A 144,179-nucleotide genomic window follows, 5' to 3' on the forward strand; every position below is an offset into this window, starting at 1 on the left:
ACAATCTTTGTGGGTATTTTTGCATGAAGCCGAGGATAATCTATCTAAAATCACCTGGTGACTCTTTGTAAACACCCAGACGAAACATGGCAATATTATGTTGATACATAAAACCAGGGACTGCCAACTGCTGGGAAAGGATAACCAAGGACTGCCAACCATGTTTGACAAGCATTTGTATCCCACAGTGGGTTTGAGATTTAGACTCACTCTTTTTTTGTTGTTGTTGTTAATTTAAATCCACTTTTTATTCTTTCATAGATTTTAACAATTATACACAACTTTGAACATAAAGATAGTGAAATCTCAAGGATAAGGAGGCAATATATATGGCTTCTTCTATTCGTTCTTCAAGATGGAAGGAAATTTCCAAAGGGTACAATGTGTAAGGTTTAACACTGGAAAAATACATATGAAACTTGTTTAACTGGCTCCACTCAGGACCAGGCATAGCACAATAAATATAGAACTGCATCATCTTTTTAAAAGATTGTTGTAATTTTAACACATTCTCACCAAAGAAATATGTATGATCAGTGACCAATTTGAAATTCTACAACACAAAGGTGGAGGGACACTTACAAAGAATATCAGAGCATCTTCTCTAGCATCTTCACTCCCATACAACAACATTCTTAGAAGTGAGTAGGATAAACAATCACTAGACTCACTCTTAAAGAGAATACATGGGCTGTCCCACTAATACCCGGCAGCCTGACTATAGACCACAGTGAATCCAGATCCTTTTTTATAATTCCTAACATTTCTGGGCTCTTTTCTTAGATGTGGGAAATTCCCCAAATATGAGCTATTCCTTAATAGCACGTATTTTCCTATGGATTAGTAAAATCATCCTATGACAATTTTCAAATGATTTTTTTTTTTTTTAAATCACCATGCTAAAAATGGCAGTGTTGGAAAAATAATGAAGGTTTGAGCTGACGTGTTTTCCCGTCTGTGAGATGTAGGTGAGGAGGCAGGCAGAGCCAGGTCAAAGCGACCCAACAGGTTTAGTTATTCTTGAATGTTATCCTGCACAGAAAAAATGCTCTTTACACTGTGAATTATGGAAGCCCCTTGGCACACATAGCCCCTTAACTCAGGAAAGCTAAGCTAAGGACATTATAAAATGTTACCACGTGCCACCCCCCCCTTTTTCTGTCTTCAGAAGCTTGCATGTATTTTGTACTTCCAGGGCCAAAGCTACTCTGGATGGAGGCAGCTAACAAATACATCAAAAATATTAAACATGTAATTAGAAATCCCAGCCTGCACTAAATGCCCCTCATCTGTGTCTCTGTGTCACCTTCTTGTGATGATTGGTTTTATGTATCAACATAATATTGCCATGTTTTGTCTGGGTGTTTACAAAGAGTCACCGGGTGATTTTAGATAGATTATCCTCAGTAACGCAGGTGGGCTTCACTCAATGGGCTGAAAGCATTCAGAATTAAAACTGAGGTTTCCCCGAGAAAGAATACTGCAATATAGAAATCCTGCTATAGATTCAGGCTTATCAGCCTCCATAACTATGAGAAAATTCCATAAATCTCTTTATACATATATGTGTGTATGTGCATGTGTGTTTGTATGCATACAGGAGGCTACGCGCATATGGAGAAAAGCAAGAACAAAATTAACAATCAAACTTCATTTCTTTGCACATGACATTGATGTCAAGATTTCTAAGAAATTATTCCTTTTTTAGTTTCAATAAGGACTTCCAGCACAGAACACTGTTAGAAATTAACCGTTAGGAATTATGTAAAAGAGATGTAAGGCAAGTACTATATCAAGACCAAATAGATAAACACAGGTTTTATTTTTTCTACAGAATTTACTGCAGGTCACCATGTAATGAAGACAAAAGCAGATCATTCTTCATGTGTCAAACTTGTTTACTAATTTAAATAAAAACATATGACTCCCATTACACAGATAATTCTAAATCTAGTTTGAAAATCAGATCAATCAAGAAGTATCTGTCAGGAGACTATGTACGTACCTATCTTACTACACCAAAAGTAAGGCTGTCCTCTTCCCAGAATATATGGACAATGAGCAATCAACCATCAACACAGTGGATGTACTAATATTTGGGGAAATACTGGAAAACTATTTGTTAAAAAACAAATTTTTCTAGACATTATCTTGCCCTTGCAAGAGACTTGCAGATCCAGATGAGAGAAGTTTAGAAAAGGGGTCTTATTTAGTCCAGAAAATCTTCAGAGTATGATACAGTTCTGAGCTAACCAGATACTAAAGAACCTTCATAGGAACAAGCAGTCTTGGAAACCACACAGCCTCATTTTGAATTAACTTGCTTTTGTCAAAGGTGTAGAATTAATGATCAAGTACCAGGCACTTCTGTAATGTACCCAATGCCAAATGACTACTGACATTCTACTTCCTACTATAATGACTTCTTGATTCAAGGCAGGTGGGAGGCGTAAAGAATATTGTGAGCTGTAAAATAAATTGTACTCCAATGACCACATCTCTAAAGATAAATCTTGTTTTTTAACATGAGAAACTCACTGAATCCAACAAATGCTGATTAGAGGAAAGGTAGTGTGAGTAAAACTGGGGCAGGAACCCTCTAACTACATTAGGAAGACATGAAACAATTAGTCATTCTAAGAGAAGAATCATTTTCCCACTAGTTCCACTGTTATGGATGATATTTTTGTGGGCCTGGGCCACCTTCTCCAGCGAATACTGAGAACCTATTACAGGTTTCAACCAACCAATTTCCATTCCAGCTTGAAGGGCCGCTGCAAATTGCCTAAACTCCTCCTACATGAAAGAAAAAGGTCTTTTTGTAGAAGAACACATGAATTAATTTTCAGAAGGATTAAAAATTTTCAGATTCTAAGAGTCAGAACATAAACAGTTCCTTACGAATATGTGGCTTTTGTCATTTGTCCAGAACTACAGAAAAAGTTTTCTACAGACTAAATGTAAGTACAATTTGCCTGAGGCAGGGTCAGTTTACAAAAACCCTATTGTCCTGAAGTAATTACTAATAGTATCTCCTTTCTCTCTCAAAAGTGTCTTGCCTTGGAAAATAAATTTCATCTCCCCCCACCCCCACCCCAGTTATCTTGTAGTGACTAATCCTTAACATACCCACCCAGTCAGATAATTAAGTTCAACATTTACTGGAACTTACAGTCTGCTTGAGTAGGCAAACTGTATCGATGTTTAAGTTATCAAAATCAGAGTCACTTCTTTTCCTACCTTAGTTGATGAATACAGAGCAACTCCAATTATACTAGATTCCTTTGCCATGGTGTCCCGTGGGTTTATTTCAATAGGACCTCTGCTGCCAACGACCTAGTAAGAAAAACAACTCGTCTATAGTTAAAGATCACTGAAAAATAGTACTGAATTATGGTAAAGCCTCGAAATGGTAAAAAAAAAAAAAAAAAATACTTACTATTACTCGTCCTCCATATGACAGAAGATTCAAATCATTACTAAGATTTACATTAGCTAACATTTCAATGATCACATCAATTCCTTTTTCACCAACAGATTTCTATGTAATAAATAAGAATGCAGAGTAAGATAAGAGAACAAGTAAAAAAAACTGTAGAACAGTTATCACAGTCCCATATATTATAGAAATATGTTTCAAAAGACATAAAATGCGACATTTTTAAGACTAATAACACTAATTTTTAAATGACCTAATTATATAGTGTTGATGTAATTCCAAGGGACCAGTCACAACATCTAAAGTGATAAAGATTTATACTAAATAAATTTCAAGTGCTTTGACTCAACTTGACTATAAAATACTTTTCCTCAGTTGAAAATCTTCTGTTTTCAAAACGTATTTTTTTTTAAAGATTTTATTTATTTATTTGACAGAGAGATCACAAGTAGACAGAGAAAGAGACAGAGAGGGAAGCAGGCCCCCTGCTGAGCAGAGAGACCAGATGCAGAACTTGATCCCAGGACCCTAGATCACGACCTGAGCTGAAGGCAGAGGCTTAACCCACTGAGCCACCCAGGTGCCTCTCAAAACGAATTTTCAGAGACAAGCAAACAACAAGTATCAAATCCCAAAAAGGCTTCCACTTTTGTTAAAAAACAAAAGACAAAAGAAGGAAATCATTGGCTATCTGGTGTTGCAGTATTTTCTTTGTGTGCATTCAGTTTTGTCCCAAGTGATTTATAATCAGCCTGCCATACTACTCCTTTTCTTTTGGGTTTTCAGAGATGTTGGTTTGCCACATCCAAAACTGGCTCTTCTCTTAAATAAGTTATACATATATACCTTATACTCATTTTATTTAACCAAAAAAAAAAAAAAAAAAAAAAAAAAAGAATACCAGTGCCAGGCATTGTTAAGTACTGGGGATTCAAAGATGGACACAGAGAACTCAAAACAAAGCTAGGCAGAAAGATGGAAACATACTGCAGTCAAGGCTGTGATGGAAAGAGCTAAGTGCTGCGACAATGGAAATAAACTATAGGTTATAGAGAAAAACAAAGCTGTAAGTCTGATCACCTGTAATGATCAGAGGAAGTTCCACAGAGATGAGGTCCTAGGCCCTGAGGAATGAACAGGAGTTCCTTAAGCAAAAAGGAAGGAAGAGGAGCCAGCACTGAGGCAGAATAAAGAGAAAACAGAAGAGCTATGGCCTAAGAGTCCAAGTCAGGATTAGAAAGTATCCTAGGGGAGCTGGGGCATGTGTTCGGAAGGCGGGTAGGGGGAGAGGAAGAGGTAGAGAGGTGACTGTCAACTGCTATGGGCTGGGAACATGCATCAAATGCCATGTTAAAGGGTGTAGACTTGGGGGGGGCAGGTGTTCATTAATTAATTTTTCTGCCAGACACTGTTTTAGACACTGAAGGTGCAGCAGGGAACAAGAAAGACAAAAATTCCTACCCTCATGGAGCTTCCATTTGAGGTATTTCTGGAGATTTTTTCTTTTCTATTTTTTTTTTTTAAAGGAGAACCAAATAATTCAGGAAACTGTGGAGACAGAAGGGACTACTAGGTCACTTACAAATAACAGACAAAGCTGGAGAAGAAGATGAGGACTAAACTAAGTCATAGCAGAGACGAGAATGAAGAGGGAGACATATTTGAAAGGCATGTCAGAGTGGAAACTAACAGACGGAGGTGATCGACCTGACAGGTAGGAAGTAGAATAGCGATTAAAAGATAGGAATAGGGGCGCCTGGGTGGCTCACTGGGTTAAGCCTCTGCCTTCATGGTCTCAGGGTTCTGGGATTGAGTCCTGCATCAGGCTCTCTGCTCGGCACGGAGCCTGCTTCCTTCTCTCTCTCTCTCTGCCTGCCTCTCTGCCTACTTGTGATCTCTCTCTCTGTCAAATAAATAAAATCTTAAAAAAAAAAAAAAAGATAGGAATAAAAAATGAAATGTGGGTCTGTCTCAGATGAAGAGACTAGTGGCCACATCTAGCAGGCTGATGGCATGAAGGAAGGGAATGCAGGCCAGAAACAGTGCTGGAAATCAGCAGGATGTGGGCACAAACAGAAGCCATGGGTACAGGAGAGACTGATCAGAGGAAGGTCTCGCACCACGGAAGACACGAGACCAACGGGAAAAGCACAGCAACATTTAAGTATTATGAGGAGGAAGGGGACTGCAAATGAAGTCAGGGAAGTAAGAAGAGAACCAGCTTCCAGGAGATGTGGTCAGGGTCAGCTGCTGCCAAAAAAATCACACAGGATGAGGCCAGGTCAGAAGCAGCAGATGGATAATTAAGAGTTCACCAGTGACCTCTGACAAGCAAAATGCAGTGGAAGGTGATGGGAGGTAAGGAAGTAAAAAGAGTAAGTACTCACTGCTTTTTCAAGAAGTGTTGGTGGTAGAGGGGGTGAAGGGTGTGGATAAAGGGTAAGGGAGTGATCCGGAGAACGAGAGAGACTTAAGCAGAAGGACCTAACAGACGAGAAAGAAGCCATAAGACTTCAGGGTCTTAAAGTTATATGTCTGCAAAACAAAAATATATTCTTAAAATAATGGGCCATTTTTCATCTTTGTAAATACTCTTGGATGATGGTATCAGGAGTGAATATTCAATTAATTCTAGGTTTCCTAGACATACACAAAGGAGTAGCTTTACTCAGTTTTTTGGCAAGATGATTTAGTGCTAATAAATATACTCTCCCTTGTATTTTCCTCCATTTGTAATAGCTGAGGTTACACAGTAATCAGTACCTGGAAAATTTTAAGTCTCAACAAGTAATTTGAGGTTTAGCAAAGTAATCAGTGTTCAGTAAATTGCTACTACAGTGCAAACAGAGAACTTCAGAATCTGCTTGAGTTCTGCTCTAACAATGGACTATATGCAACAACTAACTAAAGCCTAACTCCCTGCTCTGGATGAGGGAAATGGTTCTTCATTCCTTCTTGGCATCCAATTAAAAAATCAACTTTTTTCCCTAGGCTACACAGAGCCAGTTTGTAATCTCTAGGTACCTCACCTTCCATTGAAAAATTATACCAAAAGAAATTAGGTTGGGAAAATCTCGTGGTTGCCAGAGGCAGGGGATTGGAAGTGGGCGAAATGGTGAATATGGTCAAAAAGGTAGAAACTTCCAGTTTAAAAAAAGAAAAAAAAAGTCATGGGGATGTAAAGTATAGCCTGGTGACCATAGTTAATAAGACTGTATCACAGATCTAAAAGTTGCAAAGAGTAGATCTTGAAAGTTCTTAGAAGAAAAAAACTTTTTTAACAATGTATGGTGTTGGATGTTAATGAACTTATTGTACTGATCATTTCACAGTACCTACAAATATAAAAAAAAGGGTGCAGTCTGACTCTTGGGTTTCAGCTCAGGTCATGATCTCAGAGTTATGAGATAGAGCTGCATTCCCAGCTCCACGCTCAGCATGGAGTCTGCTTGAGTATCTCTGTCTCTCTCCCTCTGCTCCTTCCCTCTGCCTCCCTCTGCCACACTCACTCTCTCTATCTCTAAAATAAATAAATCAATTTACAGATGAGTGGATAAAGAAGAGGTGGTATATATCTACAATGGAATATTACTCAGCCATCAAAAATGCAATCTTGCTATTTGCAACAATGTAGATGGAGCTAGAGAACATTATGCTCAGTGAAATAAGTCAGTCAGAGAAAGGCAATGATCATATGATCTCACTCATATGTAGAATTTAAGAAACAAAACACAGGATCATAGCGGAAGAAAGGAAAAAAAAAATGAAACAAGACGAAACCAGAGGGGGAGACAAAACAGAAGAGACTCCTTCCTAATCATAGGAAACAAACTGAGGGTTGTTGGAGGGTAAGGGGTGGAGAATGGGGTAACTGGGTGACAGACATTAAGGAGGGCACGTGTGTACTGAGCACTGGGTGTTATAAAATACTGATGAATCACAGACTTGTACCTCTGAAACCAATAATATGCTATATGGTAATTGAATTTAAATGATTAAAACAAAACAAAATAAAAAAATCTAAAAAAAGAAAAGAACACCTCAGGGCTCTAAATACAAAGCTGTGACTTTACTTAAAATGTGACTGCACTAAAGAGTACCAATTTTGATAGCTGTAAGACTCTGGAAAGGGTAGGTTTTATTTGATTAAACATAAACAAGACAGATGAGAGTAAAGGTCTGAAAATTAGACACCTCTGCTTTTTAATTTACTAAAGCTATGAAACATACATAGGCATTAAAAAAATAGCAAACAGGGACGCCTGGGTGGCTCAGTTGGTTGGACGACTGCCTTCGGCTCAGGGCGTGATCCTGGAGTCCCGGGATCGAGTCCCGCATCGGGCTCCCAGCTCCATGGGGAGTCTGCTTCGCTCTCTGACCTTCTCCTCGCTAGTGCTCTCTCTCACTGTCTCTCTCTCAACTAAATAAATAAAATCTTTGGGGCGCCTGGGTGGCTCAGTGGGTTAAGCCGCTGCCTTCGGCTCAGGTCATGATCTCAGGGTCCTGGGATCAAGTCCCGCATCGGGCTCTCTGCTCAGCAGGGAGCCTGCTTCCCTCTCTCTCTGCCTGCCTCTCCATCTACTTGTGATTTCTCTCTGTCAAATAAATAAATAAAATCTTTAAAAAAAAAAAAAAATAGCAAACAACTTTAAGAGAGTGGCTGTTTAGAAAAGAGCTCACAAAAAAAGTAAGTCTCCCAAGAAATAAAATCTACTTTTATAAAACTATAGAGTTATTTTACCTTAATTTTTTCAATATAATTAGGTTCTCTGTGATTGAACACTTCATGGGCTCCATTTTGCAAAACAATGTTTTGTCCTTCCTCAGTACCAGCTGTGCCCAAAACCTTTAAGCCGTAAGCTCTGGCAATTTGGCATGCTGCTAGTCCAACCTGAAAAACAAAATATAAACACCTAGTTTTGGATTCTTGGCATCCCTACAAATATTTATTAAATATACGTAATAAACTTAAGGTTCTTCTAAGTCCTACCCTATCCTTAAAGAATTCCAAGTCTATGACAAGGTATGAAGAAAGAAGAACAACAATAACTAACTTTTATTGAGTATTTGTAATGTGTCAGGTACCACAGAATGCTTTATTTTATCCTTATCCATTGCTTTATTTTATCCTCACAATAAGCCTGGGAGGTAGATATTATTATTGTCCATATTCCACAGATGAGAAAACTGAAGCTCATAAAATATAAGTAACTTGACCAGGTCACAGAGATGGGAACAGGGCCAAATCACAGAGCTGGACCAATTCAGTCTGCAGAGCTTGAGTTTTTAACCACTGTATCAAAATGCTTACTCAGCACCTACTTTGTGCAAAAGGTAAGGGGTTTAAAGTCATTCAAAACTTGCTCCCTGACTTCATACTTAAACAATACATATAAAATGCTAAATGACAAATGTGACATCATTTAAGCAGAAGAGATAGGTGTATGAGCAAATTCATTCATTCATCCATATGATGACCATTTATTGTTTACTATATGCTAGACATGATACTTCATGCAAGAAACTTATATTCTGAGAAAGGAGGAAAATAATAAACACACAAATTAATGAATAAAATAAATTTAGCTATGAAAAAGTGCTATAAAAAAAACCTAGCCCATTGGAGATAGGCAGAAGGACTAGTGAGGTCACCAAGAAAGGCAACTCTGAAGAGATGAGACCTAAGTCAAGTGAGGGACAAGCCGTGTGAAGATGTGGAAAGCCTGGTGGAGAATGTTGTAGGCAGAATGGTCCTGGCTCACCTGGTGACACGAGAATAGCCTGGACAGAAAGAGGGTCAATGTGGCTTGAGGGTAGGGCACATGGGAGGCAGTGCAAGATGTGGCCAGAGGAGCATGCATTCCCTTTGCAAATGCTGAGCAGGATTTGCTCACTTAACTGAGGATATGCAATAATTAGCTGAATATGCATGTGGACTTGGGAGCATCCAGAGTTGGAAATTTAAATTTGAGATTCATCACTTATAGATGGTATTTAAAGCCATGGACTGCATGAAATCACTAGATCACTATATAGATGTGCTTAGGATAAAGGAGAAATAAAACCATATAAGGAATATAAACAAAAGCAGTTTTTTTTAAAATTTGCAGGACTAGGAAACCTATGTTTGGTTACAGGCCACGTGAATGGTACAGATAAGTGTCACATACATTTACAGCAGGGCTTCTCAAACTTAGCACTACTGACATTTGGGGCGGGACAATTCTGTGTTGCAGGGGCTAGCCTATGCTTTGAAGGATGTTTAGCAGCATGTCTGGTTTCTATCCACTAGACACCACAGCCCTTCTACCCAGTGAAAACCAAAAATGTCCCCAGACGCTGCCCCAAATGTTCAAGGGGGAGATGGGATGATGCCAAACCACCCCTCAGTGATAACCAGTGATTCAGAGGAAGGTGAAACCATTACGGATTGGGAATGATAGAAAAGAATTAAGATGAAATATGATGACAGAAACTGATTAAAACTGCAACAGAATCACAGACTCCCAGGCCTGAAATAGACTGTAAAGATTGTACGGCATATGGGAGTGTCGAGTCTGAACTCAGTTGGGTTTTGGCAGGGATCTGTTTGATTTAACCAAAACAAACAAACAAATGCCTGGGACTCACGGTCTCATGAGTCACAAAGACACTCAATTCCATGAAATACAATATTGTACGGAGTTAGCACTATTGATTTTTGCTACTTTAAATTAAAAAAAAAACCACAGGCCTCTAATAAAACTGTATCTGAACTAAAGATTTAATGTAAATATATCTCCTTCTGCTCTACTCTAAAGAGGCATTTAAGAGCTGTTCTGAAGGTACTGTTTATGCTCTTCTTGTCAACAATTATACCAGCAACAGTACTTCAACAGATTATGTACCGTTATGTGTCAACTATTTTTCTTCTATTTACTTTGCTGACACTAAAATAGGGCACTCCCTACCAACGTATCTGGATAACAGCTGTGTTCATCAATTCCACACCATTTTAAATACACAACATAATCCCAGAGGAATTTGAATTAAATGAGGACAGAAAGTACAAACGGAAGCAAGACAAAACCCAGTACTATTTCCCTCTGGTAGGGCAGGGAGGATCAGAAGCGCTTCTCACACCAGGCCGCCAGCCTATCCCTGCTAGCCAAGGATTTAACAAACTCAGGCAGCTCAGAGAACACTGTGGATTTTGCCTTTAAAAAAAAAAAAAAATTTTTTTTTTTTAAACCATGGTGAAGTGACTGGGCTTTTTACACGAGGGTAAAGGGAATAAAAAGATTTTCTTTAAATTCTTCTCTCCTCTTCCTATGAAACCTCTCCCTTTTATAGAGAGCACCAGGTTACTTCTCTGAAAGTCAAAGCAATTTAAATAAATTCAAGTATGACAGATCCTTTAGTTATTTTGGGTTAAATTTAATTTAACCCCAAAATAGCCTCTTTGGTGAAGCTAAGCAATGGGAATTTTTGACAAGGTATATCTGTCATATTTTCTCAAGTCCCCAAAAGACAATCTTAGTCTTTTTAGTAAATACTCTGATCTGTGAAATCCTTCAGAACAGATACGAGGTAGACAGGAGGCTAAGTGTGGAACCTTGTGCTTCATCTATTTAAATAACAGAAACACAATAGGCTGAATGCTCGGTACTACCTGGCCACCTTTAGAGGTAATTTCACATCTTCAGGATGCCATTCATTACTCCGGGAACAATGTGTCATTTAACAGGCTACTCCTTTTGACTACTCTGAGGAATATACAATGCTCTGAAAGGGTTAACCAGCTTCCTCAAGGTGAGCCATCCAGCCCCAGGCCCTGTATTTTAAAAAAAATGTGAAATCTCATCTCCAAAATTTCTAAAGCCTCTACATGCAGGATAGAGGTCATGTGGATTTCTTGTTAAATTCCAACCTCAGAGCTCTAACTTTTCCTCTAAGCTCCTCAGAGGCAGATTGACAGCTGGTTTCTTGAAGAAGCTTCTGACAGCCCTGTGTTGGGTTATTTCACTGAAGAGCTTATTTTAAAGTTCTCAGTCCCCTCCCCCACCCACATTAGCATTTTAAGCCATGGGTTGTAGTGTTAAGGACACAGCTGTACACCGTGCATTCCATGAATGTCATCAAAGCACAGCAGGTGAACAGTGGAAGGGAGATAGAAGGGTCTGAGAATTCACCGTGTGGCTTTGCCATGCTGTCTGGGGCAACATAGGTAAAGCTTTAATAAGCCTTAGTTTCCTTATCTAAGGGAATATGGAATTAATATTAACTTTAAACAACTATTTAAAATTCTAAATAAATACTCTTATAACATATGCTACTTGAAGGCAAAAACAAAGCTAGTTTATTTTGGTCTGCACCTGACACCGGTGGAAAACCTAACACAGACATTTTTAATGGGGTGATCTGTTGAATGTTTTAACAGAGAAATGCTAAACTAATGACAAGGAATCACCTTCAGAACACAGCATTTTAAGAAGCTTTACTACAGAGAGGAATCTCTTTACTGACTACAAATACTGATTGTATTTATTAACTCGGCTTTTAAAAATGACTGAAAAGAAATATAAGTAAAACCTACACACATAAGCTCCTTTAAACATAAACTTAAAAATAAACAAATACTTACTCCTCCACTAGCCCCATGAACCAGAACACTTTCTCCAGCTTTCACACGGGCACTGCGAAACAAGACAAGGGTTCATCACCTCACTTTGAAGATAATGAAGCGCAGGTGTTTGTCATCTTAAGGAAATTCCACCCTCAGTTCAGCTAACACTTCCCTAAACAAGAAACTCATTTTGTGGGGCGCCTGGGTGGTTCAGTGGGTTAAGCCGCTCCCTTCAGCTCAGGTCATGATCTCAGGGTCCTGGGATCGAGTCCCACATCGGGCTCTCTGCTCAGCGGGGAGCCTGCTTCCCTCTCTCTCTCTGCCTGCCTCTCCATCTACTTGTGATTTCTCTCTGTCAAATAAATAAATAAAATCTTAAAAAAAAAAAAAGAAACTCATTTTGTTCTACAGCCCAAAATATTCTCCAATCTTCACAGTATCAAATGAGGGTTCTTCAGTCACAGACAAAGGAAAACATGAAATTCATTTGTTCATTCAACAAACATTTAATAAGAACCTATTATGTTCCAGGCACAGTGCTGGATGCTGGTAGCACATGGGGTGCTACCTTACCTCTGGGAGGCTACAGTCTTTGGAGGTATGTGAAGTTAAAGAGCTAAACCTAGAGGACCTGGAATCTCTCATTCATTCCCACAGAAAGTGTCTCAAAAGAGGATTATGGGGAAAAAAAAAAAAAGAGGATTACGATAAGCACAGTCTTGATACTGTGACCCAGGGAAATGCCCAAGGAAACACAGAAGTTAGGTGATTTAAGAAACCATTTTTTCTTCTCCATGCCTTTGAACATCAGGTCGCACAGCTTCTAAGCCCAGGTTTCAGAGAGCAATGCTGAATCCGCAGTGGTACGACAGTAAGAAATATGATCAATCCTGTCACACCAAAAAATGTCTAGATCTTTCAGTGAAATGACATACTCTTTCCACTTCCGGTTCATTATACCGAAAAATAAGGCACACGCAGCAAGACAGTTAGGGGATGCTTTATTACTCTGGATGGACAAGTGCTAATGTCCCAATCCAGCAGCTGTTCTGTGATCCAGATCTGATTCTTAGGGAGAATCTCCTACTTCCTAGAAAAATAGGGGGTGGCCACACTGAACAGACATTCTGTTCAGTCTGGGACTAAGAACACAATGACCCCGAGTCGTGCTCAAGGCTGTGTACCAACAGCTGACGAACGGCAATTATGAGCAGTAAATGAAACTTCTTACAGTTCTCTTGTTTAGCAATAAGGGGACCGAGGGCAGTGAGTCTGAAATGATAAACTAAGAGAACTATTATCTTTGACATTTTAAAAAGTATAAATGTAAGGGAGTAGGATTACCAATACCATACTGTGGTATTGGTACATCTAATTGTACACTAAGGGTACATCTCCTAAACCACAGGACCTGGGGAGGGTGGTGAAAAAGCAAGCTAACCCTCTCCCAGATCTCACAGCTAGGATCCTTCTACCCTTGCACAGAGTCACTGTGATGGTTAATTTTGTGTGTCAACTTGGCTGGGCCTGGGGCCAGAATTTGGTTAAACATGATTCTGAATGTCTCTGTAGGGCCTCATCCAATCAGTTGAAGGCCTTAAGGTAACAAAAACTGACTTCTGGAGCAGGAAGGGCTTCTGCTAGTCGATTGCCTTTGAACTTGAACTGCAGCTCTCTCCTGAGTCTCCAGCCTGCCAGTTTACCCTATCAGACTTTAAATTCACCAAGCCTCCACAAATCAATCTCTCTCTCTCTCTCTGTATATATGTATGTCATCCGTACAGACACGTTCTGTTGTTCTGCTCCTCTGGAGAATCCTGACAAATATAGTCATCTCCCCCAGGGGCTCAAGCAGGGGCACAAGCTTTGGCCTGGCCTTCCATGCTGCTGCTCCATGCTTCCTCCCAGTCACTGAATATTAGCACCTGGCATGGGGGCTCTCTCTTCCACCCCAAAAAGTCAGCCCTAATCTAACAGATTTCAACATTCTCTGGGAAGAAAACCTTAAATCACAATTCCTGAATTCTCCCCTGAATTCTCTCCCAAGGAAGAACCAGGTAACCGCCCTCAACCACTCTACTGAAGAAATATATCAGACTCTAACAACCAGTAATCTCCTAATTCTGTAAGCCCATAGTCTTTCAACATCTTTCCTTCAACTTCCCAGAGATTGCTGTCTCCTGATTGCTCAATTTCTGCCCACTAGCTCCTCCTGGTCCTGTTTCCTGTACTAGCCAGCTAGGACCTCATGGTAGTTCAACCCAACTCCTCTCTCTTCATCTCCCGTGCTCTCACCTCCTTCACACTATTGCATTATGCCACTGATACTCCAGCCCTGGATTAATGTTAAAATCTAACTTCCTTGATAATCTATCCAAATGGTGATGTACTATATTAAAAAAAATAATAAAATCACGTGATCATGCATTTTGGTGCCACTTCCATCCTGATTGTCAAAAGAACACTTTGCCTCCTATTTCATGATGAAAAGTGAGGCAATCTCTTATGAGTTCCTTCAACACTCCACCTCTTCCTACCCACAAACTTTTCCATAGTTATATCATCTTTACCGCTTCTAAGTTTAGCAGAAGAGCTGTCCTTTTGATCTCTAAAGCCAATCTCTCCACGTATTCTACATCTTTCCATCCTACTACCTGCCACTCCACCCTCTCTTCCAAACCTTCCATTGCTCCCTCTGCTAGATCTTTCCTCAGCTATAGACATATTCAACTCCCGTCTAACCTTTTGTCCCCACAAATTCCCAAGTACTCTTCTACTTCCTCCTCCCTAACTACCTCCATTTGAGGAACCCAATTCCACCTCCTTCCTCAGCCCACTCAAACTTCTGTCTCACCACTCTACTGAAAGTGACCTGACTCAAGTCACCATCACCTCTGAATTGCTAAGCCCAGCTGCTCTTTTTTCCAAACACACCTCACTCCTGCATTTGACAGCTAGCTTTCCTTCTTGGTAGTGACATCAACTATTGCCCCTAACACTATCAACACTGAAGGAATATTTACTCTGCACTGGGATCTGTACTGAGCTTAACAGGTATGACCTCACTGAATTCTCACCACACCCCTAGGAAGGAGGTGTTATTAATATTCACGTTTTTCAAACCAGTAAACTACGGCTGAGACAGGAAAGTAACCGGACCACAGTCATATGGCTGCTAGTAGAAGACAGTACTGTAACCCAAGTCTTCCTGTCTTCAAAAAACATGAACTTAACAGGTGTTTATTATAGACACCATGACCTCTAGACAACCTTGGCCTTGGCAAACACTCCCTTTGGTCTCTTAGGTCTCTTTCCCTTACCTCTGACTATACTCCTACATGCTGATATTCTCTAACTCTCTACTCTCACTCCACTGTTCTTCACTCCCTGAAGGATTTCAGTCACTTTCATCTTGTCAACTCCCACCCACCGGCTGACAGCCCCATGTTGACATCTTTAGTCTCTAGGCATCAGATAATTTCACCCAACAGGTTTCTGATCTTCTCCATCACAGTACCTATCTTGGTTTCAACTCCAAAACTGGACCAAGCTTCCCTCTGAAACTTTTTCCTTTTTTTCTTTGTCATAGTTCAACATTATCCAACCTAAAGAGCTAGAAGTATCTGTAAGTTCATCTTCTCTCTCATTCTCCACAGCAAACAGTCACCAAACACAACTGGTTTTACCCTCTAATAGCTGTCCTTTCCCTTACACCTTTTCTACCATGGCCCTTCCTCTGGCCCTTAAGTATTTTGCCTAAAGGACACCCGTGTAAGACCCTCCCATCTCTTTCTCCATTCCTGTCATCGAATCCATCCTTCACATAGCTCATAGGTAATCTTAATAAAAAAATCCTATAACAGTATCAATCTCCTGAATAAAACACTTCATGACCCCAATCCCTTACAGAACAGTGTGTGAGCTCTATCATCTTGCTTTTTACAATCTGAAACCTACCTATTTCATGTGACAGCTAATATTTATTAAAAGATTACTATATTCCAACCTAATGCAACACGACTCTTTGCCTTGAAATATTCTATCCAACAAAATCAAACTGCTATAGCTCTCCTTAAATATCATATTCCCCCCCCAACAGCAGGCTTTTCCCATTGTCCAGAATTTTCTCTGCCTACCCCCTACCCCCTCCGCTTGGTATTCTTTCCCAAGAAAACTCCTTGATTAAAGTACAGATTTTCAGAAGGGTGCCTGGCTAGCTCAGTTGGTGGAGCATGTGACTCTTGATCTTTGGGTTGTGAGTTCATGCCCCATGTTGGGTATAGAGATTACTTAAAGATCAAATCTTTAAAAATATATATATATAAATTCTCAGATCCCAGCCGTGGGAACTGACCAGTGGGTCTACGGAAGGGCCCTACATGGTATTTTTAAATTGCAGCAATTAGTTTCTAGGGCTGGATAACAAGATTTTTGAACCATGACTTTAAAATAATCGAAGCCTCACATCTTGGCAGGAAGCCCTATCTCATCACCACTGTTACATCCCTTATGATCCCATAAATCCCTATGCACATCTATACCACCGTACTTTCCACATTATACATCAATATTATTACTCTCATGTCTGTCTCTCTAACTAGACTGTCAGTATCTTAAAGACAATGATAGCGTTTTGCTCTTCTTTGTATCCCCAGTGATTAGAATAATCTCCCAAATTAGCACAGTTTCCAGTCCATAAATGCTTAATGGTAACTAAATAGTGACCAAATATGAGAGACATGGACGCATGGTAGGAAGGCAGGCAATACTGGCTGTATGACCGACCGTGTGTGTCATTACCTGTGGAGCAGGGCTCGATAAGCAGTAAAATAGGGAATACCAATGGCAGCTCCTTGCTTCAAGTCCAGTTTTCCTGGTAGTGTGTAAACGGTGTGATCGGCTGCGAGAGCATACTCGGCATAGCCCCCCGAGATGGTGCTCGTAGTGAAAACCCTGTCACCTTTCTGGGGAAAGCAAGAAATTGATAAATGCAGTAGGGACTAAAAATGATGTCCAATGGGTATAATCCCTTCTAATGCAACTTTTATAACAATGAATAAGTATTTATGTATTGTTGTCTCCATCTTAGGGTCTCGTAAAAATATCTGTAGCATACTGAACATTCTTAAATGTTTTATTAGTAGAAACCAGGAAGAAAACTTAAGGAAAATAGGAGAAAATAAAAAAGGAAAGGAAAGAAAACCTCCAGCATGGTATAATGAGAAGACAACTAACCTTTACCAAGAGACCTTACTGTGCAAGACACTGTATTAGGAGTCTAATGAGTATTGTCTAATTTGATCATCTCAAGAGCCTATAAGGTAAGTACTTTCCTTATCACCACTTTAGATTAATTCCACTACACAAATGAAGAAATCTAGGGACAAAGAAGTTCAATAATTTGCTCAGATTAAGCAGTTAGTAAACGGCAGTTAGTATAACTATTTTTTTCCCCGAAATATTAGGAAGAAGAAATAAATAAGATACAAGGTTTCTTCCACACACTAAATACCTGTTCTAAATCCTTCCCCCAGGTTTCTTGCATTCCTTCCTCCTTTTTTATGCATACACCAAGAGCAGGAAACTATGCCTGGATCCTGACAGCAAGATGAGCCGGGACAGGCTTCTTCACTTGTTACAGCATCAGAAACACAGGAAGATGTGGTCCATATACACTATGGAGTATTATGCCTCCATCAGAAAGGATGAATACCCAACTTTTGTAGCAACATGGACGGGACTGGAAGAGATTATGCTGAGTGAAATCAGTCAAGCAGAGAGAGTCAATTATCATATGGTTTCACTCATTTGTGGAGCATAACCAATAGCATGGAGGACAAGGGGCGTTAGAGAGGAGTAGGGAATTTGGGTAAATTGGAAGGGGAGGTGAACCATGAGAGACTATGGACTCTGAAAAACAGTCTGAGGGGTTTGAAGTGGCGGGGGGTGGGAGGTTGGGGTACCAGGTGGTGGGTATTATAGAGGGCACGGCTTGCATGGAGCACTGGGTGTGGTGAAAAAATAATGAATACTGTTTTTCTGAAAATAAATAAATTGGGAAAAAAAATAAACATTCTGCATAAAAAAAAAAAAAAGAAACACAGTAAACTCTCAGTAAACTCTGCTGGGTCCTTGCTATTGGAAAGCAGATGCATAACTGAGGGTGAGGTAAGGCACAAGGGAGGCCTTGGAGCCTGACCAAAATGACCTGCATGCTAGGGAAATCAGACTGGCTACTATAAACACCTGTCCGGACTCCCCTTCCTTGAAAAAAATGTAAATATTCCTTGGAATAAGCAAAACATTTAGACAATAACTTTCACGGTACTTAAATTTGTCCTGTAAAAAAAAAGAAAAAAAAAAAAAAAGATCTCTAAAAAAGTAATAGCCCTATGAAGTGGGATTGAAACAGAAAAGATTCAAAAGGCATCCAGCAGTCAAAGCCAAGTGTCACTGCTTACAGTGCCACCTGCAAATGGTCAAATATGACTGTGTTAAGATTATTCCTGTTTTTACAGCTTAAAAAGATGTTGCACAGATTGCAATATAATTCAAACACATTCTAAGAATTCACTATGGAAAGCAGGACTTTGAGTTCTGTGATAGATACTAATAACAAAATAACTTCCCCCATCAAAAGCATCTTAAACTCTAGGAAGAGAGAAAAGGAAAGGATAGGAATAACTACAATGCAAGAAAACATGATAAACTATCAAAGATTAAGTCCCAGGAAAAGAAAGGAATTACTTCTAAGTTAAAGAATCAAAAATAGGTTCATTGAGAAGCTAAGATTTAAGATAGGTCTTGAGGAACTGGACAAGATTTTGAAAAATGAAATGGAAAAGTTATTACAAGTGAAGGAAACAAAGTAAACAGAGAAACAGTGGCAGGAATAAATGCTGAGAAACCGCTAGCACTTGTAACCAGTGAGTAAGTAGTCTAATGCATGGAAGGTAATAGTTTCAGAGATACAATGAAAAGTAACTAAAGCTGGAGGGTAAAAAGCCCTGCACCTATGTTAGTAAGTTTCAGTTAAATTCTGCCAGGCAGAAAAACCAAAAAGAGCAAAGACAGAGAAGGAAGAGCATGGGGTATGCAGGAAAGAACAGCTTTACTAAAAAATATAGGGTGAGAAGGAATGGAGATGGGAATAGAAGGACAGTAGGAAAGAGCAGAAAAGAGTCTTCTATCACAACATAAGCACTCTCAGCAATACTCTGAATCTGTAAGGAAATGACCTAAGAATTAAACCAATCAATTACATTTCAGAATACATCCCTTATGGAGCAGCGATAGATTCGTGGAGGAAGGAGGGCAGGTGGTCAGTTAGGTATCTGTTACAGATATCCAGGTAAGAGACGACTAGGCAGCATAACCTGAACTCCAGGCAGTGGGCACAGAAGGACACGAGAGAAAACCATCCTCGCCAGGGAAAGCTGAGTGACGGGGAGTAAAACCACCGATGTCACCAACATAGCCGCACAAGAGCAGAGCTGATCTGATACGACAAAAGGTAAGCTCTGTTTCAGACACACTGTGTATGAGGTTACCAAGGGCTGGTGGCTTGGGTCCCGTCTCCCACAGCTCCCACACAACTTTCTGTGAAGATGTAAACGTTCTGTATCAGCACTGTCCAGTAGGGCAGCCATTACAAACAGGGGCTATACACATCTGAAATGTCACTGGTGTGACTGAGGAACTGACTCCTTTATTTTACTTCAAGTTAATATGAATTTTAATTCACATGTGGCTAGTGGCTACCTTATTAGACAGGACAGGTTCACAGCTTAGTGGAAAATTCTAACCTAAAGACATCACATGTGATCATGAAAACCATGGGATCATCCTGAAGAAGGCACAGAATACCAAAAGCAGAGGTGTAAAACGAGATTGAGAATACTAGGCAGTTCTGAAATTTGAGGAGCATCCCGAGAAAAAGCAGCTTGAAAAACAATGCCTAGGTGGAAGTGGGGAAAAGGACAGGAGAAAATGATGTCATAGAAGCTGAAAGGAAAAAAAAATTTTTAAGAAAAAGTTAAGTGGCTGACAGTGTCAAATGTCACCAAGAAGTCAAGAGAGATAATGACATAAAAGGGCCCATTAACTCTAGCAATAGAGAGGCCATTAGTGACATTAGCAAGAAGCGTTTCAGTGGAGCAATGAGGGCAGAAGCCAGAACGCCAAGGGCTGAGGGGAGCACAGCCACAGGAATCGGAATGCCTTCCTGTGCAGAGGCCATGTTAATCTTCTCTGTCTCGGTCCAATTTTGGTAAATGTGCTGCCAAAGTGGAGCAGGTCAAGGAATTATGAGGAAAGATGCTGGAACATGAATATGCTATCTATGATTTAGATTTCTTTTGGCATATAAATAACAAAAGCCCCATCATAATATTTTCATTGACTCAGTCACCTTGATCTGAGTCAGAGCTCCAAAAATGTATAGTTGACCTGGCATTCTTTTCATCTTTTACTTATTATTCAAAAGAATTGGCCTTTCCTTTATCTTATGAAACTAAATTTATAGAAAGAATTAAACATTATGTTGGCTTGTGTATTATTGAGAGGAAATAGTATAATTTCCTTGCCTATTTTCTGTCCTTACATGTTTCTCCTACATCAAAAGGATCACAGCTGAATTCTGTGAGAATGTGAAGATACAGAATTTACCCAGCGCTTATCCCCAACAATGGAAACTAGGAAGACCTCTAGATAAAAGCCAATCTCTTTTTTGAATAGAGGAGTCCCCCAAGTGGCAGAAATTGTGTAATGGGCCTTTCATTTTTTTGGAAGTTTTTATTTAAATTCCAGTTAGTTAACAGGTAGTGTAATACGAGTTTCAGGTGTACAATACAGTGATTCAACACTTCCATATAACACCCGGTGCTCATCTCCGCAAATGCTCTCCTTAATCTATAACGGGGCCTTTTAAAGACTAACGACACATTTTAAATGCTATGTTAAAATATTTTAAGAAAAATATTAAGCCAAAATGGAAATAATTTAAAATGTAATACCTTGAAAGTGGATACATTATCTCCAACAGCTTCTACTATGCCAGCCACATCGGAACCAGGAGTATAGGGTAAGAGCGGTTTTCTACTGTAAGTACCAGAACGAATGTATGTTTCCACTGGGTTTATACCACATGCGTGGACTTTGATTAGAACCTGCAATGACAATGTATTTTCGTTCACGCAGAACATTTAGGTATTCATTCAGCGTTAATGATACGACTCTACTGATTATGGGAATTATAAAAATGGATGGGAAAACCTCACCTTCAATGGGCTCCTGTTACAGTTTTGCAAACCAACATATACATAAAAAAGATAAAACAGAAAGGCTTATTAATGTGTTATATTAAAAACATTTTGGGGGGCACCTGGGTAGCTCAGTGGGTTAAAGCCTCTGCCTTCGGCTCAGGTCATGATCCCAGGGTCCTGGGATTGAGCCCCGCATTGGGCTCTCTGCTCAGTGGGGAGCCTGCTTCCTCCTCTCTCTGTCTGTCTGCCTCGCTGCCTACTTGTGATCTCTGTCAAATAAATAAAAATTAAAAAAAAAAATTGGGAAAGTAGTAGTGGAAATATTTGAGAGGATGTGCGGCACAAACCTTGATGTGCTCATCAAACCCAATTCTTCCTCCTCCTGGGTCCATAGGAAGAATATTACTTCTTGGTGCCTTTATAATTGAGTTTTAGCCAACAGAATGTGAACAAAAGTGACCAGATCCACTTTCTGGCTCGTAAAGATGTTCTAGGCAATCCACACTGTGCCTTCACCCTTTCATAGAAGTGACCCCAGAAGACAGAGGTGTTGAAGGTGGCAGAGCCCCGTGATGGAAGAAGGCTGGGTCCACAAATCACTCTTTGAGAGTTACCCACTAACATTTTAGAATTTTGGAATTTAGTGAATGAGAAATAATTTTCTAATGTTGAGCCATTGAGATTTTGGGGTTACATCTACCACAGAAGCTAATTTTACCTTATTTAATATGTAATGATATCTTTTGCTGTAAGAGTAAGAAAAGGCCTTACAAAGAAAATGGTATCCGAGCTAGGCCCTAAAAGAAGAGTAGATATTCTTTCAGAATGGGAGAAAAGGATGTTTCAGGTAGAAGGAATAGTATGTGCAAAGACAGAAGGAATAAAAGTGGCTCTTGGGGAAACCAGACAATGCTGCTTGTTACAGCACAGTCTATTGAAAAGGAGCAATGAGATATGAATCTCTAAAGTTAGGTTATGGCCAAACTGTAAAAACTCTCAGACGCTTCAAGGTTCATTAAGGAAATGAGACTTGGGAGTCATGGAAGGTGCAGTAATAAAAATACATAATTTTTAATGAGAAAGTATATTGTTAAAGTCACCGGAAATGATTAAACTCTTCATTTGAATTCTCTTAAATCATATATAGGAGGCATGTATGCAGAAGAAAATGATTTTCCTACTGTGTACAAAATAGAAATCATGAAAGTTTGTAATAGAATAACTTGTTCAAAACTACTTATGACTCCATGCAGAAAAATTCAATTATTGCACTTCATAGATGATCCTCAACCTCAAAAATGTTCTTAGAGCAAGTTATTTTCCCTTTTCATGGATGTAACTCACTAACAGTTATAATTATGCTCTCTTTATAGCATCAGTATAAACCGTCATAATCCACTGTGTTTATGAATTATTGTGAATCTGCTTTTTTTGAACAAGCCTGATGTTTTGGAGACTCGCACTCAGTGTAATTATTGCCTATTTTTATGGAATTATTTCCACCTGATGGTCTTTTGGAATTGGTACTGCAATATCCGACTGGAGTTTCAGCACTTCTGGTCCACCAAATTCAAAAACTCGAATCGCTCTCATCAACTTCTGTCCAGTCGCCATGGTGATCTAGATACCAAGAAAAAAAAAATAATCTACTGTCATATGGTATCTAGGCTGTATCACTATGTTTTTCCCCCTGGAGGGGGCAGATCAAACAATTTTTCAAACAACAATTTAAATCATGAGCTTACACAGATCTCATTTCATGTTTAAGGACCTTTCATCTTATAAATCCTTCAGCTACAAAGCAAAATACTTGATATTACTTCCTGTAGGGATTCAGTGCCTTCCACAAGGGAATCAAACATGCAAACAAAAACATCTGGCTAGACATAGCATGAAACAGTATCTTAGGTTTCTTTTTGGGCAAGCTTGTGCTGTTACATCTTAGAAATTTGTTAACTTTTACTAACATTGGATAAATAGACCTTCTGTTAGATTATGAAATATTTCAAATATAGAGAGAATCATAAAGCATATGATGAACACACTTACCTGCCCCCTGCTTTAATAAATCTCAACATTCTAAAAACCTAGAACGTTATAGACATAGCTAAAGCCTTCTGTACCCATCCCCAAACCCTTCCTGGCCCAGCCTTTTAAGTGGTGATTATTACCATAAATTCAGTGCTCATCAGTCCCAGGCATGACGTCCTATCACTACTTCATGCAATAACATGTGTTAACTTTATTTAGATTGGGTCATACTGTACTTAATTCTGCAACTTGCTTTTTCTTCTCAACATTAAGTTTTTGAGATTTATCAATGGTGAAACACTTAGCTTTATAAAGTTCATTCAATTTAACAAAGGAGGAAAACATGAAAAACTAAAAAGACTGCTTTATGTAATCTTTTATAAATCACAAGGGTCATTTACAGTTAACCTTTCTGTCCTATCACTGTTACTTTTTTTCTACCACTGTTATCATTAAAATGAAAACTCAGAGTTAAAAGGTAAACAACATTTAGCTAATTATGGAAATAGCTAATTATGGAAATCTTCCATACCTATGGCAATGAAACAAAAAGGTTTTTGACTGTATGCCCATAATTTTGCTTGTGGTTTATCACAATTTCTTGATATTAACCACATCAAATAGTTAGTTAGACTCTGCCACTACCCAGAACATCGTTGCTAACTTCTGGAATAATTATATTCGTCAACCACGAGTAGGCGAAAGATCAAAAAGAGTTGCAGAAACTAGGATTTGAGATGAAAGAACTCAGACTTTGACTATATTGAAGCTCAATACAGGACTACTCAGAACAGAGTTATGTGCTAACTATAAAATGTCACTCCGGGACGCCTGGGTGGCGCAGTTGGTTGGACGACTGCCTTCGGCTCAGGGCGTGATCCTGGAGTCCCGGGATCGAGTCCCACATCAGGCTCCCAGCTCCATGGGGAGTCTGCTTCGCTCTCTGACCTTCTCCTCGCTCGTGCTCTCTCTCACTGTCTCTCTCTCAAATAAATAAAATAAAATTTAAAAAAAAAAAAAATAAAATGTCACTCCAAGTACAGGGGGGCGATCAAAAGCAGTTTGATCGTGTTATTGGTGGAAAGTTCCTGATATAATTAACCAAAAAGCGTATCATTTTAAGACTCTTTAAGTGATGCCACACAGTACCAGCACAGAGGAGAAAGTAAATTGTCTGTTACTAGAGGGTGGTTTAGCAGTGACATGTCCTAAAGGGCAAACCTCAAACACAAGGGGGCAGAAGGGGGCAGAAACAGGCAGAAGACATAAACCTAAGGTCATTGTAGAGCAGCTGAGCTGTCCCTAAGGGTGACACCTGTGCGGGGTGAGGACCTGGAAAAGGCGGCTCACTCCACACCCACAAGCAGTCTCACTACTGAATTTCTATCTAGCTCTTCACTCAGGCCAGGTATTTCTTAGACAAGAAAGTGAAAATATAAAGACAATAAAACAAACCAACCAACAAAAAAACCCAGCAGCAACAAAAATAAGAAACAAGGCTGCCCAGCTCATAGTTTTCCATTCTGGAGATAACACAGCTTTCTTTTCCCTTTTGCCGTCAACACAGTGTTTGGAAAGAGTACAGGTTTTGGAATCTGACAGCTTTCACTATGAATTCCAGCTCTATCATTTCCTAGCCAGATGGCCTTGGGCAAGGCAGTCAACTTTGTTGAGCTTCTTCCTCTCAAAACTGGGCTCCCACTCAGGGTTACTGTGGTAGAGACACGGCAAGCATCAAGCACTGAACCCTGCAAATGTTCACTCCTATATATAGTAGACATCATGATTCCTTTCCCATCTCTTTTCTCCTTTCTTACTCATTAAAATATTCTTGATTCTGTAATTCCATAATCACCTCTGATTTTACATAACAATATTTACGGGACTCAGATTATAAACAAGAATTTCACCTCAAACAATTCAGTCTGGAGAATCATTTAAACAAAATATTAATAGCAAACACTGGCTATTACTCATTCAGCATGTATTTTTTGAACATTAACTGTAAGCGAGGCAGTGTGCTAACCCCAGAGAACACAAAGGGCAAAGAGAAAATGCCCCAACCCTCCTCCTAGCTCCTGTTAACGGTGCTCAGTCTCTCACACAGCTACATACACCATGTAAGATCTGCAGCGACTTTTCCACTTTTACCTACTTCCTACGTATTTATTTCTTTCAAGCACCTGCCTCTAGCTTTTCACCAACAGACATCATTATTATCCTCAAAGAACTGTAACAGTAATAAAAGCAAAATTACTCTGAAATAGAATCTATCAAAATTATCTAACATATACATTTCCCCCCCTACATTTTGGTATCTACTAAGTTGGGAAAAAAGAACAAAGGAAAAAGGATACTCATCCTTAATACTGGACTTAGAAGACTCTGCTGCCTCACGTAGTACTACCATCTTATCCTATCAAGCATGTAAGGAGACCAGGTATAACCTTGACAGCGTTGTCTTCTCCTTTGCTTCTGTCCATCTTATTTCCTACTGAACCTTTGCCACTATGATGGATCAGGCTTCAAACTGCACAAATTGCCTTTGAAAAATCCCTTCAACTATTCACAGAATCACCACCTGCTTCATAATATATAATACATAAGGTGATATGTCAAAGGGAATAATAAAAAGAATAAAATAATACAATACGCTTATAGTAATTATAATCCTTAAACCCCTAATAACTGATCTTCTAAAAACCAAGTATTTTATGCCCACTGGTATAATTATTTTCACAATAGGGAGGAAAGCAACCACTTAATTGTACGCAGAAACCGAATTAAAATCATTCCTTTTATGGATGAGAAAACATTCTAAGAGGTTAAGAGACTCACCAGGGTCACACAGAGGCAGAGCTAGAACTCTAGTCCTCTATGATAAATGTTGATTGATTTTTTTTTCCTTACTATACAATCCTTTTCATCTTACTCTTTGAAATGTTGGCATAGAAGATACTTAACTTCTTAAAAATATACTTTATAATGATGATAGTGCGACAGGCTGAGCTAGCAATATGAAATTCAACTAACCTGCAGGTAGGATTACATATTTTATGATTAAGGCATCTGCTCAGAGTGTGAAATTTTCCAAAAGGCTGTAAGTTAGGGTATCCAGTAGTGATACACAGGACCTCATTCTATTAGGAAAACTGTGGAGGCCACGACACGGTTGGGGTCGAGGACCAAACCAGGCTCTGACTGGTGTCTCCTTCAAAGTCCGGACACCTTGAGAAGGTTAAGGACGGGAAAGTTGAGTAACACTGAGAAAGGGTCTGTGCTGTGTCCTGCGCTCCCCTACGTGACTTCCCACACACTCTCCCTACAGAAGGGAACAATGTGGTCAGGATCATGAATTCTTTGCTGGTCCTTATTGTTCCTGACCTTCCCATAACCCACTCCCTGGTTGATTGTCTTGCTAATGGCATTAGCTGAGACTACCTGGCATTACAAGATTTGCTTGTAGTTAATGTAAACTTGTTATAGAAACTTGTGGTCATCTGACTAGATACTGATGTATTATTACTCCTGTTGTGATCTGCCTTATGAATGATTGTAAGATGTGGAATAAAATTGGCACTGTTGGACATCATCCTCAGTGTCCCTCCTGACCCCCTTTTTTGGTCTCTTAATTTCTTTTCACCATCCTCTTACCCTTACGTTTCCCTGGTCAATTTGTCGCGCCGGCCGTGACAGAAAACTAATAATTTCCTTATCTGTAAAATGGGGCCAGTACTCCCTTGCTTGCCATCCTGGCCGAGATTAACTGCAACAGTTGCGTGAGCCCTCCACAGCATGCCAACATGCACCAGGCTCTGTTAGACTAAATCATTTCCATGTCAGCAGGTCTGCTACCTTGCTAGTGTTTTCAAATAGATTTTTCTATTCATCAAGTGTAAATTTTAAATTAGAGGACCTGGCTTAAATTTTTGGTTGTACTTTTGACCCATAAAAAGTTGCCAAGCTGGGCGCCTGGGTGGCTCAGTGGGTTAAGCCACTGCCTTCGGCTCAGGTCATGATCTCAGGGTCCTGGGATCGAGTCCCGCATCGGGCTCTCTGCTCAGCAGGGAGCCTGCTTCCCTCTCTCTCTCTGCCTGCCTCTCCGTCTACTTGTGATTTCTCTCTGTCAAATAAATAAATAAAATCTTTAAAAAAAAAAAAAAAGTTGCCAAGCAGGGCACCTGGGAGGCTCAGTGGGTTAAGCCTCTGCCTTGGGCTCGGGTGGTGATCTCAGGGTTCTGGGATGGAGCCCCCACAGCAGGCTCTCTGCTCAGCAGGGAGCCTGCTTCCCCCACCCCCCTCTGCCTAGCTCTCTGCCTTCTTGTGATCTCTATCAAATAAATAAATAAAACCTTAAAAAAGTTGCCACGCATACTTCGGAAATCTAGGAAATACAGAATTTAAAATTCCTCCTCAGTGATCTTTTTCTATGCTCTGTTTGGTTTAATAAAAACTAAAGGGATGGGGAGAATGTTCGAACTGTATTTTAATACAGAATGAAGAAATCAAATCACAAAGCCAGAGCAAGGGCACTTAATGAGAGAAGGGCGTAAAATGAAGTAAGAATTTCTGACAAAACATAAAAAAAAAAAAACTTGGAAGGAGAATCATCGTTAGGAAATGTGCTGCTGTTGATCAAGAATGCTTCATGTAAGCCGCCTCTTTTTTTAATAGTCTTAAGCTAGAAATGTAAAAAAAAATTAAAAAAAATTAAAAGTAACCTAAGAAATGTGGCTGGCTGCCTGGCTGTGTGACCTTGTCAGGTTGCTTTCTTGGTCTGGATCTCAGTGCCCAGTTCTGGTAAGAGGGGGTGGTGGAGAAGGAGTTGAATAGGTAATTCAGGACCTCTCCAGGTTCTTGGATGTAAGGATTGGATGGAACTAGGCCGGCCGCTCTCCAGGGCTGGGGAAGAGCTCGGTGGGAGTTGCCGCTGCGGACCAGACACAGACGCAGCGTGCCAGCGGCTTCAGTGGGAATCACAACTTTTCCGCTAACAGTCCAAACTTCGGCCTTTAAAGAATTCAATCATTAACGCTTTCCCTGGTTACTGAGAAAAGCCTCGTCTCGGAACTAAGTGAACATTTAACGATGTGTTTACGTGGTATTTTGCAATTTTTTTTTTCCTTTGAAAATCATTCTGGGTCAGGGTCACCGGGGTTGGGTGGGGAGTGGGGCGGGGGGGAGGTCCAGGAAACTAGGCATTTCTCTCCAAAAGTAACACAGCAGCTCTGATGGCAGAGGCGACTTCCGACCGGGCGGGCGGAGCTCGGGAGAGGCGCGGAGCACCAGCCCGTTCCCGCCGCGGGGCTGGGTGCACTGCGCGCGGCCGCCGCCGGCTGCAGCCGGAATGCCCAAGCCCAGGCCTGGCGGCGGGAGCGGGGCCCACGGCGCCCTGCGGGGTGCAGCCGAAACGCAGACCTCCCTGAAGACCAGGATGGGGGCTCGCGGCCGGCAAGCGAAAGTCCCTGCGTGATTTACGCATGAGGAATTCGCATCCCCTACAGGGAAAGGTGTTCAGCCACGAGCTCCTTTTTCCGATTCTCCAGGACAGACCGCGGGACGAGAGCGCAACCACACTCAAACTCCGCTCCTCCGTGGACGAGCGGCGGGGAGACCCGCTGCCTCAACAACTAAAGCGGACTTTTTAAAAAACCACTTACCCGATTCTAGAGTGGGGACACAAAACCTGCGAAGGCTAGCTCAGATTCCACGGAAAAGGGGACGGACCTGGGCGTCTTCTACCCTTGCGGGCTCCGCCTCGCCCGCGCCCGTCTCCCCGCCCTCAGGGGAGGGCACGACGCGCTCCCGAACTCGGAACGAGGAGGAAGTTTGGGCCTTTCCGGCCACCACTCGCCTCAAAATGGCTTCCCCCAGGGAAAGGCGAGGGCTGATGTCAAAGTGAAGACTCTAAAGCCTTCCTCGCATGGATCGTTCCGCAGAGTTCAGGAGATGGAAGGCCCAGTGTTTGAGCAGAGCGGACCTCAGCCGGAAGGGCAGTGTGGACGAGGATGTGGTAGAACTTGTGCAGCTCCTGAATGGGCGGGAACAGTACTTCACCACCAGTTCCTGCGCGGGGCGCATCATCCTCCTAGACGGGGTGAGGCCCTTTTGTTTCCCCGCCAGCCCTGCGGAGTGCAACCCCAGGAGCCCTGTGCCGCCCCCCTTCCGCCCCCGTGCACCCCAGTCCAGCCTGTGTTTGTCCTTCTGATAGGTGGTTTCGGCTTCTTTATGAAACTTCGAGGTTGAATTAGGCCGGTGCTTCTAAAACTTTAACGGGTCTCTTAATCAACGGGTGCTCTTTTATAACACAGATTCTGATTCAGTAATTCTGGGACGGAGCTGATGACACTATGTATTTCTGACAGGCCCCCAGTGATGGCGAAACTGCTGGCCTGAGAATGCTCTGGAGTTGCAAGGATTAGAGAATTTGATTCTGAGTAGTGGGAAAACTTAAGAACTTCCCAGCAGGCCGAGGCCGGGAGGCTTATCCCTTCGATCGCGCTACCGAATTAACTACTAGATAGAACGTCTCCGGAGTTAAGGCGTTTACTGCCTCCTAGTGGCCCGCTCCGTTATTACAGCTCTGGTAATTTTTACATTATGCTAAATAGCTCAGTGTGGGTTAGTCTGAGATAGTGGTCAAGCCCTCAGGCTTTGGAGTGATACTGCTTAGATTCTAAGCTAATTATGGGACTTACTGGCTTTGCGATTTTAGGAAGGTTATCTAAACTCAACCCCTCCCTGTTCTATGAACTGAGGATAATAGAGTATCGGCTTCTTAGGGATTTTATGTAGTAGAAATGGGATAATTTGAAACGTTTAGCATCATGCCTGGCCCATATTAAATGAGCTATAAAAGTTAGCTGCATGTCGATATTAATATTCGGATTGAATTCAAAGCATGAAAGACAGCACACTCGCAAGCTATTTTTTAGATCCCTCGTTGACTGATAATTTGCTGGTCCCCCAGGTTAGCGGGGTAGAGTATTTTTATATTGCCACCATTGCCTCCTGTGCCGTGGCACTCTAGTTGGGCTTACTCTCTCATCTACTGCCCTGTTTTACCTGGATTTCTGCAGCGTTTTCCTGATAAGTCACTGATCTACCATTCTCTCTACCCTAAACCATGTTACACACTGTTAACAGATCCACCTTCCTAAAGACAATTCTGTACATGTCACTCATCCATGCTGAAATCTTTTATTACACGTTTTTCCAACACAAAATCCAAACCCCTATTCTAGTATACCTTCCAACCCTTCTGCTGCTCTGATATTTTCTGCTACTTCTCTTCAGGTTTATCTCTTTACTAGAACTGAGCTGGTCTTTTCTTCTTATATTTACCACCCTTGCCTTTGTTCATATTTATTTTTCCTGAAATGCTTCCCACCATGTCTGTATATTTGAGATGTGGCTTCCAAAACTCCCCTCTCCCATCTGAACACAAGCATACATACCCATTTGTAAGTAATGACCGCTTCTTCTGAACTGCCTTAGGACTTCTTCTGAACCTCTTTTTTCATTTTATGTATATTATTTATTTTCATTTAGCCTTATTTTTGGGAAGGATTTGCATCGACTTACAGAAAAGCAATATAAGAAGAAAAATTAAAAGTGGGAAAATCTGGATGAAGGGACTATAGGTAAGATGAAACTAGAGATAATTTTAGTTCCTAAATATGCCCCCTAGATTCACCTCTAGATTTTGCTAGAGGTGAGTCACACATTTGTTTCTAACATTTAGAGCAGCCAGCATAAGATCAGATAAATGTTACTGAGGTTATTCAATGAAAGCAAACCAGTTACTTAGGACAGGCACAGCTCTTCCTCTTTACAAAGCTAGACAGCCAAGTCTTCTGTGAACTCACTGTAAAAACAATTACTTTGTAGAAGTACAGTGATTTAAACTAAGTGTGGTTCCCTGCATCTTCTTTCCAGCCTCTTTGAGGGTAGAATATGTTTATAACCAAAGAATCTAATAGAATTTTACAAATAAACATTTTTTCAGTTAATAAAAAACAAAACAAAAAACCCTAATGTTAAGGCATTGCTTCTCGAAGCTTTGATCTTGCAGTCCTAGCTCTGCCCTTTGATTCTATATATATAGTCTAATCCGGATGTTACAGATGTATGCCTTTAGAAACTAGAGACTTTTTACAAGGGTGTGAACAGTCCACCTGTCACTAAAAAGTAACAGGTCCTGTGTGGGATTGGTACAGTGCTTTTTTACAAAGGGAATTCCAAGTTGTTTTTTTGTTTCCTTTTTTAACTTTTGTGCAAGCCAAGGGGCACCTGGGTGGCTCAGTAGGTTGAGTATCTGACTCTTTATTTCAACTTAGGCCATGATCTCAGAGTTGGGAAGCCTACTTAAGATTCTCTCTCCCTCTCTCCCTCTGCCCCTTCTACCCCACCCCCTACTCGTGCTCTCTGTCCTCTTTCTCTCAAAAAAAAAAAAGAAAAAAAAAAATTTTTTTTTTTTTTTTGTAAGCCAAATAAACTAGAGTACAACTCAGGCTGCTAGCATATAACCCCTTAAAATCATCCCTTTTCTTCTGACAAAATCATGACCACATATCAGAAAATATTAAGTTTTATATCTTAATAAACAATTTATTTTCTTTCTATACCAAATAATTTGGTCTCATTTTTGTTTCGGGTTAACTTTACCCAAAACCTAGTGAATTATTCTCAGTAATACTTAAAATTACTGCTTGGGATTATTAATCTAAGAAAGCTTACAATTATGCTATGCATTGTACTTACTATTTGTGTAAATATTATATGACTAAATTAAATTACTTTTTTTTTTTATTTTAGGGTATAAATGGTTTTGAGGTTCAAAAGCAAAACTGTTGCTGGCTACTGGTTACACACAAACCTTGTGTAAAAGATGATGTGGTAAGTTTATCTATATAAACTTAGAAGTAAATTTTTAATTCAGACTCACATTAAATACATATGAAAAGAATAGCACATTCAAGGTAGATTTATGTGCTTAATTATAATGACTGAAGATTAGAAAGCCTAGGATAATTCATTACGGTGACTTTTTTGATTTGGGAGATAAAAGTATAAATATGTATATGAGCAATAAGCATTACTTATTGCTCAACAAAACACATCCCCTTGGACATAGAGAGTTCATGGATATTGACACAGAGTAAATCAAAAATTTGAATTTCACTTCTACCATTTGATAACTCTGTAACCTGGAATAAATTATACAAGGAGAAGGTAGCTCAGAGAAAAGCATAGTACTATCTATATATTACCAGCAAACAGACATAAATCAGTTATACATTATTTATCTGGGTTGCTTCTTGTAAAGCTTCCTATCTATCCTGGGTTATTTAGCTTCGGAAATTAAAATGAGTTCATGTGAGTTTGTATTAGTTGGGCACTTTACATTAGCTATTCAGGTACTCAAGTGTTGTCTTAAGGTACTCATTCATTCTTCATCTCCTTATTTGGGTACTGGCTTTCTGCATATTGATCCGTATTCTCTTCTGCTGTAGACAGTCTTTGTGGTAGAAAAATAGCTGCCAGTAGCCCCAGCAGAAACGGACTTCTTGCTAATATCCAGGTATTATTTCCAGGCGAGTCAGAGTTTTCCTGCTTGGGTTAGATGTTCTCCTCTTGAGATCAGTTATTTTTGCCAGAATGGAATGCTGTCCTTGATCAGACCTAGGCATTTGGCATTTCTGAGATTATGATAGCAGGAGTCATAAGTCATGATAGGGTCATGACTGACAGTCCCATCGGAATCAGATGGTGTGAAGAAGGGAGGATACCGCCGAAGGATACTAGGTGGACAGAAATAATAACCACTTTGTATAAATTCTAGCTCAAGACATATATGCATCTCAAACTTCAATCTAATAACAAAGCATTTAAATAGGACTTTTTTTTTTTAAGGTTTTATTTATTTACTCGACGGACAGAGATCACAAATAGGCAGAGAGGCAGGCAGAAAGAGGAGGAAGCAGGGCTCCCTGTTGAGCAGAGAGCCCAATGCGGGGCTTGATCCTATGACTCTGGGATCATGACCTGAGCCGAAGGCAGAGGCTTAACCCACTGAAGCACCCAGGCACCCCAGAACTTTTTTTTTTTTAAGATGTTTTATTTATTTATTTTTGTGAGAGAGAGAGAGAGAGCATGCACACGCGCGCGGGCACAAAGGGCAGGGACGGGCAGAGGAAGAAGCAGACTCCCTGCTGAGCAAGGAGCCTGATGTGGGACTAGATCCCAACACCCCAGGATCATGAGCCAAAGGCAGAGGCTTTACTGAGTGAGCCACTCAGACACCCTGAATAAAACTTTCATATCATAAAAAAAAAAAAAAAAACAAACTTTCATACCATATTCCTTTATTTTTTTTTTAAAATAGGCTCTGTGCATGTTGGGTACAACATGGGCTTAAACTCGTGACCTCAGAATCGAGAGTCACATGCTCTATGGACTGGTCCAGCCATATTCCTTAACGAAAATTTATACCATATACCATATACCGTATTCCTTAATGGAAATCTGTTTTGGAATTAAATAGAGTAATAGTTTACTTTCCAAGGTATGGCTGGAAAGAATGACACAAGGGGTTTATGGGAAAATTAGAAACCAGGTCTTTTAAAAGAATAGGCAGGTGGTTGGAGAAAGAGGACCAAGAAAACAGAGTGAAAAGTTATTGCAGAAAAAGGATACTGGATGATTCAGAATGTTTCTGGAAAAAACTGAAGTTGCATATGGTGAAAGGTCACCATAAAGAAGGATCATGTATTGGTGTCTGATGCCTAACATTTCTCATTTATTTAGATGCCAGCGCTGAGGAAAGCAACTGGTGATGCCATTTTGAAATTTGAACCACTCATTCTCCATGTGCAGTGTCGACAGTTGCCGGATGCACAGATTCTGGTAACGTTTTTAGATTATATTTAAATTTATAGGTATGGGAGTAGATTTAATTCTTTTTTTTTTTTTTTTTTAAGATTTTATTCATTTACTTGACAGAGAGAGACACAAGAGAGGGAACACAAGCAGGGAAAGTGGGAGAGGGAGAAGCAGGCTTCCCGCAGAGCAGGGAGCCTGATGTGGGGCTCAATCCCAGGATAGGGGACCATGACCCGAGCCAAAGTCAGATGCTTAATGACTGAGCCACCCAGGTACCCCAAGGGTAGATTTAATTCTAAGCTTTAAATTTATAAAAAAATATATGATGTCAGTTTAATTAACTAGTTTTAAAATTTAATTATAGGTTTGAGGTTATATATATTTCTGCAGTTTGTAGAGCTAACCAGTTTATCTAATTAGCCAGATTATCAGAATTTAACAGTTTATTTTTTTTTAACAGCATTCAGTGGCAATAGATTCTGGTTTCAGGAACTCTGGCATAACCGTGGGGAAGAGAGGCAAGACTATGTTGGTAAGAAGACTTTTGGCAAAAAGCAGTTCTTTGGGCCTGAAGCGATTCAGATTATTGAAAAATCTCTTTGAACTCCTGGGCTTTAGTCTCTCCCTACCCAAATCTTGCCATTTCCTTGCTCAGAAATCTTCAGTACTTTACTCTTTCCTATAGAGCAAAGTCAAGTTCTTAGATTTGCATTTGAGCTCTTATTTTATAGTGTCCTCCTCTACTTCCTTTCAGGCTGATTCTCTGTGCCCTCCTCATCCTAAATAGTCAAAGCTCAATGTAATCAGTATCATGATATACTGGAGAGCATCATAGGCAAGTGTCTAAAGTCCTCTGCTGGCTTACCATAGCTGTATTGCATGAACTCGGGCAAGCCCCTTAATTCCTCAGGGTCTCAATTTTCTTGGCCATATCAGGGGGTCCAGCAAACTATGCCCTGGGACCAAGATCAGTCCACAGGAGGTCAGATCCCACTGCTCTCACTTGATAAAATCCTGACCCAGGTTGCTTTTGTGCTATAATGGCAAAAGTGAGTAGTTATAACATATAGATACTGTATGGTCACAAAGTCAGAAATATTTACTATCTGCCAACTGTGGACTAGATGATCTTTAAAGCCCTTGCTAAGCCTCCACCCTCTCTGAGTCCTTTCATGGCCAAATCAGCTCCTAGTGATTTTGCCCTGTTCTGACTGCTATAGTATTTATTATTTGTAATGGTATGGATTCTTGGCTTTTGAACTATTTCGGGTTTTCTTCCATTCTAGCTTCCTAGACTTTCCTGTTCTCTATTTTTAACAAATTTGCCATTTCCCAATAGAGATGGCTTACAAAAGAAGACACCTAGGGAAAAAAAAAAAAAATAAGAAACATGCCTAACTAGAAAGTCAAAGCCCACAGTACTGGTTTGTGTCCCTGTCTCCTTCCTGTACACTCCATCTGGGAGCCCAAGCAAGAACAGAACCGTTCATTCACTTTCCATTCCTTTGTCTTCTGTGTTTAGTTACTTACAAGTCCTGTCACATCTGCCTCTAATTTCTTATGCCCAACTCCACCCTTCCAAGCCCTCTGTCACTGCCCCTACTTAAGCCATCATGATCCTCCCCCAGTCTTTACAGTGGTCTCCTGACTCGTTCTCCTGCTATCCATCTTCTCCTTTCGTCCCCCCTAGCCAATACTGTCAGAATCCCCCTTTTAAAAAAAGTCAGGGTCTCCATATATTTCCCCTTGTATTCGAGGCCCTACCCAAACTATTTTCCACTTACCTTATTTATGCTCATCTTCTGCCAGCATACTTCCGCTCCAGCCAGACAGAAAACTCTCAGCTCTTTCCCAAATGTATCATACTCTTTCATGTCTCCATGACTATAGATGAGCGGTTTTTCTGGCTGGAATGTCCCCTGCCCCCATTTTTATACCTGGTAAAATGGCACTTATCCTTAAAACCCCAACTCAAATGCTACCTTTCCCATAAAGTGGAGGCCTCAGTCTCAATTAGTTGTTCTCTTCTGTGTTTCCTTAGCACTGCGTGTATGTGTCTGTATACACTTATGGACATGTTCGTACATATGTGTGTGTGTCTCTCCTGGCGTAACACCTATGTTGTCTTGTCACTCTTTGTTCACTTACTTATTTCCTGTTTTAAAGTGTGAGCTCTTAAAGGCAGAGATTATATTTATTCTGTTTCTTCACCCCTTTCATGAGGCCAAAACACTGTAGATGCTCAGTAAAAGTTCAACGAAAGAGTTTTTATTTCTTGTACTAGTTTTTGTTGCTGTTCTTAAACCATTTCCACTGTTTGGATTTACTCAGAACACATTGGCTGTTTCATCAAGAGGTTACTAAGATTGGCAACCCTAAAGCATGGAGAAGGCAGCCCCTTTGGGAGATAGTTACCAGGCACGGTTTATTTTCATCTCTCATAACCACACTCTGCTCAAGCAGCACTAAGAGGCTCTTTCACATTCAGTCCATTTTGATTTTTCCTTGAAGCTTCTGTTGAGATTTCATTTTTTTTCTTTTCTTTAAATAGTTTATTAAAGCTTCCTAAGCGTTAGTGAGAGTGAAACTGTCAAAGTGATTGGATTTTTGGCTATTTTCTGCTTTCCTAAAAGACAATATATAGAATGACTTTCTTAAGAAATAACTTCATGTGATGGGAAAATCTAGTTAATCTCCTTTGATTCAGTTATGTTTAGCTAAAGTGTATTAAAGTTAAACTTAAAGACTGTAATGGAACCAAACATGTTTAAACACAGCCCTAAATGGTACTTTTCTTAAGTTATCTTCAGTGTCTCTAGTACATAAGTCATCATATCTAAATTGTCTGTTCCTGCAGGCTATCCGGAGCACACATGGCTTAGAAGTTCCATTAAGCCATAAGGGAAAACTGATGGTGACTGAGGAATATATCGACTTCCTGTTACAGATAGCAAATCAAAAAATGGAGGAAAACAAGAAGAGAATTGAAAGGTATATTAATTGGATGTTTCTATGGTACTCATATATCTAAGTCATCCTTGAAAATACTGATACACACATTTAACTTTTCTATTTGTAATCTTATCACAGATAATAAAAAAAAACGATCAAAGTAACAGATGAGAGTAGCCCAGACAGTAAAGGTTACTAAATGGAGTGTAAAGGGGAAGCTCCATCAGGGTAGTGGGATGTGACTGGTAGCACCAGGCATAAAGGGAGAGAAACATCACCCCTCAGGTAAGAGAGCCCAACAGCAATGGGGACCATGACTGATGAAGTTGAAGGCAGCCAGGGAGGAGGTACACACTGCCCCCTGAATGTGATCTGCTGGCAATTATCTAGAATCTCCTTTTGAGGAAAGCAACCTGGTTAATTTTAGCTTAATAAATCTTTTACATGTGTGGCTGGTTCTTACGGATTAGATCTAGAACTGCCATAATTGTCCGAGGTGGAAGGATCGTGACTATCAATTCACATCCTTATACCTTTTCTTCTTAAATTTTACCTCCTGGTAAATAAAACTCTTACATTACTTTCTTGTCAACTTTTTCATAAAAATAGAGTTTTGACATGAAGAGGTGACTGTGATGCTATCTTTCTTACATGAAGGGAATGCCGGTGATCTGGCATCAGCAAGATGTACGCTTCTGAGTTTGTCAAGGAGTGATGGCCAACTTAGCGTTTGTAATGTCCTTCCCTCCATCCCCACTTCCTTGGCTACCTCACAACCAGTCAGTCACCCCCTAAATTATTCTTAGATCATCTCTACTGTCACTTTCTTTATTTAAGGCCGCTGCAATAGCCTTGTTAGCTGGTCTCATAGTAGAATGTTTCTGGTGTGTCTCTCTGCCAAGCCATTCTTGGTATCACCATCAGAATCCTGTCTGTAAAGTGCAAAGGAATCCTATTATTTTCCTTGCCTGCTTAAAATTCTTTTAATACCTACAATTTTTTTTTTCTTTTTTTTGAAGTAGCTAAGACTACACGTGCCAGTGGTAGCAGTGTTGAATTTGGCTCCAGAGGCAGAACTGAATTTGAATCCGGGTTCCACCACAACTTACTCAACATCCTTGACTTCATTTGTCTTCCATCTAACTTAGGAGAAATTCCTGTCTTAAAGAACAGTTTTAGTATAAATAGCATCTATATAATGACTAGCCCTATCCCTGTCATGTCATGGGTTCTCAGGATAGGGTCACTCTTATGTGATAGGGTCACTCTTATGTGACCCTTCTTCAGTGACACATAGAGAAAACAAACCTACGATCACATTATTACAAACCCTCCAGGCTTTCTTAACCAGGACTCCTCATTTGAACCACAGAAGTCACAAACTTATTCAAGCGATTGTTTCTCAGTTCTTGCAACAATGGTGTACATCTTCTATTGTAGATACGTTGGAGAGAAGTTAACTCATTATAGACAATGGATGTCTTGGGGCATTGGAGCTTAATTTTCTAGTAGAACCCTGGTTGAAAAAACCCGAGGGGTTACCTGGCTACCAGGTGCTTTGAGTAAACATTCTAAATGAAGTGATCATTTCAAGTAAGTACTAAGGAGCACCCAGCCACTTCACCAGACTACTGAGTTTGAACTACATCTAGGTATTTATTGGTACCATTCCATAAGTTTACTATGTTCCTTAGATTGTATTCCGGTGAGGCTCTTTGCTAAAATGTAGGAAGTAACAAATCAGTTTCTCTGTTTCCTTACTTGAATTTCAACAAGATTATAAATATAGCCCAAGAGCAAGTAACTACACACCCTGGTGAAGTTAATTGAGCCACGTTCACCAGCTGTAAAATCAAATTACACTTTAAATCCATCGACTCAAAAATATGTTTTGAGATTATAGTATGCATGCTGCTATCAAGAGAGCCATGCTCATCATATAAAATCAATGAAAAATTAAAGAAGGGCAGAAAGTGTCTTAAGATACTGATTAGGAGATTACACGTGAATTCAGAAAGGGGGAACAAATTAGAGAGCTTCTCTGGGAACAGCTGTACATTCAACCAAATGCGGAGAAAAAGTTACCCTTCCAATGTGGAAAAGTGAAAAAAAAAAAAAAATACTGGAGGTGATAAGTTCTGCAATCAGACTTTGAGTATGAAATTGGTTTGTCATAGGACCAAAGTTTCACAGTTCAAGTAACTATAGTAGAATTTTTAAAAGTCAAGCCCTAATCAGTAATATGTCAGCAATAAGAAATAGTCTAGAAATGTAAAAATCAAAGTTAAGAGGTAAACGTTTTTAATTTTAAAAAAAAGGTCTTATTTGTGTGAAACAATTCCCAAACCCACTTCTTAGTGGGAGGAATAAGAGAATTTTATATATAATGATTTCTAACTAAAAAATAGGAAGTTTGGAGATCTCTTTACAATTATAAGAGAAAGGTTCTCTTTGGATCTGTTAATAAGAGATCAGGACTGTCTTGGGTCCAATGAAACCACTATTTGACTATGTATGAGTAGAACGAAATTAGCCATGTTCCTCTCTTCATGAACTATATAGTAAGAAAATGGTAAAGAAAGAGTAAAAGGGCTGACTACATTGGCATATAGTACTGTTGATAAAACAAATTGGAAAAAAGGTCAGTTGTGCTTTTTTTTTAACTTTTCTATTTTATGGTAAAATATATATGCCATACAACTTAACCGGTTTTAACCGCACATTTCAGTGGCATTATGTACATTCACACTGTTAAGCAGCCACCACTGTCCACCTTCAGAACCTTTTCATCATCCTAAACTCAAACTCAGAACCTGTTAAACAACAAATCCCCATTCCTCAGACTCCCAGTTCCTGGTAACCATTCTATTTTCTATTACTTTGAATTTGACTATTCTAGGTCCCTCACGTAAGTGGAATAGTATACTTGTCCTTTTGTGTCTCGCTTATTTCACCTAAGTATACGCTCTTCAGAGTGTATCCATGTTGTAGCATGTATCACAATTTCATTCCTTTTTAAGGCTAAATAATATTCCACTGTATTTGTAGGCCACATTTTATTTATCAGTGAACAATTGGGATTTTTCCGTCTTTAAGCTTTTGTGAGTAACACTGTGAGGACACATGTGTACAAATGTCTGAGCCCTGCTTTCAGTTCTTTTGGGTGTTTGCCCAGAAGTAGAATAGCTGCATCATCTGGTAGTTCCATGTTTCATTCTTTGAAGGTCTGCTGTGCTGTTTTCCACAGGAATTGCACTATTTTATATTCCCACCAGCCATGCACAAGGGTTCCCTTTTCTCAAGGTCCTTGCCAATACTTGTTGTCTCTTGTGGGTTTTTTTGATAGATGCCATCCTGACAGGTGTGAGGTGATGTATTTGTGGTTTCGATTTGCATGTCCCTAATGGTTAATGACATGGAGCATTTTTTCATACAGCTATTGGCAAGTCTATGAAATTCTGTTCTATCGCTCTCTGCTTTCCTTCCTGCTTGTGCTGCCTGTTGTTCCTAGCCCATTCCTTCCGCTACTTCCCCATATAATTGATAGGTCCTCCAAATCTCTCCCAAGTCCTGAGCCTGTATATCCAATAACCGTTGGAACATATCTAACTAGAATACTCCATCAGCCTTCCCTCATTAGCTTTCTTGTCCTAGTCTCAACCCCATAGCCATTTCCTTGGGTCATATTTTTTTATTATTTACCAATATCGTTACAGTTTATTTCTCAGTACAAAATAGACATATGAACCATTTTGAATTACATTAATTAATTGCATGTATGTCCTTTTCTTCCACTACAGTGCGGTCACATTGAAAACAGGACTGAGTTCTCCCTGCCACCAACCATACTCATACAGGCTTTAAATATTTCTTATCCCAAAACCTAAGGTAGTGTCCAGCTCATAGTGGAAAACCAGCACATGTTTATTGAGTTAATAATAAGCAATAAAGGAACTTAAAAGTTAATCCATTAAATTGAGTTCCCCAGAGATAATCACAGTTTCTTATTTACCATTCTCTGAGGGCCTGGCATGAGAATAGTACTTAATAAATGTTTGCTAAATTTGTTAACTTTTTCCATCCATAGTGCTACTTCTGAGGCTTCAAAGCCTTCAATGATTATTCTGGAAGACGTGTAAGATGGTCTAGAGATAAGAGTGAGCGGTGTAGGCTCTTGGCACACAGTTCAGGTGAGAAGTAATAGGAGCTTGAATAGCAAGATGAATGGGAGTGATAGTGCAGAATGTAAACCAAACATGGTGACAGACTAGAAATGGGGGTAGAAAGGAGGAGGCGGCAAGGGTAACAGATGTCTTAGACTCCTTGTTGTTGCTGTCTTATTTTTAAAAACAGAACTAAAACAGGTAAATAATAAGTCACACATTTCCCTATTACTTAAGATCAAAGAAGCAAATAATATAAAGTGAAAACACGTAACTTTATTTTTGTATAGTTTCTTCCTTGGATATTCTGTTCCTCATTTTTTTCCTCTCCTGTACCTAGCCAGCTTCTGTCCATCCTTATAATTCAGCCCCGCATTGGGTTATTTCTCAAGGAGCATTTCATGATCTCACTTGAAGCGAGGTACCCCTCTGTACTCCCCCTTCATCTTGTCTGCTTCATGGCATGCTGAATGTGTCTTTACAGTTCTGCAGCTCGCATTAAACCCTGAGCTGCTTGAGGGCACAGCTGGGTCCTTGACCTCCTTTTCTAGCACCTGACACAGGCTCCGTCACATACCTGTTTTTTAATAAAAATGCTAGAGTTTAATCGAGTTAAAATCTAAATACATATCTGTGAAAATAGCTTTTTTTGTTATGTGTGAATAATGGAACCCTTAAAGGGTATGAAATTGTGGCTAGATTTCATTAATTTTATATTCCTATTTCAGAAGTCAGAGAAATATCAGCTCTTTATTGCAAATGGTTCTCTAACTGACCTGAAAAAAAAAAATTCATTTTCCTAGAGCTGCTCTGAAAAGTTCTGTCATGGAGAGCGCTAAGTACAGGTTGCCCCGTGGCATGATAATCTGACTGCAGAAGTAGAGAAACTGAAGACAATTTGATTTTCTTTGGGGGTGGGGAAGATAGTTGCCTGTGCATACATTTCATTTTATCTTCTGAGTTCTTTTTATAGTCTGTGAGAGTGGAGAAAATTGCACTTTGAGAATTGGGCTTCAGAGTGCTGTGTAAAGGGGCATCGTATGAGGAGAGAGCATGTAATTGCAAAACAAATTTCTGACTTACTGAGAAAGTTTCCGGAAGAACTTTTTAAAAATTCCCTTTAAAAAACAAAAGGAAAACGTATTTGGAGTATTTGTTCTTGGCTTTCAGACAACAGAGTCATTTTCCATTTTACAGTTGTTTTTGGTACCGCAAGGATGTAGCTTTAAATTCTTAGGTTCTTTAATGGAAGATTAAAGTAAGGCATCTGTTCCTCTTTAATTACTTTTTTATGTGATTGACAGGATATTTTACACAAGCTATTAATTCTCTATGATCATAAAAGAGCAATTTAATCTTATCTTTAATTTTCTAGGAATAAAGTATAATCCAGAAAAAAGACTCGGTGACCTGAGTCTAAAGTTCAGGGTTGGGTGGAGAATGGTAGAAAATGGAGTTGCATATCGTGGATAGCCTCTTATGATCAGATAGGGGTGATTCACCTATCATGTGAATCATTCTTATCAATGGAACAATGATCTGAAATGATTGACATCATTTGGTGGCATGATGAAGTTTTGGACTTACGTTTTATTTATTTTTTATTTTTATTTTTTTTTAAGATTTTGTTTATTTATTGGACAGAGAGAGAGAGAGATCACAAGTAGGCAGAGCAGCAGGCAGAGGGAGAGGGAGAGGCAGGCTCCCTGCTGAGTGAGGAGCCCATGTGGGGCTCGATCCTGGGACCCTGAGGATCATGAACAGAGCTGAAGGCAGACACTTAACCAGCTGAGCCACCCAGGTGTCCCTGGACTTACGTTTTAGATAAAATGAGTCATTCTACTGGGTCATTGTGTTAAACTATTCTAAATAGGCAGTATGGAAGATGAGAAGAAAATCAGTCATTAAAGTCACCCAGGGTGATGGTAAGACCAGGAGGGAAAGATTATGCCGGGTGTAGAAATTTTCATGAATGTAAGATACTGAACAAAATATCAGTAGATGACATGAGGGGCAGATGAAGGAGTTTAGTCTGGTGAAGTGTTGGTGAGCCAGCTTCATTCTCATCTCGTCCCAACTCTGTTAGGTGAGATGCAGAAAAAATAAGTATACTCACTCGAGAAGAATGCAAAGCAGATGGTGTCTTTATCGGGGAACCAGGTTCAGTTGGGTAAGGATATAGGGGTACATTAAATTAAAAGGTTGTTACCATGGAACAGGGTCTAAAAAATTATACATAAGTTAGTATTTTCCAAAGTCTTTTGCTGTACCTCCTACTATACTGTTTTTCCTGTACCATACTTCCTCTTTGAGATTGAGTTATTCACCAAAGAAATATCTGTTGGGTGTCTACTATTTGCCAGACATGGTGCTGGATATCAGGTATACATAACTGGTGAGTACGTCAGTTCTTGAAATATGGATAGGATATGGTGTAATCGTGTTAGGTACATATTAAAGTTGGCTGGACTATTTGGAAACAGGTGACTATCTTGGTTTTTTAGGGCAATTTTAGAGCCTTTACAACTAGAACTTAGAGCCTATTCATTCAATTAAATAAGAAAATTGATCCAAATAGCAATCTATTTCATAGGTGTGAAAAATTTCCTGTCATACTTTGCATTATAATAGAACTTAAAAGCATGAGATCCCCACAGTAAACAAAGGGGTTCTCAGCTTCCAGATTACTCTGCTTGGGGACCTAGGGTAACACATTCATATTCACCTTTTTGTTCAGTGGTGGTTTATTCACTTATTTTTACCGAATGTCTTAGCATTGTACTAAATGCTAAGAATGAAACAGAAAACATGATAGATGGGGTCCTTGGTCTCATAGAGTTTATATTCTATAAAAATGGTCATATCGAGAACTTACTTTGTGCCAGGCACTGTGCTAAGTACTTACATAGGTCACTTGTAACCTTCTGACAACCCAGCTCAGTACAGGATAATGTCTGCTTTTCTAAATGGGGAGATCGAGACTCAGTAAGGGAATTAGCCTCCCTTTAACTTTCCCAGTGGCAAGCATGTGAATCACGTGCAGTACCCCATGCCGCCTCGCTGCCTTCCCACATGGCAGAAAGCCTCTGTGTCAGGTGGAGGATTGGGTTAGGTGTTAATATGGGAGGAGAAAAGATGTGAAGACCAATTTGGGGGGAACTAACAGTTTACTGTAGCACAAAATTAAAACCAAGGTAGAAATATGAGGAAAGGAAAAGAGTAATTCACATTTAAAAAAATCAAAATAACTAATAAACATGAAAAAAAATTTCACTCGCAAACAAAAATGATAATTATTATTTTATAAGATATCATTGTCTCTTATCAATTTTTTTTATGGTAATATTCAACATATGAATGAAGTGATCTTTCAAGTACTGCTGTTAGAAGCAGTTTTTGAACATCTTTTCTGGAAAACAGGTGGTATTTATCAAGAGCTTTACAATATTCTCCCCTTAACCAGGCAGTTATATTTCTAGCGGTCTGTCCTAAATAAGTAGCTAGAAACTTAGATCATACTATTTTTACTTTTTTTTTTTTTTAAGATTTTATTTATTTATTTGATAGAGACACAGCAAGAGAGGGAATGCAAGCAGGGGGAGTGGGAGAGGGAGAAGCAGGCTTCCCGCTGAGCAGGGAGCCTGATATGGGGCTCGATCCCAGGACCCTGGGATCATGACCTGAGCCGAAGGCAGAAGCTTAATGACTGAGCACCCAGGCGCCCCATCATACTATTTTTAAAAATGTTTGTCACACTGTTGTTTGTATTAGGGCAAGTTTGAAAAAAAAAAAAAGAAAACAAATTAAGGCCAACCTAGATGATATAATGTTATGCTACTATTAAAAAGTGTTATTTTGTTGTTTACTTAGTGATACAGAAAATGTTTTTAATAAATATTAAATTTGATAAAACAATGTAAAACTATAATAATTCTGTAAAAAGCAGTAGGTATATGGGTACATATATAAATACATTAATAAACTGGAAAGAATAAAAATACTGAGAGGTAATTTCTAGGTAATTCTGTAGAGGTAGTGTATTTTTAACCTCATATATTTGCCAAATTCTCTAAAGTGAGATTTTATTACATTTATCATTTTTTATAAAGAAAAATAATTACTCTTCTGTTCTTACCTTTTTTGTTTGGATCATACATGTGGAATAGAAGTTGGGGTAAATAACAGGTTGTTAAGAGGTGTTTCCAACCCAATTTTCAGGTGTGTTCTTGAAGAACTGAAAACACACTTCCTAATTAAATGATCATGTAAAAGTAAGAAGCATATTATTTCTCTGATTCATTTATATTTTAATGTTAACATGGGACATATCAAATTTATAGAATTTAAAAATTATAGATGTATTTTAGTCATTCTGTTTGAGAACACAAATAAACAGTAATACTTATTTCTTTACAGGTTTTATAATTGCCTACAACATGCTTTGGAAAAAGAAACTATTACTAACTCATATCCCAAAAAGAAAATCAAAGACAAAAATAATTCATCATATACTCGGAAGAAGAAAAGAAACCCAGAAGCAGCACATGGCAAATGTATTACTGAAGAAAATGATGAAGATTGTGAAAATGATGATGACCCAGGAATCAGTATTACTATCTTCCCCAAAGATTACTAAGATTTGGTCTTGGTAGAATAATATTTCTAATAGATATTACAAAGCTACTCTTTACAAGAGTAGTTTCTTGAGTGTATGAACCATTCAGAGAAGTAAGACTTATTCTTTCTCTATATTTTAGAGAAATCCTTAGCTTTTTAAAATAGCTGTGTATAATATTTGCTCATTAAATACCATCCGTTTTAGTCACATGGAGATTCATTGCAAAAATGAAATTGACTTTTTAATGCCTCTTTTTTAAGTTTCAATTTCTACTTCTGCAAAACAGAATTACAATGCTCTTTCAAGAGAACCTTAACATTGGAAATATTTGAGTAAAAGTCATCACAATATTTGACTTCCTTTTTCACTTTGAAATCTCCAGCCTTTAAAGGGGGATGAGCTTTCTTCTTGTCACTGTGGAGTCCTATGACAAATCCTTCCCTTTATTTTGACTTTGTGGAGAAAACAACTGCTGTTGGACAGGACAAAATACCTGAACCCTCTTCACATTATTTCTCACAGACCAGAGCTTGCCATGGGCATGGTCTCTGCCACACAGGTGGGCCTGGTCTCTCACTAAACCTGGTCAGAAGTGATAACTTAAGACCTAGGAATCTTTACAGAATCCTTGTATACTGTTTTGGAAAGTTTCAAGGAATCAAAAGACTTGGGTCTATGTTATGACTGCTGCATGGAAATTGGAGGGTCCTTGAACAAATCATTGAATTTCCAAGGCTTTCTGTATAATAGTTCTGACACCTGCTGTATTTACATGACAGGAGTGCTGACAGCATCACATGAAATAAAAATGAGAAAGTTATTAATAGACTTTTGCATATGTGTTACTATTTATTTCTCATTTATTTTCATTAGAAAATGATGCTTTCATACTGTATTTTCAGAAAGTATCAAATCATAAAAGTTATACTTAAAGAGAAATTATTAGTCCTAGAACTAGTACATGCTAGGATAAAATTATCAGAATGTCAAGAAAAAAATGATACAACATAGTAAACACTGAGTTGTGATTTTGGCATTTCCTAATATTTTATAGTTTGTCTAAGTCTTTATGTAAATTCTACTCAGATTTGCACCCCAGATGCTTACCTTCTAACGTATCATTTTGCACTCTCATTTTTAAAATAGATGGACTTCAAAAACATCTGTTATCTTTTAAATTCCTCAGGGAGGATGTCCGTGATGCTGAGCCGTTTCTTCCCTCCCTTTTTCTATCATCTCTCTGAACTGCTCTCTTTTAGGTCTTTATAATAAGATTGTAATGTTTTTACTTTTCTAATTTCTTTTAACATGCCCACAGAAGTCTTCCAGCACAGTCTTCTCCTTCATTGTTCCAGAAAGAAGCTCCTTTGAATCTTTAGTGCCCTTGCCACTTGCAGCATTTGGTGTTGTTAATCACCTTGTGCCCGCAGGCATCCCGAATGCTTGCTTCTGCACTGATGATGGTGAATTCTCAAATCTTTTTCTCTGAAACCTTTTAACCATTTTCAACATTCATTACACCTTAGAATCATCTTCCTAACTTTGGAAAAATACAGAAATGATCTGAGACTTTCCAGAGAGGGACAGTAAGCATGTGTTTTGTTTTTTTTTAAAGCTATCAAATTGTTCTCTAATTGTAAAACAAATGTCAATAATGGGTAGGTATTCCCATATTTCTGTCTTTGGCTTTCTTGCATTTCTCTCTTCGTCCCAGGCATCTCACCCATTCCATCAGCTCTGACCTCAGAGGCAGTTAACTCCCAACTCCTGCCCCGACCTGCCTGTTGGCTAAGCTCCAGCTAACTGTGGGGCTTCTCCAGTACAGCTCTTCCTTTGTAAGGTCTCTTGTTACACGGTTTCCTGGTTCTTTGGCTAAAGAGAACAGGCTTGTATTAGGACCCTTTTTGGGGGGGTGGGCAGAGGCGGTCTGAGCCCACTGGCATTTCTGGGTCCTGGCTTTTCAAGTTCCCAGTCCGGGATATGTGAGGGAAGAAGGAACACCAGAGAACTTACCACTCTGTTGTTCTTCAGATCCCAAGATGCCTAGCCAGTCCACCTTCCCCTCTTCACCTTTCAGTCTTTTTATGTTTGCTTTATGTATAATGTCCAGAGTTTTTAGTTATACTTAGTGGGAGGAATGGGAAAATCCTGTCTACTCCATCCTCCAGAATCCGAAGTCTAACATACGTTCTAAATTATCGGTAACATCACATTGTCGGGATATTGTTGCTACCTCTGGAACCTATCCCAATAGCCACATTCCCTTTATTTAGTGCTATGCCTCTTCTCCCAGATCCTAGGCTTTGCTGCTCCTGCTTCAGACTTCTGGAGCCTCTGCACTCAAAAAAAGAAAGAATCTGGAAGTCTGTTTCCTATCCACCTCCCACCCTGCTGTCACATACACACCCACTGTCTCCTAGCCAATAATGACAAGTGCAGAGCTTCAAAAGGCAACTCTGTTGCCCAGATATAGGATAAACTTGGACATGGAATTGCCATTTAAGCTCCCAACACTGTCAGGCTGAGGCTGGGACTTCACCTGACTCCCATCATGTTTTTCCTATTTCCTTACCCATTTCTCCTGGGAGCGCCTGCTTAATAAATCCCTTGCATTCAAATAGTGTCTTCTGCAAGAACCTAACATAAAACAGGTATTGAGATTACTTTAGATCTATTTTTTTTAAAGTGGTGACATACATTTATTATAAAGAGTTGATGTTTTATTATGTTAGACGTTATATCTGGTAGTGATTGCAACTTAACGATGTAAACATGATGCAAATAAACACGTTAAGTACACAGTTTTAAAACTTACTTTGGGGGAGTATATGAGCAGCAATTTTTAAAGATCACTTCTTTTTTTTCAAATATTTTATTTATTTAAAAGAGAGAGAGTGAGCAGGAAGAGGGGCAGAGACAGAGAGAGAGGGAAAGGACCTTAAGACTGGGCTGAGCCCGATGCAGGACAGGGCTGGAGCCAAAACTAAGGGTCAGACGCTTAACCAAATGAGCCACCCAGGCGCCCCAAGGTTCATTTCTACCCGACATACTGTTGTAAAAGCCTAGAGACAGGAATAATTGATTATAGATGAGGTAGTACTAGAAATCCTTCCAGGAGGATGCCATTTCGTTTAGGTCTTTAAAGTCAAGAAACAAGTTCACTTGACTGAAAAAAAATCAAGAAAACTCTTACAGACAGAAAGAATGTGTAATGTAATTGAGGCACCAAAGAGCATGGTACATTCAGTGAGGGTGAATATTCCAGAAAAGCTGAAATGCAATATATGGTATGAAACGAGTCTGATTGGTTGAAGCCCAGTTGTGGAAGGCCTTGGGGTCCACCATGGACACAGACCAGTGTTGCCTAAATATGACTATGCATCAGAAATGCCCAGGCTTGCAGTGGCTTGGAAGGGTTGCTTTTTAGAATGCTGACTCCAAGATTTGAGATCTTTCAAGCCAGAATCTTCAATCTGCAGTCCAGGGATCTGTTTCTTTAAACCCATGTAAACTGATCATGATAAATCAGCACTTGATCGTGATAAATCATCACTTAGAATCCAGTGGTTAACAAATTTAATCCTGAAAGCATGGGAAAAAAATTAATGATTTTTTTTTTTAATGGAAAAAAGTAACATGATCAGATGTTGCAATGGACCCATGTGACAGATTCTGGGTATACACATTATAGGAGGGTAAGCAGGAGGTTCAAATAAATTAAGTCACTGTCCTTATCCTTAGGTCTAAAGCCAGGAGGAATGACAATATGTACAGCTGTGCCCTTCGAACTCTGTTCATCTCCAGGAGGGGATATTCCCACAGATGACAGTAGGAATGGAACGCCTTAAAGGTGTGCGGTGCACATTCTTACCTACTAACATATACAGCAGTCCTGCCAAAGGGGAATTTGGGCAGGAAAAAAGTCTTTTAGTCTCAGAATGTCTGGACCGTTTCTTCTGATTTAATTAATAAAATGTGGAAATACCTGCCAGTAGGTAGATGAAAAGAGAAGAGAAATAGTTACAAAATAAAGCCCTAAAATAAGAACTGTAAGAAAAGGGGGTGCGGGAAGTGGGGGAGAATGGGAAGTGAGAGCCTGTGGTAGAATGACTGTGCATCTTGTCGAAAAATATCTCTAAGGAACTCATAATCCATTGGTTTTCATAATCATTTTCACTCATTTAAACTGAGCCCATAGGGACTCACGTACCCCCAAACTTTATTAACTGAGTATATGCCTAAGAATCAGGAAGAGAGGGGCTGCCTCCTAATCCCTTCATCTAACGTAACAGAACTATCCTGGACCTCTTAGAGCAGTAGAGGAGCGAGTCCAGCTGTTGGTCATAAGCCCAAAAGGACATTGAACCCCACTCACTCCTTAGCATGGTATATTATCCTATATTCAAGTCACATGCCCAATCAAGAATATTAATAACTGCAGCAGGGCACCTAGTGATAATTTAATATGTAAGATAGGCTATTGAGAATTACGGTGCAGTTTGTCCTCATTGTTACTCATCCAACCAAAACGAAAGGAGTCCTTTCTCTTCATGGGGGCAGGCATTTATTCCTAAGGCCTGGATTCATTTCTCTCTATCGTCTACAAGTTAACTAACTTTTTGTTCTAATTTAAACAAAAAAAAAAAAAGATTTTTAAGTTTACTGAGAAATAGGAAGGGAAATTTAAAAACATGCTTTTGTTCTTAATATTCTAAGCCAGTAGTCATAAACTAGTGGTTGCAGGTAGGGCCAAACAGATGTGTTTTGGCCTACACAGAATATATTTTTTCCAAACTGAACCAGTATTTTAAAATATGATGAAGTTTTTTTTTTAGGTTTGTCTCTAGTTTTTCTTTGAAAATTGGAAGATCTGACTCTCCTAGGCCTGGACAACACTTAGCAGAGGCAAGGGCTGGCGGCCACAAGGCTTTCTGCTCCCCGCAGTTGCAGCGCCCCTACTGGCTCCCTGACACACCGGCTGCAATCCTTCCCTCTTCCGTGCTCGTCCCTGAGGCCACCAGCATTGGTAACTCCTGGTTAGAACTTCAGGGAGAATTAACCTACATAATGATGTTAGTTATGATACTATACAATAAACAAGAGATCAAAGCAAGACTGGCTACATAATTTGCAGAGGACAGTGCAAAAATGAAGATGGGGAGAGGAGACCTTGCTGAGAAATATTCAATGACAAATGGCAACAACAGAGCATTAGGTCAGGTGCAGGGTACTTCCAAGCATGGAGCGCCTTGCAGTTGCACAGGTTGGACACCCATGAGTCTGACCCTGGACTGGAGGCTTGGTGTTTCTGGAGCCGAAGGGGGGAATGAGTGTCAGGGTGTTTAGCCGGCCTACTGATTGTGGGACGGGCCTGGCCGAGGTGCTGGCTTTCACACAACACCCCTGAGGTGGCGGGACTGTGGGCAGCTATTTGGGAGGGGACTAGGACTAAATACTCATCAGTGACATTTTGAAAGGCAAGGCAAAGTGCTCAGTGGCTAAACTCAGACCAAGTGAAATGGAGCCTTTTCCAGAGCCACCAGATTTCAAAGACAAAGGTGGCAAGGAGGACCATGTTCTGAAAACAAAGGCTTTCCCCATTTCGACACGAGGTGTGGAAACTCATGGGTGAGCTGAGCTCTTGAAGAACCTTAAGAACTGGCTGCAGTCATCCTTCTGTGTGTGGTCCCTGACCCACTTGAATCTGATTGGTGGTGGGAATAAAGCTAACACTGCCCTACAGGGTATGTAATAAGGGATATCTGTTTGGTTAGGATTTTTGGCCTTTAAGCATGGGCTCTGACCCTCTAGCATCTCTTTTGCCAACTCTATCATGCTGTTCCCAACAAGCAGGTTTCTCTTAGTGCAAAAGAATGATAATACCCACCAATGCTTATGTTCTTAAACTCAGATCTTTAATGTACTGGGTTTTATGTATTTGGTTCTTGTTGAGAGTTTATCTCTCAGCCTTTTTTCTTTTTACCTTTAAAATGGTTCAGTTAAAGCTTTGATTTTAACTCATTGCATGTGTACCTATTTACTCATTTTCATTATTATCTTTAAGTAATTTATTTTGTTACCTCTTATTTCTTTGGAGCAGTTTTAGGTTTACAGAAAAACCAAGGAGAAAGTACAGGGGTGCCTGGGTGGTTCAGTTGGTTAAGGGACCAGCTCTCGGTTTTGGCTCAGGTGATGCTCTCAGGGTCTTGAGATTGAGCCCCTCGTCGGCCTTTGAACTCACTTTGGATTCTGCTTGGATATTCTCTCCCTCTGTCCCTTCCCTCCCTTGTCCTTGCACACTCTCTCTCTTTTTCTCAAATAAATAAATCCTTAGAAAATAAAAAACAAGAAAGTACAGAGAGTTCTCATACACTTCCCTTCCCCTCTGTCCCCCGGCTCAGTTTCCCATTTGTAACATCTTACATCAGTGCTGTGCTTTTGTTACAAGTGATCTGTCAATATTGATGCAGTATTATTAACTAAAGTCCATAGTGTACTCCTCTCCTCATCTCTGGTCTCTCCTTTTGAAACTATTATCATACACTGGGCCGACTTTAACTATCTGTTCTCCATATCTTTCCACCCACCACTCCCCTCCCTCTCTTCATGTTTACAAACTTGATTCTGTGTCATTGACTCAGATTATCTGCCAGCAAACTCATTCTCATTTCAACTCTGTTCAATCTGTCTAGCTCACCTGGTGAATTTTACACTTCAAAGACGGCATTTTATTTCTAGAAGTTCTGTTTGGTTCATTTTCAAATCAGTGGCAGATTATTTAAAAGTCGGGTGGCTCAGTGGGTTAAGCCGCTGCCTTCAGCTCAGGTCATGATCTCAGGTTCCTGGGATCGAGTCCCGCATCGGGCTCTCTGCACAGCAGGGAGCCTGCTTCCCTCTCTCTCTCTCTGCCTGCCTCTCCATCTACCAGTGATTTCTCTCTGTTAAATAAATAAATAAATAATCTTAAAAAAAAAAAGTTCCAGAAATGTATTTCCCTTTCCATACTCCCTTTTCCAGATATTTCTGTCAAATTTATTAACCCAATCTTTTCATAAGTCTGTATATCATAGGAATGACCTGTCTTTAGCTATACCAAGAATGATGAAGAAGAAACTCCTTCTTCCAAATATAAGTGAGGGAATACAAGAGGGAAATGAAATCTTTCTCAACAACCAAATTGTTTACTTGCCATTCACACATGTATACAGCAATTGCACAATAGTTACTTAACAAATACGTAAGGGGTGCCTAACTATGTGTCAGTCACATAGAAACAAGACAAAGCCCCTACCCTGGCAGAGCTTTCCATCTCATAACATATGAAAGACTGTAGAGGGACACCTGGGTGGCCAGCTGGTTAAGCAGCAGCCTTCCACTCAGGTCATGATCGCAGGATCCTGGGATTGAGTCCTGTATCAGGCTCCCTGTTTGGCAGGGACTCTGCTTCTCCCTCTCCCTCTGCCTGCCTCTCTGCCTACTCTCTATCTCTCTGTCAAATAAATAAAATCTTAAAAAAAAAAAAAGACTGTGTAGTGGACACCAACACACAGAGGCCTAGGATGTTCCTTGCTCTTCAGATTCTACTCGTCAGTCCAAGCCCAGTTCAAATGTGGCCTCTTCTCAGAAGCTTTCCTGATGGCCCATTTCAGAATTAACGTCTTCCGTCTCTGCTTTCCCAGAGCACATTCCCACCCTTATACCTACACAGCACATTGTCTGCATCTCTAGAACCATACATATCAAGGAGTAGCTTCATACTTGTTAGCTGCACACATATACATCCACCAATATCACCCTATTAAAGTCTGACGACTTGAGGGAGAGAGGTGTGTTTCTATCATTTTTGTAACTCCGATGCCTTGCCCATGGTCGGTTTCTAACAAGCACTTTTTCAAAAGACTTTATTTATATGAGAGAGTGAGCAAGAGAGAGAGCACACAAGCAGGGGCAGAGGGATAGGGAGAAGCAGACTCTCCGCTGACCAGGAAGCCCAACTTGGGGCTCCATCTGGGGACCCTGGGATCATGGCCTTGGCCAAAGGCAGAGGCTTAAATCACTGAGCCACCCAGACATCCCTCTAACAAGCACTTTCTAAATGATTTCAATTTATAAACACACTGTAGGTGGGAGAGTTCAGAGCATTATCTAATTTATCACTTTACAGACAAATGACAAATTCATTATCAAATCTTATTATTATTATTTTTTTTAAAAAAAGACTTTATTTGTCAGAGAGAGAAAGAGCACAAGCAGGGGTAGCTACAGGCAGAGGGAGAAGCAGGCTCCCTGCTAAGCAGAGAGTTCAGTGCCAATGTTGACACCAATGCCCTACTCAATCCCAGGACCCCGGGATCATGACCTTAGCCGAGGGCAGACGCTTAACCAATGGAGACAGCCAGGCATCCCTAATATTCATTTCTTGGAAAAATATTTATATGATTGACAAAATCAAGGGGCCGAGGTAAAAAAAAAATAAGCTTAGAGGACCCTATGTGCATAATATGCCTTGTATCTGATGAGATACTCGAATTTCCAAATCCAGCATTCCAAGATTCCAAGATACATCTTGTGACTAAAGTCCTGTTTGTAGAAAGCCTTTTGAAAGCTTTTTATTGTGACATAATTTCAAAAATGGAGAAAAGTTATGTTAGTATAAAGAACTTCTGAACATACTTTACCCAGAATTGACTACTCCATCTCCCTCTGGCTTCCTCTCTTTTTGTGCATATGGGTATATACATACATTCCATAAATATAAACATTTTTTTCTGAACCATTCAAGAGTAAGTTGAAGGTATGATCCTTCATTATCCTTAAATACTTCAATGCGTATTTTATTAGAACAAGGACAGTCTCATATAATCTCAACACAAATATAAAAATCAGGAAATCTGAAATTTATACAACCTAATTATATAATCTACAAGTCTTATTTAAATTTCATCAGTTGTCTCAATGATATGATTTTTAGTAATTTGTTTTTCTGACCCAGGATCCAATTTAACTTAAGTTGTATTGAGTTTCTATATTTCTTTAGACTTTTTTAATCATCAATAATCACTTAGCAAGTCTTTGTCCTTCGTAACACTGACATGTTTGAAAAATACATGAAGAGGGTTTTTAGAAATAGCTATCAGTTTATATTTTTCTCATATTTATTCACAATTAGATTCAGGTAATGCATTTTTGTCAAGAAAACTACATAATGAGGAGTTCTTATCAATGTATAATTTTAGGAGACATGTGACTTCAGATTCTCTTACTGGTGACATTAACTTTGATCATTTGGTTAATGTGGTGTCTGCCAGATTTCTCCCTTATTTATTTATTTATTTTTTTGACAGACAGAGATCACAAGTAGATGCAGAGAAAGGCAGAGAGAGAGGAAGGGAAGCAGGCTCCCTGCTGAGCAGAGAGCCTGATGCGGGGCTCAGTCCCAGGACCCTGAGATCAGGACCTGAGCTGAAGGCAGAGGCTTTAACCCACTGAGCCACCCAGGTGCCCCAGATTTCTCCCTTCTTAAGGTAATTTTTTTTCCTTTTATATTTAATAAGAAATCTGTAGGACCTAAACTTTAAAAGTATGTTAACGACCTGTTCTTCATCAAACTTTCACCCATAGATTTAGCATAATTCTTGTTTGAATCAGTCATTACCATGAGGATTGCAAAAGGGTAATTTACCATTCCTTAACTCCTTCTACGTTTACTAGTTGGCATTCTTCTTCAAGAAAAAGTTTCCCCTTCACTGTGTGAGTGTGTGTGTGAGAGAGAGAAAGAGAGAGAGAGAGAGGAGAGAGAAAAAGAGATGGATTCAAATATTCTTGTTTTATTCGTGGATTATAATCTGTTGCTGTCATTCTTTATAGTCCCAGATGTGAACAGTGAAGTCACTTCAAGTTGACTTCTGTGCTCTTTTCACATGTTCTCATCAGGTTTCAAGCATTTCCTTATTATTTTCCACCAGGAAAATGTTCTAGGTTCATTGTGCGCTGCTACAGAATCATAGAATCAGCTAAAAAGCCCCAGTTCCTTGACATTTAGAAAGTACGTTCCAAACACTAGGTGTTCTCATGACAGCAGGTTAAAACACACACACACACACACACACACGATTATGAAATAATTCATCAGTGTATAATAGTCAGTAAGTGATCATTATTCAAAAGCTGGATCTTGTAGTTTACATCATCCATGAGATGTATTGACAGAAATGACATCTCAAACTGTCTACTAAGTTTATTTCCCTGCAATGTAGCAGCAGGAACGTTCACATTAATACACAGAAATGCTGTCTCATTACATTCATTTAATGAATCCCTTTGTTCCTCAGTTTTTCATGACTTACTATCTGCCTCTATGTATTTTCCAGCATATGGTAAGACTTAAATCAACTATTTTTAATTCCTTGGGTAAAAAAGCACTGTGCAGAAATCAAGAAATTCTGGCTAATTTTGTTTCACTTAACAATTGCCAATAACTTAAACCTCCGGTTAATCCTGTGGCTAATGTGTACTGATTCTTTGAAATGAGGCAAAAGAGAATTATTAAGTCCCATGAACTAGCCAGTGTTTCCCACAGCAACAGGCATATTGTCAAATTGAAGTTTAATTCATTAGTTCCAAAAAAGGGAGGGTAAAGAAAGAAAAAGAAACAAAACCCAAACACTTTGTCTAGAGTTTTCACAAGCAGCCACCAGGTGGCAGAACACTACGCACAGTGAATTTGGCTGAGCTGCAGGAGCCTGGTTCAAAACTGAAATGGTGAGTGTGGGTTTGGGTTTGTTTTCTCTTCTTTATAAAACCAATTCCAGAATATTTTGATGTTTTTATTTTTAAGAAAAAAAATAACTTAAGAAAAAATGACTCTTCCATTTATTTTTGTGAAAATGAAATCACGTAATGCCAAATGATACTTGACATTTTAATAAAAAAGCCATATTCTCAGAAGTTTTCACCTTTGCTGTTCCAGTATGCCATTAAAATGATGTCTATGGTATAACATGAAAGAAATATTGGGAACAAGTTTTGCTTCAAATTTTTAGTCTGCTTGAGTCTAAAATCTACATGGTTAGAATTGTAAGATCATCTTCATGATTTAAAATATTTTTCACACATACATAAGTAAAATATATGTGTAAAGAACTGATAAAAACACCATTTTGTACAAATTCAAAAGATGAATCTACATATTTATAGATGACTCTATAGAGGCCTCAAAGAAAATTGCTGTGTCTCTCTGTATATTTGTATTAAATCTACAGTTATCCTTGAGAAAGAGCAAGTAATTACAATTGGATTATAGATTTCCATGTCAAAATTTTTTTCTTTAGTCTTTTAAATATTACTTTTCCTCATGCGGTCCTGTCTATTCTTTATCCTAAATCTAAATTCAACACTTAGACAGCAATTAGTTACAAAATTTCAATATACAATCGCCCAGCCTATAAATAATCCATTACTATTGGTTTAAAAGAATCATTGTAAGATGGAGGTTCATTGATTCCTGATGACTTATTTTAGACAACATATTCTAGATCTTGTACAACCACTAACAAGTTTTTTTGATCCCTTTTGTTTTGAGGGGATTTTGTGGCACTGAATTTTCATTGTGATTGCATTGGTAAAATGTAAATAAATACTATACTTTCAGTCAGAGTGTAGTGCAGAGGGTTTCAAAATACAGCACAACTGGATATTTAGGACTACAATTGTGGTTTGGTGGTAAAAAGTAGAAATAAGAGAATCTAAAGATAAAGCCTGATAAGAAATAATGTTCTTAATTCAAAGATAAAGATAATCAAATGCTGAGAAATCTTCAGCAATTTGTTTCCTTCCTACTGTTGTGTGTTAAATGTAGTCTCAGCAACGTCTGGTTTAACCTTGTAATCTCTAGTTGACGCTTTGTTTTTGAAAAAAACAAAGGAGCATTTTTCTTAAATATTGCATTTGCATTTTCACTTACAAAGTTCTGGAGGTACTTGGCACGTGTTCCTCTGTGAACTTACGTTTTTGCTTTTTTGCCTGGATCTCTTTTTTAGATGCTAAACTTAACTATTTCCCCAGACTTCTCTATACTGCACTCTAAGCAAATCAATCCTCTAAGTGGGAAAATACTGTCTGAGGGGACTCCTTCACTCAAGGAATGAAGAATAGTTCTTTAAAAGGGTTATGTTTCATCAGGCATTTCTATAGTCACTTATTTTTTTTCTGTCTTTCCATATTTTTAAAACTGAAAAGCTACATATGATGCCTTAACTCTTGGTTGGTCAGTCAGCGGACTGCTGCCCTGTTGATGTTGAACAACCTAAATATAGAAATGAGCATATAGCTTGCATCAGTTCCAGTATCATGCCTTGTTTCTATGGAAAATACACGATTCAACTTAATTACATAATCTGTCGTTCTCTAAGACAGGGCTTCCAACAGGGCCAAACAATTCTAAAGCGAGTTCGTCTCTTTTTTAAAGAGGGCTAATCAGAAGGGATTTGTGATATTGAAATCACTAAGAGGTAATTATAAATGATTTTGTGCAATTCAGGAATGAAAAATTCCTCCCCAAAGCCCCAAATCTTTGAGTCTGTTTTGTTTTAAAATAATAGAAGTTTGTTTCTCCACTTACCTATCACACTAGTGTTGTGCATGGATTTCTTAAATGCCAGAAATGAAAATATGTTCCTATAAAGAAAGATGAATGGATTCCAAGCGACAATAAGAAATGACACGTAATATAATTCTGAAAGCTGAAATTTTCACAATGATGAAAGACAAGGGAATTCATTCCATGAAAACAATATTAATGATGGGTTTCAACACTGATATTTTTCATTGTTTCTTTACAATCAGAGAAGGAAAACATTTTCCAGGAAACTTTCCATAGTCTGTTTATATGCACATCAATTTTTGCTATTAAAGTAGAAACTAGTAATTACATTTTTAAAAATGACACTCTGGTAATTATATATTTTAAATATGAATCCTGATGTTTAATTAGGTCATATGACTGTAATATCAGTTTGCGTTAGCAGCAGATTATCAAATCCTAGCAATTCATCCCATAGGGAAATACAAGAAGAAAAGGCTGCTGTAATTGTGAGATTTAAATAGAATAAACCATAATGCAGTACAATATTCTTTAAATATTTTAATGTTTACTAATGTTATTGAGTAATGAAGTTTATCATCATCACATATTCTTTGTAGATAATTACTATGGCAGCAATAAGCACATAGGAAGAAGCTTCATGTTTTTTTCCTCCAAGAAAGCTTTCCAATTAAGCTCAGAGCGGAATTCAAAACATATATTTGAAAATGGTTTTGTGTATTTTTAATATGCTTATGTATGTAGTATTAATTTTTTTCTGAAATTAATTACATTATGCTTGGATGTTAGGTTAAACAATTCTTATTTTTTACCCTATATCGTAAATCTGTATTTTATTACCTCTTACTTTCACTTTTTTTTCTAATTGCCATTGATAAATAATGCAGGGCAGACAAAACCCATTTTTAACAGAAGTATCTATCATTTACAGTCAATAGTTTCTAAAAAGCTTAACCACATGCCTATATTTCATAGAACATCTTGTTTTGAATTTATTACAATAAATGCAGGGCTTTTGTTGGTTTTTGTGCTAATCCCTGCTTGCCTCTCTAAACCACACTGACTGCTATTTACTAGTTTAATGACTTTGCCACAAACACCCAAAAATCATAGGAGAGTTTATTCATTATCAATTCTTAACACAACCCTCTTTCAGTTGCGTTTTTCTCAGGAAAGAGATATCTTTACTACGTACATGTTTCTTAGATGACTTGTGGGATCTGTATTCCTAATGTTCCATTTTTCCCTCCAAAATTTGCTCTTCAAGATATAAAAATGAACTGTTAAGTGGCTACCATAAAATTCATTTGTGCAGGTTTAATGAAACAAGTGCTCTTAAATGCTTAGACATTTTAGAGTCTCCTTATAATGTGTGTAATGATTTACACAGATAAAACAATTTGAGTACTTTTCCATTTAGCCCATAAAAGCTAGGATTTCCTATATATGGGTGACTTTATTATTCAAGATGCCTGCCTTGAAATTGTTCCACACATTGTCCTAGATGAAGCTAGCAGAATTTTTATTAATATATCTTGCCTTTTTTTCTCCTTGTAGGTACATCTGCTCTAATTCGTAGATATAAACATATATTTCTTAATGAGAGAAAATGTCTTTTCTAAATGACAAAAATCTAAAACTGCTTGAGTGGATCTGAGGACAAGATATTCTTTTATTTTATGGGCAAGAGGAAAGAGCTCCCCTTTAACACACACTTTGTGTCTTTTGTTACTTTTGACTAAAGCAACACAATTTTTGCTAATTGTATTATAGACTGACAAAATGTGTGTGTTAATATTACTGTGTTTATAACAATATTTTGTGTTTATGATTTACCCTAAAGAATCTATTTTTTTACACTAGGGGTCATTTTAGATTGTGTTAATATTCTAAAATATTAGTTTCAATAAAACAAAAGGTTAGGAATATGACACTTCCTAGAAGAGTGCTATCCTTGAAAAACATTTTTCTGGGCTCAGATCCCTGAGTTTTTCTCCTAGTTGGACTGTGAATAGACTCTGTTACTTTAACTTTGAAACTATAAAACAGAGGTATGCTTTGAGTTTCTTTATCGAAAGTTCATTTTTGTTAATTCTTCTAAAATATCCAGGCTACTTTGAAGGTGCAGTGCTTCATTTCATGATTTTGCCTGTGGTCACTACTGTAAATTTTGTCAACTTTTGGGTTTGCTGGACCTTTTCTTTAAGCTTTTACATTCTGATCCTCCTCAGCCACACAGTGAATGTTTTACTTATCTTTCGCTAATTTTCAGACATCTGGGATGTACAGCAAATGTATTCAGTAGAACAGGGCTTTTCCTTCCCATAACAAAATGAATACCTCCCATTAAGACATCTGATTTCCCACTTTTAAAAGTTTTTAAATTCCAAGCTCCTTTCTAAAAATACTTTGCTTTTTGTCTCTAGGACTTAATAATATCAATTCTTTATATCTTTTTTTTTAAATTACTTTCAGGTTATGGTGGTGGACATGAGAGATGACATAGGAAGTTTTTCTTTCAGAGTAGCATTATATATTTTAGAATGTGCTATAGATTATGTAATATGAATTATGTTCCTGTTTATATTGAATGGAGTGGGTAATTGCAAGCTATAAATCATTTCTGGGTATCTGAAAAATTCAGCCTTCTTACTCTAGTTACACACATAAATAAAGATAGTTATATTTGTTTTTTCAAATCCAATTTTTAGATCTGCTTAAAATCTGTTGTGCTTCAGAAAGCATACTATATTATGTTCAACATTTTCAATTTAAAATCAAAATATTTCCTTTGAATTATATTTTCTATCCCTAATTTGCAGACATATGAAAAATACCAAAAGAAAGTTATTGTTTCTGCTGAAAATGCATAAATAATAAAAAATGTTCATTATGCTTACATTGATTCAAATGACAAGGAGTTCCAGTTTTTCTAACTTAGATTCAGAATTACCACCTGATTTTCCAGACATATCAGTTGCCTCTTGTGTAGCTACAAATGCAGAGACCTACAGTCTGCCCACAGAATTCTGTTTGTTCCTTACCTGAAGAGAGAAATGAAAGAATACTGTGTTTTCGTTCTGCTACTCATTGGTTATTCTATTTTGGGCAACTGGTCTTAATTTGGAAAATAAAAGAGAATGAAATATATTTTTAATAGGTGGCATTTAATCATCCCATAGCTAAAGACAAGAGAGTTCTAAATTACAGAGAAGTTTCATTACAAGGTTCATAGAAAGTGGTGAAACATGCAGAAACAGCGGTATGGCTCACAAAAGCACATTCTCTAACAAAAATCACTGATGTCTATACTAGATGAGGCTAACATGTCCTGTTCCTAAAAAAGCCCCACATAATTTAAAGCCATTTGGAAGAATGGATATAATTAATGCAAAAGGTGTGATGCTGGGAGTAAGGATATCCAGGTTTTAATTTAATCTGTCATTTAGTAGCTGTGTAACCTTCAGGAAGTTACTGCCCTTACCCAGCCTGAGTTTCCTCATTTGAATAGTAATTAAGAGGCTGAATAGGATGGTCTCCATTATCTTTTCTACCTCTGTGATTCAATATACCCTCTGTCCTACACTCTTTTCAACAAATTTTCTTTTGCAAAGCCACATGGTCCTCACCTCTTTCATACAATATTATATTAGATATGTATGATATGTATGCTCAGCTGCTTTGTGAAAAGAATATTATAGGCACACACATATGTGTGTGTGTTTGTTGCTCCATGGAAAACTATTACATTAATCACCAAACTATATATATGCTAATATATAATATATATAATACCATATATTTTCTAATGTAGAAATACAAAAATAAGATGTAGAAGATGACTCTATATATTATTATATTTCTAGTAACAGAAACCTTACCTAAACCAAGTCCACCAACACTGTAATACTGAAGGAAAAATCCAGGGGAGCATTATTTTTTTATGAAGTCAAATTCTCCAAAAAGTCAAAAGCCTTTCTAAAACAGTGATACTCAAGGACATTCACTGAAACATATTTGGGAATATTGTAGGTAAATGTGTACAGAAGTGACACCTCCACTTCTTTTTTTTTTTGGAAAGCCATAACTTTGACCATATTAAAATATGTAATATGGCATAAAATATCACCATTTAAAAAAAACCCATTTCCAATATATATTAGTTGCTATTCTAGTATGGAAGCAATGGGATTTGATGTCATGGAAATGGTCGCCCATAAGAGAAACACGTTACAAAAAGCAACTCCTTTCTGCCCGCCTCCCCTCCCCCTGAAATAATAACAATTTGCTAAATTGTTGGGAAGTTGTTATAATTCCTTTTCCAAATTATTACTCGCCCTTTAGATTAGAAATGAGGCCAGGGTTAGCAATCAGCTATAAATGGTAGGATTTTTCAAGTAAGAAGCACTTGTCTGATTGTGAAGTGGAGGCCATTACTGCCTTGATTGGGCCTTTTTTTTTTTTTTTTTTCCCAGTTTGCTTGATTTGTGGTTGAGAGCACATATTCACTCCTGTACTGCGAGCAATCAGGGCCTCTCCTCTCTCATTTTTGTTCAGTGATTTAGGGTCCACTACTTTGGCACAGCTGCCACCTTTTAGCCTCCATCATGCAGAATATATCCTTTTTAAAAAGGGGGGGGGGCGTGGAGGATGAGAGCAGGTAACTAACGTACATTCGACTTCTTAATGTGCCTATTTTACATTTTCAGAGAAAACTTTTTCACTCAAGGTAACAAACATGTTGGAACTTGGACCCATACACTTGGTAAATAAGTTTGGACGGAGACTCGAAGGTTGTGAGAGCAAACTTTCCAGTTCTTTATTTATCCCACCAGAAACAAACAGGTGTAGGGATACAAGCTGACACGAAGGCATTTAGCTTTATTTAGCACAAGCGGAGTCTCTGTTCTCTGGGGAATGACACCGAAACAAGATCTTTCTTCTTTGCCTTTGTTCTGGAAGGCACTTCACAAGTTTTTCACCTAATTTAAGGTCTATAGGAAGATGCTATGAAAACCTCTTGAAATCGGAGGCCTATTTTGTCAGGTTTAAAATTACTTAAAACATCTTCTAATTTAAGACAATCTCTTCTTGTTGTCGACAGTCAGGAAATATTTTTGTCAGGAGTTGAGTTCAGTGCCGCTTTCTCCTTGGAACTCATTAAAGAATCCCTGGAAGAAACTGGAGTTTCCAAGTTGGAATTAGCTGATCATCTTGGGCACCCTCCTGGATCCTGTCAGTCATCACCAAATAATAGGCCCATGTGAAAGCATGTGTCCTATCACCTCAGTGCTGCTCCTGGTTCCCCAAACCAAATGCCCAGATAACTTCCGTAAAATAAATACCAAACTTGCATTTTTCTAAATACACTGACCAAGTCTGGGTCAATAAACAATGAAGGGAAACCCACTTCACAATGAAGTGAAGCCCACCAAAATTAAGAATACCATCTAGTAAGTGGTAATTTCCCTCCAGATATGGGTTGGAGTTCATGATTTTTTCTCATCAGCTTTACCGAGATGTAATTTATTAACCACAAAACTCGCTCGTTTTAATGTACAAGTCAATGGATTTTTGTAAATTTATAGAATCTGATTTTAGAATGATGTCACCATCCTAAAAGGAAATGTTGCGCCTCTTTAAGATCACCCTCAATTTCATTCCGGGCCCTACACAACCAATAAGCTACTTCTTGTCTCTAAATGTTTGACTTTCGGGGGTATTTCATATAGATAGAACACATGCTCTTTTGTGTCAGGCTCTTTCACTGAGATGTTTGAGATATAGGGGTTTATCCATGTTGTAGCATGTTATCTCTTGTTGTAGCATGTTATCTCTTCTTTGATAACTACTATTCTATTATATAGATACACTACATTTTGTCTATCCATTCATCTCATGAATGATAGTTGAGTTGTTTCGACATTTTAGATGTTGTTATTGACGCTGCTACAAACATTTGTGTACCAGTTTGTGTATGGATATATGTTTTCAATTTTTGTAAGTAGGGGTAGAATTACTGAATCATATGGTAAATTATGATTAACTTAAGAAACTGCCAAACTGTTTTGCAAAATGGCTATATCAGTTTACATGCCCATCAGCAATGTATGAGTTCCAATTTCCCCACATTCCTGCCAACACTTGTTACTGTCTGTCTTTTTCATTATAGCCATTCTAGTGGGTCTCACTGTGGTTTTCTACTGGTCTCACTGTGGTTTTCATTTGTATTTCTCTAATAACAAATGATGATGCCGATAGTCTTTTCATGTGCTTATTAGTGATTTGTGTATCATTTTGAGGGAAATGTCTATTCAAATTCTTTGCCCATTTTTTAATTAGGCTGTTTTCTATTTATTGATCCATCAGAGTTGTTTATGTATTCTGGATACAAGTCTCTTATTGGATATATGATTTGCAAATATTTTCTTCCAGTCTGTGGGTTGACTTTTCATTTTCTTGATAGTGTCTTTGAAGCCCAAAAGTTTTTAATTTTCAGCAAATCACTTTTGAACTTTTTTTTTTTTTTAAGATTTTTATTTATCTATTTGACACAAAGAGAGCAAGCGAGAGAGAGACAGAGAAAAAGCACAAGCAGGGTGAAGGGCACTCAGGGGAGAAGCAGGCTCCCCACTGAGCAAGGAGCTCAATGTGGGGCACCATGTGGGGCTCCATCCCAGGACCCTGGGTCGATGACCTGAGCTGAAGGCAGAGCCTCAACCGACTGAGCTGCCCAGGTGCCCCCTCTTTTGAACTCTTAAAATGATCGATTCTGAATATAATCACTTAAAGAGTCAGAGAAAAAGGGAAATAAAAGGGAAAAAAATAAAATGTTAAAAACAAAATCCATAATTATACTTGGGTCAGTGTAAGGAAAAGAAGATATGGGTTTGTTAATCCATTTTATTTTTTAAAAATCTGAAAATTTTCTCTTTAGAAGAACAAGTTTTTTTGTGTGTGTGATTGTTGTTTTTTAAACCCTTCATTTGTTCACTTTATGTGGGTCATTTGAATCTTTTCTTACCTACGGTCACAGAAATTAGAAATTCAGTCCTTCCCAGGTCACAAATGGGTGGGTTGGAACAATGCACATATATAAGTGAACTTAAAGCCACAAACTCTTACTCTTCATGCTTCCACCTCTGAGGAAATGGAAGAAGAAAACTCAGGATGCAAGGAAAATCAGGAGAACACTGGGGCAGGAGACCCTGAACTCTGTCCTCTCAGGCCCATTGCATTCTTTTTTAGTGAACTGTCTTCTCAGGTACACTCATAGTGGTGATTAGTGGAGGCAGCACCTTTACAACAACTGCTGAATGCAAGTTTTCCAGACAAATTTGGTAGAGATGTGGATAAAATTGTTAACAGCAAATGTATCTGTTTAGAAGTTCTTGTGGGAGAGAGATAAAAAAGGAAGTAAAAGACACTTGCCTGTGAGGTATACACAGAACATGTTTGTAATACCCATGGCTCACTTTAGGGTGGCAAAAGTGCATGTACGTTGCTTTTAGCAGTAAAAGTGGCAAGCATTTTAATACTTTTTAGGGTCTACAATTTGAAAGTACCTAGCAGCAAATGGTTTAGAAAATTAAATATTAAGCAACTGTTAATAGGTTTACTTTGCGAGTTCAGATTTTTATCTGGCATTTGCTATGTATGATAAACAAGACTAAGGCAGTTTGGTTGCCCTAGATGCTTCTCACTTTTTTTTTCTCACTTTTAGCCATCAGTACTCAAAAAGCACATACACTTTCACAAATATTGAGTAGTACCCTTATCTGACTTTATAGTAAACTTTAGATTGTTTTTTTAAACCAAAACTCTGGATACATGCAACTAAGAATTCAGTAACTACCATGGTTACATTTTATCTAAAGATGCAAGTGTTTTTGCAAATATAGGGTTAAAAATCACAAGAGGTTAGACATCTGGTTGGCTCAGTCTGGGGAGTGTCCTGACTCTTGATTTTGGCTCAGTTCATGACTTCAATGGGATCAGGCCCCACATGAGGCTCTGCACTCAATGTGGAGTCGGCTTGAGATTTTTTCTCTACCATTCCCTGCTCCTGTACACACTCTCTCTAAAATAAATAAGTAAGTAAGTAAGTAAGTAAATGAATAAATAAATAAGTAAAATCTTAAAAAAAAAATTTCAAGTGGTACATAGCTTAAATATTTCCAGGAGATTCTGTTGCACATAAGTAGAAGGAACTCATTATCTGTATTATTTTTAGACTCAATTTAGTACTGTCACCTGTATTACCTTCTTAAAAAGTGGCTTTCAACTGAGCTTCTGCTAAGAATGTAGCTGAATCTTAAGGACACAGTTAATCCATTTTTGGATTAACCAATTATCCATTATTAATCCATTTTTGACAGGGTTGCATACTTGTTCAATCAACACATCAAAACCTGAACTGAAGGCTGGTAAAGTTAAAACTATTGATGGTAATCAACCTAGTGGAGTTGAAATGCAGTGCTAATAAGTAATTAGTTAAGGTAGAAAAGGTCTATTAAGTAGAGGCAAGTTTCACCAGAAATAAAAACAGGTGAGCTGAGAATAAGACATTGTCTAGATAAATGTCAGGTAACTAAAATACTTCCTAGTAGCTTTTATAAAATGAAAATAAAAAAGACATAGCCTCAAACAAAAAGCTGTGCTCTGGGGAAAAAAAAAAAAAAAAAAAAAAAAAAAAAAAAAAAGAATGCCAAACAAAAGGAGAGAAAGTGTTGATTTCTCCCAAGAACAAATGGAAATGTTAGTAGAACCAGAACCCCTGTGGTTTAGAGCAGTAGGACTTACACTAAAACAAGGCGAATATTCTTTGAACCCTTAAGTAAATATATTATATCAACTAAGCAACTTTACACATGGAAGGAAATAAGCCTCCTTCCCTGTCACGAAAGTTCTGGAAGAAAAGAAATTGATTTGTTATAATTTATCAAAACCTGAGTTCAAACAGGCCTCATCAACCTATTTTATAGCTGGCATAATATTAACAGTAGCCTTCTGGGTATCATTGATTTTTGTCTCCCTGTGTTCTGCAAGACCTCAGAGCCCTGCAAAGTCCCCAGTACATGCTCTTGGGAGTCCCTAAAATAAGCTGTATTTTTAAGCATAAACTGAGTGGTGATCTTGGGATGCTTGCTGTTCTACTGTTCCTATGGGGTGTTAGCACATTCACTGACCCTCACTGCTGCTTCTGTTGGGCATCATAGCACACCAAACATCACTATTCTTCCTTCTCCCTCTCCTTTCTCCTTCTTTCTAACTTACAGCCCTCTCTGCATGGGGATTGTTTGGGCATAAACAAGTGCCAACCACCACTAGATTTGCTCCTCTATCCTAGTTATGGCTCCATTTTATAGTTTGTATGTCTGTGCTTACATTTCTCATCTCTTCATGCATGTTTTTTTACATTTTCCATGAGATCCTTTAGTATTCGTGTAATTGTTATGCCAAGTTCTGGTGTGATAATTCCAATGGTTGGCTCATCTCTGAGTCTGCTTCTACTGACTGCTTCCTCTCTTAAGCACGTTTTCTTGCTCCTGTATCTTGTAAAATTCTATTTTATTCCAGAAGTTTTTTACTAAAAGAATAATAGACTATAAAGTAAATAATATTTGCCTCTAGAAAAGAGCACACACACTCCTTTTCCTGCCAAAATGCTTGAGTGGGGATGGGGTGCTGAGTGATTCTGAGTTGTGTTCGAGGTGGATCTGGTCTCTTATGCAGCATTAGTTTGATTCAATTCACAACTGGCCTTAAATGTTTTCAGGATGGGATTGAGATTTTTCCAGAGACAGGCTCTGAGCACTGATGAGACTCCTGAGATCTCTTTATGCCTCATGACAACGTCTTCAGCTTTCTGAACTACGGGATCTCTCTCTCTCTGTTTACAGTAAGAATGTTAGATTTTGGAATTATTTGGAAGTTCTCTTTGCTCTCTGGTCCTGCTTCAGGATAGATGCACCTATAATCTCTCTCTTCCCTCCTGCCTTACTGCCAACTTAAAGGGTAGCTGCTTATACCCTGTGAAGGTCCAGAATACCTTGAAAATCCTTCTCTTAGCTCTCCTGCCTCACTCATCAATATCAGTAACTGAAATTTCAGAATGCCTTGAGTGGGTCTCTTCAGTGCTCCTGTCCCATCCCTTGTTCTCTGCGGGCTGTCTGCCTTTCACTCTCCCAGCTCTCTTGCTCTACCCTCAGACTTTGGTATTCTACCCCAAGCACTGCCTGAATACCTCAGAGAAGAGGAGGTGGCTGGATGCCAATTTGTCTGCAGTTGTGATTCCATGTAATTCCAACCTGTGCTATCTGCCTATTTGTAGCCTCTAAAAGTTCCTTAAAAGCTTGATAGTTTTCTCCTTATCCTTATCTCTGGTAAATTCTTCCTCCCCCTGCTTTGCAAAAGGCATGAGAACAGCCATGTGTCTCTTCTCTTCTGTGAAGGCATATCATTTTCTGGAATATGGCTAATTGAGGTTTCTTTGTGTTCTCATCTCTACAGAGGTTTCTAAATGTTACCCAGCTTCCTTTTGGTAATTAGGTAATTAGGTAGAGAGCAATGGTTTCTTACAACCTTTTATATCCAAACCAGAGATCTCCCTACCTTGGTTTTCAGAGCACCTCACTTAAGTGAGGTGATTGCTGTAACTGTGCAGTAATCCTGATCAGTCTGAAGACAAAACTAAATCTGAGTAAACGCAATAGTTAACTGGTAGAAAGAGAAACGCAAGAGCCCATTAGCTTCACATACTTATGACACGAGCATCTGCAAATAGATTTTAGATTGGGTTACAGAGAACTCTCAAACAGCCAAAACAAAACAAAACAGAAAATATACAAGATTTTTCTGTATTACCTGTAACAAATTTGACCCTGTAGAATATTGACATAAAAATCAATAAATAAATGACATAAAAGTTTTAAATAAATGAAAACATTTTAAATAAATGAAAACTCTCCACTAGGAATGCTAATTATGTATACTACTCAAACTAGCAAACAAAACATAAAATCTTTACTAGTTCAACTCAAATGTTAGTTTATTCTGAAAATATGTTTATACTTTCTATATTGCTCAGTTGTTCTATTTGTCTCTTTATTGTTAGGAAGTTTGATTATTCATATGTTGGATTGTCTTTCTCTGTCTTGCATACCTATTAATTAGCCCCTATTAATTGCTTTAATCTCTTTTTTATCTATATTTTTATCATCTTAAATAATTGTTATGTTAGCAATTTAATTTCCAGCAACTATTATTCTGTCCTTTATAATTATCTATTGATTTCATGATAATGTTTCAATTATCACTTTCTTTCTTTAGGTACTGAGTGCCTCTCTTTTTGCCCTAATTCTTTGAGTTCATGACAGGTTCATTTATTCTCATGACACACACACACACACACACACACACACACATTCACATATACACAAATCCACACATGTATATTCTGATGCTCCTCAAATTTATATCTCTAGTCCAGGCCACTTTCATATCCAATTGCTTAGTTGACTTAGCAACTCGACTTGAATGTATAATAGGTGTCTCAAACATGTCCAAAACTAAGCTTCTTACCTCTCTCACACACTTCCCTAAACCTGCTCTCCCTTATTCCTCCCTAACTCCGCTATTTGAAACTCCGTATTTTCAGTTCTTCACACCGGAAGAACTTGGGCTTATCCTTGACTGCACTGTTTCACTTATACATCCAATCTTGTAGGCTCTACCTTCAAATTACATCCAAACTTGAATCATCTCTCAGGCTACCACTGCTACCATCCACCATCTTGGCCCTGATTTATCTATCCTCTGTCTCTCTAGCTATATTTGACCATTAGCTCTTCTCTGAGGCCAGGTCAAATGCCTTTCCTAAAGCTTACTTGGCAGGGTGGGTCGAGGGAGGATTTGCCATTCTTGTGTGAGAAACACGCTCAGGCTTTGGCTCAGTTCAGTTCAGTTACTGACCCGGTCTTCGGACAGGTTGGGAGAGTGGCTGTTTGAGAGCCAAGGTTTTTCAGAATTAGTTTTTATCCACAGTCTCCAGATTTTGAAGTTTACTGACCATTTTGTTATTTGGTTGTTGTGGTGGATTTTTTCCCCCCATAAGGGACACATTTCTGTGGTACAGTTTTATTCTACCATCCTAAACTGGTAATCTACCTTTGCTACACACTTTTCATGTGTTATCCTTAGAAACTTCAGAGGACCCTTGTAAAATAAAAAAGATTATTCTCTTTCACGAATGAAAATTAGGCTCAGAGAAGATCCAGTACTCAGTTAGCTCTTCTGGTCCTAAACAAGAGGGTTTTTTGCTTTTGCCATTTCTCCACACTGCATGCATATCTAAACCTTCCTTTAAAGGACCAGCTGTCTTCAATGTAGTAAGATACCTGATACACAAGCTATAGATCCCAATAATCCTTTGTTGGTCAGAAAGGGGAGAGTATGTTCCTTAGTATGGGGGTGGGTCGGAGAAAGATGATTCTTTGAGCATGTTAGAAGTTTGGTTCAGACAGAGGGTGAGATGGGGAGGAAATGGGTGGAGGAAATGATGATATCCCAGTGTAACATCTTGTTATTCCTAGGAAAAAAAAATGAAATTGTCAGAAATATGGTAGAATATAAAATTTGATACTGTATGAAATTAATAATGTAAGTTGAAAGCCATCACTTCAGGTTAAAAATGGTGACTTGAATATGCACATTTGCATTCAATTCTTCCCTGTAACCTATTGAGTTGTTTGTTTTTAAATAGACAAAGTACAAAGACAGAGAGAGTGGGAAAGAAGGCAGCAGCCCCAACTTCAGAAGCTAGAAAACATGCAGACGAGCGGTAACCGACCTTGCCGATTTGAGAAAACAGCCCCTTAAAGCTGTCTGTGGGAAAAGCTGAGAGGCAACAGGATTTGTGCCCAGGAAACCTGAAGATTCTCAGGGACTCGTAGTACCCCTACCTCTGGAAGCGGAGATGAAGGCGGGACTAGAGTTGGGGGATTTAAGTGAAGGTGGTTAGTTTGTCAGATTCCCTCCTGCATTCCACTCAGCTGAAGAGACTAGAGGTTTATTCTCTGAAAAGGGAGGTACCAGGGACAGTTTTGGGATCCAGTGTACATTTACTCACTTAATCTGAGGTCCCTAGGCTTCTCCCAACTCTCAGTGCCCCATATGTGTATAGCTAAACATATGCCCTCCACACAAGGGAGGGATTGAAAGATTGAAAGATTGAAAGAATCTTTTCTGGAACTGACCCGTGCAAGAAAATGGATCCCAAAATGCTATCAGTGGAAGGGACATAAAAGCACCAGTGAGATCATCTTACAGAGAAGAATCCAGTAGGCAAACCCTACCTACAATCACAGAGCTGCCACTCAACTTTTTAATTCCACGCTCTTAAATACAAGTCAGTCGGTAACTATCACTAGATCTTGGAGGCAAGCACCTAATATGGTAAGTCGAGACCCCAAAAAACAAATGAAAGAAACTTAGAAAAACCAAAGCTATAAAGAAATATTGAAAAATATAATAATTACTAAATTCTTTGAGATAAAAGGAGATAATACATCCATAATAGATGAATAGAATTCTATAAAAAGGAGAAGGAATATTTCTTTTAAAAAAGGCCCTTGCATATTAGAAAATATGATGGAGGCTTTATTATTTATTTTTTTAAAGATTTACTTATTTATTTATTTGACAGAGATCACAAGTAGGCAGAGAAAGCAGCCAGAGAGGTCCAGAGAGGTGGGGGAAGCAGGATCTCTGCTGAGCTCTCAGAGAGCCTGACGTGGGGCTCGATTCCAGGACCCTGAGATCATGACCTGAACTGAAGGCAGAGGCTTAACCCACTGAGCCACCCAGGTGCCCTGATGGAGGCTTTAAAAAAACTTTCTGTAATCATTTTAATTTAAAAATATAAAAAAATTAAATTTAAAATTTAATTAGAAATTAATGTGATTTAATTTTTAAAAACTTAAATCATATGCTTAGTATCCAAGGCCTATTTTTATTTTTCAAATGTCTTTTCCCTTTTTATAGAGTACATATAGTATATTATTTGGAAAATATCATGGATATTTTCTATTTGTCCTTCCACTTCTACATTGTCTTGCCATTTATAGTGGACAGATCCTAAGTTGACCACCATCCAGTGTTTCACACCATATAATCCCCAGTTTTGAATGTGAGTGGGATGTTGGCCCACTTCTAACAAAGAAAATACAGCAAAGGCGAAGGGATGTTACTCCTGGGATTAGAATACACCATATGGCAAGGATGATGGGCTGACACTTCCATAAGTAAGTTAAGTAATATGGTAAAGGTAATGAGATGGCAGTCCTATGCTAACTTGATAATTCAATGTCACATTAGATATACATATACATATATATCTTCATCTTGCTAGCATGCGCTAGAGAGATTCTCCTGCTGACTTTGCAAAAATCAGCTTCCATGTTGTGAATTGCCTATGGAAAGGTTGACATGACTAAGAATTGCAGGTAGCCTCTTGGACCAGAGAGGCTTACACCAGCCCAAGTCAGCAAAAACCCAGATTCTCCTGTCATATAGTCACAAAGAAATTCAGCCAACAAACTGAAAAGTCTAGAAATGAATTCTTTCCTAGTCAAGCCTCCACCCAACACCCTTGTTGTAGCCTCCTGAGATCTTAAGGCAGAGAATGCAGGAGAGAATCAGCATGATACCTGATCCACAGAAATGTGAGGTAATAGACAGGTGTGGTTTCAGGCCACTAAGTTTAGGTAACTTTCAAGTTACTTTCAATTTACCAAATGGATAGAAAACTAAGGAAGGTTTACAGACCTGCCTCAGTGGTTAAGATGCTGGTCTGCGAACAACTGCTTGGGTTCACAATTCAGTCCTACCACTTACTTGAACAAGTTACTCAACCTCCTTGTTCCTCAGCTTTATCATGTATAAAATGGGGCTAATAATAATATTTATCTCCGTGAATAACTTTAAAGACAAAGTGAAGAAATATATGTAAAGCACTAGAATAGTGCCTGGCACATAATAAGAACTAGGTGTTTGCTATCATAATAATCGTAATGATAAACTAATAAATAATTAATATAAATCAACATAAAATAATAAAATGAAAGTAAATAAACATGGTTGAATAGTTTGGATAAATAACACAAAATAAAAAATAATGCATTACTATAATTTTATCAATTAGGATAGATGACATTATGTTGCAAAAACAAAAATCTCAAAATCTCAGTGACTATAAACACAAATGTTTATTTCCTGCTTAAATTAAATGTCCAGGGCTGACAACAGCAGACTCTATTGTATTCTCATAGACCTAGGCTAATGGAGCAGCTACTGTGTTAAATGTTGCCAAGCCCTGTATCACAGTGAATAAAGCTCTGGAGAATCTCACTTCCATAATTAAATGCTCCATTCTGGAAGTGACATGCCCTTTTCTGCTTACAACTCATTGGCTCCACCCAACTTATAAGCGAACCAAAAACATGCCATCCTATCATGCATTCAGAAGTGGAGAGAACCAGAAGTGTTTGGCAAAAAGACTACCACTTTTGTTATTGTCAGTGTTTGACCCTTTATTCTATGAATAAACTTATATTCTACAAATAATATTTGATAAATATAAAAACTAAACTTAAGAAAGAAAATAATGTGCCTTCTAGGCTCGAAACGGGTTAATATTAATTATTGTTGTTCAAAGATGTTTCAGAAATAGGACTCCTCTAAGCCTCATTTGGAAGGAAATTATTGGAAAACAAATCACTGATTTTCAACATACTTCAGATACACAAGATAACTTTGTCTCTTAAGACTACAGACTTTTTATTGAATAAATGTATTCTTTAAAAATTTAAACTATTGTAATTCTACTTGTTCTTCTGCACTATAAAAAGCACAGATTTTTATTTCTTCAAGATGGAGATGACAAACAGGAAAACTGCAAGGGCCATCATGTGGAAAGCTTCACTGTACCTGATGGAGCCCCCCAAAACTCTATTTCTGGAGCTTGACAATTGCTCCTCCTCCCCTTGCTCCAAAAAACAAGGCCTATAAACAAGGCATATACTGGTTTGAGGGAAAGCCTCAGAGGCCAAAGTAAGCAGAGTTCATTGCAGTTTTGTTGTCTTCTATGACTAACACTGGATCTTCACAATGTGTTTTTCTGAGAAAAAGCTATAGCCCTACTTTACACTGTATACTTAAATAATTCCAGACTAAATAACTTTTAAAATATATATAAATAGATGGATGTATATAAATAGATGATCATCAGGTGGTAAGTGCTTTTCTAAACTTGATTCTAAATAAAATAAATACATTTGGCAACGTAAAAATACTGAAAGACATATCACAACTGAGAAGGTTTTGTTTCCTAAGAATAATGAAAATAGTAGAAAAGGATATTATCACAGAAAATAGGCAAAGAAAGGAAAAGTTCCAAACGAAGAAACACAAATGACTTATAAAATATATAACCTACTTAAAATTGAAATGAAAATTGAAACAATATTTTGTTTTGACTCTTTGCTAAAAGATAAAGTGATTTATAAGAATCATCTGTGAGCTTGTGGAAAATGGGCACTAACGTTTGGTAAGAGTAAGGTAATTTAGTTCAACTTTTCTGGAAGATAATTTTCAATATGCATCAAATACTCTAAAATTATGCATATTCTTCCCCTTGGCCATTATATTTCTATAAATTTCCACATGGAAATAACCAGTAGTGAGTTGAAAACAACCCAGAAGGTTCTGTGTGGAAGACTATCCTCCTTCAGGGTGTGGAGACTAGTTTGTCGAGCGGTGGGCCATTGGTGGTCTTCAGTCCTTCAGTCTTTCTTTTAGTCAAGAGCCAGGCTGTCTGAAATAGAGAAGTCTGACAGGTTGAAACCTAAGAAAAAAATACTTTCCCCTCAAAGGAAACTACCCAGCAGAAGAAAGTGTGTTTCAACACTACAAAATGGTAATCATTCCCCAAGAGCAAATTTTAGCATTGCCTGAGTATTTGGGTTTTTGACTTGATTTTTGTAAACCTGGTGTTTGTAGAGATTAACATGATATCAACCTAATAATGAACAAGCTGGTCTCTGTCTCTTGCTATGGTATTTCCTAGGGATCTAGGAGTATTAACCAGTCCTGAGAACATCTTGATATTTTCCCCATTGTTTTTCTAACTTCTTATGTTTGTGAACTTTGAAGCTTGTTGGCATCACCTGTCCATGATTCTAGCTTGTTGGTGAGACACTGCTCAAGATAAAAAGCTTGTTGTCATTTACCTTTTCAGAACTACTCTGAAAATTGTTACACAATTCTCAATGAGCCTAAAACTGGCGGGAAGAATTTTTGGCTTATTAAAATAAATCTGTTGTAACAATGGCATGATATGGTTTTTAATGTCAGCAAAATAGTAGTTGTGGATCCCAAGCAAAAATAATATCATAATGTGGTAACATAACACTTTGAAAAAAATAAATTGTGCGTTCTTTCTTCTCTGTGGCTCTCCTCTGTCACACCTGGGGGAGTATGATGATACCATGGAATCTATGCCATGGCATTAATTGTCAAAATAGAACCATACCATGACAGAAAATCTTTTTCATACTTAAAAACAGTAAGCCTACGTGTGAGACAGAAAGCGTCAGAAGTAGAAGCAGAAATGTTTTTTTTTTCCTGCTCCTAAGTTTCTAGTATTGGCTCCACTCCTTTCTTTTGGACAGGGCATCTTTTCTCATTCTTGCTCTACTACAGTCAAAGAACACAATACCCAGCAACTGTAGCGGCTAAACAAATTAATGAACAAATACAAGCTGTCAGGTAAGTCATTTGCCGTACCTGGATTTAATCTCAAGTTTCTAAGCAACATTCTTACTTTAATTTGCTGGCCTTGTAAAATGAATTTGGGAGTGTTCCCTCCTTTTTAATTTTTTGGAGGGGTTTGAGAAGGATTGGTATTAATTCTTTTTTAAATGCTTGGTAAAATTCACCAGTGAAGCCATCTGGTTCTGAGCTTTTCTTCATTGAGAGATTTTTGATTACTGGTTTAACATCTTTACTAGTAAAGTTATTACTGTTCATATTTCCTATTTCTTCCTTATTCAGTATTGATAAGTTGTATGTTTCTAAGAACTTGTCCATTTCTTCTGTGTTGTCCACTTTGTTAGCATATCTTTGTTCATAGCAGCTTATGATCTTATGAATTTCTGTATTATCAGTTCTAACGTCTCTTTTTTCATTTATAATTTTGTTGATCCTTTCTTTTTTTTTTCCTGATTAGTCTAGCTAAAAGTTTGTCAATTTTGTTTATCTTTTCAAGGAACCAACTCTTACTTTGGTTAATACTTCTACTTTTTTTGTTCTTTATTTCATTTATATCTGTTCTAATCTTATTATTTCTTTTTCTTCACAAACCTTGGGCTCAAATTTGCTCTTCTCTTCCTAGTTCCTTAAGGTATAGAGTTAGATTGTTTATTTGGAATCCTTTTTGCCTTTTAAGGTAGGTGTTTATTGCTATGAACTTGCTCTTTTGCCGTTTTCCCACAGGTTCTAGTATACTGTGTTTCCATTTTCATTCAACTCAAGAACCATTTTTGTTTCCCCTCTAATTTATTTTTTGATCCATTAGATCAGTTCAGAAGAGTGCTGTTTAATCTCCATGTATTTGTGAACTTTCCAGTTTTGCTCTTTTGTTATTGATATTTAGTTTAATCCCATTGTGTTCAAGAAAATATTTGGTGTGATTTCAATCTTTTTGAATGCTAAGACTGGTTTTATGACCTAAATGTTCTGTGTGCATTTGAGAAGAATGTGTATTCTGCCATTGTTGGACGGAATCTTCTGTTAAATACATCTGGTCTATAGCATTATTCAAATCCACTATTTTCTTCTGATTCTCTGTCTGGATGATCTATCCATCGTTGAGAGTGGGGTATTATAGTCCTTAGTATTATTGTATTACTATTTATTCCTCCTTTTACTTCTGTTAGTTTCTGCTCTTTATATTTAGGTACTCCAATGTTGGGTGCAAAAATATTTACAATTATTATAACTTCTTGATGTATATATCTCTTTATCATTATATAATGATCTTCTTTTTCTCTTTTTACTATTTTTAGCTTAAAGTCTATTTTGTCATTCAACTCAAGAACCTTTTTGTTTCCCCTCTAATTTATTTTTTGATCCATTAGATCAGTTCAGAAGAGTGTTGTTTAATCTCCATGTATTTGTGAACTTTCCAGTTTTGCTCTTTTGTTATTGATATCTAGTTTAATCCCATTGTGTTCAGAGAAAATATTTGGTGTGATTTCAATCTTTTTGATTGCTAAAACTGGTTTTGTGACCTAATCTGTTCTATCCTAGAAAATGTTCTATGTGCATTTGAGAAGAATGTGTATTCTGCCATTGTTGGACAATTAAGTGTAGCTATTTCTCCTTTTTTTTTGAGGGGGGGATACATTTCCATCCCTTCACTCAGAATCTATGTGTGATTTTAAGGCTAAGAGTCCATTATAGGCAGCATATTGTTGGATTGTATTTTTTATCTATTCAACCATTCTTCTCTATGGAGAATTTAATGTTTATGTTTAAAGTAATTATTGATTGGGAATTATTGTTTGATAGGGAAAGATTTACTATTAACCATTTTTTAACTGTTTTCTGGTTGTTTTGTCAATCTATTGCTTCTTGTTTGTTATCCTGCTGTCATTTTTGGATTTTGATGTCTTTTAGTATCAGTATGCTTTGATTTCTTTATTACATTCTCTTGTGTAATTACTACAGGATTGTCTCTACAGGATTGTCTCTTATGGTTAACACTGAAGCTTATGTAAAATATCTTAAACTTATAATACCTTGTTTTAAACTGGTAACAATTTAACTTCAATAAAATTTGTAAACTTTACACTTTTACCTCTCTTCCTCCTCACATTTTAAGTTATTCTATTTCAATTTATATGTTTTAATATTGTATAATTAATAACAGATTATTGTAGTTATAGTTATTTTCACTAGCTTTTAAAAAAAATTTTCAAACTAGAGCTGTAAGTGAATTATGTACCACATTACCATATTATAGAATCTAATATATACTTATCATTATCAGTTAAATTTATGCTTTTTATGCTTTTATCATATTAGTGCTCTTTAACTTCTCAAAAAACTCTAACATTTCTTGTAAGGCAGGTCTGGCGGTAATGAACTCACTCAGCTTTTGTTTTTTGGGGGAGAAAGTCTTTATCTCTCCTTCTTTTCTAAAGGACATCTTCATTGGATATAGAATTCTTCGTTGCCAGTTATTTTCTTTCAAAATTTTGAAAGTACCATTCCATTTTCTCCTGGCCTGAAAAGTTTCTGTTCAGTAATCCACACTTACCTTGTAGTGGTTCCCTTGTACATAACTTCTCTTTTTTCTTGCTACTCTTAAATTCTTTGTTTTTGACTTTGACAGTTTAATTATAATGTGTCTTACTATAGCCCTATTTGGATTCAACCTATTTGGGATCCTCTGAAACTCATGGACCTGGATGTCCATTTTTCTCCTAGGTTCAGGAAGTTTTCAGCCATTATCTATTAAAATATACTTTCTGTCACTTTCTATTTTTCTTTTGCTTCTGGAATCTTCATAATGTGAATATTGTTTCTTTTCATTGTGTGTCATGCTTCCCATAGGCTCTCTCCACTCTGTCATTATTTTTTTCTTTTTGTTCCTCTGACTGGGTAATATCCAATATCTAATCTTCAGGTCACTGATAATTTCTTCTGCATTGTTAAGTCTACTCTTGAAACTATTTATTGAATTCTTCAGTTCACTTATTTTATTTTCAGCTCTCAGATTTTGGTTTCTTGTTTTTTTTTTTTTTCTGATGTTTATAATTCCCTTGTCAAACTTCTCACTTTGTTCACATATAATTTTCCTAATTTTTTTAGTTGTATAACTGTTTTCTTGTAGTTTACTAAACTTTCTTAAAATGGTTATTCTGAATTCTTTGTCAGACAGTTCATAGATCTCCATTTATTTAGGGACAGTTATTGGAACTTTATTATTTTCCTTTGGTGGTATCACATTTACCTGATTTTTCATGATCCTTGATTCCTTACATTGGTACCTGCACAATTGAGTAATTGGGTTCCTCTTTTAGAATTACAGATTTGCTATGGCAGACACAGTTCTTCAGTCATCTCAGTTTGGATTTCTAGATATATCTGCTGGGCAAGTGGAGCCTGATATTATTTCTTTGGGGTGTGGCAACTGGTCAAGCTCTGAGGACAGGGACACATATGGTGGTGTCACTGGCTGAGAATAGTTGGAAAGGACTGCTGACTTTCTTCCCTACCAAAGTGAGGCTGTAGGATGGGTTCTGCAGTTGCCTGGATTCTGTGGTCAGTTTTACTCTGTTGTTAGGACTGGATATTATATTCAGTAGCTGATGTAGCTATGAATTAGCTTCCATGCCAACTAGGACAGCAGGATGGGACTCAGAACCTGCATAGCTCATTGTTTGGGGACCCAAATCTGGCCACAGTGTGTACTGAATTCCCTGGTCAGGTGAGACCACCAATTTTGCTCCACAGATGGGAGAAGCCACAGGCTGTGCTTTCTGTTTAAGTGGTACTATACAGAGAGCTGTTGACTGGTCTATGCAGTTTTCCATGTGCTCTGGTTAGGTTCCCTGGACAGGCTGAAGGCCGTATTCAACAATAAGCATGTCTATGATTTAGATTCCCTATCTGAGTGCAATGGAAGAAACAGCTCTAAAGCCAGTAAGCTCTTTGTTGTCTTCATTCAAGTCAATCTACACCTCAAGTTCCCTAACTGAACAAGGCCACTAACTGCTCTGCAAACCATCAGTTCTGCCCACACAACTCATGGCTCAAGTGTCACTGAGCCACACTGCTTCTGGGAGTTGTTGCCAGCCCTTCCGGTCAGTAAGAGCTAGAAGACACTTTCCACAAAGGGTGGGGCTATGATTCTGCTTCTTGCCTTGGTGTGGGCAAACTGGCCTCTTAAGTTGGCAGAACTCCTTATTTGAGGACCCAAATCAGGCATATCTGCATCCTACTGGATTTCCTGGTCAGAATGCATCCCCAAATTTGTTCTGCAGATGAACTAAACGGTATACTGGTTGGGATTACTACTTGGGCTTTGCAGGTATGAACTCAATCTGTCAAGCTCTGTGTGCTGGTTATTGTAAGCTCTTCCTCTCTTCTCTGTGACAGATTCCCAGTGGTTGACAAGGACATTTCCCTTGCAATCCCCATGGTTGGAGATCAGAGCAGGGGCTCTTAGAAAGTGACCCATAATGCTGGGGTGGGGCCATGGTCCTGGTTGTCCTCTCTGCATTCTTCTTTCCCATTGAAGGAATGAGAGGCTCAGGGGAGACCTGTCCATATGTTGCTGCACTAGCCTTAAGGATGGGCAATGTGGTCAACATTAGCTGCTTCTACCTTCCCTTTTAATGCATTCTTGGTCTCTGAAGCAGGGGAGCTCTACAGCCTCATCCCTATGTTCTAGAATTCTCTTGGCGGTGTCTTGTTTTTGAACAGTTGTTATCTGTTCTTCTTGTGAGGGGGAGCAAAGTCAGAAATGACCTAGGTAGCCATCTCCCTCTCATTTTAATTTGATATGAAGAGATAAAATGTGCTTTATCAATATTAAGTCAAGAGTGACGTTGACTTAATGTGATGAATAGAAAATGATACTGGTATCCTGAGATTTCTATGCACATTTCTTCTTTTACTCAGAAAAATATGGATCCTTGACTATCTGAATCAAAAATGGAAATCAAAAAAGGAAACAGAATCAAAATGTATAAAATTCTGGAAGCAAATCTTTAGCTCTAATTTAGAGAAAGAATGATGTTCAGGTCCCAAGATAATCCCAGACCCAACATTCTTCTGGATGGAGGAAAGATGAAGGACACAAAAGGAGAAGGGCTGAAACATTGAGATTTATGTGACAGAAGAGGCCATTAAAATTTTCCCAAAAAGGTAAGGGCAAGAAAAGTTAATGGACTGGCTCAGGCATTTGCTTTGATGCATAAATATAACAAGGAAGAGAGCCCAAGTTACCCAATTTTCCAGACCTATGCTACAACTCCTTGTCGCTTATTATACATACTTCCTCTTTAATAAAGTTCTAATTCAAGTGTCTCTGTCAGATGGGGATGATTTGGAAACAGTTTAGGGAACCGAGGCTTATCAAAGTACTTAAATGGCCACGGAATGATTAAAAGGAATGTGTGTTCAAATACAAATGAAGAGTGATCTGAAGGTGGGCACAAGGAATAGCAGATGGTAACTATTAATTATTAGCCAATTATGAAGACTTCAGTCCAGTAAGAAAAACGGTATTCTATGTCTGACTCATCATCATCTACCCCTTGTAATGCTTTGATTTCTTGTAAGAATAGTAAAGGAAGACATTTCCTCCCTCTGTTGATACCAAGAGATTTCTCTGATGTTCGAAAGATTGGAATTGTGTGGTCATTGGTAGAATAATATCACATTAAATTCCTGAACATATGTGTCGAGGGCTTAATCGACAAAAAAGGTCAGAGACATTATTACTAATGCATAGCTCTTGAGAGATTATTTGGTATTTATTATTCCTAATTAATGCAATTCTACAAGACTGAGCTGGGCACATGGGGATCTAACCAACCCCCCCACCCCGCCCGCCGTCAGCCTTGAATGCATTTAGGTAGCACATAATAAGCATGTAGTCAGTTTGTGCTCTAGTCAAGAGGTTTTAATAAATCGTTACAAGCATTTCAGATCTGAAGCCGGCAAGGGTGTGTGTGTGTGGGGTAAGGCTAGACATGAGTTGAGTCCAACTTTATGAATGGAGTGCCTACATGTCATTAATGTTTCAATAGGTCCCCTAACAGGGGTAATTGGCCCTCCAGGGAGCTTCTCCAAGCCTCCAAGTTCAATCTGCCAACAGTGAGGATGCTCAGGCCTTGAAGGTAAGCGGAACCATTCCCGTTTTACCCTGAACTCAAGGGTCAAACAGGCCTAAGGGAAATAGTCTGGAACTGTCATCTAACATTATCACCGACATACACTGTGTTTCCAAGCAGCCTGCAAAGGGAGCCAGCAGCATGCGTGCCTGCCCAAGCTGCAGGGTGGTAGCCTGTCACATGTCTGCTAACAGAAGGGGATAACCATCCCAGTACAAACTTGACATATATAAATTGATTACATAAGTGGGCAGTGGTGGTCCTTTCAAGTACACTCCTTTTGTTTGAGCTTTACAGTAAAATTACCAGCAGCAGTTTACAATTAAGGGGAATAATAATAACTGAATATGCTTTCATCTGCACATACAATTACAATGAACTGCATGCCTTAATAGGATTGTGAAAAATCTGCGTTTGACCCATACAAAAAAGTAAACATTCTTGTTCTGGATACTATATCATTATCACAACAAAGAGAAACTCCTGAAATCTGATGATTTAAACATCTGGAGAATGTTAATCACTTCAAAATGACGGATGTTTTTTATTTCAGCTTTTGACAGACACACTCCTTTCATAGATAGATGATTATTTACATAAATTACATCATCAATGTGAAAAAAATCAGAATAACTTCAAAGGACAAAATGCTTAATTAAAAAGAGACTTGTATTTCTATTTTTCTCCCTTTCTCTGTTTTTCCTTTAAAGGAGGAGTAAAGTACCCACTTACTTGAAATGCCACCAGGTCTTTTGTAGGTAAATAAGAAAGAAATTGTCTTTTTGAACTGTTTCATGTAGAAGGCAACCACCTTTGAGAATGAATTACTGGTTTTAGTGCCCCGAAACCTATTAATTGCTTTGCGTCCACTTCTAACTTCTCAAGTTTCCCCTTTAGTGAAAAGGACGATTTGGAGTTTATTCCGCTACTCCAGTAGATGAAACTGAACAGATTCAAGCTCAAGTTGAGTCTGAGACTCACCCTTATTTCCCATTCAGACTCCCCAGTTGGAGGGAAATAAAGTGCTTTCAAAGCAACTAAGCTCTGAACCATTTTATTGCTGACTGGGGTGGGGTTGGGGGGAGAGATAAAATCCACCAGCAGCCTGGAGAGAACAGTTTGGAAATCTGCCCTTGAGAGCGCAGCCCCGGCTGCAGGGGCCGTGGTCCCTCAGGACGGGCCTCTGACTTGCGGCGTGCGGCCTGATGCTGGTGGGTAGAGCTGGTGCAATTTGGCTGATCCACTACAATTTCCTCCTACACTCGGAGCTGATCTGCAGACTGACCTTAGACAATTTGTCTTCTTTCAGGGAGAAATGTCACCCGAAAGGAAGCTATTAAGTCAAGAAGGTAATTCTCTCAGAACAGTCCACTGTATAAACAGAACTTGACCTCAGGTAATTTATTGCTGGTCCCTAACAAAGAGACTTAAGATATAGGCCTGATAGAGTGGAGATCTGAATCTGTCAATAAAAAGGGCAAGCCACAACCTCCGACGGTTTCTTGTGAGTGGCCATATTTAGAGTACAAGCCGCATGAATATATTCTTCAAATAAGAATTAGAGTGGCATTTGGTCGTTTAGAAGGAAAATTTTGTTTCATTAACAAATCAGAAGTTTGTGCTTGCACAGTCAAACCTCTGATTGTCTTATTCTTTAATACAGTCTCGTTCATCTGTTTGTTAGGCTAATATCCAAGCATACGAAGGCTACATTTTCTTAAAGAGAGTGTATTGGACACAGTGCTCAAGATCCATGTCCCAAAGGGCAAAGAGGTTGATTTGCTGTTTTCACAGAGAGTGCAAAAGAGAAAGTTAAATTTCTTTTTTTTTTTTTTTAAGATTTTATTTATTCATTTGACAGAGAGGGAGATCACAAGTAGGCAGAGAGGCAGGCAGAGAGAGAGGGAAGCAGGCTCCCTGCTGAGCAGACAGCCCGATGCGGGGCTTGATCCCAGTACCCTGAGATCATGACCTGAGCCGGAGGCAGAGGCTTTAACCCACTGAGCCACCCAGGCGCCCCGAAAGCTAAATTTCTTAATTGAGGGGAATGAATGGTGTTACTTGGTCTGAGAGAACAATGGGTGACAGACAGCATCTCATGGTTTAGAAACTGAGAAGGCGGGACTACTGAGCTGTATCTTGACAATATGTCATGGACCATCTTTAATGGAGAGTAGAGAAGCTTTTGTAAAGAAAAAGAGGAAAGAAAGGAAGAGAAGAACCCGGGGAAAGAAAGGAAAACAAAAATAGCAGGAGAATTGGTTAACTCACTTCGAAACTCCTTGCTTTGTGGTTATTAAGGAGAGATTTTCCATTTCCAATGCCCAAAAGAGATCTGACTTTGCTATTACAACAGTAAGTACCAGCACCTTAATTAATAGTTTGTTTTATGCCTTCTCCTCTAAGGTCCAGATTTTCCACTCTGACATTAAGTCTCAACAGGGGAAATGTTCCCTACCTCCAGCTCACCCTCCACAGCCCTCTCTTCCCCGAGTACCTCTCTCCTTCTTCAGTCTCGTCCAATTCACCAGCCAGCTCCACCAGGGTCTGAAGCCTGGAGACCACCCACAGCCTGCAAGTGGGGAAGTGCTAAAAACCTGTCGACTATAGCTGACACAGTCCGTCAGGTTAGATTCTAATACTGTGAAAAGTTTTCTGCAATTTTTCCAGAGTACTGCTTGGTGTCAGACATTTCAGGTCTAAGAACAGCAGCTCATACTTTGCTTCTTGACTGGCACTAACTTGCAAAAAGATGGGTACAGACTTCTGACACTCTCTGAAATCTCCATTTGTCTAGTCTATAAAATGGAGCTAATGCCACTACTGGATTCCCTGTACAAATTGCAGTTCTTCCCTCGAATGCATGGAGTGCTTTGAGATCCTCATGGGAAAATTCTAAGGGGGGAATTGGAAAGTATAATGATGTTTTTCTAAATTGAAAGTGACAGCCACCATTTAGTGGGGGAATCAGAAGATAGAACTGAGAGCAGGAAGCCTTATATTCGTTACAACAGATGGTTTAGTTTTCACTGAATGATGAGGAAGAAGCTGAGTGAATGAATAGCAGTATGTCCTTAAAAGATTCAGCAGCCATGAGAGACTATGGACTCTGAAAAACAGTCTGAGGGGTTTGAAGTGGCGGGGGGGTGGGAGGTTGGGGTACCAGGTGGTGGGTATTATAGAGGGCACAGCTTGCATGGAGCACTGGGTGTGGTGAAAAAATAATGAATACTGTTTTTCTGAAAATAAATAAATTGGGAAAAAAAAAAAAAAAAGATTCAGCAGCCTTCCAATTACCCGGGAACAATCTAGCAGTTACTAAAGACTTGGACTGGTCTGTATTATGCAAAACGAAGCATCCCTACTGGGTTTGACTTCAGCTGGTTAAAGTCATAGGCACAGTGTTCCACTATTAAATAACATTGGTATAATTACCACTGGCATGGCTTTAAAAAGTAAGATATTTCATTCAAATTCCTAGCACAAAAATAAGTCACATAGCAAATCTATAATAAATGCCTGTTGAAAAAAATGAGGAATGATTTTTCAGTTCGAGGAATTGCTTTTTATCACTGCTTGGCCTTTCTTTTAACTCTTGGCCACCTCTGCTTTTTTTTTTCCCTTCATAAAAAAACTATCAAACATTTCCTATGAAATACAAAATATGCAGGAAAGGATAAAACGCAATATAACAGACCTGTTTTCTGCCACCAAGATTAAGCAGACGTTAACATTTTTCAGTGTGTTTGATCTCTCTCTCTTTTATAGACATACAATATTATATGGATATATCTTCACCTCTTCATCTGCACCCTTCCTCAGAAGTAAAAACTTACCTGAAATTGCCTTGCATCGCTTTTGCGCATATGTTTGTACTTTTACTACATAAGCATGTGTTCCCGAAAAGTACACACTATTGTTTCATTTAACTGTTTTCATACATGTGATTTTCATCATGCTGTATTTATCCTTTTGCAACTTTCCAATTAACACGTTTTTAAGATTTATTCGTATTGATACATGTAAATTTGTTTCATTCATGTAACAGTAAAATAGCATTCCTTCATGTGTACCTAACCCATTCCACTTCTAAGGGACCAGTTCAAGTCCTCAGTAACTGTTGGTTGGCCCCATTTAATAGGATGGAATGTTGCTTTTTTCTAATTGAGTATTTTTATTAAAATACATATATGTATGAGAGTTCATAGAAAAATGTGACTCCTGATGGCGAGTTTTGTTTGTTTATTTTTTGCTATTACAGACAACACTGAAATGAACTTTTTTGTACATGTAGCCTTGAGGGGAGATCTTGAAGTCAAATTGCTAGAGTCTATAGAATTACCATCTTTGTCCTTATCTGGTATTGTCAAATTGTACTCTTAAAAAAAAAAAAAAGATTTTATTTACTTATTTGACAGACAGAGATCACAAGTATGCAGAGAGGCAGACAGAGAGGCAGGCAAAGAGTGGGGGGGGGACGGCAGGGGGTGGGGAAGAAGGTTCCCCGCTGAGCAGGTAGCCCCATGCAGGGCTCAATCCCAGGACCCTGAGACCATGACCTGAGCTGAAGGCAGAGGTTTAGCCCTATGAGCCACCCAGGTGCCTCTCAAATTGTACTCTAAAATGCCAATAGTTTACACTGCCATTAGCAGTAAATAAGAATTACTGTTTCTTTACATCATCACTAACCCTTGGTGTCATCCCATTAATTAATTTTTATCAATTTAATGGTTGTGAAACTTTATCTCATTGAGGTTGTAATTTTAATTTCCCTGATTACTAATGATATTGAGAATATTTTTTATCAACTCTTTATACTCCTTCTGTGAGTTGTCTGTTTATATCCTTTACCCATTTCCTTTTGGCTTGTATGTCCTTTTCTTCTTACTGGTTTTTAAGATACAGTTTGCAAAATATGTCCTTGTCAGTCCTTCTGCTTTATTTGTGATGTCTTTTTCTTGAAATTTTCTTTCATATTTACAGTGCTCAAACTTACCAATTTTTTTCTTTATGTTTTGCTTTTAGTATCCTGTTAAAGAAATGTTTTAAAATGCCAAGAAGTATTTTCTAATTATTCTCTACTATTTTCTTCTAAAAGATTTAGCTTCTCCTTTCATATTATTTTAAAAACTCACTTGTGGATAAAATCTACTGTGGGAATCTGTTTATGCTTTGCCCCTGTGCCAAGTATCAAAAATTTATCCTTCACCCTATTATTTGCAAGTCTTCTAACAGAAAGGCTAACATTTCTATGAAAAGCTAAAGGCCTAAGCTTCTAAATACACATGATTTCCCCCCGAGATATCCTTATAAGCCTATACCAATATCACACTGTCTGATATAAAATTTGAATTGCGGTGTGGTAGGCAGAAAAATGTCTCCCCAAAGATGTTCACATCTTAATCCCTGGAACCTGTGAATATGTTACTTAATATGGTAAAGGAACTTGGCAGATATGATGAAATTAAAGCCCTTGATATGGAGAGATTATACAGGATTATCTAGATGGGCCCAGTCTAATGCCTAGTCCTTAAAAGGGGAGAACCTTTCCCAGCTGCAACGAGAGTAAGAGAAAGATACAAGTATGGGAGATTGAGAAGGCACGTGGAATATTACTGACTTTGAAGATGAAGGAAGGAGGCCATGAGCCAGGAATGCCGGCAGTCTCCGAAAGCTGGAAAAGGCAAGGAAATTACTCCTCTAGAGCCTCTAGACATGAATACAGCCCTGCTGACAATTTGATTTTAGCCTAGTGAGGCCTGTTAATTCTAATCCACAGAAACGTAAGAAAATACATACACATAATATATAATATATAACACATATTTTAAATCTGTCTATATCTATAGATATCTTATTTGTACTGCTTCTTTGGAGCACCCTAACACATACACCATATTTCTGTAATTATTTGGATCATCTTGTCTAATGCTTCTCCCTATAAATCCTTCTTTTACATCTTTGATTAGATTTAATCTTGACTGCCATATAGGTTCATTGATATCATAATCAGTAGCTTTTTTATTTCATTTTATAGTTTGATGCTGGAGCATGGATATTACATAAATGGATTTTGAAAATTGATCTCATTTTCAGCAATATAACTGAGCTCTGCTATGGTTTGAAACATTTTGTCAGTTTTCTTGAATGTTCCATACAGACTACCTCATAAGCAAAAATTAGCTATTTTGTTTCTGCTTTCTAATCCCTATATGCTCCTTCTCAATGTTACAAGGTGTTGGTAGTGTGTATTTGTGAAAATAGACTAAATGGTATAGTAAATGTAACATTTCAGTGGCCATATACAAAAAAGAGAGTGTTTATAGGGTTGTATGGAAAGTTTCTTTATAACTCAGATCTTAAGGTGGTGAACATCACTTATTTTCACATTGCATTATGCAGAGTTCAGTCACCTGAGTCTACCTAACTACAAAGGAGACAGAGATATGAGCTGTGGGCCCTGGAAGAAAGATAAATAGCAGTTGTTGGTGGTAGCCCAGTCTTGTTTCTGTTTGGAATGAGAATTGCTGGGCCAAAGCATATGCATGTTTTTATATTCTCATATTATTTTTATGCTTTATTTTTGCATACTATAAAATATGGGGATATGGATACAATTTCAATTTGGCCTAAGGCACTTTTTAACAATACACAATTAGGATTCATTTAAAAAATTAATCTAGCTCTATCCGAGACTGCTATCTTCTATGAAGTTACAGCAACAGCCTAGTATGTCTTCTATCTAGAAGCAAACTTTTAAGGGAGAATATTGCTTGGGCTAATAAGTAGGTCATCTCTGGGGAAAAAAAAAAAAAGAACTATACTACCTTCTCCATTCCATTGGAAGCATCTGTATATTTATTAAATCAAATGATAATAAAAATGTCAGGGAAGAAAAGTCATGAAAGAACACATTGAAAATTTGGAGGAAGAGGAGAATATCTTTTTGGTCACAGACATGGTAGAGGTAAGATTGTCAGGATGACTTTGAAGTAAACAGAGGCCACCAGCCTTCTATAGCTCCTACTAAAAGAAATTCCTCTATCTCTTCCAACAGTTGCCTCTCTGAATCTCATTCAACTCCACTGAACATCATCACATAAATACAGTTTATAGGAAATTTTAGTACCCAGAAGAATGGTTCTCCCTCATTGTTTTCTCTTGTGCTCTTTAAGATCTCACTTGGGAATTTCCAAAAAAGCTTCCATACTGTTGGACCTAGGCACTAAGTTCTTTGTGATGGTCATCAACCACTGTAGGCTGTAGTTCCAAAAAAGGAATGCTGAGCTTATAACAAGGAAGAGTTTTAGTTCCCATTTATCCATAAAAGAATATAAACCAGGTGTGGTCTTGTATTTAGAGATTAAGCATCCATATTAGAGAGAGTTAGTTGATTAGTTACCTAAGTAACAAGTGATTAACAACAGGAAAGATAGTGACCAGATGATTTGTATGTGACCAAAGTTACCATACAGGACAACTGTCTACAGACCCTATCTCAAGTTTTTCCAGTCTTCCTTGTTATTTGAGCCCTGTGGGTTAGTCAGATTAGAAACCCTATGAAAGCACCAGATTGGGGTAATTTTGCCATCCAGGGCAAAAAGTGCTGCAGAAAAACATCTTCCTTCTGAGAAACCTGTGGTTTAGCCAACATATTGCTAGCTGAAATTTCTACCTATAAGAAAGAGTAGCAAATTTGCTAACCAGAACTGCAAAGAAGGTAGAAACAAAGTGATAACTGACTTTGAAGGCTAATTTAAAAAGTAGGTTATGGGCTTGCCTGTGTGGCTCGGTTAAGTAGCCAGCTCTTGATTTTATCTCGGTCATGATCTCAAGGTCCTGGCATTGGGTTGAGCCCTATGTCGGGCTCCACACTCAAAAGAGAGTCTCCTTGAGATTCTCTCCCCCTCTGCCCCTCCACTCACTCATGCTCACTCTCTCTCTCTCTCCCTCTAAAATAAATAAATCTTTAAAAAATTTAAAAATCAGTCAATAAATAAAATTTTAAAAATAAACAAAAAAGCAGACTATGTTAATATTCCCCCTTAAATCTACTTAGACCTTCCTCACTTTTTTTTTTAATTTCTTCCTGTGTAACTGTGTGCTTCTTATCCCTTTTTGCTTTCATTTCTGCTTCTATCTTGTATTCTTGTATTTATCTCACTTTCTGTAATATTTACATTTTGTCCTCTTTCTTTCTTTTTCTCCCACTCTTTCTTTACTTCTTTACCTTTTCTCTCCTCCCACCTTCCACTTTTTTTGGTCATCTCCTCATAAGTAATGACCAATAAGTGGGCCTTTATCACAGGAGTAAATATATTTTTATTGGCCATTAAGGTTAAAGACAGCTTTTGTTTCTTATTTCTTGGCTTTAATACAACATTCAAATGCACTGAATGTTCCATGTACAATTCACATTACCTGACTTCATCTGAACACTCAGTTTAGAGTGGGGCCGAGGCCTCTTTATTTTTACCAAATACCCAGAGTTGATTCTGCTGTGGGTATTGTGTAGATCACATTTGGTGAAATCCTGCTTTCACTCATCTTTCACTGCTCTCAATACTGTCTTCCATGCTGTCATCTGGAAACCTCTTTTCTTCTTAAATTCCAATGTCCTCTATTTACAGATGACCTTGCATATTACTTTACAGAGAACAATGCAATAAGGCAAATGTTTTCAGTTTTCAACTTTTGACAACCACTAAGAATGTGTCTCTTTTTTTTCTGAAGTCATCCTTGCAGCCCTTCTTCTATCAAGGCTGACAGCGTGTCCTGCAATTCCGTTGTTCAGAAGACAAGTCCCTTTCCCCCAACCCCCATTATTCTTACTCTTTACCTTTCTCTCTCCCACCCTCTGTTCCTCTCCAGTGATCTCTCCCTTCCTCCTTCCACCAGTCTCTCTGCCCTAATAATTCCTTAACTTTTTTGGTCATGTTGTTATTTTTACTAATTATCGATACGAAGATTTATCTCTTTTACTTGAGGACAAGGTCCACATAATCATTTTTGCATGGACTACAAAGAACGTAGTTCTATCCTTCAATAAATATTTGTTGAACAAATGATTACTTGTTCTTTTCCCAAATACAAAACAGAATTGTGAGACTGATGCTCTGCCTATTGCACTAAGAAGGCACTACAAAACAAAACTGAACTAGTCACTTTTTCTTCATGCATACTCTTCAACTAAGTGTTTTTTCTGAAGCATAGAAGTGACAGTTCCCAGTCTTGCATTAAGGAATAGCTATTCAGAAACCAGTAACATTCAGAAAATATGATAAACTTCTTACTCACAATGGCAATTAAATCTGAAAATATTTAGAAATAACTCTCAAGTGTGATATTTATAGGTAGGAAACCACATTTGCCAAAACAAAATGAAATTCTGAATTAATGGAAAGGCATATTTATCTCTCTGGCAACTGAAGAATGAATATTGTAACAATATCACCTCTTCTGAAATTTCTTTTATTTTTCCAGCCAATTAAACACCCAATCCAGAATATGATAATTCTTTTGATTTCTTGGTCACAGGAAGGAGACAGTTTCAGAAGCCAGGGTATGGTATTTGTTACTATGTTAATCCCACAGGCCAAGGAACTAACGAATCCATGAGAGGGTTCTGCCAATTACTAAGTATGCATATTTCTATTATACACTTGAGAACTGGAGAGCCTGCCACGGGGTTTGTGAACACAGTGGAACTACTGTGAGCAAGACCAAGATTAGGATTCTATTTGATACCTGACCCCCATTGGTTCTGGGAGGGGCTACAGCTACACCTCCTCTAATGTCAACTTGTACAGTTGTGTCCAATAGTCTCTAAATGTTTCAGGACTCCCTTCTCCCCATTGTGTAGTCCCGTAAGGAAGAACATGAGACCCTTTGGAGAAGGATAGGGAAATCATTGCCAAAACGTGCTGCTGTTCTAGGATCCTTCCTCGTGGGGACAGAGTCTCTCTTTTAGGAAAATCTGAAAATTGCCTAGTTCAGGTCTAAATCATGAGTCATGAATTGGGGCCTGAGCCCTCAACTTTCTGATCATCCGTCCTCATTTCCCTTGGTTTAATTAATTAAGCATACTCTTATTGGCTGCCTTTGGGAACACTGTGTTTTATTAACTATCATCACAACTCCATTCAGGTCAGGGCCCTTGGCTGTTACTCTGAGCTTGCTACCCATTATGCTAATTCCACGCATTTTGCTTTTTATGGTTACATGCTGCCATGTTGCCTCTATTATCTCAGAATCTCTTATTCCCATTGCTATTAGGGAGTCCCATTCTGGCACAGCCCTGGACTATAGAGGAAGCCACCATTGATCTCAATGATCCTAATGCCTCCTTCACCAACACATTCCTCACCAACACATTCGTCACTGCTTGACAGAGTATCTTCTGGTTAAACTTAATTTACTGTTACTCTAGCTGTTCACCTCTTTGAGCCTTTTAATCCCTTCTTCCACCATTTGCCATAGCAATTTTGGACATTTCTTCTTCATTTCATTTCATGTGGTCTTTCCCTTTTTTCCAAGTTTTCAACAGCCATTCTAGAAGCATAGTAGTGTTGTCTTCTGGTGTCCTTGCCAGGGCATTAAATCCTGCGGACTGGGAAAATAAATGTTCTTCTACAGGTAAACTCTTCTCTCCAATTTTATAGTCTATCTTCTTGATTCAGCATCCACAGGACCCAGTCCCATATATACTGTCTAGGCTTTTATATGAAGACTGTCCCCTCAGGGAGGGTAAACTTGGGCAAGACAGCTCTCTTTGGTAAAGGGAAATTTTAACATCCATGGATGATTCTTGACAGAAACAATTATCATTATGGCTGCTGCAAGGAGGTTTTTCACTTCCTTCTTTCCTTTAGTTTATACATCTCTAATACCCCAATATAAGAAAATAGAGAAAATAATGACAAAAACCATTTGAAAGAGAAAATATAAATGATCTCCAAAATGAAAAACACAACTACATCTCCAACAATCAAATAAATGTGAATTATGACAAAATACAATATTACAAAGTTGTTTTATTTTTTTTGTTTTGTTTTGTTTTTTTTAGTACAATACTCATTTTCTCATACTCGACGAGGATGCACTAAGATATGAATTCCCATTTCCTTATGAGAAAGGAGTGCAAACTTGCACAATTTAACTCTATATTTTAAGAAACAGTTAGTTTCTTCTCTATGAACACTCAATAATTCTTTTTTTGTCTCATATTAACAGTTTTCTAAATATAGTACCTTCTCATCTGTCTTAGTTAGCCCAGGTTGCCATAAAAAGTGTCATAGACTAGGTTGCTTAAACAACAGTAATTTTTTTTCCTCACAGTTGTGGAGGCTGGGAAGTCCAAAATCAGGATTCCAGCATGGTTGCTCTCTGATGAGGGCTCTCTTCTGGGCTTACAGATGACTGCCTTCATTCTACCTTCATATGGCAGGGGTGGGGAAGTGAAGAGTGTTAGTGGGAATGGGAGGGGAGGGAGAAAAAGAGAGATGGTTGAGAGGGATTGAGGGAAGGGAGAGAAAGATCTCTTTCTCTTCTTATAAGGCCATAGTCCTATCAGATTAGATCCACACTCTTATATCCTCATTTAACTTAAAGTACTTTCTAAAGATCCTACCCCAGATCCAGCTACATTGGGAATTAAGGCTGTCTATAGCATCATCTCTTAAAATAACTGACTTTAAAAATCTCCAAAATTTGTCAGTTTCATCCCTTCTCTTCATTTCCTCTGGTAATGTCATATTCTAAGCCACCATCATCAGCTGGATTCCTACAGAAGCCCTCTAACAGATCTTTCTACTTCTATTCTAGCCTCATAACATTCCATTCTCACTGAAATTCTTTTTAATACTGTAAATAAGATAATGATGCATGAGTGAATAAATTAATAAATGAACAACTTTATGAATTAGATAGGACTGATATTAATATATACCTACTTGACAAATAAGTAAATAAAAGCACCAATGTTCATCTCAGGTTTTCTACAACATTGCCTTCTTCCAAAGAAAACAGATACAGCTTACATTACTGAGCTCTTACCAAATGCTAAGCATCCTTCTAAGCACGAAGCATGTATTGTAACATTAATCCTCCTGATACTCCTGTGAGGTAGGTACTATTGTTATCCTCATTTACTGATGAAGCATCTGTGCAACTGAGTAATTAGAAAATTTATCCAAACTTACAAAGCTAGTAAAGAGTGGATCAAAATGTGATCTGACTCAGGAGCCTATACACTTAAATACTACATTAAATCTATTAAGTTAATTAATAAAGATAAACCACTTAGCACAGTGTCTGACACGTAAGCGCTATGTTAACTAGCTATTAGTAGTATTATGTTGGTTCATTGGTGAAATGCTTATTTAAATATTTCCCCATGTTTATCGGTTCTACCAGTTTGTGGTTTGCCTTTTTGTTTCTTAGTGATATTTTTCAAAGAGCAAATGTTTTATATTCTAATGAAGTACAATTTATCACATTTTTTTCTTTTATATTTTGTATTTCTTTGTCTTATCTAATAAACCTTGCAATGCCAGAGCACAAACATTTTCTATTTTATTCTAGAAATTCTAGAGATTTAAGTCAATGCTAATTTTTTCCCTTGAGGTTATTGAGTCAATCCAGCACCACTTATTGAAAAGCCTTTCCTTTCCTCCATTGAATTGCCTTGGTTCCTTTGTGGAAAATCAGTTGGCTATATACATGTTGATGTATTTCTTTACTTGCAGGGGGCACGTTTAAAATGCTTAACAGCTGCATGTAACTAGTGCCTACTACATAGTGTAGCACACAATTATAGAACATGCCAACTATTAGAGAAAATTTTATTAAACAGTTGTGTAGAAAGTCTTGAAATTTGATAGAAGTTTTTTCTTTAAAACTTTGCTTTGGTTGACAATTTTACATACCTATAATAATTGTAAATACCTATGCACCAAACATGGGAGCACTTAAATACATAAAGCAACTATTAACAAAAATAAAGAAAGAAATTGACAACAATACAATAACAGTAGGGTATTTAACACCCTGCCTACATCAATGGATAGATCACCCAGAGAGAAAAGCAACAATGAAACAGTGGCTTTGAATGACTCGTTAGACCATATGGCCCTAACAGATATGTCCAGAACATTCCATCCCAAAAGAGCAGATTACACATTGTTTTCAAGTGCACATGGGACATTCTCCAGGATAGATTTCATGTTAGGCCACAAAATAAGTCTCAATAAATTAAAAAAGATTGAACTCATATCATGCCTCTTTTCTAGTCATAACATTATAAAACTCGAAATCAATCATAAGAAAAAATCTGAAAAGAACAAAAATACATGGAAGCTAAATAACTTGCTACTAAACAATGAATGAGCCAACCAAGAAATCAAAGAAGAAATTAAAAAAATATGTGGAGACAAATGAAAATGAAAGATAAAATGGTCCAAAATCTTTGGGATGCAGCAAAAGCTATTTTAAGAGGGAAGTTTATAGCAATACAGGTCTACCTCAAGAAAAAAGAAAAATCTCAAACAACCTAAACTTACATCTAAAGGACCTAGAAAAAGAATAACAAACAAAGCCCCAGAACAGTAGAAGGAAGAAAATAATAAAGAACAGAGTAGAAATAAACAAGGTAGAAACAAACAGAAAACCAAAAACTATAGGACAGATCAATGAAACCAGGAATAGGTTCTTTGAAAAGATCAACAAAATTGATAAATCTTTAGCCAGATTCATCAAGAAAAAGAGAGAGGGGACTCAAATAAAATCAGAAATGAAGGAGGAGAAATAAGAACTAACACTACAGAAATATGAAAAATTATAAGAGAATATTATTAAAAATTATATGCCAATGAATTAGACAGCATAGAAGAAATGGATAAATTTCTAGAAACATATAACCTTCCAAAACTGAAGCAGGAAGAAATAATAAAATTTGAATAGACCAGTTATTAGCAGTAGAATTGAATCAGTAATGAAAAAGCACCCTACAAACAAAGAACTCACAAGTGAATTTACCACACATTTAAAGAAGAATTAATATTCATTCTTCTCAAACTACTCCAAAAAAAGAAGACAAAGGAAGCCTTCCAAATTCATTCCACAAGGCCAGAATCACCCTGATACCAAAAACAAAGAAAGACACTACAAAAAAAGAAAACTACAGGCCAATATGTCTGATGAACATACATGTAAAATCCTCAACGAAGTGGGGCATCTGGGTAGTTCAGTCGGTTAAGTGGCTGGCTCTTGATTTTGGCTCAGGCCATGATCTCAGGGTCCTGGGATCAAGCACTGTGTTAGGCTCTGTGCTAGCAGAGTCTACTTGAGGATTCTTTCTCCCTCTTCCTCCACTGCCCCCCAACTTGTGCTCTCTCTGTCAAATAAATAATTTTTTTTTAAAACCTGATTTATTTATTTATTTAAGAGAGAGACAGAGAAAGCTTGAGTGGAGGGAGGGACAAATGGAGCGGGGCAAGCAGACTCCCCACTGAACAAAGAGCCCATCACAGGACTTGATCCCAGGACCCCAAGATCATGACCTGAGCTGAAATCAGATGCATAAACGATTGAGCCACCCAGGCATCCCAAATAAATAAATCTTTCTTTTTTTTTTTTTTTTTAAGATTTTATTTATTTGTCAGAGAGAGAGAGCGCGCGAGCACATGCAGACAGAGTGGCAAAAAGAGACAGAGAGAGAAGCAGGTTCCCTGCTGAGCAAGGAGCCTGATGTGGGACTCGATCCCAGGACGCTGGGATCATGACCTGAGCTGAAGGCAGCCGCTTAACCAACTGAGCCACCCAGGCATCCCAAATCTTTTTTTTTTTTTTTTTTTTTTTTTAATTTATCTGACAGACAGAGATCACAAGTAGGCAGAGAGGCAGGCAGAGAGAGAGGAAGGGAAGCAGGCTCCTTGCCGAGTAGAGAGCCCAATGGGGGCTCAATTCCAAGACCCTGGGATCATGACCTGAGCTGAAGGCAGAGGCCAGAGCCTCCAGAGCCACCCAGGAACCCCTAAATAAATCTTTTTAAAAAAAATCCTCAGCAAAGTATTAGCAAGACAAATACAATTGTACATTAAAAATATCATTCAAAAAAAATATCATTCAACATGATCAAGTGGAATTTATTCCAGGGATGCAGGGGTGGTTTGATATTTACAAATCAATCAACATCACATCAACAAGACAAAACTTAAAAACCATATGATCATCTCAAAAAATGTTTTCATTATTCTAGGGTCTTTGTACTTTTTTATATGAATTTTAGAATCAGTTGGTTGCTACAACAAAGCTACTAGAATTTTGTTTGGAATTTCTTTAAGACTACTGATCAGTTTTGGTTGATCTTCAATGCTATATCAAATCTTCCAATTCACAAATATATCTCTCCATTTATACAAGCCTTCTTTAACTTCTAGCAGTGTTTTGTTGGTTTAGCATATAGGACTTGAACATCTTCTGTTAGATTTATTCCTTGATATATTGTTTTTTGACATACTTATAAATAAAAGTTTTAATATTTTATTTCTGACTGTTTGTTGTTAGTATATAAGAATCCATTTTAAAAATAAATTTATGTATTTATGTATTTATTTATTTATTTATCTGTTGTATTTAAATGAGATGATGGAAATTAACTAAACTTACTGTGGGTAATCACTTCACAATATATGTAACTCAAGTCAACATGCTGTACACTTTACATTTAAACACTACTACTGGTCAATTATTCTCAATAAAGCTGGAAGAAAAAACATTTACTGTTGTCTTGAAGTATAATTAACTTAAAATGTTATATTAGTGTCAAGTGTATGACATAGTGATTTGACAACTCTATATGTATGCTAGGCTCACCACAAGTGTAGCTATGCTCTGTCACCATACAGTGCTATAACAGTACCACTGACAATATTCACTATTTGTACTTTTCATCCCCATTACTTATTATTATATATTTATATACTTATTTTATATGCTTTTTATTTTTGTATGTTAATCTACTAATCTTTGAAGTTGTTAAATTCATTTATTGGCTTTAGTAAGTGTTCTATAGATTTCCTAATATTTTCTACATAAATAGCATACCAACTGTAAATAGAGTTTTATGTCTTTCTTTCTGTGCTTTATATCTTTTAAATCTTTTCCCTGCCTTATTATAAATCTGATGCCTCCAGCACAGTGTGGAAAAGAAGTATGGAAAGTGGACATCCTTGTTTGTTCTCATTTTCAGGGGGGAAATGCCCTTTCAGGTAGTTTAAGGAACTTCCTTAAAATTAAACTTCCTTAAACTACCCTTTTGCAAAGGGTTTTTACCATGAATGAGCATTGATGCTTTTCCTGGAGATCTCAAAGTAATCATGTGGGCTTTTTCTCCTCTGTCTGTTAAAGTGATTAATTACACTGAATCATTTTTACACATAAAATCTCTGAATTCCTTCTGAGATATTCTTAATCACAATATTGCCTTCTTTTAAAAAATTAACATATAACATATTATTTGCCCCCCCAGGGGTACAGTTCTTTGAATCATCAGGCTTACACACTTCACAGCACTCACCTAGCACATACCCCCCGCAGTGTCCATAATCCAGCCACCCTATCCCTACCCCCCACCCCTTAGCAACCCTCAGTTTGTTTCACAAGATTAAGGGTCTCTTATGGTTTGTCTCCTTCCCAATTCCATCTTGTTTTGTTTTTTCCCTCCCTACCCTCCATGAACCCCCACCCTGTCTTTCAGATTCCTCATAACTGAGAGATCATATGATAATTGTCTTTCTCTGACTTATTTTGCTCAGCATATTACCCCCTAGTTCCATCCACATCATTGCAAATGGCAAGATTTCATTTCTTTTGATGGCTGCATAGTATTCCAATGTGTGTGTGTGTGTGTGTGTGTGTGTATGTGTGTGTGTTGTGTACCACATCTTATTTATCCATTCATCTGTTGATGGACCTCTAGATTCTTTCCATAGTTCCATAGTTTGGCTATTGTGGACATTGCTGCTATAAACATTTGGGTGCGTGTGACCCTTCAGATCGCTACATTTGTATCTTTAGGGAAAATACCCAATAGTGTGATTTCTGGGTTGTAGGGTAGCTCTATTTTCCATTTTTTGAGGAACCTCCATACTGTTTTCCATTCCCACCAACAGTGTAGGAGGGTTCCTCTTTCTCCACATCCTCACCAACATCTGCCATTTCCTGACTTGTTAATTTTAGCCATTCTGTCTGGTGTGAGGTGGTATCTCAGTATGGTTTTGATTTGTATTTCCCTGACGCCAAGTGGCATTGAGCACTTTTTCATGGGTCTGTTGGCCATTTGGATGTCTTCTTTGCAGAAGTGACTGTTCATGTCTTCTGCCCATTTCTTGATTGGATTATTTATTCTTTGGGTGTTGAGTTTGATAAGTTCTTTATAAATTTTGGATACTAGCCCTTTATCTGATATGTCATTTGCGAATATCTTCTCCCATTCTTTCAGCTGTCTTTTGGTTTTGTTGACTATTTCCTTTGCTGTGCAAAAGCTTTCAATCTTGATGATGTCCCAATAGCTTATTTTTGCCCTTGCTTCCCTTGTCTTTGGGAATGTTTCTAGGAAGAAGTTGCTTCAGCTGAGGTTGAAGAGGTTGCTGCCTGTGTTCTGCTCAAGGATTTTGATGGATTCCAGTCTCAGACATTAAGTAAGGTCTTTCATCCATTTTTAGTCTATTTTTGTGTGTGGTGTAAAGAAATGGTTCAGTTTCATTCTTCTGCATGTGGCTTTCCAATTTTCCCAACACCATTTGTTGAAGAGACGCTCTTTTTTCCATTGCATATTCTTTCCTTTTTTGTCAAATATTAGTTGACCATACAGTTGATGGTAAACATTTCTGGGCTCTTTATTTCGTTCCATTGATCTATGTGTCTGTTTTTGTGCCAGTACCATACTGTCTTGAAGATTAGAGCTTTGTAATAGAGCTTGAAGTCTGGAATTGTGATGCCATCAATTTTGGTTTTCTTTTTCAACACTCCCCTGGATATTCAGGGTCTTTTCTGGTTCCATATAAATTTTAGGATTATCTGTTCCATTTCTTTGAAAAAAGTTGATGGTATTTTGATAGGATTTACATTAAATGTGTAGATTGCTTTAGGTAGCATAGACATTTTCACAATATTTTTGCTTCCAATCCATGAGCATGGAACATTTTTCCATTTCTTTGTGTCTTCCTCAATTCCTTTCATCAGTACTTTATATTGTCTTCTTAAAATATTGCTGAATTTGTTTTTACTAATACTTTGTTAAACATTTTTACATCTGCATAATTGAGAAATATTGGCCTATAACTTCTAGCTTTTTGTACTATCTTGTCAAGTTATGGTATTATGCTGACTTCATGAATGAGCTGGGTGGTGATCCTCAATCCTCTATTTTCTGAAAATGCTGTGTAAAATAGGACTGGACTTATTATTCCTTTTAAGTATTTGACAGAGTTCAGCAGTGAAACATAACTTTCTTTTGGGGAAAGGTTTTGATAATAAATTCAATTGATTAAATACATAAAAGTCCATTCAAGTTTCTCTATTTTTTCCTCGTGTCAATATTAGTAAGTTGATTATTCAGGAAAATATTTTATAGATTATCAAATCTGTTGCAATAAAGTTATTCAGACATTCACTTATTATCTTTTTAATGTCTTCAGGGTCTATGATGATAATTCCTTTTTCATTTCTGATATTAGTAAATTGTGTTCTCATTTATCTTGGTCATTCTCAGTAGAGATTTGTCAACTTTTTTGATCTTTACAAAGAATCACCTTTTGGCTCTATTGATTTTTTTCTATGCTCTATTTTCATTTTGTTGATTATTTTTCCTTATTACTTCCTTCACTCTGCTTTTTGGGTTTACTCTGTTGATTTTCATCTGGCTTCTTATAGGAATTTTAGGTCATCAACTTTAAATCTTCTTTTTAAATATAAGCATTTTTTTTTTAGATTTGATTTATTTATTTGACAGAGTGAAAGAGACCACAAGCAGGCAGAGAGGCAGGCAGAGAGAGGGGGAAGCAGGCTCCCCGCTGAGAGAGCCCTGGGGCTCTGATCCCAGGACCCTGGGATCACGACCTGAGCTGAAGGCAGAGGCTTAACCCACTGAGCCACCCAAGTACCCCAAATATAAGCATCTAAAGTGATGTTTTCCTCTAAATCCTGCTTTAGCTGCATCCAACAAATTTTAGTATGTTGTATTTTTTCTTGTCATTCAGTACAAAGCATATCGTAATTTCTCTTATGATTTTCTTCTTGACTCATGAATTACTGAGAAGTATGTGGTTTATTTTCAACATATTTGGTGTTTTCCTAGATACTAATTATTATTATTATTATTTATAAATACTTGATTTATTGTCAGAGAATACAGTCTATACTATTGATCCATAAACTTTACTGAGACTTGTTTATGGCACAACATATAATTTATCTTGCATTTATCATAGGCACTTGAGGGGCGCCTGGGTGACTCAGTGGGTAAAATCCTCTGCCTTCAGCTCAGGTCGTGATCCCAGGGTCCTGGGATCAGAGCCCCAGGGCTCTCTCAGCGGGGAGCCTGCTTCCCCCTCTCTCTGCCTGCCTCTCTGCCTGCTTGTGGTCTCTTTCACTCTGTCAAATAAATAAATCAAATCTAAAAAAAAAATGCTTATATTTAAAAAGAAGATTTAAAGTTGATGAACTAAAATTCCTATAAGAAGCCAGATGAAAATCAACAGAGTAAACCCAAAAAGCAGAGTGAAGGAAGTAATAAGGAAAAATAATCAACAAAATGAAAATAGAGCATAGAAAAAAATCAATAGAGCCAAAAGGTGATTCTTTGTAAAGATCAAAAAAATTGACAAATCTCTACTGAGAATGACCAAGATAAATGAGAACACAATTTACTAATATCAGAAATGAAAAAGGAATTATCATCATAGACCCTGAAGACATTAAAAAGATAATAAGTGAATGTCTGAATAACTTTATTGCAACAGATTTGATAATCTATAAAATATTTTCCTGAATAATCAACTTACTAATATTGACACGAGGAAAAAATAGAGAAACTTGAATGGACTTTTATGTATTTAATCAATTGAATTTATTATCAAAACCTTTCCCCAAAAGAAAGTTATGTTTCACTGCTGAACTCTGTCAAATAAATAAATAAATAAATAAATCTTAAAAATAATGTTTATCATAGGCACTTGAAAAGAATGTGTATCCTACAGGTGTTCTTTGGAGTATTCTATAAATATCAGTTAGTTTATTTCTGATTGTGTGGTTCACATCTTCTGCATCTTAACTGATATTTCTTTCTTTGTGGTTTATGTTTCCCTAATGACTAAAGGCATTGGTACTTTTCATGTACTTATTGGTTATTAATAATTTTTTAAATGTATGATATGCAGTAAGGATTGAGGTTCTATTATTTTCCCATATGTATATTAAGCTTCTCCAGCACATTTTTTTATTAAATTTATTTATTTTCAGAAAAACAGTATTCATTATTTTTTCACCATACCCAGTGCTCCATGCAATCTGTGCCCTCTATAATACCCACCACCTGGTACCCCAACCTCCCAAACCCCTGCCACTTCAAACCCACTCAGATTGTTTTTCAGAGTCCATAGTCTCTCATGATTCACCTCCCCTTCCAATTTACCCCAACTCCCTTCTCCTCTCCAGCACATTTTGCTGCAAAGTCTTTTCTTTATTCATTGAGTTGCACTGGTAACCATGTAGAACATCCACTGATTTTATGGGGGGGCCTACCTCTGGATTATTCATTCTCTGCTCTTGATCTAGATTTTTATCCTTAGGCTAATACCACACTGTTTTGATTGTTGTAGTTTTATAGTGTCTTGAGATCAGATACTGTACATATATCTAACTATATTCTTATTTAGTAATATTTTAGATATTCTAGGTTCCTTGCATTTGCATATAAATTTTAAAAAACAAGTTCGTCAACTTCTATCAAAAACACTTGCTAGGATTTTGACTGAGATTGTTTTAAATCTATAGATGAATCTGGGGAGAAGTGACACCAATATTGAGTTGTCTAATTTACAAACTAGGTACATCTTTAAATTGACTTAGGTCTTCAATGTAGTTAGTATTTGCTAGTTTTCATTTTATAAAATTTGTACTATTTTATTAGATATATCTCTCTATATTTTGTATATTTATGGTATTATAAATGGCACTTTTTCATATTTAAATTTTAATTTCCAGGTTTCTAACACTCATGTATGGGAATACTATTGGTTGCTGTATGTTGACCTTGTATCCCATGGCCTTACTAAACTCATTCATAAATTCTAGTAGCTTTTCTTTAGGTTTCTTAGGATTTTCTGTGTACACAATCATGACGCTTACAATAAACAGCTTTATTTCTTTCTTTCCAATCTGCATGCCTTTCCTTTCTTTTACCTGTCTTAGCATACTGAGTATGAACTCTAATAATATGCTGAACAGGACCCTGGAGGAAAGCATTCAGTCTTTCACTCTTAAGTATGATATTACCTGTAGGTTTTCTATAAATACACTTGTCAAAGTTAGGGAGTTCACTTCTGTTCCTAGTTTGAGGAGAACTGTAATTTGTTTTTATTTTTTATTTTTTTTAAGATTTTATTTATTATTTATTTGAGAGAGAGAGAGAGAGAGAGAGAGAGAGCACAAGCAGGAAGGGGAGGGAAGAAGGAAAGGGAGAACCAACTCCCTGCTTAGCAGGGATCCTGACACAGGGCCTAATTCCAGGACCCTGAGATCATTACCTGAGCCTAAAGCAGATGCTTAACTGACTAAGCCACCCAAGCACCCCCCGTATTTGTTTTTAAATAAGTCATGGAAATTGGATTTGTGAAATGCTTCTTCTGTATTAATGAAAACTATGTTTTTTCTTTTTAAATTCAGCTAATATGATGAATTATAAGGATTGATTTTAAATGTTAAGCCAACCCAATCATGACATAGCATTTTTATATGTATTAGTTTTTAATTTGTTAATATTTATTGAGGATTTTTGAGTCTTTGTTCACAAGAGATTTTGCTTTATATTGTTTGTGTCTCTGTCTCCTTCCATATTGAAGGAAATATGGGCTTCCTAAAACGAGTTAGAGTATCTTCACTCCTTTTTGGTTTTCTAAGAGTTTGTGTAAAATTGGTATTATTTGGGGTGCCTGGATGGCTCAGTGGGTTAAAGCCTCTGACTTCAGCTCAGGTCATGGTCCCAGGGTCCTGGGATCGAGCCCCAAATCAGGCTCTCTGCTCGGCAGGGAGCCTGCTTCCCTTGTGATCTCTGTCAAATAAATAAATAAACTTGTTTTTAAAAAGAAGATTGGTATTATTTCTTCCTTAAATATTAGATAGCGGGGTATTGTTTTAACAGATGTCAAAAACCAGTATAATGAAGTACATTCTATATAAACATGTAAGTGAAAAATAATACCCCAATTATATCATATAAAGTATAGATCTTAAATCTTTTAATATATTAAAATAATTTATATTCTCATCAGATATTTTCTTAGACCAGAATACAACTTATTCCAATATCTCCTATAGTTAGAGGAGGACACTCCACTAATAGCAGATACCCTTGAAAAATTACTGAGAGAGAAAGAGAAGGAAAAGCAATAGACTTCACATTGACTATTCTGTGGCCCTATATATACAGTTATTTTTATGTGCCATTCATACCTATTTCAGGTCTGAAAGGGAAGGATATTTCAGTGAAATTGTCCTAACTGCTTCTCCCTTTTATGCCTCCTATTTTAAATATATCAAACCTATATAAACTGAAAGATTATCTGTCAACATTAATAATGAAGGCAGAACCAGGATGCAAAAAAAGAACATATGATCAATATTTCTTATTGGTGATTCTTCTTATTTTATGCAGAAAATGAAGGAGTGTATAGAGAAATTAAACAGATTACATACTTGGGTCATTATTCAAAGAAGGAAATTTTTATTATTCTAGTTTATTATAATAAGTTCTATGTCATAATTTAATACTTCTTTTGCCAATTTTTTTAGTTAAATATTGAACTTCAAACAAATTATGTCCAAATAACTAAGGTTGCCATTGATAGAGAATGAGTGTTGTAGATAATATGTCCTTGAAGGATATTTTAAAATTCCAAACAACAAGAACACTGCCTATTATTATTAGTTTTATTTTCTTCCCTTCCTAATATCTACAAGTAAATAAATATTTCTTGCAGGTTTTTGGGGTGGGGTGCAAATAGTGAAGAAAAAATGTAACTTTTATAAAAAAGGTAGTGGTAAAGAAGATGTGGTACACACACACACACACACACACACACACACAGGAATACTATGCAGCCATCAAAAGAAATGAACTCTTGCCATTTGCAATGACGTAGATGGAACTAGAGGATATTATGCTGAGCGAAATAAGTCAATCAGAGAAAGATAATTATCATATGATCTCTCTGATATGAGGAATTTGAGAGGCAAAGTGGGGGGCTGTGGGGCGTAGGGAAGGAAAAAATGAAACAAGATGGAATCAGGAAGGAGAGAAACCATAAGAGACTCTTAATATCATGAAACAAACTGGGGGTTGCTGGAGGGTGGGGGGTAGAGATAGGGTGGCTGGGTTATGGACATTGGGGAGGGTATGTGCTATGGTGAATGCTGTAAAGTGTGTAAACCTGATGATTCACAGACCTGTACCCCTGGGGTAAATAATACATTATATGTTAATTTTTTTAAAAAAAGGAAGTGGTAGAATAATAAACCCAACCTCAAAGTTTCCTGTTAATATTGAGTCTTCCAGTAGGCTTCATATAGTTTGCTTGAAAGAAATATTGTGCTAGTTATCAGAGCTTCAGAGTGGCAAAGTGCTCAGATGGCAAATTTTGTGTAGAAAACTTACATCTAATTTCTGCCTGGTGTCCTGCCCTTCACAATACATTGGAGCCATACTACATTAAAACACAAATGTCATGCAAATAGTTGGGCCAGCAGCTCTGGGAAACAAATACTGTTTTATAAAACAGTACACCCTGTATGCTTTGATTGTCATTCATTAACACGGTTTCCAGCGAGAGTGACATTTCCATCTGAGACAGAGCTGAAAGCAGATCCTACATGAAATCCCCTTCCCATTCTGCACCTGGTTTCCCCTCCCCCCTTCCCTACCAGCCCCTCCTCAGTAAAGGGCAGCCCAGGCCTGGTTCCTGTCACTAGCCAGGCTACAACTTCAAATCCCAAGTCTGTGTTCTGGTTTCCCTCTGGGTCTTACTAGAAGTTTATCGACAAAACACAGGCTCCTCATAATCTGTTTGAAAAGCCCACTGCGTTCAATGGGACGATATGATCATCCTATAGTGGTGAGCACCATTCTGTGTGTTGTCATTGTGGAGAAAATGTTCTCTAAGTATGTGTATGAAAGAAGTGGAATTGAGGAGGTGGGATGTTTTCACTCTACCAGTAAAACAACCTCATCTCTGCCAAAAACTTAAGATCCGGTCCCCTTTGGGGAACTCTCTCTAGGTTTTACTTTGGAAACCATCTGCTCTCTCCGTGAGTATTGGCTCCCCAGGGAAATCCAGGCCTCTCAAAGTTTTGGCCTCATTTCTGGGGGAATTCCATACCCAAGCCAGCCAAGACTTGGCTTGTCCTTCTTGGAGAGAAGATTTTGTGGATCTAGCATTTGCATGTGCTTATCCTTTGGGCCAAAAATTATCCAGAGATGTAACTGAGCTTTCTAATTATGCAAATAAATACCAAATATTATCTTTCTTTCTCATGCACTCTCTCTTTTTATTCAAAAAATTCATTATCATAGAGTATAAATAGTACCTTAATTTGTTTCGTTCTGCTAATTACCACATAACCTGGGACATGTTGTAGATGAAATCTAGATACAGAATGGGCTAAATTCGATAGGATATGGGCAAAAACAACAACAACACACCAAATAAAATGACTTATTCTTGTTCACTGCTATCTCTTCAAACTTATTCTGTGGGCTGTATCTTGGCAGGATCTTTCCAGTATACTTAGATAATGCAAGTCATTTTTTATGCATAACAGAGTCTCATCACAGGACTAAAAATGTCGAAATCACTGCTCCTTATTCTTATTACTACAACTAGATCTAATCCTACCCTGCTACCCCAGCTTGCTATTGTTCTAGGCCTAGAAGTCTAGAGTGGTAGGAGGGAACTCTTGGCTTTTCTCTCTACCTTATCTTTTTTCCTCCTTTCACTATTTTTAGGTCTTCTCTGGGCCTATCAGGGTGGGAGGTGGAAAGTAAGGAGAACAGGTAAGCAATAGAAAAGATCTTATTTCACTGGCATGGACAGTAATCTGTGATGGAACCCTCTGAGTGTGGCAGTGTGCCCAAGCTGATTCTTCCTCTAATGGGATATTTCTGTGTGTTTCTCAATGATATCCCCAGTGGATCTCTCCAGTTGCAACTTCCTTGATGCTTACTTGTTCCTTGTTGCTTGCTGGCTGCTTAAAATTCTTCCCTCAGCCTCTGAGCCTGTGACAGTCTTCTCTTTCATTGGGCTCACACCTTCATCCACGAAGTTCCTTTTGGGTGAAGGGTGGACTCAAAGTAGCTCCATATTGCCTCTCTCCCATGTGGCCCATATCTGATCCACAGGGAAAACTCATCCATCCTTGTCCTGTCATGCTGTTGTTGAAAGAGATTTTTATTCCTAAGATAGTCCTCTTTCACTCCACTCTATTGCACTAGGCCAATCTAGCTCCAGTTTCTCTTGCCATCCTTATGCTTTCAGACTGCAGGATAATAGGTCAACCCCATCAAGTAATTTTCTTGAAGCCCTCTTTCTTATTTAGATTAATAGGAACGTGGGAGCAACCCTTTTACCCCATAGGAGTGGAAATCCAAAATATACCAACAGCTATCTCCAGAGTAATTCTCTTTCCCAGACATTTCAGCTTCAACTCTATATCTTCAAAGTAGATGATGGCTCAAGATCTGAAATCAAGTCCATATAACTCCAAATTCTGTGCTCTGAATAAGCAGGTAATATATACTACATCATTATAGATTAATAGAACTCTATAGCTCTCAAAATGGAAATTATAATTGATGGGGAACATGCCCTTATGAATAGAGTCAAGTTGGGCATTTTTGGCAGGTAGGCTACAGAGGTAATATTGTATCCTACTCATTGCATCATATAGGAGACAAATGATATCTATTTTCCCTACTGTTGTGGAGGAGACCTTTGAGTACTAGGTAATGTGGGTCAGGTTTCTTCACTATAAAGTTACTATATCTCCTTCATATTTAATAAATTTCATGTGGGGAGATATTTTGAAACTATGTAAATATCCAAATTCTTATCAAAGTTTCACTCACTAATTTCAGAATCTACTGATGATTCTTGCCTAAAATAATTATTATATTAGTTGCCAAATCATGGTAAAGTCATATGTTTTTAATAAATTAGTGTATAAAATAAAGAAGTAACAACATAAGGGAAAAAAAGAGAAACTGATAAGAAAAAATACCAGGGAGATTTTAAAAAGAACCAAAGAGAATGACCAGAAATGAAAGACAGCATCGTTAAAATTAACAAGTCAATGGATGAATTAAATACATATTAAACACAGCTGAAAAGAGAGTTAACATGGACCTATGAAATTATTCAGAATCCACTCCATTGAGTTAAAGAGATGGAAAATTTAAAAGCAGAATAAGGATAATTGGAGGATAGAATGAGAAGCTAAAACCTAAGTTTAGTAGATGTTTCAGAAGGAAAAATGGAAGATAAAGTTTTCAGAGAGTTGCTGAGAATTTTCCAAAATGAGATGAATCCTCAGACTCAGAAAATGTAAGAAGCAAAATAAATAAAATTAAACCCATACTAGATAGACCTGAGAGAAACTTCAGGACATCAAAAACTAAAAGAAATGTAAAGGAAAGCAAACTCCTAATAAAGGACAGTTTGGCTACAAATACTGAAAATTCAACTGACAACAGACTTGGCAACAACAGAACTCAGAAGACAATGGAATATTTTCCACCTGAGAGAAAATTACTGTCAACATAGAATTTTATATCCAGCTAAACAACCATTTAAGTAAGTAGTTATATAAAGTATTTAAGTAAGAAGTAAAGTTATATAAAGACTTCAAGACAAAAAATTACAGATTTTACTATTTGTAATTTCTCCATTAAAAAATCTTTAAATTTATTGAAGGCAAAATTCTAAGATGGTCCCATGACACTCACCCTCCCTGTTATAAATGTACTTTCTACTAGTTATTCAGTCAAACAATAATCTAGGTACTGCTGTGAAAAGATTTTACTGATATACTGACCTTCCAAAATCAGTTCGTATTAAAATAGGGGGAGTATCGCGTAAGTAATTTTTTTTCTTTTATTTTTATTTGCATTTATTCAGTGCAAATTTACTCCCAGGCCATAAGTTTTTGTTTCTTCAGTTTCTTCTGGGATATCTTTTTCTTCTGTGCAACCTCGTCTTCTGGTTTAGGAATAATCTTCTCTTTTTCAGTAAGGATCATCTCAGTGTGGCAGGGAGAGCTCATGTATGGGTTAATGCGACCATGAGCCCTGTAAGTCCTACGCCACATCTTGGGGGCTTTGTTCACCTGAATGTGCTCAATGACCAGAGAATCAACATCTAAACCCTTAAGTTCAGCATTACTCTCTGCGTTTTGAAGCATGCGCAGTAAGAATTCAGTACTCTTCTTGGGCCACCGACCTTGTGTCCAGCCCCACTGTTTGGCCTGGGCACACCTACCAACTCCACGATTGTAGCGATGGAATGGCACACACTGCTTCTGCAAAGTGACGTCTTTCAGATACTTGGTGGCATTACGGATATGCATACCCTTGATGACCTGGGCAGTTTCACGTGTGTTCTTAAAGTGAACACGGAGATTTGAACCTCTTGACTTGCATGATTTCGTAGGGTTTTCCGGGTCAAGCGAATAGCGAGCCATTTTCAGAGGTCACCCAAGGCTGCTGAGAGGAAGAGTTCGCATAAGTAATTTAAAGCTGGGTTTAGTGGGCAGAGACAGTGTAAAGAGTCAAAGTATGTGAGCATTTTAGAGACGGCCACATGACAAGGGACTGTGGAAAGCTTCAAGGGGATGACAGTGACCCCGGTCTACATCTTCCAATAGAATTGGAATCTAAGTTCTGTAACCACAAAGAACTGAAATCTGACAATATAAAGGATGACTTTAGAAAGTAGATTCTTTCCTAGAGCCTCCAGAAAATAGTGTATCCCTGATTTCAACCTTGTAACAAACTGAACAGAGGCCCAAGCCTTGACCTATATCTGGACTCCTAATCTACTGAAACAGGTAAAAGATGTATGTTGTTTTACTTTTTTTAAAAGATTTTATTTATTTATTTAGGAGAGAGAGAATTAGCAGGGGTTAGAGAAAGAAGTAGGCTCCCAGATGAGCAGAAAGCCTGACGTGGGGCTTGATCCCAGGACCCCAGGATCAAGACCTGAGCTGAAGGCAGACACTTAACCATCTGAGCCACCCAGGTGTCCCTGTATGTCATTTTAAACCACTAAATTCATAATAATCTATTATACTGCCATGGAATAACAATTGGTATATTTTAAGAAGATGGAAACTCAAGAAATAAAAAATAGTGAGTAACTCTAAACAAGCCCTGACTGTGCTAGGAAATATAATACTAGTAATAAGGGAGCCATACAAAGAGTTTGGAAATAAAATATTAGCAAAAATTATATTTGAAACAAAAAGTTCATCAGATTCAAAAGTTGGAATTTGTTTCAGAAGATGCTAAAGATAATTAACTTCAGGCTATGTAAAATCAGATATTCATGTTAAAAATATAAGACAGCCTCTAAAAATCATAAATAGAATATATAACTTTTCTTTCTGCTGCATTCTAGGTAATTTCTTTGATTTATTTTTCATACTACACATTCTCTCTTTAGCTAAGTCTAATCTGCTTTTTACCCTTACCGAGGTTTATTTTGTCTTGTTCATGGATTTTCTTTGCATCTTCTAATGTATTTACCAAAGAAAGGTGTAAGGTATGTTTATTATTACTCTATCATGATGTTTAATGTAGAAAATTATGGATAAGGATAAAATCACAATAAATCAACTGCCATAATTCACCACTATTAGCATTATTATATCCCTGTTTTTGCATACATATATGTTTAATATGTTTGTATAGATAAATGTACATACATACATATATATATTTCCTTATAATAGTTATAGAAGTCATACTTTAGGTAGTATAGTGTAATAGTTAAAAACATACACCTTGAAGTCACAGAGACTTGAGTTCAAGTTCACTTCACCATTTATAAGCTGTGTATACTGGGTAAATTATTTAGACTTCTGAGCCTCATTTCTTAATCAGTTATATGAACAGGATGGTAATAATACTTTTCTTGTAGAATGGACATTAACTATTATACTTCAAAGATTTTGAATTCCTGAAGTGTTATTTTTTAAATTTTAATTCCTAAAGTTTCCTTTCTCAAATAGTCTTGTTCTTATCTTACACTGATTTATAATTTCATAAAAATCCCTGTTTCCTTACTTTGTCTCTTTAATCACCTTAAGTATATTTGTTTTATGGGGTCTTTTTTGTAGTTCTGACTTCTAGGGATCTTGAGCTGTAAATTGTTCTCTTTTGTGTGTTATTTCTCTACCCTTTAATGAATAGTTTCTTTGTGTAGTCTCCAACTTTTTTTTTTTCCATGAGTAGATTTTAGGTCCTTTATCTAGGTGCTAAGTCCTGGTCCATGGCTTCATGGCCTCACATGAATATTCTTATGGCTACTGTTGATTTTTTTTTCTTTTTTAAAGATTTTATTTATTTATTAGAGAGAGGGAGAGAGAGCACAAGCAGGGGAAGCCGCAGAGGGAGAGGGAAATGCAGGCTCCTCTCGAGCAGGGAACCTATTGCAGGGCTTGTAGGATCCCAAGGTCCTGGGATCATGACCTGAGCTGAAGGCAGACACTTGACTAATTGAGGCACCCAGATGTCCCTACTGATCACTCTTAATTCGAGCATATGTAGGTTGTTTTATTTGCTTGCTAGGTTGTATATTTAAGTTATTTAGCCTTCATTTCTATGTGTTTGTGCTATTAAAACTATAGAAAGTCATCTCCATTAGTAAAATTTTAGACATGGTTACCAAAATTGGGGAAAAAATTAGAGTAGCTACTTAACCTCGCAGCACTCTCAGATGATATCATGTATGCACCAACTGTTTCTATCAAAGCGAAAGTCTGGCTTTGATTCACAAACATATTAAGTGATCAGCTCCCCTTTCCTGAACCAAAATCATACATGTCACTATATGAGTTAAGCAATGCATTCTCATTTATTATATGAGCTGAAGGGAATAATATGGAAGGGACTCAAGATGTTTGTGGAGGTCAGGAGAGAAAGTATAGAGCACAAGCCGACTAACGTTAAAGAGTTCTGAATAAATCAGGAACTCGTGGGTAAATGTGCGTTTGAATTTTAACATAAGACATATTTCCCCCAACTCTTCCCCAGAGAGCAGTACTTAGTGAATTGCTAAGGGAAATGATCAAAAGTATCAGAATCATTTTGTGACAATATGCAACTTTACAAGATACCTTTGGACTAGAAATATGTGCTGGTGTAATAACTGTATTACATTATGTACTAAAGAACAACACAACTGTTGACCAATAACAAAGTTTTCTATGATGTAGAAACAAAAAAATAATATAATCCACATACACTGGGTTGCTGTAACAATACAATAAAGGCAGATTACTAAAAAATCTTAAATCATTAATCTGAAAATTATAGTGCAATTCAAATAGACATTTCAGATTTACCCTGAATCTGAAATAGTCCTTAATGGTGGTATTTTGTTCTTCATTTTGCAAACACACGTCATTGCATCATTATAGCGTGCACATTTCTGGAGCACAAAAATTACACTGAAGACTTCAGACAATGAATCCCAGCCATCCCAGGAAGATTTTTCTTAGGCAACATTAACATTAAATGCAATTATGGTCTGGCTTGGTGAAAAACTTGGCTGTTATGAGGCATATTGCACTTAGTTTTATTCCCCTAATGGGCCTAACCGGGAGGTCAAACAGGAACAAAGCACATTTTTTACCAACATGCTAAGAGATCACTTTTTCCTCCCCTCCTAGTCTGCTAAGATTCAAACCCTCACCAATACTGGCACATTACTTAACCTCTCCATGCCTGTTTCCTCATCTAAAAATATGAATATTACCTATGTCACGTGCTGACTATGAGGATTCTATGAGCTAAAACTATAGTTTGTTTGCTATTATCATTATGTTATGATATTATCATGTTTATCATTTTAGGCCCTCTGGAAAATATTAAAATGATAATAATGATAATGAAAAATTACAAGAGACTTTCCATGAGATGTGTCTATTAGGTACTTAGGTTGTGTCAAGCAATTTATATTCATTATATCTTGTTTTCCTAACAATAATCTAGAGGAAGCACTTTGATCCCCATTTTACATATGATGAAGATGTGGTTCAGAGAAGTTAAAGAACTTAACTCTGAGCACATAGCCAGCATGTTGATTTGAAACAAAATCCTTCTGTCACCAAAATGCCTATGCTCTTTATACTACTTCTATGGATCCAAAGACGACACAAACTGGATGTAGAAAGGATCCTGGCTACTTCTGTTTCCCTGAATGGAAAGCAAGTCTAGTTGGTGTGGAGCAGGGAAACTACATACAGCTCTTTATTGGAAAGGGGACTGGAAGAAGTCTCAGCTCTTCCCCTGACAGGCTATGTGGTTTTGGTGATTCATCTCACCTCTCTGATCCTCTTTTCCTCATTGGTGGAAAGGAGGGCTTGGACTAGACTAGTGTACATTTCATTTCTCTGACTCTCAGTTTCCTTGTCTATGAAACAGGAATAAAGGCTTGGCTGTCCAGGGAAATTTGGGATATGAAAGTGATTTTTAAAGTGTGCTCTAGGAAAAAAAAAAAGTGTGTTCTAGTTACCTATTGGTGCAGAAAAACAAACCAAAAACAATGACTTCGAACAAAATCCAGTAACCATTACTTATTTTGATAACAAATCTGGGTTTTGATAAGACCCAGTTGGATAATTTTTTCCTCAGGGTCTGTCATGGAGTTGAAGTCAGACAGTGACCAGGGCTTGGCTCTCCTCTAAAACATCTTCCCTCACAGTGCCTGGGCTGGAATGAATCAAACATCTGGTGAGTGGAGGGGATGGGGCTGTTTCTTTCTTTCCGTATGTCATCACTCCATGTAGATGCTCCACAAGGCAGCCTTAGGATGGCCAGGCTTCCTACTTGGGAGCTTAAGCTCCAACAGTTAGTATCCTAAGAAAACTACCTGGGAGCTTAAGCTCCAATAGTTAGTTTCCTAAGAAAAATTAACAGAAGAGGCACAGCCGTTTCTAACCTAAACCCCAAAGTTACACAGCATTACTTTTGCAGCACTGTATTCATTAAGGCAGTTACCAAGTCCTCCTGGGTTCCTAGGAGAGGACATAGACTCCATCTCTTCATTGAAGGAGTGTCAAAGAATTGCAGACATCTTTTAAAACCACCACAAATTGCTATAAAGCATAGATATTGCTATTACTAATTTTATCCAGCTGTAGCTCATTCTCTCAGGGGATTATTAACAGCAAATGTAAAACATTTCATATCAAGTTCATTCTAAATCTGCCTTCTCTAAATGTGAAATTGTGTTCTCAAGAAGCATCCACCAACTTTTATATTAGCCAAAGTAAAACACAACCTGGAAAGAAAATTCTCATAAAAATACTACTAAGTGTGATGCTATTTCAAGCCAAGTCCATTTTTTAAGGCCCATCTGCTTAAAAAAGATTATTCCCTATTTTTTTTTTCTGTCTGTTAACATGAATAATAAAGAAGTAGCTGTAATAAGCATATTGGGGCATTTGGTTACTTTTGCAAATGTTAGCGGTACATTGATCTATGCTAAGTGATGTAGGCCTTTTAGCTAGGAGGTATGCGGCCTGTGGTGCAAGAGAGGGGGTAATGTCTGATTCCTCCTAAGTTAACAGTCTTCCAGGTATAGCAGTTCCATCACTCCTTAAAGATGAAGTCCTGCTGAGAAGTCTAAATGACTAAGTCAGGCTTTCAGGGAGTTATCTGCTTATCCAATACTGAAAATCCAGGTCTTTTCACTCGTTTCAGTGTTCGCTCTATTATCATGCAGTTTCTCAAGATCCCTGGGAAGCTTGTGTAATTTTCTGCTTGGGTATAAAATGAACTGAGAAGTTGAATAGCTTTAGATAGTAATTACATAATAAGTACTATGCTGATTAAGCCCATTCCTATCAAACTGACACACCTTTTCAATAGTGATAAGTTCTTTTATCTTAGAAATAAATAAATCAGTAAACATCTCCCAGTTTCCTTCATTCACTGTTATAATTTCATACATATATATTCAAATATATATGTGAATTTTGGAATTCATAAATTTATATAAACTCTTCTTGAATCTACATTTGACTCTTAAAAACATGGGAGTAAAGGGTGTTGATTGCTCACATCATTGAAAATCTGCATATAATTTTCGGTTCCCCCACAACTTAATCACTAATAGCTAATGTTGATCTGAAGCCTTGCCAATAACATAAACTGTCCATTAATTCATATTTTGTATGTTATATATATATATTACATACTATATTTTACAGTAAAGTGAGCTAGAGAAAAGAAAATGTTAACAGAATCATAAGGAAGAGAAAATATATTTACAGTACTGTATGTATTGAAAAAAATCGACATATAAGTAAACTCATGCAGTTCAAATCCGTGTTGTTCGGGGGTCAACTGTATTTATTTTTTAAGCTTGTATAAATTGTCAATTCTAGAACTCCATGTTCTTTAACTTAAAGTGAACTATTTAAAGCTATGAAGATACTATAAAGTTTCTGATGGCTCACTGAGCTTTTCTACCTCTATAATAAATAGAGATAATATAAAAAGGTGTAATTTTTAAAATTAGAGATTCTTTGCCCTTAATTATTTTTTAGTCCATTCCAGCTACAAGGTTTCTTTTTACATACATCCTCTACAGAAATATGTTCTTACATTCTACTTTTGTATATATTGTGATGCATACAGAGACAGCATTCATTGCATGGGTATCCCTCTTCTCCCTTCCTATGCTCCATCAAATAGCCCAGACACTGTTTTATAATCCTCAGCACAGTGCCCTAGATATCCCCTATAAGGTAACTAGAACAAGCCCATAATATGAAACCCCTTTGAAACTTTTGTATCAATACTATAGAGTAGCCACATGCTAGTATCCTTAGTCTTTGAGACCCTGATAAAATAACAGTAAAGCAATTTTTTTAAAATACAACAGAATTAGGGTGCCTGGGTGACTCAGTGGGTTAAAGCCTCTACCTTCAGCTCAGGTCATGATCCCAGGATCCCGGGATCAAGTCCCGCTTCCGGCTCTCTGCTCAGCGGGGAGCCTGCTTTCCCCTCTCTATATGCCTGCCTCTCTGCCTACTTGTGATCTCTGTAGTCTGTCAAATAAATAAAAAAAAATCTTAAAAAAAATACAACAGAATAATACTGCAAGGGTAGAGGAATGGTACAAAAGCCATGAACAGCAGAAACTTGTCAATAAAATGTTTGGAAAACAGACAATAGAGAGGTGGTATCTGAGTACACAGACAGACAGCAAGAAAGCAAGTCCATGTTCCTATGGAACTCTGGAGAGGCTCATGACTTGGGACTTGGAGTTAAAGATAAGGGTACTGATTTAAATTCTGTGTATGGTATCTTTGACCTTTTATACCCCCATGACATAGAACTCCCAGAAGCTAACCATCACTCTTCCCATTCCCTTCTTTTCATTTTGTGAAATTTCAGAGCACCAAGAATAAACATCCTGAAAACTTCCAGAGACAGGCAAAAGAAAACTACAAATGATATGGATAGAGACAGAATTCTCATCAGCAGCAATAGACACCAGAAGATATTGGATAATGCCTTTTAAAATATTTATCCAGATACAACTCATGTCCAAAAGAACCAACAAGGGATGGCTCAGTCAGTTAAGCATCTGCCTTCGGCTCAGATCATGATCTCGGGTTCCTGGAATCTAGCCCCGCATTAGAAATGAGGCTCCTTGCTCAGCAAAGAGTCTGCTTCTCCCTCACCTTCTCCCTCTGCCCCTTCCGCTCCCCTGCTTGTGCTCTCTCTCTCAAATAAATAAATAAATAAAATCTTGAGGAAAAAAAAAAAAAAGCCCAAACAATAAAATCTTTAAACAACAGAAGAAAAATTACTCTCAACCTAGAATTCTTTATCTGAATACATCAAGACTTTGATTAGAATAAAACACCTGAAATTAAAATTTGAAATATCTACTTGCCATATACCTTAAGAAGATATCATGTTCAGTTAAGTATCAGGATATAAAACCAATAAATGAAACTCAGCTGTGTTTCTATACACTAAAAAACTATCAGAAAGAGGAATTTAAAAATACCATTTAAAATTGTACCAAAAAGAATTAAATACCTAGGAACAAATTTAACCAAGGAGATGCACTGTATACTGAAAACTATAAGACACTGATAAATGAAATTGAGTACACAAATAAACGGAAAAATATTCTATGTTTATGAAATGGAAAATTGATATTGTTAAAATGTCCCTACTACCCAAAGCAATCTACATATTCAACGTAATCCGTATCAAAATTCCAATAGCATTTTTCAAAGAAATTTTAAAAATCCTAAAATTTGGGATCCCTGGGTGGCTCAGTCGGTTAAGCATCTGTCTTAGGCTCAGGTCATGATCCTAGGGTCCTGGGATTGAGTCCAGCGTTGGACTCCTTGCTCGGCAGGGAACCTGCTTCTCCCTCTGCCTGCTGCTCCCCCTGCTTGTGCTCTCTCTTTGAGATGAATAAAATTTTTCAAAAAATTAATTAAAAAAATAAAAATCCTAAAATTTGTATGGAATCACAAAAGACCCTGAATATCCAAACTAATCCTTAGAAGAACAAAGCTAGAACATAACACTACCTGATTTTAGATGACATTACAAAACTATAGTAATTAAAGTAGTATGGTATTGGTAAATACCATATGTGGTACAGACACATAGATCAATGGAACAGAATAGAAAGACCATAAATGAACAGGGGCACCTGGGTGGCTCAGTTGGTCAAGTGTCTAACTCTTGATTTTGGCTCTGGTCATGATTGTTTGATCGAGCTCCATGTCAGCCTCCATGCTCAGTGCAGAGTATGCTTGAGATGCTCTCTCTAACTCTCCCTTTGCCCCTTTCCCCACTCATGCTCTCTTTCTCTCCCAAATAAATAAATAAATAAATAAAATCTAAAAAAGAAAACCCACATGTGATCAATTAATTTATGACAAAGGAGAATGGACAGCGGGTAAAAATAATTTCTTAAATAAATTTTGTTGGGAGGGGCACCTTGGCTCAGTCAGTCAAGTGTCCAGCTCTTGATTTTCCCTCAGGTCATGATCTCAGGGTCTAGGAATCAAGAACCCACATCGGGCTCCTTGCTCAGCAGGGAGTCTGTTTCTTTCTCTCCCTCTGTATACTCTCTCCTGCTTATACGTCTGCTCTCTCTCTTTCAAATAAGTTTTTAAAATATAAAATAAATAAATAAATTGTGTTGGGAAAACTGGACAGCCACAGGCAAAAGAATGAAACAATTGCTGGTTTACACCCTATACATAAATCAACTCAAAAGAGATTTAAGATTTAAACATACAACCTTAAACCAGAAAAAGCTGGAAGAAAACATAAGTAGTAAGCTCCTTGATATAGGTTATAATGATAAATTTTTGGCTATGACACCAAAGGCAAAGGCAAGAAGATCAAAAATAAAGAAGTGGGGCTACATCAAACTAAAAAGCTCTTGTACAGCAAAGAAAATCATCAACAAAATGAAAAGGCAGCCTATAGAATGGGAGAAAATATTTGAAATAATAATCTGATATGAGATTAATATCCTAAATATATAGAGAATCCATACAAGTCAATCACAAAAACAAAAACAAAGAACAAACAAAAAACCCTCACCAAACAATCTGATTCAAAATTGGCTAGAAGAACTGAATAGACCTTTTTCCAAAGAAGACATACAAATGGCCAACAGACACATGAAAAGATGCTCAGCATCACTATCATTAGAGAAATGCAAATCAAAACCATAATAAGATATCTACCACTCACACCTGTTAAGGTGGCTATGATTAAAAGGGGGGGGGAAATGTTGTCAAGGATATGCAGAAAAGAGAACTCTTGTGCACTGGTGGGAATGTAAATTGATGCAGGCACTTTGAGAAAGAGTATGGACGATCCCAAAGAAATTAAAAATAGAACTACCATATGATCCAGCAACCCCACTTCCAGTTACTTACCCAAAGGAAATGACAACAGAATATTAAAGAGATAGATGTCTGCATTCCAGGTTCACTGTAGAATTATTCACTACAACAAAGATAAAAACCTTTTGTCCCCATCCTCCACATTAAGAAACCTGATTAGCTCCGGGGCTCCAGTTCATTCCAATGAGTGAGGACTTCCACAGCTCCGCAGAAGACTGGAAGAAACATGGATTTCATCAGGATATTGCAGAGCATTAAGTTTGATAAAGAAATAAAGGTATGTAAAATTATTTGAGCAGTCTATCTTTTGCTATTTTGACATTTCTATCCCACTGTGATCAAAAGAACCAAAATGGGATCTGTCCATATAGGGTAATTCTCTAAGTATGGCAAATCCAACAACACACAGTGAGGTAGGGAAATGAAAAGTGAAAAATTATTCATATAACCCAACAAATCTCACCAAACAAAACCCACCTAACACCTTTTCTAGAGCAAAGAATGGGGATTGCACTACATTCATTAAACCAGAATATCCTGCCACACTCATTAAACCACCTAGGTTATTTTTCATTTCTCAGTGTTGAAAATATAATGTGTAGTGTGTGATAAAGTAAAATGAGTAGAAAAGGCTTCATTCCAACTTTTCGAAACTCTGATCTCTTTTGTGGAAAGAGCTAAGCAAATCATGCTCTCTTCTGTGCAGGGCATAGGGAATAGTGGCCCTCACTCCTCCTCATGTGCTGAAGGCTGAAATTAATCACTTCTTAGATCTACAAAGCTTGTCCAGCACACAGACAGCCTTGCCCTGCACATATATACACTTAATACATATTTCTGGATGATGTTTAAAGCTCCTAAAATAAAGTGCTAAATAACAACAATCATAGACCTTGGCAGCATGCCCTATTAGCACATCTTCAACTGTTACATGAGCAGCCCTAAGCGAAAATTAGCTCATGGGGCCCCACTAAATACTCTGCTAAAAATAAGCTTCATCATCTCTCATTTCAATGTTTATGAGGTCACAGGCATCTCATACACTCCATCCAAGTGCTGGTCATGTCAATTCCTTTGAGCTCAGGAAGTTGGCATCTAAAATAAAATGCCAATATTTAGATCCTAATGAATTCCAGGAAATATATTAGGTTTTCCCTTCAGGACTGAAAAACACATGGAGCTTTCAGTTTTTTATGCAAAAATCCAAGTATAAATCAATATAATAGAATATGTTTAGCACCGATTTTCTGTTTTGAGTTTTTAAAATCACCTGCCTGCTACCTGCTTGAAGACTTATGACGGAATCTTGTGTTTGATGGAGGTTTGAAACATATTTGCTGTTATTGCTATAAATGCCAGAGACCATAAACAAAAAAAATTAGAAAGGATCTAAGACATACCCATCTCCCAGTATAGTTTTAAGAGTTAACTGAAGTAAAATGAGTACAAAGCATAGCACGGCGGGGGGGGTGGGAGGTTGGGGTACCAGGTGGTGGGTATTATAGAGGGCACGGCTTGCATGGAGCACTGGGTGTGGTGAAAAAATAATGAATACTGTTTTTCTGAAAATAAATAAATTGAAAAAAAAAAAAGCATAGCATGTTGTAAAGTTCATAATGTTAGCTTCTAACACTATTATCCATCATATGCCCAAAACATTCATCTCTTAATGATCCCTTTGCAGTATTTTGGTTTCTCCAAACATTTTTTTTCCCTCAAGAGTGAACCATTTAACTTTCTTCAAGTAGAGCATTTTAGTTTCCCTCTAATGTCTAAATAACTATGCCTGAATTAAACTTCCTTCTAATTTTTCTTAGAACATACCTTCACTGTAGGGACGGCTTGCAGTATCAGCCCTTAGCAACCCCAGCCAAATGCTAACCCGATGCCTTAGATGGTAAGTAGACCTCACTGGCACGTCAGAACTCATGTATGGCCACAGGTCAGAATCAAGTTCAGTGGTTTGATACCAAAGGCTTCCCAAAAAGAAGTTTAGAGTGCTTCACCAAACTCATTCTAACCATGTCACCTTCTCTTGTTAAAACGTCCTAGGGACTTCAGTACCTTCTTTTCCATTATTAATGACCTATGATTCATCAGTCTCTAAGACCTGTTACTAAATTAATCTGAATTAAATTAGATGCCCTTACTTCATGGGGGTTCTATGGGTCCAGAGCTGGTTTGAGAAAAAGCAAAATATCAATCCCATATTCTTATAAATATTCGGGTTCACATATTTTCATCTACAGTTCATCTTGTTAATGTCAGCCTTCATAATTTATTGACCATGTAAAAATATTTTAGTATGGGAAGTGGAGAAAATGAGTGAGAATAAATCATTCGGTGCTCTTCCACAAGCCACAGTCCAGTCCAGAAGACCTTCATTTTAAATTTTGCATTCGAGTGCCAGTTGAGACAAATTGGTTAACAGTTCATCATGGGAGCAATTCCAGAGCTCATTCATTTAGACTCGAAGGACTTTTCAGCGTCACCAGAGGCAGCCAGCACATACTTGGTGACCTCAGGAAGAACACAGTATTTGGAGATTTAGAAAAACTACAATATATGCTTCAGTCCTTAAAATTCATCATCTAATTTCCTCTATCTCCTTTCCACTGGGTAAGAAACATCTGTCAACACATGTGCCATTGGCCTGTTACTCTTCCTAATGTGGTTATTGAGGTTGACTCTCTACACCCCGACAGAGAGAAAAGACATTCTGACACATAGGCAAGCACCATGGGGCAATGTAAAATATGCAAGGGTTAAACAATCACTTCCCCCGTCCCCCCATCCTTTGACTCTACCTAGAGGGAAAACTATGCCTTGTTTTAAATAACACTACCCTTTCCCATAATCCTGTATACTAGGAATTTACATTATAAAAATTCGCTTTATTATTTTTTTTCCTAACAGAACAACATATGTTATGCTTACATTTGAAAGCAATCTCGGAAAATGGGCCTGCATGTGAATGCAATTGGCTGCAAGTTCACATTTCGCTTAGACAAAACTGTGAGCAAAACACATGTTTTTCCATCTAAGCTAGAAGATGGAAAATGACGCATTATTTTTTAGGCTTTTGTGGCATGCACTTTAGAATCAGTGCATATTTTTTCATGCACATTTTCACAAATGTCAATGCTGATACATCCATCAGATCTGATGTGTTCAATCCCTTCAGCACCTGGAGAACTTGCACTCTTGAAAATATTTTTTCCTCCAAACTTTTCAATTTGCTTCTGAGAATTGTAATCCTTTTTGACGAGTGATAAGTGAGAAACAGAACCCTCCATCTTCGTGTCCTACAAAGGAATGAGAACATTCTTACATGCTTGCTCTTAATTCCAGGTAAACCAAAGAACGCCTGTTTCACTCACAAGTACACCAAGTAATTTCTGCAGGTCCTCACAAAACTCCAGAAAAAAACTGAAGCTAACTTGCCACTAACACGGTACAGGCGACGTCAGACAACATGGTACAGGCGGCAATGACCCGATCACAAATACACTGCAAACAAACCAGCAGAGATCATTATTTAGTTGGAAAAGTACTCTTTTTCCTTTGTGGTTGGTAAAAAAAGAAAGACCTTTTCTAAAATTCTATTTTTTTTTTTTTTTTTAATAAAAGTTAGCTAGAAGAGGGAAACTGTAGGCCTTCATTTGAGCTATACGCATTTAAGAATAAGGTTACCGGGAAGCCAATCAGACACTGATTGGAAAGGAGACAAAAAAAGGACATTCCCCATGAGTAAACTTATCTATTCAATATTAGGAATGGCAGGATGCCAACAATTGATATGTATAGAGAGTGAGTTCCCCCAGTTTAGGAAGAAGGGGTAGAAGTAAGCAGGCCATGTACTGTTTGCTAAAAGTAAGATGCGTGGCATTTTATCTTTACTTCTTTCAAGTACATGATTGATTTTGAAACAGGAGGGGCAGATAAACTATCCACTGAGCTGAGAATATAAAGAAAGTTAGAACATTTTATTCACTTACTCAATATCTGAGTAATTTAAGAACCGGTGGTTCTTAAAATCAAGAGCAAACTTCTATTTTGTAATATGCTGTCAGAATCAATGTGCCTTTATTCAGCTCTTTCTGCATATCACTTCTCATGCCTTTGGCTAAGACCAAATGTAGCATTTGTAAGCTAAATGACTTTATACAAATTAGCAAGTAGCTTAGCTTAGAGAGAGATAGGTATTATCTTGAGGCTACAGCATCAGGGTGAAGTCTCTTGACCTAAGAATATATGAAAATTTGTCCCTTCTCAAGTTCAGATTAAAGGATGAATGTACTTTCTTTTAACCACAAAATAGTATAATGTCTGTAAAATAGGTAAATAAATTAAACTTTATTTTAAAATATATTATAACTAAAAGGAGCGCTAACATAATTAAGTCTCAGTAGTGAACAGAAATAAGTAGGTTGCATAAATATAAATATTTACTCCAATGAGCAGCTTGGTCATCAGCATTTACTCCAGAGTCTTCAGAGCATGAAGTGAAATGCAGTTGGTGGTAAACTAGGATTTCAAATGATACAGTCAATGTTAATCCTTTTTTGAGCATAAATATAGGGACTACAGATTTCAAATAGGATCAATTAACTCTCTGTCACAATCAATCCCTAAAGGGTTTCTTTTAGCTTGAACATGTGTAACAAAAACAAAAAGATTAATTCAGAAGACTTGAATCCTTGCTGTGGAGTGAAGAATATACAGATCACCAACAGTTAACTTCAGGATCAACAACCACAATAAATTATACATCACACACGGGCACACATTTGGCATGTCTATCTATCAATCCTCATTAGCAATTGGTGAAGCTCCAAGTCTGGGTAATGGTGTGCTCTAATTCCGTTTCTAGGAACGTTTCATTGTCATAGTGCCCTTATTATTCGCAGAAGAGCTCTGGTTTATATTATTATACTTTAGAGCTACATTATCTAAGACCCAGGTAATTGATATGGTGTCTCTTAGTACGAATTCTCTTATTTTCTTGTTTTCTATTACATGCTGTTTCTAGCTGGGCCGTACAAGTGTGGCCTTCCTGCATAACAATGTTAATATACTTAATGTTAATATACTCAATACACTCACCATTAATGTACTCAAGAAAGAGAATGAGAATTTCTCTGTGTACAATTGCTTGAAGCCCAATCCTTCAAAAAGTCTTTATTCTCTTCCCACATTTAGCAAGTACCTATCTTATGCTCTTACTATTCCTGTTACTAACTGCTGTCACTTAGGTGTGTGTTACCTAATTTCTTCCAGATGTGAAAACCTATGCAATGCACTTGAAGTTTCCACGATTTGGGGCTGCACTTACCTGCCTGCAGACTCCCCATCGTCACTCAAGATATCTTTGCTTTACTTGTGCTTTGTGTTTGCAATTGTACTCCATTCCAGGGTAAGAGCAGCTATATAATTATACATCGTTAAAATGGAATGTGAGGGACACGGTACAAACCATGGTACGAACGGTGCACCCAGGATAGATTGCTGCGTAGATGAGGCCTTTGCTCTTTACTTCCTCCTGCCCGGGTGGGTTTATTACAGTTGGGGGTCAGAGAAGATATTTGGAGGTTGAAGTAATCCCTAGGGCTACCCAAAAAGATTTTTGGGTAGAAGGAATCAATATGAGGGGCTCAGGCCCAATTCTTGGAAACAGATTTGTTCAGGGACACTGAGGACATTCATGTACAATCTTGAGTCGTGTTTCTGATACAGTATGTACCCACTCAGCCTCTGGAAGCTCCTCAGCAGAGCCCTAAAATCTAGCGTTAGGCTGGCTGTGTAATCACTGTAAGGAGAGAGGTTTCCTGGGCCGAGAAGATCCAGGTGGTAGAAATACCAGGAGTCATCATCGTGATAAAGGCAGCAGCAAGAAGCGAAGTCGTGATGACAAGTGCCATCGGCAAAGCTGACAGCCATAGCACCTGAGGCATCAGAGGTGGTCATTTCTGACAGGCTCTGACAGCAGCAACAGCTGCTACAGAAGGCAGTAGCCAGGGGTGGATAGAAGTGAGACTCCACCAGCAACAGTTGCCAGAAATCATCAACTCTCACTAGTGATGGGAAGATAGCAGGGGATGAAGAGTTAGGAGGATAGAATTTGGAGTTAAAAACCACTGTGTCAGATCCCTATACTCTGTGGTCACCAAGCGTGGTGTGACCTATAGAAATAAGGATAATCGGGATAATTATCAGTTATCTATTTCCCTTACAGCTCTTAGGCAGACACAAACTTTTGGAAGGACACTCACAGTAGCAAGGACGCTCCGCATATGGTAGTCAAGAGAATCATATGTTTCTATCTCATGATGGTTAAGCAACAATTGAAGGGAAAAAAATAACATCTGTTGAAAGCCTTTCCATAATTATGTAATTTAATCCTCCACCAACACTGCAAGTTCTGTAATCACAAAGCCCATTTTATAGATGACTAAAATGGGTCTTGGAAAGATTTAAACGATTTGCCCAAATACATGCAAATAAGGACATTGCTGAGATGTGAACACAGATCTGACTAACTCCAAAGCCGATGCTCTTTCCATTAGACTCTGCTGCCTCTGTGGGAGCCTGAGACAAACCATGGAAACAAAACCACCACAGACACCCAGCCCCACTCTCAGCCAGTCTACCTCCTGGCCCCTGCAGAAGGAAGCAGATGTGGAGCAAAATATCCATGGGCTCTGAAAACGGAGTTGCTGACACTGCTGCTGCTCCCTGCCAACTCCCTTGCTCTGAGGGCAGTTTGGTGTAAAGAATGCTGATAATCACTGTAAATGGAGGAGTAGGACTCTTAGCCCGGGACATGAGGGGAGCGCATAAATAGTTTTGGCAGCAGCATCTATACTGTGGTACTGGGAGGTACATACTTTTCACATAGAAAATAAAAAATAAAAATAAACAGATTGTCTGGAACTCTTCCAGCAGCCCCCCAGCTGACCCCCAGGGCTTATAAGCCAGTGTTCTGTCCCAAATGTGGTTTTCCCTCTTAAATACTTGCAGATACCAGGTGAGGTATTGATTCATTGCATGCGTAGATAGGTATTCTATCCCGAGAGGACTGGCGGGACACCAGGAATGATGGGATTTGGGTTGCTGCAAATCCAAAGTGGGAAACGAGGTTCTTTCCAAGGCAAAGAGCGACAGCATTTTCACATGGAAGATGTGAAAAGAGAGCTAGCCTTTCGTGGAAAGGAAGATAAAATGGGAAGTCTCCTCAACTTCCTCAGTGATGTCCAACAATGAAGGAGAATGTGGAAGAATCATGAGCGTGGGGGGAGGGGGTCAATTTCACTTTTAAGTTGGCAGAAAATTCTTTTAGATATTTGAATTGGCATCAGGGTGGTATTCTCTAATGTCTACACGAACAAAGACTGACTTGTCCTTAAAACGTCATTACATTGAAACTACAGAGAATATTTCCAACAAGTGGGAATCCATTTTTTGTATTTTTTTTAATCTTTTCATCGTTGAGTCTGTGAAAAAAGAAAATATTTCCATGTTGGCACTCTTGTTTATCGAGCATCTATTCTTTTCTGGTCTCTATACTGGGCTTTAAATGTATTATCTCAGTTACTCTTCATAAAATACCTCGAAGTATTTTACAAATCACAGCTACATATGTTGAGCATCTATACTGCGCCACTGTGTCATTTATGTATATTATTTAACCTAATCCTCCATAAAGTACCCATGATTTTCTCCTTTTTATAAACAGCAATAGAAATAATAAGAACGAAGTGTAGATATAATAATAACTTAGGGGGGCCTGGGTGGCGCAGGTGGTTGAGTGTTACAGTCGTGGTTTCAGCTCAGCTCGTGATCTCAGTGTCTTGAGATCAAGCCCTGCATTGGGCTGTATTCTCAGAGTGGAGTCTGCTTAAGACTTTCTCTCCCCTTCTCTCTGCCCCTCTACCCCATGCTTGCGCTTTCTGTCTCTCGAATAAATAATCTTTAAAAATAATAACTTAAAAATTACTCTCTGACTGGCATTGTTATAAATACTTTTCTCGCATTAAGTAACTCTATGAAACAAGTACTATGGTTATACCCATTTCACACTTAAAGCATTTGGTGGAGAGAGTTTAAGTAATTTGCTCAAAATTATATAGCCACTGAGAATTAAATCCAGTCCACTGGATTTCAGTGTCCATCATTTTAACCCCTGCATATTTCCCCACAACTTAGTAAGGTGAGGCTCAAGAGAAATTCAATTTCCTACATCAGATTATACAGTTATAAAGAATAAACTGAGCAAGGTCCCAGGGTTTTGTATGTTTGTTTTTATTTTTTTACTTCAAAGCCCATATTTTTCCACTTCATCACCAGACTGCCTTTATAAGTAGTATTTCTTTGGCAGTGAGATTCTACCACAAGGCCCACAACACAAACTCTTAATTATTAACACCCATTGAATTCTTTTTGTGAGACATTCCTGGACGTGAAGCCTTTGCCTGTTAGGCACACTGAAAGGTTGAGGACGGTACTTCAAAGTTAAACAATGAAACTGTGAAAGGCATTACAAACAGTAAAAATAAAATTGACACTTTTGGCTTAGGCAAAGATAATATACTAGAAATAGTTCTCTGACACCCCCCCCCCTTTTTAAAATCTAAATTTCACTGACAGGATATGAAAACAAAATCTGGTTTTCCCTAAGAAATGTTATTTTCTAAGTCAGCTATACATTTGAGCAGCCAAATATTAGATCCATCCTGAAGTAAATTTTCAAATGATTTATTCCATATATGTATTCCTAATGATGGCAAAATGAATGATCTGTTCTTGCACATATAAGTATGCTCATATTCACAGACCTGGGATAGATCTAGAAAAATATATCCATTTGTATTTATTTAATGACATTCTTAAATGAGTCTTTTAAACCAAAGTAGGCAACATACTGTATCACTTACACATTTTGTTTTGGCATGAATCCACAAGTCATCTTTTACTAGGGAAAGTTTATTCTGAAGTTTTATTGATTATTTACATCTCTTAAAACTGATGAGTAAGATTTCAATATAATTTATATACCTTTTTCATGTTCCTTGCAATCTTTACATATTATTATCCATGATGAGCTATAGCCAAATGTAAGAATAATTTCATACAGAATACATAAGCCACGCCTCACCCTATCATGAAATAGATATAATACCAAACTATTGAAGGAATGCTAAACTAAGTTTTATATATATTTTTTTAACTTTTTTTTTTTAAGGCAGGCAGAGAGAGAAGCAAACTTCCCACTGAGCAAGGTACCCAATGTGGGACTTGATCTCAGGGCCCTGGGGCATGACCTGAGCCAAAGGCAAACACTTAACCAACTGAGTCACCCAGGCATCCCCTAACTTTTATTTTCAATGAAGGCAGTCTTACTAATTCTGAATTCAATCTAGACTACAGCCAAATATGAAATATAATTTTATAGATGTATTTCTTCAGAACCCTACCTTCTCATGCTATCTATAATTGACATCAAGATGGCTCAGAAGGGGGTAAAACATATTGTGAGAGAATGAATCCCATCTTTATTAATATCTGAATACTTTGTACATGTCTTACTTGCTGTATCACTCTTAATCCATTTCCTGAGGACTTATGGGCAACCACTTACCCTGGATTATCTAGGGCAAACAAATTAAAATGGTTTAGCCATACATGCAACTAACGCAAGCTGCATTACAGTGTAATTATATGTGTATATATATTTATATTCCTTATTAAAATTTAAGATCTTGAAGGATAAAGATCAACATCCTAAGCAATTTTGTATCTTCCATGGTACGTCGTGTAGTGCTTTGTACACAGTAGGTCTTCAAATGCGTATTAAATTACTGGATGGTATTCATTATTTGGAATTGGATTTGACTGAATATAATAAAAAAAATCTAAAATTAACAGTGGCCTAAAAAAATAAAAATAACTGGCCAGAGAGACTGTGGACTCTGAGAAACAAACTAAGGGTTTTCAAAATCTTTTTTTTTTTTAATATTTTTTTGAAAGATTATTTATTTTTTTATTTGACAGAGAGAGAGAGAGAGAACAGGTAGGCAGAGAGAGAAGAGGTAGCAGGCTCCCCACCGAGCAGAGATCCCAATGCGGGGCTGGATCCCAGGACCCTGGGATCATGACCCGAGCCGAAGGCAGAGGCTTTAACCCGCTGAGCCACCCAGGCGCTCCCAAACTGAGGGTTTTGTGGGTGGTGGGAGAGGGGTGGTGAGCCTAGTGGTGGGTATTATGGAGGGCACGTACTGCATGGAGCACTGGGTGTGGTTCATAACAGTGAATATTGGAACACTGAAAAAATTAAATTAAATTTAAAAAATTAACTGGTCTGCAGGAGATAGATGCATACATTTTTCTCATGTCATAAAAAGAACACAGGTAGGCAGTCCAAAAATACCGTATTAACTCTGCTATGTCTTATTTCCTCTGTCTTGTTCCTTTATCATTTACAATACATTGGCTCAAGATCTGGAGTGGTTGTCTGAACTCCAGCCATCATATCTGTTTTCCAGGAAGCAGAAAGAAAGAAGGGAGAAAAGAATATCATGACCTCCTTTTTCTAAGGAGGCTTCCAAGTAGTCCTGCACCACACTTTCATTTAGATCTCACTGAACAGAACTTAGTCACATAACCACACCTAAATAGAAGGGAAGCTGGCAAATGTATGCTGATAGCTAGGTGTATTAGCATCTCATATAAGCTTAATTGATATATTAATGAAATTACTAAAATGGGATCTTAAGGAAGATATATATCAGTCTGTCACAAGTACCCATCAAAGATGAAAAAAACCTCTTCTAATGGAATATAATATTAAGATTTGGAATATATTCTCAAATATTTGTATGAAGACCTCTTTCAGTTTATTGCATTTCAGCACTGACTTACTAACCACATGCTATATAACAGGAACTCTTCTTAGCACTGGCGATTTTTTGTTTGAGGAATTTATAATTAGAATAGTCAAAAATTTTTCTACTGACAGAAACCCTATTCAAATTAATATTTTTGCCATTTTTAATATCTATCCATCCAATTTATCTATATACATCCCTACTTACTTATTTTTAAATCAAAGAAGGGAAGAGTTCCCTAGTCAAATGTGTGCCTATGAACTATTAAAACATGAAAGAATGGATCACTTGTTTTGCCATTATTTTTCTTATGATTTTATTCATTTATTTGACAGAGAGAGCAAAAGCAGGGGGTGCAGCAGGCAGAGAGAGAGGGAGAAGCAGGCTCCCCACTGAACAGGAAGCCCAATATGGGGCTCGATCCCAGGACCCTGGGATCGTGACCTTAGCCAAGGGCAGATGCTTAACCCACTGAACCATGCAGGTGCCCCTGTTTTGCCATTGTTATGAATTTATGCTTATATACCTGGAATAAACCATCTGAAATTTAATTCAGGATGGTTCAAATATTTGGACACGGAATTGTGCTGTTGACTTAGAAAATAATATTTCTTAAAGAAAACAAGATTTCATTTTCATTTCCTTGATAAAGGTAAATAGATAGGTAGGTAGATTGATAAGTACATATTTTTTTTAATAACATGCATGCATATGATGTAAACACAATTCTAAGTTCTTGGTGTGTATTATCTCCTTTAAAGTCACAACAACCCTGTCAAGTAAGTACTACTATTCTTATTTTATAACTGGGGAAATAAGAACAAAAAGATTAGTAAATAATGAGCCTGGCATTAAATTCAGATAATTTGGCTCCAGAATTCTCCTGAATGCTATCCCACTTCTTGGAATGAATGCTTTCTAAGCAACATATATTTAAAAAAAAATAATAACTCATCAAAATAATTCTAAATATAAAATAAAATGTAAACCAAACCTATTATAATCAACTTTCTTTTATATATTACCTTTTTATACATTTTTTATTGACTTGCTTCTTTCAGGCAATATTATGAATGCCTCCCCAATCCTAGATCTTACGTGTTTTGATTAGTCATAATTAATATTCTCTTTGTGATGCTCAAATTGACTGGTGGGAACCTCCATGTGACTCCTTTATATTTTTAAAACTGCTTCCAAAATCATTGCACATATACTTGCTTTTTGACAAGAGGATATTCTAGACCCATCCTGAATTTTCCAACCTTTCTGTTAAATGGAATAGGAACTTGATGGCTAGAGCTTAAGCAGCCATCTTTTACCATGAAGTATACACTTATCTTGATGGGGGAAGAACAAACTAGAAACCTTTTTTTTGTTAGCAACTGCCAAACAAGTCTTAGTCTGCTTGACATTAGATTTAATTTACGTGATGAGAGAGAGACATTGACCTTGTTTATGCTGCTCTATTATGATTTTCCAAAATTTGTAGCTTTATCTAATTCTGTTACACTGGGGTCAGAGCAGTTGGAACTCATAGTACAAATGTGGCTGCTGGGACCTGGGCCTTCCTCAGGCTGATGGTTAGGGCCAAGTACGAAAGAAGGGGTTTTGGATGAATCAGTTGCTTCTAAAAATCTACTGTGTAAAATGATATACCAGGAAGTGTCTGATGTAGATCAAGCATCAACTAGGTTATTATGCAGGATTAAGTATAAGTTAGGAGAGGTCCAAGGCAAGATTTAGAAACTACTCTAATTGTTTCACCCTGTGTTTCTATTCTGGCACATACATACATCTTACATATATATTACAGCCAGTGGACCAAGAGTTGGCTAGTTTAAGCCATTACTGATATTCATTTGTTTGTTCATTTATTCATTCATTCATTCGTTCACCAAAAATGTATTTAGTGACTAGGGTGCACTGAGCACCATTCCAAGGATGCAGCAGTAAGTAGAAAAGACAAAAAAAAAAAAAAAAAAAAAAAATCCTGCCCTCATTGGCATGGAGGGAGACAGAAACTACTCAATCAAAATAAGTAAAATATATGTATGTCAGAAGGTGATAAGTACAAAGAGAAAGATAAGAAAGAAGGGAAGGAGGGTAAGGAGTGCAGGTGGGTGACAATTTTAGATGACTCAACAAGAGAGACCTCACTAAGAAAATAGCACTCGAGGGAAGCAGGTGAGGTAACAAGTCATTTGATATTTGTATTAGAGCATTCTAGGTAGAGAGAAGAGCAAGTCCCAAGTCCTTTTGCTTGCTGTACTGTGAATGGACTAGGCATGAGGCAGGAATCACAGAGAACAGTTAATTCAAAGGAGAGGTGATGGTGGCTGGAACAGGGTAGTGTAGTCAAATTCTGGTAATGAAGAGTTGTCAGATTCTGAGTACCTTTAGAAGATAGTACTGATAGGATTTGCTCTGAGGGGTTGGATGTGATTTATGAGTGAAAGAGAGAAATTGAGAATGATTTCAAGGTTTTTGACCTGGGCAACAGTAGGGTTGGTGACATCAATTACTGACATGGTAAAGACTATGTAGAAGAAGGCATTGGGAAGATCTCTGTGTCTGGAAAATCTAGAAAATTTTCCACTTTTCTGTTGATATTCTAATTTTTTTCTAAAGCCAACATTCAAATTGACCACTTAGACCTCTTCATTGTGCTCATACTTTAGGGGCCCCTGACTTGGCTCTCCCCTGGCTACACTTCTCTTCACAGGGTAAGGTTTTCATGGAACTAAGAGGATGTGTCACAGCCTCTTCTAGATGTAGGATTTGGGGATTCCCTGTAGGATTTGGGGATTCAAATATCCCAATCCCACTTCCACAGTCTATGTAGATGTCCGTCTTTGTAAGAGTGGTTCAGTCTAGTAATGCATGCATCTCTGGGCAAATGCATAGCTAGGAGATGGCTGAATGTGAGTAGAAGAGGATGTGGCTAGAGCTTGGGGTGAGTCGCCCACTCTAGAGGGGATCCTCTAGAAGTAGGGCCCTCTGGAGGTAGTGTCAGTCTGCATTGTTGTGCATGATATCATAACCTTCTCTTTTGTAGTAATAGGCATGGATTTATCTTTTCAGATGAGACTTTGAAAGTGGCTTGACTTTGAAAGGAGTACTCTCTGAATATGCTCCCACGGTCCTTATCTTGGTATTGAAAACCTGTGCCACATGTTGAAATGCTACCGATCCCCTCTCTATTCTCAGTTTCTATATCTGTAAAATGGAGCAGATGCCTCAAAAGCTGCTGTGATGAAAAAGTGAACAAGTGAAATGTAAAGTAAATAAGAGAAATGGTAAGCATCCTGCCTCACGCATAACAAACATTTGAATGACTGTTGTTCTATTACGTCTAAAGAACACCTTACATATCCATGCATTCTTAAATTCTCAAAAAACATATGCGAGTGCAGCAGTAATGGAAGGATGTATTCAAGTGTTTTTCTAATGTCCACTGGATTCTCTTTTGCTTGAAATCATGAGACACCATTTAGATGCAGATCAGTAACTCTTGTGTTCTGTTTCAGGAGCTAGTGCTGTGCTTACTTCTTGAGTCAAATACAGAATTCCCATTAGTGTTGATGGTAATTACCCCTGCAGAACAAAGCATGATGAGTGGAGCCCCTGCTGAGGAATTACTTTAATGACTTTGAACTTTAAGAAAGAAACTTAAGAAAGTTACACATGATGACAACCTCAGGGCCTGAACTCCTGCTGCCTCCCAAACTACTATTTTCAATTGGTGGTTCTGAGTAGGTCACTTCTGGGGCATGTTGTTCTTTATGACCAAATAGTTAGAAGCATATTAGAGACAAAGTGCTTTGAATTTGTAGTTCAATATTTGATGACTGATAGTGGTAGAACTCATGGCCTACCATAAAAAGTCTCAGCTTTCAATTCAAAAGTCAGTCTATATTATCATGTAGTACTAATGATAATGGTAGAGGTAGTAGAAGTAACTGTATTTAATAGCATCCACCTATATTATTGTCACTATAAATTTCTGATCACCAGCCTAAACTGGAGCCTCTACCCTACCTGGCATTTTGGTATGATCTTCCTATTTCTCTTGTGACTTCATTCTTCTACTTAAAGTAAAAATGTTTCTACTTTTATACCTTTTATACTCTTTATACCTTTGTTGAACCATGCTGGAAAAAAGACCATACAGGTATGCAAACAAATTCCCAATACATCAAGTTAAATTATACTAAATAAAATTTTTCCTCAAAATTAAAAATAGAATTACCATAGTGCCTACCATTCCTACGTCTGGGTATATGTCCAAAAGAATTGAAAGCAGGGTCTTGTATTTTTGCACAATCCTGTTCATAGCAACACCATTTACAATAGTCAACATATGGAAGCAATCCAAATGTCAGTCAGTGGGCAAATGGATAAACAAAATGTGGTATATACATCGAATGGAATATTATTCAGCCTTAAAAAGGAGGGAAATCTTCATATGCTACAACATGGATAAAACTTGATGACATGCTAAGTGAAATAAGTCAGTTACAGAAAGAAACTGCATAATTCTACTTATATGAGGTATCTAAAGTGGTCCAGTTCATAGAAACAGAAAGTCTAATGGTGGGTAAAAGAAAAAGGTGGGAGGGGGGAGAAATGGGAGTTGTTTAATTGCTAAAGAGTTTGAGATTTGCCAGATGAAAGAGTTCTGGAGATCTATTTCATAACAATGTGAATATTGGTGGTACTATTCAACTATACACTTAGAAATGATGAAGAGGTAGATTTTATATATGTTTTTTACCACAATCAAAAAAATTTCTGAAAACCAAATAAGCAAAACACACACACACGACAAAACAATTTCACCTTTTTTGTGTTGTGTTGTAGTTGTTCAACAAATATGCTCATGTGCTTACTGCATACCATACCCTGTGCAGGTTCAAAATTCTGGCAGTCTAGTTTTGCCTTCCTCTCCAAAAGTACAGTGTTCCTATGAAATCTTTTATAAGCTGAATGGGGTAAAGAGTATCCCTTACTTTCCAAAAGTGTGCATTTCACCACTTAACTTTTATGAAAGATCTACATTAATTAATACAGTAATGGCTCTTTTCGTGAAACCAAAAATTCTCTTCAAATTCCTTTCGGTACTGATGTAGGTCTTCCATAATAGTGAAGTGGCTTAAGGAAAACCTTTGAAAGGCAAGGGGTATCTGTATTTATTTGCCAATCAATACTGGGGAGTTAAGAGTGTGGCAGTATAATGAAATTTAGAAATGTAGCAACATAATTCTGGGTATTTATCTTCTAAAAAATATTGTGTGAATACTATGAAATACTCTCTATTGCTGGGGAAATCCAGTGCTGATTTCTTCCCCTTTCCTTTATGCCCACCCTCAGTTTAAATGACTTTCTTGACTCTGCAAGGCCAAAGCATTTACAAGAAACACCAACCATATAGCAAGAGAGATTTAAACCACCTCACAGGCATTCCTTGGCCTGAGATCACTTGGATAATTTCTAGAAGGAAAAACCAATTTGGTGTTTACTTCTGTACAAAAGCATTTATGTACTTGAAAAATTGCTTTAAGTGCAAATTTTCGAGTAGCAAAGTTGTTTTCTTGCTTATATTTAAAAGTTGGAAAATTGTTTTTCTAGAAAACATATTCACCCCAAGACATACGTCGTGTTCTAATTATATCAACATAGGCAGTTTTTCAAGAATACATCTACTCTATTGGCGAAATTCTTCACAGAAAGGCACAAACTTAGAAAATCTATCAAAAAATTTGTTGGAAAAGTCACAGAATGACTGGTAAAATTTTGGCAGACCAAAAAAGTTATCAGTAAAGCCAGACACTCAAAATTTCTTAACTTGGATTTCAAGTAATCTCACCAGCTTGTGTGTGTGTATGTGTGTGTGTGTGCATGCGTGTGCATGTTTAATTATTGTTGCTTGCTTGTTTGCTTTCTTTTTTTCTACTCCCACCCCCAATACCAAGATATGATCGACCTGGGTTGGCAAACATTTTCTTCATAGGTCAGCTAATAAATATTTTAGGCTTTTCAGGACATTGTTTCTGTTGCAACTATTAAATTCTGCCACTGTAGCACTAATCAGACACAAACAATAGTAAACAAATGGACACAGCTGTGTTCCAATAAAACTTTATTTACAAAAATAGATTTCATGCTGGATTTGGTCTGTAAGCTCTAGTTTGCCTATCCTTGTTTTAGCTCATAGTCAGGAAGGTGGATTTTATTCTAATTGGTAATGAAAGTCATTCTGTAGTTTTAAAATAGAGAACTAATATGATCTTATTTAGCCTTTAAAAAGATTATTTTGGCTACCAAACAGAGAATGGGTGGAAGGGAGTGGCAAGAATGGAAACAGGAGTTCAGGAAACATATAAGGTGGCTTGAATGGAAGTGGTAGCAGTGAAGATGAAATGTAGTTGAGTTCAAGAGAGACACCAGTGTTGGTAATAAAATTTTGTAGCCAGCTGTATATTAATGGTATTTAAAGCACCCAGTTTCCATCACAAATACTTAACTCTGTCATTGTAGCTTAAAAGCAGCCACAGAAAACACACAGATGAGTGAATGTGGGCTGAGTCCCAATAAAATTGTTTTACTTATAAAAACATCTGGCTGGTATTCCAGTTATAGTTTGCCAACCTCTAACTTAAAATATGAATCTTTGTTCTTTTCTAGACTTCCTTTCATGTGACCCTTCCTCTTGTTAGTCAAGTTAGTCACTCAGTGAAAACTGTTGTAAGTGGGATGCAAAGAAAAAAGAAACTGACAATGTTTTTAACTGCCAAAATGGGTTCTTGAGAATTAAAACAAGTTTCAAGGAAAGAAGAGCAAAGAGTTTATGCCATAATACCAGAAATAGGAAGAGAATGGAAAAAGAGACACACAACCCCATACAGACCTTTTTCATCTTCCCTGCCTTACTCTCACCCTTACTCCTCAAGGAAGTAGATGATACTCCCAGAAACTGAGGACATCAGGGAATTGGAAATGTGGTATCACCTTGGTCAGGAGGCTAGAAATAGTAAACAACAAGGATAAACACAAGGAGAAGACAGGAGTGAGCATTAGAAGGCTCTGACTATAGCCCAGGGCCAGTGCCAAGGAAACTAACAAAATCTGTGCCAATATCTACAGACCATGAATCACCATTTGTGGGAGCATCATTACCTGCTCATTTCATATCTGTAGGATAAGGGACTTATGTTGATGGCTTTGGTATATTTCTTGGCATGTTATTATTATTCATTAGGACATTTATCCATTTATAGTCTTTGCTGAGCCCTATCTAGTCTGCTTCATGTAGATACATTTCCTTTAACAGCCAAACACTCTTAAATTGTCATCTATCAAAATAGACAGTGGGATCCTTATTATTTGGTAAGGGGCTAGTGATATGAAAAGGAAAGTCCTAATGTATGATTTGGGAGAAAATTGGAACTGTTGAGACTCACCTCTATTATATAAAACTATCCCAAATATATCCTCCAAATTTAGAAAAAATAAACTTTTTTTTTTTTTTTTTTTTTGAGTGAGGTAGTAACCTGACAAAGATTCAATTATGCCCCATACATTTGCAAGAATTTGAAGTTTGGGTAAGGAAATATTCTTTTTCTTTTTTTAAAGGTTTTTTTTTTTTTTTTTTTTTAAGATTTTATTTATTTATTTGTCAGAGAGAGAGAGAGAGAGAAAGTGAGCACAGGCAGACAGAGTGGCAGGCAGTCAGAGGGAGAAGCAGGCTCCCTGCAGAGCAAGGAGCCTGATGTGGGACTCGATCCCAGGGCACTGGGATCATGACCTGAACCAAAGGCAGCTGCTTAACCAACTGAGCCACCCAGGTGTCCCATGGGTAAGGAAATATTCTTAACCAGTTGTGTGATCCAACGTTGCTGATTTAGGGATTTAGTTTTCTTAATCCCTCAATGTATTTAATTTTCTGATTGTTTAAAAGGTCTTTGCTATTTGCCTGAATCTGATTCTGCTAGTTAGCATTTTACTTTATGTATGTATGTGTGTATTTATGAGCGCTTTCTTTATCTGTTTTAGAGAAAGAGAGAGCATGATTGGGGAGAGGGGAAGAGGGAGAGAGAGAATCTCAAGCAGAGAGAGAATCCCTGCTGAATGTGGCAGAGCCCAACTCAGGGCTCGATCTCATGACGCTGACTGAAACCATGATCTGAGCTAAAACCAGGAGTTAGGTACTCAAATGATGGAGCCACACAGGTACCTCTATTCTTCAGCATTTTAATCTACACAATTATTATCATTTAGTCATCCGGAAAATTTTTTATTCTATGTCGACCATCAGCGTTGGCACATTTGGGGCACTGTTATTCGTAAAATGATGAGATTATGGGATCTGCAAGAGGATGGAAACTATCAGTTCCAACTTCCAACTTCCACATCTTACAGATGAGGATACTGAGGCCCCAGCGAATGAAGTAGCATAACGGATATCACATGTATGGAACAAAGACTAAGATTAGAGGGCTTTTTAACAGTAATTTATGTTCTTTTTATGATTTTATGTCACTGGTGACATCAGTAAGTGTAAAAGTCTCCTGTAAAGATTGAAACACATCTTAATAATTATTTGAGATTTCCTAGGTGTAGAAGCTCCCCTTTTAGCACAAAATAATTTTGCTAAATAAATATAAAAACAATCAGTGACCAACTAGGACATTGAACCAACCTATTCAGATATTGCCAAAGACAATATAACTCAACATTTTTTTTCTTCATGGTCAGGCCCCTTGGACTGATTTAAAAAACAAACAAAGAAACAAACAAAACCTAACTAAGCCTCATTTCAAACTGACCTTAGTAAAGAGATTTATCATGAAAAATCAAGAATATTCTCAAAACCCTGGGGAAAGAAACTCATCTCACACTTTATTAAGAACTCTAGGATGCCATGGTTTCTCACCTCTTCGATTTATCATCTCTTCCATCTGCCTGCATTCCTCTGTTCTGTTTTTGTTGTTTTGTTTATTTAATTCGGTGGGTGCTGTCAGGACTTGCTCTTCAATATATACAGTACAATAATCACTGCTGAGAAACAGCAGCCTCGGTCCCCATGTCCATGTTCCTTACAGGTAAAGTACCTCTTCTAAAAAATTTGTGGGAGCATAATAAGTTATTGAAATTTCTCATGTAACTGAGTATAGAAATAATACTCACTGTAACAATTCCCTTTGTAAGCATAAAACTAGAATTTTTTAAATACTTCCATATTCGCTTATGTTTACCCCACCTTAAGCCCACAGAGAAGGCAGCCAATTGTCATTAATCTCACTTTACAGCTGGAAAAATAAACTCAGAGATTTTCAGTCTCTTATCCAACAGTGAAGTCAGATCTCAAATCCAGGTTTCTTGGCTTCTAGGCCATTTGCCCTTTCAATAACCACATCCAAAGCCACTGGTTTAGGAAAAGAAGAAATAATGGCGATGCCGTGGAGGTAATGACAGGCCAGAGATGGGTGACCTGAGTAGCCACTTGACTATTTTAAATCTTGTTTCAGGGTTCTTTCATTCTATAAACTGATTATTATTCTTGGACCCAAACGTACCCTTCTTTTTTTCCTGCTCTTCCATGTGAATAGGCCAAATTATTTTAATCTGTGTTTTCAAATATGGCTTAACATTTAACTTCCTGTAGTCTGATTCCTCTTCTGATAATGAACCAGAAGTGACCTGAAATACTGACAGAAAATAATGTGGTGATGATAATAATGGCAATAACAACCCAAGGCCAGGCATCTATAGGATTAGAGTTTCTTCTGAAACTGAAGAACAGCACACACACACACACACACACACACACACACACACAATTGTGAAGGCAAATGTTAAATATCTGTCACTAGATGAAAGAATTCCATATTCAGTGATTGGTATGAAGTCTGAAGAACTAACTCCATGTGTTAAAACAGAGCGGAAAAACGTTGAGTACAAAGGTATTATGCAAACAAAACACAGCATTTCCATGTGTAGGAGTTTAACTGGGTCTGGCTGCAGCAAGTTCTGGGGCACCTTCCCTAACACAGACAAGGGCATCTGTGATTTGTATCTAAAACATTTTGCACGGTTAGATCATTGTTTACATAAATGTAAGGTGGTAGTTTCCAGTAGGGTATCTTGAGTGAGAATCCGCTAGTGAAGAAAATATGGGCACAAATTTTAAGTATTTCCAAGACATATGTAAACAAATACAACATTAATATAGGATGATAGCATCAGGCTATAACAAATAAAGCAGATCACATCCATGGAAGCTTTGTTCCACCTAGAAGTGTGCCATCTGAGGATCAGATCTCAAAGAATCAAATTTACATTCTAAACTTAATGCAGAAAAATCTACTCATATGGCTCATAGGCCCAGCCCAAAAGAAAACTGTCTGTAGCATTTTTATTCAAGTAGAAGCTACAACTGATCCTGTTTGCTAAGATGCTCACTTACGCACCTTTAGTTGACCATTGTAAAATGGATGTGTGCTTTATACTCTTTATAAAAGGACTACAGTCTTGAGAAATGTCAGTTACACAATACACAAGAAGAAAAAAAAATGTCTCCTTATGTGTGAAGAATGAACATTCTTACAGCAACTGCTAGCCTTCCTTTCATTTAATACTTCCTCTTTCACTCAGCAGTACACATGGTTCTTCCCGCTTCTGATCACTATTTCACTGAGTCCCTGTTCTCCCATATTCACCTCTCCCTGGGCTGACACACTAGACTATAAGACTAATGGGAAACAATGGAAGAAACAACCAAACCAAGCTATGGGAATATAGGAAAAATGGTGGCCAACAGAAAACCAGTCCTTGAACCCTGATATCTTAAGGTTTAGAATTTGAAAAGAAACTAGAAGAAAGCAGTGGATCTTATGGAAGAAAGCAGTGAATTGTGCAGGTGAGTGGCAATGAAAATAAGCGTGGCCTTGTCCCCCTTTACCATAAGGATCTCTACAGGGTGTGACCAAGTCACTTAATCTCTTTTTGAAAGCCAGTTTTGCCATTTGTAAAAAATACAGGTGGTCCCTGACTTACGACATTTCAATTCGGGATTTTTCAACTTTGTGATAGTGCAAAAGTGATATGCATTCTGTAAAAACTATACTTTGAATTCTGGATTCTGATCTTGTCCCAGGCTAATGATGTGGTACAATACTGTCCTGTCATGTCGGGCAGTGGCAGTGAGCCTCAGCTCTTAGTCAGCCACGTGGTCACCAGGGTTAACAACTGATACATGGACAAGCATTCTGTGTCTCACTTTCAGTACAGTGCTCAATAAATTACACGAGATATTCAACACTTTTTTATAAAATAGGCTTTGTGTTAGGTGATTTTGCCCAAATATAGGCTAAGTGTTCTGAGCACATTTAAGGCAGGGTAGGCTAAGCCATGGTGTTCAGTAAGTTAGGTGAATTACATGCATTTCTGACTCATGATATTTTCAACTTACAATGGGGTTATGAGGACATAATCCCATTGTAAGTAAAGAAGGATCTGTGCTTAACCCTGCCTAGTTCAGAGGGCTGTTGAAGGAAAAAGTGTAAAAGTTATTTAGGAATTTATTTCTCCCTGTATAGTGCTACATAAATAAGAATGTAAATATAAAAGGATCAAAAACATTTTTGCTGATGGGATGCCTGAGTGGCTCAGTTGGTTAAACCTCTGCCTTCAGCTGAGGTCATGATCCCAAGGTCCTGGGATCGAGTCCCGCCCACATCAGGCTTCTTGCTCAGTGGGGAGTCTGTTCTCTCTCTGCCAGCTGGTCTCCCTGCTGGTGCTCCCTCTATCTCTCTGACAAATAAATAAATAAAATCTTTAAAAACTATTACTGCCTATTTATGCCCCTTTTCTGAATCTCACTCCTTAGAATAAAACCTTGTTTCTTCTTTCTTTAGTCTGCATCTAACTCTAAAATGTGAAGGACTTTTTTTTACAGTTCATAAATAGTTGAAAGACTACTTAACCTGACACAGCACTTCAGCTCCCAGAATTGGTGAATTCTGCTCATGCCAGCGAATGCAGTAACAGATCTCTGCACCAGAGGCGGGCCGAGCCGGTCTTTCCCCATGCGTAGCTCATGGGGCCAGTCAAGGATAGGTGAAATCTATCAGTCCATTTTCTTCTGGATTTGGTTGGTGCTCAAAACTGACTAAAACTCCCCTGGTAGTACATAAAGTAGAGCTAACTGGAAAAAAAAGTGGAAATAATTATGATTTTGGGGGTCACTTTAAAAATACAAGCATCTTTTCTATTATTTTCCTTTCCTTTTAAATAACTCAGAAGTAATGAGACTTCCCAGGGATTAACTTGCTCATCTGACCAAATCTGGCTCAACATCCTGACAATGTCTGGTTAAAAGATGTGACTACCACAAATACAGCTTCTCATCCCCTACACCATGTTTTACTCATTACCTGGCAAAGGTACAAGCCAAAATTCTCGTAAACCTCCTGATTTCCCGCTCATAATTTGGGGAAGTAAACCATGGCCGAGAAACCACATAAAGCTCCATTAAGTGAACCTAAATAAATGATATCTCTGCAAATGAATCACCGCTTACCCAAATTCCATGCACTGCAGAGAGACAGGAATGGTCAATGAATACCAGATTCCCAATAACCACAAAGCACAGACACGGTCTCAGGGACAACTCCATCCTAACTGCATATAAAGAGGGAAAATATCCACCATTCCTAGTAATAGCTCAAAGTGCACAGCCCCCATGTTCTGTGAAATAACTGCCTTACATACAGGAACAATTAGAAAATGAGTTGGATCGTTCGAACTCATCTAAAATCAGATTTTAGATTTTAGATAGGAGTAAAGAAGAAAAGATTTGAAGGACTGAGGACTGCTTTGAAAGAATATACAAAAGGTAACTTAAATTGTGCGACTTTTGCACAGTCACAATGAGGCTATTTTCTTAGCAAGGTTTAGGAAATTGCCCTTTTTTCTTTCTTTTTTTTTTTTTTTAAAGATTTTATTTATTTATTTGACAGAGAGAGATCACAAGTAGACAGAGAGACAGGCAAAGAGAGCAGGGGAAGCAGGCTACCCCCGAGCAGAGAGCCCGATATGGGGCTTGATCCCAGAATCCTGAGATCATGACCTGAGCGGAAGGCAGAGGCTTAATCCACTGAGCCACCCAGGTGTCCCTGCCCTTTTTTCTTAAAACAAATGTTTCTGGAGTTCTTACTGTGTTTCAGGGACTAATGTTACATTCTGGGGACATACCAGTCAATAGAATATATTTCCTATGATTATGGGCCAAATCCAATCCACTGGCTGTTTTTCATAAAGTT

General features: G+C 37.8%; 3 protein-coding genes and 1 non-coding gene across 4 annotated transcripts; 1 reads left to right on the plus strand and 3 right to left on the minus strand.

Moving 5' to 3' along the window:
- Positions 1-229: 229 nt before the first annotated feature.
- Positions 230-29,101, minus strand: CRYZ (crystallin zeta). The gene is made up of 9 exons (XM_044238479.1): positions 28,999-29,101; positions 22,811-22,927; positions 21,059-21,211; positions 16,845-17,008; positions 12,063-12,114; positions 8,181-8,330; positions 3,440-3,541; positions 3,241-3,336; positions 230-2,796 (listed from the first exon to the last, which is right to left on the minus strand). Exons 2-9 carry the CDS (start codon positions 22,919-22,921, stop codon positions 2,632-2,634), a joined length of 993 nt encoding a protein of 330 aa, XP_044094414.1. The 5' UTR covers positions 22,922-22,927; positions 28,999-29,101; the 3' UTR covers positions 230-2,631.
- On the minus strand, positions 20,233-20,339 carry LOC122901592. Its single transcript, XR_006383586.1, has one exon. It is a non-coding gene; the product is annotated as a U6 spliceosomal RNA (small nuclear RNA).
- Positions 29,102-29,161: 60 nt separating the features above from the next.
- TYW3 (tRNA-yW synthesizing protein 3 homolog) lies at positions 29,162-46,783 on the plus strand. The gene is made up of 6 exons (XM_044238480.1): positions 29,162-29,435; positions 32,156-32,236; positions 34,148-34,246; positions 34,683-34,754; positions 37,080-37,213; positions 45,754-46,783. The coding sequence occupies exons 1-6, from the start codon at positions 29,262-29,264 to the stop codon at positions 45,971-45,973; spliced, it is 780 nt and encodes a 259-aa protein (XP_044094415.1). The 5' UTR covers positions 29,162-29,261; the 3' UTR covers positions 45,974-46,783.
- Positions 46,784-109,936: 63,153 nt separating this feature from the next.
- On the minus strand, positions 109,937-110,543 carry LOC122898743 (60S ribosomal protein L17-like). The gene has a single exon (XM_044236438.1). It carries the CDS (start codon positions 110,528-110,530, stop codon positions 109,976-109,978), a length of 555 nt encoding a protein of 184 aa, XP_044092373.1. The 5' UTR covers positions 110,531-110,543; the 3' UTR covers positions 109,937-109,975.
- Between the last annotated feature and the right edge of the window lie 33,636 nt (positions 110,544-144,179).

The sequence above is a fragment of the Neovison vison genome, chromosome 2 (assembly GCF_020171115.1).
Source record: "Neovison vison isolate M4711 chromosome 2, ASM_NN_V1, whole genome shotgun sequence".
NCBI classification, from domain to species: Eukaryota; Metazoa; Chordata; class Mammalia; order Carnivora; family Mustelidae; genus Neogale; species Neogale vison.

What these genes read in the sequence shown, in the direction of transcription:
- TYW3 (XM_044238480.1), top strand. Translation starts at nt 29,262, where the DNA reads ATGGATCGTTCCGCAGAGTTCAGGAGATGGAAGGCCCAGTGTTTGAGC. An exon ending in GCATCATCCTCCTAGACGGG is followed by an intron (nt 29,436 to 32,155) that starts GTGAGGCCCTTT and finishes TTTTTATTTTAG; the next exon opens with GGTATAAATGGTTTTGAGGT. An exon ending in CTTGTGTAAAAGATGATGTG is followed by an intron (nt 32,237 to 34,147) that starts GTAAGTTTATCT and finishes TCATTTATTTAG; the next exon opens with ATGCCAGCGCTGAGGAAAGC.
- LOC122898743 (XM_044236438.1), bottom strand. Translation starts at nt 110,530, where the DNA reads ATGGCTCGCTATTCGCTTGACCCGGAAAACCCTACGAAATCATGCAAG.
- CRYZ (XM_044238479.1), bottom strand. Translation starts at nt 22,921, where the DNA reads ATGGCGACTGGACAGAAGTTGATGAGAGCGATTCGAGTTTTTGAATTT. An exon ending in TATCGAGCCCTGCTCCACAG is followed by an intron (nt 12,115 to 16,844) that starts GTAATGACACAC and finishes CTTGTTTCGCAG; the next exon opens with TGCCCGTGTGAAAGCTGGAG. An exon ending in CATATGGAGGACGAGTAATA is followed by an intron (nt 3,337 to 3,439) that starts GTAAGTATTTTT and finishes TTTTCTTACTAG; the next exon opens with GTCGTTGGCAGCAGAGGTCC.